Here is a 144,179-nt window from a genome sequence, read left to right as displayed (position 1 = left end):
ACCTCAATGAAAATAAGCAAATAACACCATATCAGCATGGCTTCATGAGGGATCGGTCATGTCAAACTAATTTAATCAGTTTCTATGAGGAGGTAAGTTCTAGACTTGACAGCGGCGAATCAATGGATGTCGTATATCTGGACTTCTCCAAAGCATTTGACACTGTACCGCATAAAAGGTTAGTATATACACTGCTCAAAAAAATAAAGGGAACACAAAAAAAACACATCCTATATCTGAGTTAATTAAATATTCTTCTGAAATACTTTGTTCTTTACATAGTTGAATGTGCTGACAACAAAATCACACAAAAATAAAAAAATGGAAATCAAATTTTTCAACCCATGGAGGTCTGGATTTGGAGTCACACTCAAATTGAAAGTGGAAAAACACACTACAGGCTGATCCAACTTTGATGTAATGTCCTTAAAACAAGTCAAAATAAAGGCTCAGTAGTGTGTGTGGCCTCCACGTGCCTGTATGACCTCCCTACAACGCCAGTGCATGCTCCTGATGAGGTGGCAGACGGTCTCCTGAGGGATCTCCTCCCAGACCTGGACTAAAGCATCTGCCAACTCCTGAACAGTCTGTGGTGCAACGTGACGTTGGTGGATAGAGCGAGACATGATGTCCCAGATGTGCTCAATTGGATTCAGGTCTGGGGAACGGGTGGGCCAGTCCATAGCATCAATGCCTTCGTCTTGCAGGAACTGCTGACACACTCCAGCCACATGAGGTCTAGCATTGTCTTGCATTAGGAGGAACCCAGGGCCAACCACACCAGCATATGGTCTCACAAGGGGTCTGAGGATCTCATTTCGGTACTTAATGGCAGTCAGGCTACCTCTGGCGAGCACATGGAGGGCTGTGCGGCCCTCCAAAGAAATGCCACCCCACACCATTACTTACCCAATGCCAAACCGGTCATGCTGGAGGATGTTGCAGGCAGCAGAACGTTCTCCACGGCGTCTCCAGACTCTGTCACATGTGCTCAGTGTGAACCTGCTTTCATCTGTGAAGAGCACAGGGCGCCAGTGGCGAATTTGCCAATCTTGGTGTTCTCTGGCAAATGCCAAACGTCCTGCACGGTGTTGGGCTGTAAGCACAACCCCCACCTGTGGACATCGGGCCCTCATATCACCCTCATGGAGTTTGTTTCTGACCGTTTGAGCAGACACATGCACATTTGTGGCCTGCTGGAGGTCATTTTGCAGGGCTCTGGCAGTGCTCCTCCTGTTCCTCCTTGCACAAAGACAGAGGTAGCGGTCCTGCTGCTGGGTTGTTGCCCTCCTACGGCCTCCTCCACGTCTCCTGATGTACTGGCCTGTCTCCTGGTAGCGCCTCCATGCTCTGGACACTACGCTGACAGACACAGCAAACCTTCTTGCCACAGCTCGCATTGATGTGCCATCCTGGATAAGCTGCACTACCTGAGCCACTTGTGTGGGTTGTAGACTCCGTCTCATGCTACCACTAGAGTGAAAGCACCGCCAGCATTCAAAAGTGACCAAAACATCAGCCAGGAAGCATAGGAACTGAGAAGTGGACTGTGGTCACCACCTGCAGAACCATTCCTTTATTGGGGGTGTCTTGCTAATTGCCTATAATTTCCACCTGTTGTCTATCCCATTTGCACAACAGCATGAAATTGATTGTCACTCAGTGTTGCTTCCTAAGTGGACAGTTTGATTTCACAGAAGTGTGATTGACTTGGAGTTACATTGTGTTGTTTAAGTGTTCCCTTTATTTTTTTGAGCAGTGTATAATGAGAATACTTGGACTGGGAGAAAATGTCTGTATGTGGGTAAGTAACTGGCTCAATGATAGAAAACCGAGGGTGGTTATTAATGGTACACAATTAGATTGGGTCACTGTCACTAGCGGAGTTCCTCAGGGGTCAGTATTGGGCCCTATTCTCTTCAATATATGTATTAATGATCTTGTAGAAGGCTTGCACAGTAAAATATAAATGTTTGCAGATGACACTAAACTGTGTAAAGTATTTAACACTGAAGAGGACAGTATACTACTACAGATGGATCTGGATAGATTAGAGGCTTGGGCAGAAAAGTGGCAGATGAGGTTTAACACTGACAAATTTAAGGTTATGCACATGGGAAGGAATAATGCAAGTCACCCGTACATACTAAATGGTAAAACACTGGGTAACAATGACATGGAAAAGGACCTAGGAATTTTAGTGAACAGCAAACTAAGCTGCAAAAAACAGTGTCAGCCAGCTGCTGCCAATAAGATAATGGGTTGCATCAAAATGGGCATAGATGCCCATGATGAGAACATAGTCCTACCACTTTACAAATCACTAGTCAGACCACACATGGAGCACTGTGTACAGTTCTGGTCTCCTGTAAACAAGGCAGACATAGCAGAGCTGGAGAGGGTTCAGAGGAGGGCAACTAAAGTAATAACTGGAATGGGGGGACTACAGTACCCTAAAAGATTATCAAAGTTAGGGTTATTCACTTTAGAAAAAAGACAACTGAGAGGAGATCTAATTACTATGTATAAATATATCAGGGGTCAGTACAGAGATCTATCCCATCATCTATTTATCCCCAGGACTGTGACTGTGACGAGGGGACATCCTCTGCATCTGGAGGAAAGAAGGTTTGTACACAAACATAGAAGAGGATTCTTTACGGTAAGAGCAGTGAGACTATGGAACTCTCTGCCTGAGGTGGTGATGGTGAGTTCACTAAAAGAGTTCAAGAGGGGCCTGGATGTATTTCTAGAGAGTAATAAAATTACAGGTTATAGCTACTAGAGGGGTCGTTGATCCAGGGAGTTATTCTGGTTGCCTGATTGGAGTCGGGAAGGACTTTTTTCCCCCTTAAGTGGGGAAAATTGGCTTTTACCTCAAAGTTGTTTTTTTTGCCTTCCTCTGAATCAACTTGCAGGATGACAGGCTGAACTGGATGGACAGATGTCTTTTTTCAGCCTTATATACTATGTTACTGTGTTACTGGAAGCTCAGGACAGGATCTGCTCTCCGGCATGATGACGTTTCGCAGGTCCTGCTGCTTACAGTCAATACTGTGAAACATCATCACGCTGGAGCGCAGGTCCTCACCCCGGCGCCATCAAATGTATGACATGAGTTTATTCCTCTTAAGGCAAGTGAGGGAGGGAATTATTATTGCAGTTACAAAAAAATTACCGGCACCGGCAGGGGCACTAAATTGCCGACTTGGCCGGCGAGTTACCGGCTGGGTGGCAACCCAAGCTGGGGGGCCACCCTCTCATTCACACCAACTAGGTCCCCCCCACTGCTGCTCTCCGCTTCTGCTGTATCTCTAACAGGAGATGACGTATCTTGACAGTGTCCCATCTCTGTGCCTAATCTCTCCATCATCTTCAGGGACAGTGCAGAAGGAGAATAAACTTCAAGACGCTACTACAACGAACAGTAGCCCTGTGCTCTGGACTGGCGCACAGCATGGATTTCTGGCCTGGAAGGAGGGAAAGGGGGGGTACACCTGCTGGGTGACTTCTGAACCATCTTGTACATTGCGTGTTGCAATCATCCCGCCAGTGCCATTCAATGAATAATTCACTGAATGGCGATGGTGGCATGTGCTCGCATAGTGTGCTGTCTGAATGGCATTGTTAACAATTAACAATTCCCTGGTGTTCAGGCAGCCCCCTGCAGTCTGGTGCTTGGGGCAAGCACCCCTCCGGCCTCAATATGCGGTGCCACTTCTTAATCATCTTGAGACTGAAGCAGTACTCAATACTAACTTCCATCTTTCTGGAGGTGATCATTGGCTGAGACTTTGCCATTTTGGTTATTCCTCGATCCATTCAAATAGTAGTTCCCCGCTTCCTTCCACGTTTTTCAGGTTTTGGTTGCCACTTCAAGGCATTTGAGATCAATTTAACCGAGGAGCCTATAATTTGCTGCACTTCTCTGTGTTTTTCCCTCTGCAATCAACTTTTTACTCAAAGTATGTTCTTCATCAGAACAACTGTCTGGAACGACCCATCATTCTCATTATTCTGTAATGTATTGGATAACACTGACAGCATTATGTCTAATGCTGCTAACCACTGAGCCACCGTACTGCCCTAAAAAAAGTATAAAACACTTGAAAACACCTTTAATCATTGAATGATAATAATTAGATATGGTATTATTTGATAATGATATATACACATTACTATTCCCTTGGGTGGGAGACATATACCTTGAGGTTTGTATTCCTGATCTTTTAGGACCATAGCATCTCCCCTGAAAGCGCTAGAGATCAGCTATTTGCACACCTTTTTCTGAACTAACTGAAGTTTTTGTAGTTGTAGTATTGAATTATCTGCAGTGTTAATGACATTATGGAGGATGGAAGGGGCTTATGCAATATTGCCCTTGTAGGTAACCTGTTGTTAAAAATCTAAATTCTACCCCTGTGCAGAGGATTCATTAGAGCATCCAGAGCTAGCACCACATAAAGGGGGAAGTACAGTAGCATTACATAGAGTCCAGCAGAGGGCACTGCACATGAAGGGTCTGTTTTTTTAATTTTTTTGCTTTCTTTGATTTTAATTAAGAAATTAAGCATAGTGGGCACACCGAATATGAATGATTGCCAACGACAGCATTGCTACACAACCACATGCAATACAAAGAAAAGAAATACCGCATACAAGGCTGCACCTCTGTCACGGATGAAGTTAGCAGATAGCTGGAACATATAAATAAACGAGCGACTGGCTTGATCCCAAACTAAGGAGCTTATAGGTGAGCCCTATAAAACCCTAAGAGCTCTCCCTGACTGCTATGCACATGCAAGGGTCTGTTTGGTAGACGATTGCATGCCCACATACCTAAGGCTACATTCACACGTCAGTATTTTTCTACATCCCGATTTTCGGTCCGTTTTTTGCGGATCCGTTGTTCCTGAAAATGTTTCCGTATGTCATCCGTTTTTTGCGGATCCGCAAAAAACGGAAACATGTGAAAACTCAAATCCGACAGTATATTGGTGGCCAGTGCGGATTCCCAGTATTAATAAATGTGACCAGTGCGGCCTCACCTCTCCCCCCCCCCATCATTGGTGGCCAGTGCGGATTCCCAGTATTAATAAATGTGCCCAGTGCGGCCTCACCTCTCCCCCCCCCCCCATCATTGGTGGCAGCGGAGAGTTCTGATCGGAGTCCCAGTTTAAATCGCTGGGGCTCCGATCGGTTACCATGGCAGCCAAGACGCTATTGCAGTCTTGGCTGCCATGGTTACTTAGCAATAAATACAAGCATTATACTTACCTGCGACTGCGAGCTGCGATGTGTGTCCGGCAGGGAGCTCCTCCTACTGGTAAGTGAAAGGTCTGTGCGGCGCATTGCTTTTAGCACAGACCTGTCACTTACCAGTAGGAGGAGCTCCCGGCAGGACACACATCGCAACTCGCAGTCGCAGGTAAGTATAATGCTTGTATTTATTGCTAAGTAACCATGGCAGCCAAGACTGCAATAGCGTCTTGGCTGCCATGGTAACCGATCGGAGCCCCAGCGATTAAACTGGGACTCCGATCGGAACTCTCCGCTGCCACCAATGATGGGGGGTGGGGAAGAGGTGAGGCCGCACTGGGCACATTTATTAATACTGGGAATCCGCACTGGCCACCAATGATGGGGGGGGGGAGAGGTGAGGCCGCACTGGGCACATTTAATACTGGGGAGGGAGGGGGGTCTGCCCCCTGCTGCCTGGCAGCCCCTGATCTCTTATAGGGGGCTATGATATGCACAATTAACCCCTCAGGCGCAGCACCTGAGGGGTTAATTGTGCAGATGACAGCCCCCTGTAAGAGATCGGGTGCTGCCAGGCAGCAGGGGGCAGTCATGTACACCGTTCTCAGTATATTCTAACTAGAAGCGTCCCCATCACCATGGGAACGCCTCTGTGTTAGAATATACTGTTGGATCTGTGTTTTTCACGAAGTGAAAAATCTGATCTGTAGAAAACTTACTGGGAATCCGCACTGCCGCACTGGCCACCAATGAATATAGAGGGAGGGGGGCAGCACTGGTCACATTTAATACTGGGGAGGAAGCCTAATTTCCAGGAACGGAATCCGCATAAAACGGATGACATACGTAATGACATACGAATGTCTTCCGTTTTTTGCAGATCCATTGACTTTGTATTGGTTCAGGATCCGATTTTTGCGGAAAAGAATAGGACATGTTTTATATTTTTTCGGACATGCGGAACGGAACAACGGAAACGGACAGCACACATTGTGCTGTCCGATTTTTTCCAGGACCCATTGAAAATGAATGGGTCCAGATCTGGTCCAGATCTGTTCCTGAAAAAACGGAACAGATCAGGAAAGAAAAAACGGACGTGTGAATGGACCCTAATACTGTGTGACACCTGAAAACCCTATAATAGTGAGGGGACACGACCACCAGCTCCCTGCACTAAATACGGACGGAGTCAGGGTCACCTAGAATCAAGCCAGCAAGGAAATACAATAAAGTAAATGACTTATCTGAACAAACAGCAGAAACAGCCTCCAGCAGTGAACACCTCAACCAGGAAGTAGTATAAACCGCAAAGTTAGGCAGTATGGGAGGGATTATAAAGGAAGACAATTAGTCGAAATAAGTGACACCTGGCAGAAGGAAAGGAGATGAGAAAGTGAAACCAAACCAAAGAACATCATACAAGAGGTAGAGAAGAACGTCTGCCAGATCTTCTCACAGAACTGGCGATGACAACCTCTTATTATAAAAATATGAAATTTATTAGAAAGCACAAAAACTCAAGGATAAAAACATTGTATACAATTGAAACAATGTGTGTGGACTAAACATGTGTCCAACACACAACCCTACAAACACCAGTTTCTAAATGGAAACATACAAGTACTGCCAAAATGATGCAACAATACATGAATATAACATCATGAATAATAAATAGGCATCAAAGAATCGCAAATACTCATCATGGTGTATAAATCAGCGGGCATTGTGTGTAGGGGAATACGCCCCACGCGTATCGCCAGGTCAAACTGGCTTCCTGGAATAAATGTGCAGGGTATATATACATACACAATTAGGGTACATTCACATGACCGTATAATTTGATCCGCATCCGATCCGCATCCGTTCTGATTTTTGTGGATCCGTTTCCGTATTATTGAAAGCCTTAAAAATTCATTTATTTTTTCTCTTTTTTTTTCCTTCCGTTTTTTGCAGACCTTAAAAAACTGAAAATATACAGAACACAAACGGAAGTCATTCATCCGCAAAATGCGGACATACTGTTCCGTTATTTGCAGACCACAAAACAGAAAGGATTACACACGGTCGTGTAAAGGTACCCTTAATGATAAATAAGCATCACCTGTAGAGAATAAATATGTCGAAAGCAAGGGGGAGGATTCATTATGGTTCCCGATGTAGAACCCATGTGAAATCATAATGGCGCCGCAAAGTGTATCCCGGCATCTCACATAGTAAACCGGGCATGCGCAAGATGGCGCATGACCGGAAGTGAGTAAACAATGCGTTTCAAAGACCGGAAATGCATCGTGCCGATAGAAATAAATGGATGCCGGATACAAACTATGCGTGTCCTCATGCATACCAGACAAGAGTAATAGAAACAGCAAATAAAACGAAATAATACTTTATGTACAATAATAAGAAATACATAAATAAATGCAAATCAGGCAACGCTGTCCAAAACACAAAGAGTATATATGAATAAATCATGAAAAAGATCACATGATTTAAAAAAATTATAATGATACAGATCAAAGATGTACTTTAACCTCCTCAGGACCGCCGTACGCAGGATTGCGTCTTTGCGGCGGTCCTGTTGTTCTGGGTGGACGCGCCGGTGCGTCCTCTCGCGAGACGCGAGATTTCCTGTGAACGCGCGCACACAGGCGCGCGCGTTCACAGGATCGGAAGGTAAGCGAGTGGATCTCCAGCCTGCCAGCGGCGATCGTTCGCTGGCAGGCTGGAGATGTGATTTTTTTAACCCCTAACAGGTATATTAGACGCTGTTTTGATAACAGCATCTAATATACCTGCTACCTGGTCCTCTGGTGGTCCCCTTTGTTTGGATCGACCACCAGAGGACACAGGCAGCTCAGTAATATGTTGCACCAAGCACCACTACACTACACCCCCCCCCCCCCCCGTCACTTATTAACCCCTTGTTAGCCCTTGATCACCCCTGATCACCCCATATAGACTCCCTGATCACCCCCCTGTCATTGATTACCCCCCTGTCATTGATCACCCCCCTGTAAAGCTCCATTCAGATGTCCGCATGATTTTTACGGATCCACTGATAGACTGATCGGATCCGTAAAAATCATACGGACGTCTGAATGCAGCCTTACAGGGGAGTGATCAATGACTGTGGTGATCACCCCATATAGACTCCCTGATCACCCCCCTGTCATTGATTACCCCTCTGTCATTGATCACCCCCCTGTAAAGCTCCATTCAGATGTCCGCATGATTTTTACGGATCCACTGATAGACTGATCGGATCCGTAAAAATCATACGGACGTCTGAATGCAGCCTTACAGGGGAGTGATCAATGACTGTGGTGATCACCCCATATAGACTCCCTGATCACCCCCCTGTCATTGATTACCCCTCTGTCATTGATCACCCCCCTGTAAAGCTCCATTCAGATGTCCGCATGATTTTTACGGATCCACTGATAGACTGATCGGATCCGTAAAAATCATACGGACGTCTGAATGGAGCCTTACAGGGGAGTGATCAATGACTGTGGTGATCACCCCATATAGACTCCCTGATCACCCCCCTGTCATTGATTACCCCCCTGTCATTGATCACCCCCCTGTAAAGCTCCATTCAGATGTCCGCATGATTTTTACGGATCCACTGATAGACTGATCGGATCCGTAAAAATCATACGGACGTCTGAATGCAGCCTTACAGGGGAGTGATCAATGACTGTGGTGATCACCCCATATAGACTCCCTGATCACCCCCCTGTCATTGATTACCCCTCTGTCATTGATCACCCCCCTGTAAAGCTCCATTCAGATGTCCGCATGATTTTTACGGATCCACTGATAGACTGATCGGATCCGTAAAAATCATACGGACGTCTGAATGCAGCCTTACAGGGGAGTGATCAATGACTGTGGTGATCACCCCATATAGACTCCCTGATCACCCCCCTGTCATTGATTACCCCTCTGTCATTGATCACCCCCCTGTAAAGCTCCATTCAGATGTCCGCATGATTTTTACGGATCCACTGATAGACTGATCGGATCCGTAAAAATCATACGGACGTCTGAATGCAGCCTTACAGGGGGGTGATCAATGACAGTTGGGTGATCACCCCATATAGACTCCCTGATCACCCCCCTGTCATTGATCACCCCCCCTGTCATTGATCACCCCCCTGTCATTGATCCCCCCCCCCCTCTGTAAGGCTGCATTCAGTCTTTTTTTTGGCCCAAGTTAGCGGAATTTTTTTTTTTTTCTTACAAAGTCACATATTCCACTAACTTGTGACAAAAAATAAAATCTCACATGAACTCACCATACCCCTCACGGAATCCAAATGCGTAAAATTTTTTAGACATTTATATTCCAGACTTCTTCTCACGCTTTAGGGCCCCTAGAATGCCAGGGCAGTATAAATACCCCACATGTGACCCCATTTCGGAAAGAAGACACCCCCAGGTATTCCGTGAGGGGCATATTGAGTCCATGAAAGATTGAAATTTTTGTCCCAAGTTAGCGGAACGGGAGACTTTGTGAGAAAAAAATAAAAAATATCAATTTCCGCTAACTTGTGCCAAAAAAAAAAAAATTCTATGAACTCGCCATGCCCCTCATTGAATACCTTGGGGTGTCTTCTTTCCAAAATGGGGTCACATGTGGGGTATTTATACTGCCCTGGCATTCTAGGGGCCCCAAAGCGTGAGAAGAAGTCTGGCATCCAAATGTCTAAAAATGCCCTCCTAAAAGGAATTTGGGCCCCTTTGCGCATCTAGGCTGCAAAAAAGTGTCACACATCTGGTATCGCCGTACTCAGGAGAAGTTGGGCAATGTGTTTTGGGGTGTCATTTTACATATACCCATGCTGGGTGAGATAAATATCTTGGTCAAATGCCAACTTTGTATAAAAAAAATGGAAAAAGTTGTCTTTTGCCAAGATATTTCTCTCACCCAGCATGGGTATATGTAAAAAGACACCCCAAAACACATTCCCCAACGTCTCCTGAATACGGCGATACCAGATGTGTGACACTTTTTTGCAGCCTAGGTGGGCAAAGGGGCCCACATTCCAAAGAGCACCTTTCGGATTTCACTGGTCATTTACCTACTTACCACACATTAGGGCCCCTGGAAAATGCCAGGGCAGTATAACTACCCCACAAGTGACCCCATTTTGGAAAGAAGACACCCCAAGGTATTCCGTGAGGGGCATGGCAAGTTCCTAGAATTTTTTATTTTTTGTCACAAGTTAGTGGAAAATGATGATTTTTTTTTTTTTTTTTCATACAAAGTCTCATATTCCACTAACTTGTGACAAAAAATAAAAACTTCCATGAACTCACTATGCCCATCAGCGAATACCCTGGGGTCTCTTCTTTCCAAAATGGGGTCACTTGTGGGGTAGTTATACTGCCCTGGCATTCTAGGGGCCCAAATGTGTGGTAAGGAGTTTGAAATCAAATTCTGTAAAAAATGACGAGTGAAATCCGAAAGGTGCTCTTTGGAATATGGGCCCCTTTGCCCACCTAGGCTGCAAAAAAGTGTCACACATCTGGTATCTCCGTACTCAGGAGAAGGTGGGGAATGTGTTTTGGGGTGTCATTTTACATATACCCATGCTGGGTGAGAGAAATATCTTGGCAAAAGACAACTTTTCCCATTTTTTTATACAAAGTTGGCATTTGACCAAGATATTTATCTCACCCAGCATGGGTATATGTAAAAAGACACCCCAAAACACATTCCCCAACTTCTACTGAATACGGAGATACCAGATGTGTGACACTTTTTTGCAGCCTAGGTGGGCAAAGGGGCCCACATTCCAAAGAGCACCTTTCGGATTTCACTGGTCATTTACCTACTTACCACACATTAGGGCCCCTGGAAAATGCCAGGGCAGTATAACTACCCCACAAGTGACCCCATTTTGGAAAGAAGACACCCCAAGGTATTCCGTGAGGGGCATGGCGAGTTCCTAGAATTTTTTATTTTTTGTCACAAGTTAGTGGAAAATGATGATTTTTTTTTTTTTTTTTTTTTCATACAAAGTCTCATATTCCACTAACTTGTGACAAAAAATAAAAACTTCCATGAACTCACTATGCCCATCAGCGAATACCCTGGGGTCTCTTCTTTCCAAAATGGGGTCACTTGTGGGGTAGTTATACTGCCCTGGCATTCTAGGGGCCCAAATGTGTGGTAAGGAGTTTGAAATCAAATTCTGTAAAAAATGACGAGTGAAATCCGAAAGGTGCTCTTTGGAATATGGGCCCCTTTGCCCACCTAGGCTGCAAAAAAGTGTCACACATCTGGTATCTCCGTACTCAGGAGAAGGTGGGGAATGTGTTTTGGGGTGTCATTTTACATATACCCATGCTGGGTGAGAGAAATATCTTGGCAAAAGACAACTTTTCCCATTTTTTTATACAAAGTTGGCATTTGACCAAGATATTTCTCTCACCCAGCATGGGTATATGTAAAAAGACACCCCAAAACACATTCCCCAACTTCTACTGAATACGGAGATACCAGATGTGTGACACTTTTTTGCAGCCTAGGTGGGCAAAGGGGCCCACATTCCAAAGAGCACCTTTCGGATTTCACTCGTCATTTTTTACAGAATTTGATTTCAAACTCCTTACCACACATTTGGGCCCCTAGAATGCCAGGGCAGTATAACTACCCCACAAGTGACCCCATTTTGGAAAGAAGAGACCCCAAGGTATTTCGTGATGGGCATAGTGAGTTCATGGAAGTTTTTATTTTTTGTCACAAGTTAGTGGAATATGAGACTTTGTAAGAAAAAAAAAAGAAAAAAATCATAATTTTCCGCTAACTTGTGACAAAAAATAAAAAGTTCTATGAACTCACTATGCCCATCAGCGAATACCTTAGGGCAGTGGTCGGCAAGCCGCGGCTCGCGAGCCACATGCGGCTCTTTACACACTTTAATGCGGCTCTTCTGCAGGGCTCCAGATGCCATTTGCGACTGGACCCGCCGCCGCAGCTCTGCTCAATACAGCGGCGCGGCACAGGAGATGATCGTTCTCAGCAGCGCAGGAGGAGTCTCTCCCTCCCCCCTGTGCTGCTGCTGTCCCCGCCGCTGCCAATAAGAGACAGGAGGAGGAGGGGAGGGGCTGTGGCCACTGCGCCACCAATGAAGAAAACTGACCTGTTAATACAAATACAGGAGGCGGGTGCCGGAATCAAATAGCCGACACCCGACCTCTGTGACAGGGAGCTGCGATCCGCTGCAGTTGAGTTAACCCTTCAGGTGCGGTACCTGAGGGGTTAACTGCCGCTGATCGCAGCTCCCTGTCACAAAGGTCGGGTGCCGGCTATTTGATTCCGGCACCCGCCTCCTGTATTTGTATAAGAAACGTTGGTGGCACAGTGCCCCCCCCCCCCAGTATAATAAACGTTGGGGGCACAGTGCCCCCCCCCCCCCCCCAGTATAATAAACGTTGGTGGCACAGTGCGCCACCCCCCCCCCCCCAGTATAATAAACGTTGGTGGCACAGTGCGCCCCCCCCCCAGTATAATAAACGTTGGTGGCACAGTGCGCCCCCCCCCCCAGTATAATAAACGTTGGTGGCACAGTGCGCCCCCCCCCAGTATAATAAACGTTGGTGGCACAGTGCGCCCCCCCCCCAGTATAATAAACGTTGGTGGCACAGTGCGTCCCCCCCCCCCCCCCCCCCCAGTATAATAAACGTTGGTGGCACAGTGGGAAGTGCCAATGAGGGTTAAAAATAATAAAAGAAAATTAACTCACCTCCTCCAGTTGATCAGGTAGCTGCCGGTCTCCTGTTCTTACTTCTTTCTAGTTTCTTCAGGACCTGTGGTGACGTCACTGAGCTCATCACATGGCCCATTACCATGGTGATGGATCATGTGATGAGCACAGTGATGTCACCACAGGTCCTGCGTCCTGAAGAAACTAGAAAGAAGTAAGAACAGGAGATGATCAATTGGAGGAGGTGAGTTAATTATTTTTTTATTTTTTAACCCTCATTGGCACTGCCCACTGCGCCACCAATGTTTATTATATTGAGGGGGGGCGCACTGCGCCACCAATGTTTATTATATTGGGGTGATGGGGGGGCGCACTGCGCCACCAATGTTTATTATACTGGGGTGTTGGGGGGGCGCACTGCGCCACCAATGTTTATTATATTGGGGTGTTGGGGGGGGCGCACTGTGCCACCAATGTTTATTATATTGGGGTGATGGGGGGGGCGCACTGTGCCACCAATGTTTATTATATTGAGGGGGGGCGCACTGCGCCACCAATGTTTATTATATTGGGGTGATGGGGGGGGGCGCACTGCGCCACCAATGTTTATTATATTGAGGGGGGGCGCACTGCACCACCAATGTTTATTATATTGGGGTGATGGGGGGGGCGCACTGCGCCACCAATGTTTATTATATTGACCTTGTACTAAGCATTCTGTATTCAGAATGCTATTATTTTCCCTTATAACCATGTTATAAAGGGAAAATAATACAGTGAATAGACTTTCATCCTAGGAACCATGCGTGAAAATCGCACTTGCTTGCGATTTTCACACAGCCCCATTAACTTCTATGGGGCCTGCGTTGCGCGAAAAACGCACAACAGAGCATGCTGCGATTTTCACGCAACGCACCGCTCATGTGCACAGCCCCATAGAAGTGAATGGGTCCGGATTTAGTGCGGGTGCATTCCAGTATTTTGAATGCCGGATCCAGCACTAATACATTCCTATGGGGAAAAATGCCGGAGCCGGCATTCAGGCAAATCTTCATTTTTTTTCGCCGGAGATAAAACCGTAGCATGCTACGGTTTTATCTTTTGCCTGATCAGTCAAAATGACTGAACTGAAGACATCCTGATGCATCCTGAACGGATTACTCTCCATTCAGAATGCATGGGGATAAAACTGATCAGTTATTTTCCGGTATAGAGCCCCTAGGACGGAACTCTGTGCCGGAAATGAAAAACGCTAGTGTGAAAGTACTTTAAAATATTAAGTTTAAATCCCCCCTTTCCCAATTTTACATATAAAATATATAAACAATAAATAAATAAACATATTACATAGCCTTTTTAGTCACCTTGTCACCCCAAAAAATAGCATAGGACTGTTCTATTATGGGCCGAATGTTTCATAAAATGCGAAATGCACGCGGCTTTTTTTGGTGTTTTTTTTTTTTTTGCACGGTATTGAGTATCACAATACTTTTTTATGGTGACGAAAGCGAATCAAAATTTTGGTTTCAAAACAACCCTACGCCGATCTGATCGGCGTAGCGTTGTCACGATACCAAAATTTTGATTCAGTTTCGATTTGGCGACTAAAAATTTGATTTGGCTCCTAAATTTTTCAGTTCAGGAGCCAATGGCTACTTGGAATTTTTTTTTAGTCTGGAGCACTGTTCTGTGTGCCGGGCGCCCGCTCCCCTCCCTCCTCTCGGGGGCGGCAGCCTGCGGCTGTCCTGCCTACATGTGTGCCGTGCGGCGCTCAGGCCAAAGGAGGCGTCACTGACTGTCAGTGGGGCCGCGGCGGAGGGAGGCGAGGAGGCGGAGCTGCTCTGTCTGCTATGACCTGTAAAAGCTGCCCCTCCAGGCTGGCAGCAGAATAACACGGTCACAGAGTAACACTGAGGCACGACTTGTTGGAACTTGGCCGACCCTGCTGGACTTTAGTCTGGACTCTGGAGAAGACACCTTAAGGCAGAGCCAGCTGAGATTGGAGCCAGGACCAGACCGACCCCACTCCAGCCAGACCCCAGTGATATATCAGGTACCGACTTCAACATTGTCCCTCATCATGTCACCCCCCCGATGGTGCAGACTCCAACATTGTCCCCCATTAGGGAGCATAATGGATGGGGGCTGACGGCTGTCATGGGGGGCATGATGGCTGACATGGGAGTAATGATGGATGGGTGCTGACGGCTGACATGGGCATGATGGATGGGGTGCTGACGGCTGACATGGGCATGATGGATGGGGTGCTGACATGGGGGGCTGACATAAGGTCATGATGGCTGACATGGGGGGCATGATGGATGGGGGCTGACGGCTGACATGGACATGATGGATGGAGTGCTGACATGGGGGGCTGACGGCTGACATGGGGTGCTGACGGCTGACATAGGGGCATGACGGCTGACATGGGGGGCATGATGGATGGGGGCTGACAGCTGACATGGGCATGATGGATGGGGTGCTGACGGCTGACATGGGGGGCATGATCGCTGACATGGTGGGCTGATGGCTGACATGGGGGGTAATGATGGATGGGGGCTGACATGGGCATGATGGGGTGCTGATGGCTGACATGGGCATGATAGATGGGGTGCTGACGGCTGACATGGGCATGATGGATGGGGTGCTGACATGGGGGGCTGACGGCTGACATAAGGTCATGATGGCTGACATGGGGGGCATGATGGATGGGGGCTGACGGCTGACATGGACATGATGGATGGAGTGCTGACATGGGGGGCTGATGGCTGACGGCTGACATGGGGTGCTGACGGCTGACATGGGGTGCTGACGGCTGACATAGGGGCATGACGGCTGACATGGGGGGCATGATGGATGGGGGCTGACAGCTGACATGGGCATGATGGATGGGGTGCTGATGGCTGACATGGGGGGCATGATGGCTGACATGGGGGGCTGATGGCTGACATGGGGGGTAATGATGGATGGGGGCTGACATGGGCATGATGGGGTGCTGACATGGGCATGATGGATGGGGTGCTGACGGCTGACATGGGCATGATGGATGGGGTGCTGACGGCTGACATGGGCATGATGGATGGGGTGCTGACATGGGGGGCTGACGGCTGACATGGGGGCATGATGGATGGGGGCTGACGGCTGACATGGGCATGATGGATGGGGTGCTGACGGCTGATATAGGGGGCTGATCTGAGGTATGATTAACATTGGGGGTCTGATTGGTGGTCTGACCTGAGGTATAATGGAAAATATTGTTTCTGATTATACTCCTCTAAAACCTATGTGCATCTTATAGGGCGAAAAGTACAGTCCTCAAACCAGATCGAAGATATCAGGACCACACAGAGGAGAAGCCAGCTGCTGCAGACAGAACCAGGACCAGGTGAGCTGCGGGCGGGGCGGGGGGAGAAGGGGGTCACCGAGATGTAGCTTCGCTTGTGTTGCCAAAAAATCCTTGCACAGGCTCTGGTCACGTCCACGTGACAGGGCCGGTGCAAAGAGTCCCACAGTACCCGACCTATGTGGATACTTGCATGCACAATATTCTCAATAAAAACTTATTGAAACTAAAAACAGTGTACCATCCTATGTATTTTCGGTTTTAAAAATGTGGCTCTCAAAATAAATTTCAATCGTGGTTTTGGCGAGATTTGGCTCAGTTGAAAAAAAAGGTTGCCCACCACTGCCTTAGGGTGTGTATTTTCCGAAATGGGGTCATTTGTGGGGTGTTTGTACTGTCTGGCCATTGTAGAACCTCAGGAAACATGACAGGTGCTCAGAAAGTCAGAGCTGCTTCAAAAAGCGGAAATTCACATTTTTGTACCATAGTTTGTAAACGCTATAACTTTTACCCAAACCATTTTTTTTTTACCCAAACATTTTTTTTTAATCAAAGACATGTAGAACAATAAATTTAGAGCAAAATTTATATATGGATGTCGTTTTTTTTGCAAAATTTTACAACTGAAAGTGAAAAATGTCATTTTTTTGCAAAAAAATCGTTAAATTTCGATTAATAACAAAAAAAGTAAAAATGTCAGCAGCAATGAAATACCACCAAATGAAAGCTCTATTAGTGAGAAGAAAAGGAGGTAAAATTCATTTGGGTGGTAAGTTGCATGACCGAGCAATAAACGGTGAAAGTAGTGTAGGTCAGAAGTGTAAAAAGTGGCCTGGTCTTTCAGGGTGTTTAAGCACTGGGGGCTGAGGTGGTTAAATAGCCCCGCCATATATATGCGCATATATATATATTTAATAATGTGAGAACATAATAATAATCATAATAAATGACATCACATACCGTATTTATCGGCGTATAACACGCACTTTTTCCCCCTGAAAATAGGGGGCAAATCATGTATGCGTGTTATACGCCGATATTCATTGCGCTGTATGAGCCGGGAGAGAGGAGGGGCTGGAGTCCGTAACTAGGGGCGGGGCCCGGTGCAGTCACTGTACTCTTACACCGGGCCCCGCCGCTCACCAAAGTATTTATAAACGTGAATCCTTATCCTGTTATTAAGCTGCCCTCTCCCATGTTCCCATGTCCCCCCTGTATCCCCATAGCACTTACTTAAGCTTCAATAGCAGGCAGAGCGGACGGCAGCAGTAACGTCACTCACTGACGTCGAGCGCCTGCTCCGCCCCCTTTATGAATGAAGCAGGCGGAGCAGACGCGCGACGTCAGTGAGTGACGTTACTGGTGCCATCCGCTCTGCCTGCTATGGAAGCGTGTGAATCGTAAGTGCTGTGGGGATACAGGGGAACATGGGAGAGGGCAGCTTAATAACAGGATAAGGATTCACGTTTATAAATACTTCGGTGAGCAGAGGCCCGGTGTATTGGGGGACACTGTTATGAGGGGGATCTGTGGATGACATATAGCAGTGTCATCCACAGATCCCCCCCATAACAGTTCCATCCACAGATCCCCCCACCCCATAGCAGTACAATTTGAAATGGACACTGTTATGAGGGGGATCTGTGGATGACATATAGCAGTGTCATCCACAGATCCCCCCCATAACAGTTCCATCCACAGATCCCCCCACCCCATAGCAGTACAATTTGAAATGGACACTGTTATGAGGGGGATCTGTGGATGACATATAGCAGTGTCATCCACAGATCCCCCCCATAACAGTTCCATCCACAGATCCCCCCACCCCATAGCAGTACAATTTGAAATGGACACTGTTATGAGGGGGATCTGTGGATGACATATAGCAGTGTCATCCACAGATCCCCCCCATAACAGTTCCATCCACAGATCCCCCCACCCCATAGCAGTACAATTTGAAATTTAATTTTTTTTCCTGAAATTTCCCTTAAAATGAAAGGTGCGTGTTATACGCCAGTGCGTGTTATACGCCGATAAATACGGTAATTCAAAACAGAACACCTGTGATAATCAAAATGACATGAATTATTGAAAAAAGAGTGAAAATAAAAATAATTAATTACATGATTCATGATAATTAATGCAAAAGATATAGGGAATATATAAAGCCATAATTCAATATATAAAATAGTGGTTATAGTGATATCCGACACTTACATAATAAAAATAATGATAATTCAACCATAATCCAAATTTCATCACCAAAAATATTAAAATATGATAAATTGGTTATTATAACCAACAAAACCCATATAATTCATATACTTTTGTCATAATGAATATAAATAAATAAATATATATAAATAAATAAATTCATGATACATATGATAGGATAAATTCATAATATATGACCCATAATAAATAAATGACCCATGTATATATACAAATAGTCCTTTATAGCATAATAATGTATGTCCAAAACATACACTGCTCAAAAAAATAAAGGGAACACTTAAACAACACAATGTAACTCCAAGTCAATCACACTTCTGTGAAATCAAACTGTCCTCTTAGGAAGCAACACCGAGTGACAATCAATTTCACATGCTGTTGAGCAAATGGGATAGACAACAGGTGGAAATTATAGGCAATTAGCAAGACACCCCCAATAAAGGAGTGGTTCTGCAGGTGGTAACCACAGACCACTTCTCAGTTCCTATGCTTCCTGGCTGAAGTTTTGGTCACTTTTGAATGCTGGCGGTGCTTTCACTCTAGTGGTAGCATGAGACGGAGTCTACAACCCACACAAGTGGTTCAGGTAGTGCAGCTTATCCAGGATGGCACATCAATGCGAGCTGTGGCAAGAAGGTTTGCTGTGTCTGTCAGCGTAGTGTCCAGAGCATGGAGGCGCTACCAGGAGACAGGCCAGTACATCAGGAGACGTGGAGGAGGCCGTAGGAGGGCAACAACCCAGCAGCAGGACCGCTACCTCCGCCTTTGTGCAAGGAGGAACAGGAGGAGCACTGCCAGAGCCCTGCAAAATGACCTCCAGCAGGCCACAAATGTGCATGTGTCTGCTCAAACGGTCAGAAACAGACTCCATGAGGGTGATATGAGGGCCCGACATCCACAGGTGGGGGTTGTGCTTACAGCCCAACACCGTGCAGGACATTTGGCATTTGCCAGAGAACACCAAGATTGGCAAATTCGCCACTGGTGCCCTGTGCTCTTCACAGATGAAAGCACGCTCACACTGAGCACATGTGACAGACGTGACAGAGTCTGGAGACGCCGTGGAGAAACGTTCTGCTGCCTGCAACATCCTCCAGCATGACCGGTTTGGCATTGGGTCAGTAATGGTGTGGGGTGGCATTTCTTTGGAGGGCCGCACAGCCCTCCATGTGCTCGCCAGAGGTAGCCTGACTGCCATTAGGTACCGAGATGAGATCCTCAGACACCTTGTGAGACCATATGTTGGTGCAGTTGGCCCTGGGTTCCTCCTAATGCAAGACAATGCTAGACCTCATGTGGGTGGAGTGTGTCAGCAGTTCCTGCAAGACGAAGGCATTGATGCTATGGACTGGCCCGCCCGTTCCCCAGACCTGAATCCAATTGAGCACATCTGGGACATCATGTCTCGCTCTATCCACCAACGTCACGTTGCACCACAGACTGTCCAGGAGTTGGCAGATGCTTTAGTCCAGGTCTGGGAGGAGATCCCTCAGGAGACCGTCCGCCACCTCATCAGGAGCATGCACAGGCATTGTAGGGAGGTCATACAGGCACGTGGAGGCCACACACACTACTGAGCCTCATTTTGACTTGTTTTAAGGACATTACATCAAAGTTGGATCAGCCTGTAGTGTGTTTTTCCACTTTAATTTTGAGTGTGACTCCAAATCCAGACCTCCATGGGTTAAAAATTTTTGATTTCCATTCTTTTATTTTTGTGTGATTTTGTTGTCAGCACATTCAACTATGTAAAGAATAAAGTATTTCAGAAGAATATTTAATCAATTCAGATCTAGGATGTGTTATTTTTGTGTTCCCTTTATTTTTTTGAGCAGTGTATATATTGGATAATATTGTATATTCAAACACAGGCCTCTGCATATATAGAAAGAAAAAAAAAGAAAAGAAAAAAAGAAAGAAGGAAAGGGGATGAGAAAGATGTGTGGGTCTGCACCGGGTAACCAAGAAGGAAGTGATATGAACAGATGGATGCAAACAGGTCCAAAACACGACTGTGTAGGAATAGGCCCAGAGTATCCATTCAATTTGTAAATCCTCATATGAATGCGGTGGTAGGCAAAAGGGCCCAAAGTCCTTTGTAGAGTGGTCTCAAACGCATCTCCAAAGTGATCCAACCAATGGTGGTATAGTATGAATCCCAAACTAAAGTGCCGTGTGCTCAACGTGCCAAAATGTCTCAAATATCCCAAAAACTGACAAGAAGAAATCTAGCAAAAACTAGAAAAAACAAACAAACAAAACAAACAAATATAATTTTTTTCAAGAAAAAGTTGCTTTACACCCACATTTTTCACTTTTACAAGGGAAAACAGGTCAAAATGCGCCCCACATTTTGTTCCCCATTTCCCCACGAATACATCAACACCCCATATGTGCTCAAAAAATTATGCATGGATGCATGGCAGGGCTCAAAAGGGAAATAGCGCCATAGGGCTTTTGGAGGACAGATTTTGCAGGATTGGCTTTTGGGAGCTATGTCGCATATGAAGACACCCTGAAGTACCACTAGAGTGGAAACCCCAAGAAGTGACCCAATTCTGGAAGCTACACCCCTCAAAGATTTTTTTCAAGATGTGTAGTGAGAACTTTGTTCTCAACAGTGATTAATGGAATTGGCTGTAATAATGAAAAATGTATAAATTTTCCTGAAAAAATTATTTTAGGCCCAAATTTTTCACTTTCACAAGGGGGAACTGGAGAAAATGCACCCCCTAATTTATTGCCCATTTTCTACTGATTACAGAAATACCCCATATGTGCTTGTATACTGCTATATGGGCGTACCACAGGAGTCAGAAGGAAAGGAGCACCAAATTACTTCTGGAAGGCAGATTTCACCTGAAAAATTGACAGGTACCATCTTGCAATTGAACACACCCTGAGGAACCCCTAGCGTGGAAACCCCCAAAAAGTAACCCCATTTCGGAAACTACACCCCTCAAGGAATATTTCAAGGTGTGTAGTGAGCACTGACCCATCGGGCATTTCACAGAATTAGGAAACGCTTGGCTGTGAAAATGAAAAATGTAACTTTTTTCCAGAAAAAATGGTTTTACACCCAAATTTTTCACTTTCACAAGGGGAAACAGGACAAAATGCACCCCACATTTTGTTCCCTATTTACCCCCGAAAAATTTCAACACCCCATATGTGCTTAAAAAATTATGTATGGGCGCACAGCAGGCTTTAGAGTAAAAGGAGGACCCTATGGCATTAGGAGAGCGGATTTAGCTGGAATGGTAATTGGGAGCTATGTCGCATGTGAAGACACCCTGAGGTGGCCCTACAGTGGAAATGCAGCACGCCAGACCTGCAGGGGGTTGCGAAGTGAGGTCACGGTTATGGGCAATCGAGGGTTACTCACTGTTTGGAGGAGAACCCTGGGCAGGCATGCGGCAGTGAAGGAGAGGCTGACACAAAGTTCCTCTGGGGCACACTCTGTATGTGGGGACCAGGCCTGATGGTGGATGAGGTGCCCTGGATGTTGCGGGTGTTTTGAGTGCCAGGGGCAAGGTCCCTTTAAGGATCGTGACGCCAGTGCCTGTAACGGTGGCACACCGGTTTCCAGTAGCAATAAGTGAGGTACACAGGTGGTATAGTGAACCAAACGTTGCTTTACTTTAAACAGTCCAACTTTGTACATACAGATGATGATGCAGTCCCTTATATCAATGTTCCACAAGCAGGCTTATTCTCAACAATATGGCAGGTAATAATCTTGCAAGATACTCGGAGGGTACACAATTAATGCTTCACAGACCAGGCTGCACTATCTCACAGCTATTCTGTCTGGCTGTATCCCAAGGCCCGGATGCCTAAATGCTGGCTTTAATCCTTGGTAGTTAATCTTCCTCCCGTATTGACCCTTGCTTCTATTTGATAGTACCTCTGCCCATCAGCTTACTTATCTGAGCTGGTTGTACTGGCACTGCTTGGCTTGAGGGTGTCTGCAGGTTTCTCCCAGGAGGCAAGTTCTTCTTCTGGGGTAACTCTTCTGAGCTAAACTTAGACTCAGGAACTTCAGGCTGACTAGGCTACACTTCTAGCCACCTGGACTGAACTAACTCTTCCCTGTCTGGGCCTACCTATTTATACTCAGGGCTCTCTAGCTCCCTCTAACGTCTAGGAGGCTGAACTACACCCTAACAGGCCTGACACACAGATAACACAGGGAAATGCACATTAAACATCACATTAATGCAATAGACATGTTAACCCTTGTGTAGTGCCCACCTTTACCTAGTGGGACACTACAGAAACCCCCAAAAAGTGACCCAATTCCGGAAACTACACCCCTCAAGGAATATTTCAAGGTGTGTAGTGAGCACTTTGACCTATCGGGCGTTTTACACAGAATTAGGAAACGCTTGGCTGTGAAAATGAAAAATTAAATTTTTTTCCAGAAAAAGTTCCTTTACACCCACATTTTTCACTTCACAAGGGGTGACAGGACAAAATGCACCCCACATTTTGTTACCCATTTCCCCCTGAATACGCCAACACCCCATATGTGCTCAAAAAATGATGTATGGGCGCATGACAGGGCTCGAGAGTCAAACAGCTAAATATAGATTTTACTGACCTGAATTGGTAGACATGTATTTTAGGTGCCATGTCGCATTAAATTAATTTCCTGAGGTCCCCACAAATGAAAAAACCCAAAAAGTGACCCCATTTCCGAAAGAGCACCCCTGTACAAATATTTTAAGTGGTGGAAAGGGTACTTTTCAGCAAAAACAGATGGCTCACAGAAGGCAGAAATACTAGAGAAAGGATTTCAAAGCACACATTTGTAAAAAATTAAAAATTACTAGGAGACCCCAATTTTTCTCTTTCACAAGGGGTTAAAGGAGAAAATGGACCCCAGTATATGTTCCCCATTTTCTCCCCTTTTTGCAAACACCCCATATGTGCTTGTAGCCTGCTGTATTGGCATATAGAAGGTCTCTAGATGCAAAGTGCAAAAACTGTTTTTTGCAGGCCTGAATAAACAGACAGGGATTTTAGCTGCCATGTCGCATTAAATAAATTTCCTGAGCTTCCCAGAAATGAAAAACCCCAAGAAGTGACCCCAATTCGGAAAGAGAACCCCCATACGAACATTTTAAGTGGTGGAAAGGGTACTTTTCAGCAAACAGGTGTCTCACAGAAGGCAGAAATACTAGAGAAAGGATTTCAAAGCACACATTTGTAAAAATGAAAAATTAGGGATTAAAGGAAAAAATGCACCCCAGTATATGTTCCCCATTTTCTCCCCTTTTTGAAAACACCCCATATGTGCTTGTATCCTGCTGTATGGGCGCACAGTAGGGCTCTTTAGGCAAAGTGCAAAATATGGTTTTTGCGGGCCTGAATAAACAGACGTGGATTTTAGGTGATATGTCGCATTAAAAAAATTCCTGAGGTCCCCAAAAATTAAAAAAAAACAAGAAGTGACCCTTTTTTGGAAAGTCACCCCGTACGAACATTTTAAGGGGTGAAAAGGGCACGGTTGTCTCACAGAAAAAAATATGTAGTGGTTGTTGGAAAGTGGATATGCAAGCGAGGTGGACTAAATCAGAGATATAAAGTGGAAATATTACAGGGAACATAAAGGATGAAATTAAATTAATACTCCATGGAGCCTAGCCGGAGATGGAGTGAGACGCGCGCCTCCATAGCTCCTGCTGAACTCCTTACTTTTATCCTGCCAGGCTGCCCGGACCGCAAAGTTTATAACACAGACGGGTGTGCCGTCATATATAGTTGTTGCACGTACCGAATCGGGCGTCCAGCATGCCGAAGAAGGGGAAAACTCAGCTGAAATCGGGCCGGGAGGTGCGGGAGCAACATGGCGCAGGGGAAGAAGAAGACAGAAGTCGGCCGGCAGCAGAGTGCCACAATGCAGTTGAAAAGCTTAAGAGGTTTGCCCGAAAGGAGCGCTCAGGCTCACAAGAAAGGTGGGGAGACAAGGGGGCAGAAGATTCAGAGACTGATAAATCTGAACAGTCCTCTGAGGAGAACATGCATGAGGAGGAGGGGCAAGTTGTTGTGAGACAGCATAAGCATGGCGTTAATGAAGGTGATGCAACAGGGGCAGAAAAATCAGAGCCTACACTGAAAGATGTCATGGCAGCAATAGCAGGCTGTAATGCCACACTGAAAAGTTTGAATTTGCAACTTGGCAGCCTAAAAGAGGATTTATCCGTCATACGGCATGACCTGCGTAAAGTTGCGGAACGCACTACAGAAGTTGAGCGCAGAGTGTCAGACCTGGAGGATGGGGCGAAGCCCTTAAAGAAAGCTGCTAGAAATGCTGCTAAAAATATTGATGTGCTTTTTGCTAAAAAGGACGACCTAGAAAACCGGTCGCGCCGGAACAACTTCCGTTTGGTGGGCATGCCAGAAAAAACAAAAGGGACGAACCCCACCGACTTCATTGAAAAGTTGCTGGCTGAAAAATTTTAAGATAAAGGCCTCTCCTCGCTATATGCCATTGAACGCGCACACAGAGTTCCCACTAGGCCCCTGCCTCCAGGGAGGCCTCCACGCCCGATAATTGCTAAAGTCCTCCATTATAAGGACAGAGATACTATTCTTAAGCAAGCCAGAGACCATCCGGACCTCCTGGTCAATGGATCCAAAATTTTCCTGTTCCCGGATTATTCAGCGGAGGTACAGAGACGCAGAGCTCGCTTCCTGGATGTCAAGAAGAAACTCCGTGACTTACAGATTCAACAGGGGCGTAACTAGAAGTGACTGGGCCCCACAGCAAATATTTGTAAGGGCCCCACCAGCGCGCTTCGCACCTCCCTCCTCCTGTGTAAACCCCACTCCTTTGGCACAGTGTAGTGGTATACTGTATATTGTGGGGCACAGTGTAGCGGTATACTGTACATTGTGTGGCACAGTGTAGCGGTATACTGTACATTGTGTGGCACAGTGTATGCTATATGTGTATAACATAAACATATTTCATATGAAAACTTACAGTTACTTGACTTGGCCACACTTTGGTCGGGGGCTCGGTGGAGCTGATGTTGTGCTTTATCCTAATGAGAAAGATTTCATAATAAGGATTTGGAGAAGGGGCAGAGGAATAGCAGAGCAGGGAGAGGCTGGTGCTGCTACTAGGGGGTCATACCATGGGGGAGTAATAAAGCCCCCCATAATGCCCCCCAAGTAGAAATAATTCTCCTTATAATGTGACAGTGCAAAAATACCCCCTTGTAATGCCCCCAGTTGAGCTAATGTCCCCATAGTGCCCCCATAATGTCCCAGTATAAAATACCCCTATATAGTGCCCCCAGTAAATTCCCCCATAGTGCTCCTCTCCCCCTTCCTGCTAGTGCCCCCCATAATGTACCAGTATAAAATGCCCCATATATAGTGCCCCAGTAGATGCCCCCCAGTGTCCGGCCTCTGATAGGCTGCCGGCCTAGTGTCCCCCATAATGCCCCCCCATCATGTGCCAGTATCAAGTGCCTCTCTCCCCCCCCACATGTCCCAGTATCATAGTGCCATCTCCCATCCCCCCAATGTGCCAGTATCAAGTGCTTCTCTCCTTCCCACCCTCCATGTGCCAGTATCATAGTGCCAAAACCCCCCCATGTGCCAGTATCAAGTGCCTCTCTCTTCCCCCCCCATGTCCCAGTATCATAGTGCCATCTCCCCCCCCCAAAAAAAGTGGCAGTATCAAGTGCCTCTCCCCCCCATGTGCCAGTATCATAGTGCCAAACCCACCCATGTGCAATTATCAAGTGCCAAACCCCCCCACGTGCCAGTATCAAGTGCCTCTCTCTTCCCCCCCATGTCCCAGTATCATAGTGCCATCTCCCCCCCAAAAAGTGCCAGTATCAAGTGCCTCTCCCGCCCCCATGTGCCAGTATCATAGTGCCAAACCCACCCATGTGCCAGTATCAAGTGCCAAACCCCCCCTCCCACGTGCCAGTATCAAGTACCTCTCTCCTCCCCCCCATGTCCCAGTATCATAGTGCCATCCCCCCCCCCAAAAAAAAAGTGCCAGTATCAAGTGCCTCTCCCCCCCATGTGCCAGTATCAGGTGCCAGCCAACCCCTCTCCCCCCCCATGTGCCAGTATCAGGTGCCTCCCCCCCCCATGTGCCAGTATCAGGCGCCAACCCCCCCCCCCCCCATGTGCCAGTATCAGGTGCCAACCCCCCTCCCCCATGTGCCAGTATCAAGTGCCTCCCGCTCCCCCCATAGCAGTAACAGTCGGGTATTAAAAAAATAAAAATAAACACTTCTACTTACCTCTATGTCAGCGATGCGATGCGATGCAGCCTCTTCCTGTATCCTGCCCTGTATGTCCATATATGGAGTCAGTGCTTGTATTTCAGAAAAGTTTCTGCTGGGATTCAAACCCACGACCTTCTGTATCAGAGGCAAAGCACCTAACCACACGGCCATAAGAGCTGCCTTGCTGCTGACTGAAAAAATATGAGACTTCTACTGTTATAGCTGGCTAAGTCTACATCTATACACAACACACCCAGCTGCCCCAACACACCCAGCACTGCTATATCTCTATATGACAGCTGTCCCAGAACACTCAGCTCTGCTATATCTCTATATATAATAGCTGCCCCAGCACACCCAGCTCTGCTACATCTAATACACATGACAGCTGCACCAGCACACTCAGCTCTACTATATCTCTATATATGACAGCTGCCCCAGCACACCCAGCTCTGCTACATCTATATATCTCTAAGTATTGCTATACAGTAGATAGATATATAGAGATATAGCAAAGCTGAGTGTGCTGGGGCAGCTGTCATGTGTATAGATGTAGCAGTGCTGGGTGTGTTTGGGCAGCTGTCATGTGTATAGATGTAGCAGAGCTGGGTTTGCTGGGGCAGCTGTCATATATAGAGATATAGTAGAGCTGAGTGTGCTGGTGCAGCTGTCATGTGTATTAGATGTAGCAGAGCTGGGTCTGCTGGGGCAGCTATCATATATTGAGATATAGCAGAGCTGAGTGTGCTGGGACAGCTGTCATATAGAGATATAGCAGTGCTGGGTGTTTTGGGGCAGTAGCAATGCAGCCCTTATGGTTGTGTGGGTAAATGCTTTGCCTCTGATACATGGTACAAGGAGGTTGTGGGTTCGAATCCCAGACACTTCAGGAGACAGTAATATTAGATCACATTAGCGAGGGGGCCTGGTCCGCTGCTGTGAAGGGTCCCTGAACATTAAGACAAGAATCGATCAGATTTAACTAACTTGAAAACTGTCAAACTTGGCAGCCTGGGCCCCGAAGCAGCCGCTTCCCCGCTAGTTACGCCACTGAGATTCAATATGCAATGATGTTCCCGGCAAAGCTACGAATAGTAGCTTTAGGAGCAACGCATTTTTTTGATGATCCTGACAAGGCGGTTCAATGGCTGGAATTGAATGAAAGGCGGATCCGGGATCAAAATCAGAATACCTGAACAGTGTGCCTGTCGGATATGAAGACAGCATAGTAGTTCAGGTGCATCTGTCTTATATTCCTGCAGCCCTGGACTATGGACACGCACCTTGGGCAGGTGGAGTAGTGCGTCGCGCAGAAGAAGGGCGTGAGTAACAGGAACAGTTGTTCACAGCTTTGTTTAAGGTTTGCCTGTGGTTGAGCTGGACTGGAACACAGTGCAGGCACGGTTGGACTGTTTATTTCCATGGCCCTCAAATGGTTAATTTACATATTTGAAGATTGCTCTATATGTTGGTTTTCAGTTTTCAGGGAGGCGGGTGGGGGGGGGGTTCTTATTCCAGTGTTGGTATATCTTTCTGCTTTACAGGTACCATGAGATGGGGAGATTACATGTACTCAGCGATCCTTTATGTGATCTAATTAATATAAATGATGTCACCGGTTAATGTACTCAGCTGGAATGTGCGGGGAATGTCAGAGGCGACTAAGAGGCATAGTATCTTTCAATATATATCCAGATATCAACCAGCGGTCTGTTGTCTGCAGGAGACACATATGACTAAACAGAAATTGCACATGCTGCAGAAATCATGGGTAGGATACTCGGTGCATTCGGCCTTCTCCGCTTATTCTAGGGGAGTTAGTATATTAATTCACAAAAATATAAGATTTGAATGCTTTCGTGAATATATTGATGGGGAAGGTAGATTTATATGTCTGCATTGCAATATGAATAGTGTTCAACTTGTGCTGGCGACTATTTATATTCCACCGCCTTACTCGGTGGTTCCCCTGAGGTCAGTCCTGGAGTTTGTAGCATCATTCCCTGATCTACCGGTGCTTATTATGGGCGATTTTAATACAGTGATAAATGAAGCACTTGACAGGTGCAGAGTGGTATCGGGGGCGGGGGATGGCGCTGTAACCTCGTTTGGTAGGCTATTGGGTGAGGTGGGCTTATATGGTGTGTGGAGGGTGAAACATCCGGATGTTAGGGGTTATTCCTACTGTTCCTCCACTTATATGTCTCTGTCTAGGATAGATATGGGAATAGCGAATGCTAAGATGCTTCCTTATATTAGTACCGCGGATTATTTGCCCCGGTCGATCTCTGACCATTCTTTACTACGGATGACGTTGGTGGAGGATTGTCGGGGGGTAATAATTCAATTATGAATTATTAATTATGGTCATAAAAATTATTAACCATAAAAAAATAAAATGTATAAAATTTGTCATAAATTCTTAAAATCATGACCTGGTGAATTGTAGACAACCTAATTGATACAATTCACATCTGAGTCCGACTATTTCCTCAGATAAATAAGTTCTTTTTGACGTGAGATGATGTTAATGATAAAATGTAGTTCTGCATTATACAATAATACACAGGTATTATAAAAATATGCAGATTTATTGGTTACAAGGTTATAAGCATATATAAGTAAATAAACACAATGATACATGCAAATGAATATATATAGCGTTAATATAAAGCATTACAAGCTTAACAATACATGTGAGTGGAAATAACTTGTGACATTATAACCAAGCTATTATTAGGTTAGGATATCAAAGTAGGAACATAAGTTATATACATTACTTCTGTTCAGAGAAAACCTCATGATATCAGGATGGGCATGTCTAATCCTAGACATCAATATAGAATGCTAAATACATTCTGCCCCCCTAACCAACTACACATCACATGACTTCAAGATGGGCAAATCCATTCAAGGATATAACTTTGGTAAGACTATTAAGACAAATAACAGGGATCTAGGATCTTAAATGGGAAGGACTTGACGTCTTTCCGGTGGGAATCCATCACTTAGCTTGGCGAAGAATGTTCTATCAATATCAATATATATATAAGCAATCATTTAATGCTTTCCTAGATTATGAGTCTAGATTCTTCTGCAGGTAGAATGAAGCCTCACAATATCCTAAGACTACATCTCAATATGGAGATGATCAATTTATTTAATCATTTATTTATTCGCCAATCTAGATGGTATAATTTCACCCACACTATCAAATTAGTCTTAATAAAATGAAATATCATTTTCTGTGTCTCTTACCAAGTCCTAGCAGGAATCTCACTTCTGCTCCTAGGAAAGCTGGGTGGTCCATCAATGTGCATCTCATTATGGCTTCCATCTTGATAGACCTCAACTTCTCCTCTACTAGCTAGCTTTCTTTTCTCTTCAACCCCCTTTATGCTACTCCGCACACGAATAATTATTCCCCCCCTTATCTAAGAATCATCCCCTTTAGATTATGGATTCCCAATCAGGTAGGGTGGGTGTATTCGCATGCTAATAACATCATGACGTTATCTCAACTCCTAATATGGTATTAGAACAAATAATGAAATAATATAATGTTGCCCATCTGCCTCCAGATGGCACTGCGGTACTGTAGGTGAACATCCCAACTTTTAAGCATTAAAATTAAATATCTAATAATATGTTTTCATGACTTTCTTTGACCTTTCCATATAAATCACTGAGGAAGGTCTTTTCCTTACACTTTTAATTACCTATATCCTGGACTTGTTGGAGTTGACTGTCTTCTCCTATCTTTTTGAAATATGGGTTGACTTGATGAAAATTTTATGTAGCGGCTTTGATGCTGGGCATCGGAACTTGTAGATTTCACTTATGTACTCCCATGAATAACTATTGTTTTGAAATCCAATTAACTTAAACTTACTTGTTTCTGTAGTTGTTTCTTCTAAATGGTAAATACATGGTATAACATATATTTAAATCGATACATTGTTACACATAGATAACACATTATATGAATTATTGATTAACATATGTTGTAAACTAAATATACCATGCAAAGATGTATATAATATAATTATGAATATATAATCCTCATACAGCAGGTGTGCTCCAAGGATATGAGTCCTTATCAAGTAACCACGTCCCCTCCAGACAGACATGTTTCAGGGAGTTGGCTTACTCCTTAACAGATGGTCTCATATCTGTAGCACTAACTTTTAATACAATGTCCGTTTATGTTCGCAATTATATATATATTTTTTTTATATAGACTGAACTTGCCATGAACTCATCTTGGCTTTTTCAGCCACATAATATAACTATGGTTCAAACTGATCTTATTCTTAAAGGCAATGAGATGAGCATTCATTTTGATTATAATGTCATTAGATAATATTGTATACGTATGAAAATGCACAACAGGATGGAGGGGTCGGATCGCGTGTAAACTGCTGGAGGTTTAACCATTTTTGGCTCACCTTAATGGGAGACAACTTGGAGATAAATTTCCAGCTGCAGGAATACTTCAGACATAATGACGGGACGGCATCTGTACACACAGTGTGGGAGGCCATGAAAGCCTATCTTAGGGGAGTATTGATAAAGTCAATTAGTAGGATCAAATCTAAATCTCAGGAACAGGATAGGCAAATGCATAATAATATGAGAACGGTGGAGGAAACCTTTGCGTCTAACCCGTCGGTAGAGAATAGTGCCAAATTGAAAAATACTCAAGAGGAATTTAGATGTTATATGCTTCAGCTATCGGAAAGAAAAAGGATGTTTTACAGACAACAGTTTTTCGCAGAAGGGGAAAGGTCGGGACACATGTTGTCCATGATATCAAAGGCACAAAGGGGCTCCTCATGCATTGCTGGGCTGCTGGATGATGAGGGTATTTTGAGACAGGATACTAGCCTGATCCTCCAGATACTAGAGCAGTTTTATACATCATTGTACGAATCTAAACTGACATGTTCAGATTCAGATATAGAGGGCTTTTAAACGGAAGCTGCTCTGCCTAAATTGTCGAGAGAAGACTGTGAGTCTCTGGAGGCCCCCATAGAGCTTGAGGAATTACAGGAAGCAGTGAGTTCTATGGCTAATGATAAGGCGCCGGGATTGGATGGTCTCCCTGTGGAGATATATAAGAATTTCGCGGACACTCTGTTGCCGGAACTACTTAAAGTGTTTAATTACTCCCTAGAGACGGGTGCACTACCTGCTTCTATGCAAGAAGCTCTAATTGTTGTTCTGCCCAAATCGGGCAAGGACCCGAAATTGCCAGATTCTTATAGACCTATATCATTGTTATCAGTGGATGTTAAAATACTAGCAAAGGTCTTGGCCCGGCGTTTATCTAAAGTGATATTAACTGTCATACACCCGGATCAGACGGGTTTCATGCCCCAAAAGTCGACAGCAATAAATATACGGAGGGTGTTTGCTAGTTTGCAGGTGCCAGCGGATAATGTGGGTGACAGAGCAATTTTTTCTTTGGACGCGGCCAAGGCCTTTGATAGTATAGAGTGAAAATTTTTGTGGAGTACGCTGGAACATATGGGTTTGGGGCAGAGGTTTATTGCCTGGGTGAAGGTCTTGTATTCGGGCCCCAAAGCATGCATCAGAGCGAATGGTGGAGTGTCCGCGAAGTTCCAACTCCAGAGAGGTACTCGGCAGGGGTGCCCCCTGTCCCCGCTATTATTTGCATTGGCGATAGAGCCATTGGCGGCCACGATATGGGGTGCTCCGGATATCCAAGGTTTTAGATACGGTGATCTACAAAACAAGGTGGCCTTACATGCCGATGATACAATGTTGTTTTTAGGTGATACTGCACATTCTTTAGCTGCGGCAATGTTGATCATTGATAAATTTGGCCAACTTTCGGGTTTAACAATTAACTGGCATAAGTCAGTACTGATGCCCATAGATAATCAACTCAAATCGCAAGTGATAGTTGACCGAAGGATTCCTTGTGAATCTAAGATCAAGTATCTGGGTATCCATATATCGCCTAATGCTAGGGATTTTATTGAAATGAATCTTATGCCTCTGCTCAGGCAATTTAGGGACAAATCTAAGGCCTGGTGCAAACTGTATTTGTCTGTAGTGGGTAGAGTAAACTTGATAAAAATGATAATGATGCCACAGCTGCTGTATGTTTTACATAACTCACCGGTGTGGATACCCAGAGATAAATTTGATCAAATTAATACCATCTTCAGGGAATTAGTGTGGCGCAAAGGCCAACCCAGAATAAAGTTGGAAATTCTACAATATTCTAAAACGGATGGGGGCCTGGCATTACCAAACCCCTGGATATTTTATTTAGCGGCTCAAGGCCAGCATTTTAAAGGGTGGCTTGACCGGAATTCAGTTCATTGCAGGGATTTGAGGAATGGAGGAGGAAGGGAATACTACGACTAGACCATTTATTGGAGGGGGGAGTATTTAGGACTCTTGTCTATTCAAGATCTTTTTGGTATCCCTAAAACTCACTTCTATAAGTATTTGCAAATATGACATGCATATGATGCCACGTTTAAAAATGGCTTGCAGTTATCTCAACGAGATGCAGCGCTTCAAATCGCCCTGGTTGAAGGTGGAGAGAAAGGGTTGATCTCTATGCTTTATAAACTACTGCTGGATAAACAGCTTAACCTTCATCCCTTAAAGCGAACCTTTCACCTGGATTTCACTTAATAAACTATCAAAAGTACCTTATAGATCATCCTCATTGTGTTAGCACACGGTCTTGTCCCGCTTTTCTGTGATGTTTATGCATGGAAAAATCGCTTTATAAAGTACTCTTCTCCAGCTCCACAAGTCACGGTAGAAGTCAAGGGGGTAGCCCTTCCCTCACTCCAGGCTGTAACTCCCCTGCCCTAACCCCGCCTCTATGCAGTCTAATTGACACCCGGCTCAGTCGCCGGGACCGCGCTTGTACAGGCGGCGCATGCGCCGTCGGACTCAAGCGCGATCCTGTAACTGAATCGCGCGTGAGGAAGAGAAGACAGGCAGGCATCGGGGACGGCGCATGCGCGATTCAGTTACAGGATCGCGCTTGAGTCCGACGGCGCATGCACCGCCTGTACAAGCGCGGTCCCAGCGACTGAGCCGGGTGTCAATTAGACTGCATAGAGGCGGGGTTAGGGCAGGGGAGTTACAGCCTGGAGTGAGGGAAGGGCTACCCCCTTGACTTCTCTCGTGACTTGTGGAGCTGGAGAAGAGTACTTTATAAAGCGATTTTTCCATGCATATACATGCCAGAAAAGCGGGACAAGACCTTGTGCTAACACAATGAGGATGATCTATAAGGTACTTTTGATAGTTTATTAAGTGAAATCCAGGTGAAAGGTTCGCTTTAAGTTAGCTATGCTAATATATATAGGTGATTCCTGACTGTATCATATGTGATGTGTTATGGAAGTTTCTGTACTCATCATTTGCAATGTACAATGCTTGATCATTGTTTGATACTATACAGTTGATTAACCCTTCTAATAAAAAAAGATCTGATTCAAAAATTAATACTCCATGGATGTGTGGTAGATTCTGAAACAATCCTGCATGCATAGGCCAGGTTTTTCAGGGAAGATTTCACTGTGGTAAATGGTGTCTTTCCTTATCCCCCTTTTGGAACACACACTGCATCTTTTTTGGGTCCTTCCCTTCTTTGCTGTCTGGGGGACTTGACCTTGAAAATGTTGCCCTGGTACAACAAGGGCACCGTAACTTCCTGAAGTACTGGGACCCTCCCCAGCCTGGGTTTGAAAAATTAGGGCCTTGATTACCACCTCTTGGAACTGAAGGAAAGTTCCTCTGTGTCCTGCAGAATGAAATAGCACATACGCATTGCACATTGCCATCTGTACAATGTGTATGGACAGCTTTTTGTACCACACTTTTGTTTTTCGTGTGGCACTGTAGGGCTTCAGAAGTTAATCTACAAAATTCACCGCTCCCATGTGCCTGTTGTAGTCATCGATGCAAACTGGTTTGGGGGTAGTGGTTGTGGTACCACGTACAGGAGCAGGGAAGCTGGCATTAGTGTGAATGTTGGTCAGTACAAGGACGTCTCTCTTGTCCTTGTACTTAACCATCAGCATGTTATCATGGAGGAGAGCCCTGCTTTCACCCATTCTCAGTGGTTGTAGTACCAGGGATCTAGGGAGGCCTCTCTGATTTTTGTGCACTGTGCCGCAAGCCACAGTACCTCTGGCAGTTAGGAACCTGAATAGAGGTATGCTTTTATAATAGTTATCCACATAGAGGTGGTAACCCTTATGCAGCAGTGGGTGCAGTAACTCACACACAATCTTCCCACTAACTCCTAGGATGGGGGGGCATTCTGGGGATTCTATCCGGGAATCTCTCCCTTCATAAACGCGGAATTTGTGGGTGTACTCGGAGCTACTTAAATCGATTCCGGGTCATGGTCTTACTGTAAATTGGAGTCTGGTAGAAAATGTCCGAACTTTTGTTTAAATTAAGGTACACCCCAAAACATTGGGAAATATAACCTATGATAACCCCCTCCAGCCGTGCTAAACAAACGTTCCGACAATACACTGGCTGCAAAGCAGGCCAGCACCTCCAAGGCGTAAAGGGCAAGCTCAGGCCATATGCCCAATTTGGAGACCCAGAAGTTGAAGGGGACAGACCCATCAGTCAGTACGTGTAGGCGTGTGCACACATACTGCTCCACCATGTCGCACGTCACCGTGATGTCCACGATCCAATTGGATATCTGCTCTATCAACTTTTGATGTTCTTTTCTGCGCCTACCATGTTGATCACGGTTAGCGGCGAATCAAGGTTCCACGCCGGAGAGGGAGCGTGAGAAAGGAGACCATATCCAAGGGAGAAAAGACCGTCACTCGCTCTGTTGAAGTTTCTTGCGAATTTATTCAGTCACATATTACAACAGCATAGTGACGCGTTTCAGCAACTAAATGCTTTCTTTAGACTGTGTGTATGTACTCTACCACAAAACCTGATATATATATATACAAATAGGTACAAAGGAAATTACATCATTGTTTCATTAGGCTCCGCCCATCGTTGAATTCCTACAAGGTGTAGAGAAATCAACGGGATTCCACAGGTGAAATACATTCTCTGGAACATCTAGTTTCGCTATAGAAAAAAAAAAGGAAAGAAAAAGAGGAGTAGAAAACATAATTATAAATAATCGCATCATATGAAACCACTGACATCATTATCTCGATTTAGGCCTCTTGGATCCATGGTCTGCAAACGATGGATCCAATATGCCTCTCGTTTCAAAAGCAATTTGTTTCTGTCTCCACCGCGTTGAGGAAGTAAAACACTCTCTATAACCTGATAGCGTACGGTAGTTGTGATATTGTATGCCCCTTTAGATGAAAATGATACGGTAGTGTGAGTAACAAAATCTCCTTTCTGATAGTCGATTTATGCTTACTTAGGCCTCATGCACACGACCGTTGTTGTGTTCCGTGTCCGTTGTTCCGTTTTCCATGATTTTCTGCGAACCCATTGACTGCGGAGAGGCGCAGTGTTTTAAATGAGCCGCCGACACACTCACACTGCAGTTGCCATACGCAGGACGCCGGTGAGGATATCCGCATCACTTCTGCACACCATGACCATCCAACGTGGAACAGATAAGTTTAATTATTGGTGACTCAGTGCTCCTGACTTGTCGCTGCCAAGCGCTTGGGGCACACCTCCTTGAACAGTAGGAATTATTTATTGGCATAATCTGACCATAATATCTGTTTCATTGTTGGGGAGTATACCAAATGATTTTCTGTGCATTGAACAAAGGTGTTTCCAGGCGGAGTAGATGGTACTCGCTCGGATTACAATTGCACTTTGCTTTCCTGACACATTATATTTGTAATCAGATATCTTGTGGTCATAAGGAAAGTGGATCTGGGCTGATCTTATCATTTCACCCGGGACGGCAATATATGTGTGTCGAGAGGAGACACTTGATTTTTTGACCGACTATTTTGAGGTCATATATGTATAACATAGTTTAGTCCCCTGAGGAATTGGTAGTAACCAAAGAAACGCGTCGGGACATCTTTAATTACCATCAAAAGGGACATAACCAGATCCCTAGTATATTGGGTGACACTAGTGCTGCATCATCAAATCTTGATTTTTCAGGCAGAAGCACTGTGTAGCCAAATTTCATATACTTTTGCTAGTTGTGTCTGGACTACCAGTAATATCAGGAGTGATTGGACCTGTTCACACCTGCCAGACGAAGCTGGGCAGTCTAAAAATAGGAAGGGAGACTCTAGGGCTTGGAAGCTAGAGTGGGTACAGAGACAGACTTAGGGACACCTAGGGCTTGAGACCCAGCACTGTGTCCTTCCGTCTATTTTTCCTCTCACTCTATCTATATTGCTGTCCCTTCATTGGGTCCCTTCCTCACCTATAGCTATACTGCGACTCAACACACATATGCATATTCATACTGATCTTTTCACAAAAAGCACTGATCGAAATAGATTACTGACCTTTACTAGCAGTCATCCGGCCTCTACAAAAAAATCTATCCCCTTCTCACAATATCAGCAAGTTCAGCGGATTGTTAGTAATCCAGACACCCTCACAACAAGGTTAGAAGAAATGACCAATAAATTTCTTGAAAGGGGTTATCCTAGACAGCTACTAGAGGAGCAGAGGAATAGACTCGAGGGTCCACAGGATGGGAGGAGCCTAATGAAACAATGTGATGTCATTTCCTTTATAACTATTTGTATATATACAGTGGGGGAAATAATTATTTGACCCCTCACTGATTTTGTAAGTTTGTCCAATGACAAAGAAATTAAAAGTCTCAGAACAGTATCATTTCAATGGTAGGTTTATTGTAACAGTGGCAGATAGCACATCAAAAGGAAAATCGAAAAAATAACTTTAAATAAAAGATAGCAACTGATTTGCATTTCATTGAGTGAAATAAGTATTTGAACCCCTACCAACCATTAAGAGTTCTGGCTCCCACAGAGTGGTTAGACACTTCTACTCAATTAGTCACCCTCATTAAGGACACCTGTCTTAACTAGTCACCTGTATAAAAGACACCTGTCCACAGAATCAATCAATCAAGCAGACTCCAAACTCTCCAACATGGGAAAGACCAAAGAGCTGTCCAAGGATGTCAGAGACAAAATTGTAGACCTGCACAAGGCTGGAATGGGCTACAAAACCATTAGCAAGAAGCTGGGAGAGAAGGTGACAACTGTTGGTGCGATTGTTCGAAAATGGAAGGAGCACAAAATGACCATCAATCGACCTCGCTCTGGGGCTCCACGCAAGATCTCACCTCGTGGGGTGTCAATGGTTCTGAGAAAGGTGAAAAAGCATCCTAGAACTACATGGGAGGAGTTAGTTAATGACCTCAAATTAGCAGGGACCACAGTCACCAAGAAAACCATTGGAAACACATTACACCGCAATGGATTAAAATCCTGCAGGGCTCGCAAGGTCCCCCTGCTCAGGAAGGCACATGTGCAGGCCCGTCTGAAGTTTGCCAATGAACACCTGAATGATTCAGAGAGTGACTGGGAGAAGGTGCTGTGGTCTGATGAGACCAAAATAGAGCTCTTTGGCATTAACTCAACTCGCTGTGTTTGGAGGAAGAAAAATGCTGCCTATGACCCCCAAAACACCGTCCCCACCGTCAAGCATGGGGGTGGAAACATTTTGCTTTGGGGGTGTTTTTCTGCTAAGGGCACAGGACAACTTATTCGCATAAACGGGAAAATGGACGGAGCCATGTATCGTGAAATCCTGAGCGACAACCTCCTTCCCTCTGCCAGGAAACTGAAAATGGGTCGTGGATGGGTGTTCCAGCACGACAATGACCCAAAACATACAGCAAAGGCAACAAAGGAGTGGCTCAAGAAGAAGCACATTAAGGTCATGGAGTGGCCTAGTCAGTCTCCGGACCTTAATCCAATCGAAAACCTATGGAGGGAGCTCAAGCTCAGAGTTGCACAGAGACAGCCTCGAAACCTTAGGGATTTAGAGATGATCTGCAAAGAGGAGTGGACCAACATTCCTCCTAAAATGTGCGCAAACTTGGTCATCAATTACAAGAAACGTTTGACCTCTGTGCTTGCAAACAAGGGTTTTTCCACCAAGTATTAAGTCTTTTTTTGTTAGAGGGTTCAAATACTTATTTCACTCAATGAAATGCAAATCAGTTGCTATCTTTTATTTAAAGTTATTTTTTCGATTTTCCTTTTGATGTGCTATCTGCCACTGTTACAATAAACCTACCATTGAAATGATACTGTTCTGAGACTTTTCATTTCTTTGTCATTGGACAAACTTACAAAATCAGTGAGGGGTCAAATAATTATTTCCCCCACTGTATATCAGGTTTTGTGGTAGAATACATACACACAGTCTGATGAAAGCACTGGGACAAGTTATTAAAGCGGAAGGATCGAATGAAAGGGCCAATTAAAGATGAATTTTACAAATTAGTTCCCTGTCACCTATGCAGAGCAGGGGGTTTTCATTCCCAGAAATGGGTTAATGTCACCCACCATTGGAACAGATGAGTTTTAAAAATTTCGGTCCCTGTCACCTATGCAGAGCAGGGGTTTATTCATGGCAAAAATTGTAAAATGTCACCCAAGAATGTAACAGAAAAATTAGTGAAATTTTCTTAACCTGTCTACTAGGTAGAGCAGGGGTATATCACAGCCAAAAATTGGTGAATGTCACCCAACTATGTGACAGAAAAATCTGTGAGATTTTTTAACCTGTCCACTAGGTAGAGCAGGGGTATATCACAGCCAAAATTGGTGTATGTCAAGCAACTATGTAACAGAAAAATTAGTGAAATTTATTAACCTGTCCACTAGGTAGAGCAGGGGTATATCACAGCCAAAAATTGGTGAATTTCACCCAACTATGTAACAGAAAAATCAGTGAAATGTATTAACCTGTCAACTAGGTAGAGCAGGGGTATATCACAGCAAAAAATTGGTGAATGTCACCCGAAAATGTAACAGACAAATTTGTGAAATTTGTTTACCTGTCTACTAGGTAGAGCGGGGGTATATCACAGCCAAAAATTGGTGAATTTCACCCGAAAATATAACAGACAAATTAGTGAAATTTGTTTACCTGTCTACTAGGTAGAGCAGGGGTATATCACAGCCAAAAATCGGTGAATTTCACCCGAACATTTAACAAACAAATTAGTGAAATTTGTTTACCTGTCTACTAGGTTGAGCAAAGGGTATATCACAGGCAAAAATTAGTGAATTTCACCCAACTATGTAACAGAAAAATCTGTGAAATGTATTAACCTGTCAACTAGGTAGAGCAGGGGTATATCACAGCAAAAAATTGGTGAATGTCACCCGAAAATATAACAGACAAATTAGTGAAATTTGTTTACCTGTCTACTAGGTAGAGCAGGGGTATATCACAGCCAAAAATTGGTGAATTTCACCCGAAAATATAACAGACAAATTAGTGAAATTTGTTTACCTGTCTACTAGGTAGAGCAGGGGTATATCACAGCCAAAAATCGGTGAATTTCACCCGAAAATTTAACAAACAAATTAGTGAAATTTGTTTACCTGTCTACTAGGTTGAGCAAGGGTATATCACAGGCAAAAATTTGTGAATCTCTCCCGAAAATGTAACAGAAAAATTTGTGAAATTTGTTTACCTGTCTACTAGGTAGAGCAGGGGTATATCACAGCCAGAAATTGGTGAATTTCACCCGAAAATGTAACAGACAAATTAGTGAAATTTATTAACCTATCTACCAGGTAGAGCAGGGGTATATCACAGCCAAAAATTGGTGAATGTCACCAAACTATGTTACAGAAAAATTAGTGAAATTTATTAACCTGTCAACTAGGTAGAGCAGGGGTATATCACAGCCAAAAATTGGTGAATGTCACCTTAAAATGTAACAGACAAATGTGTGAAATTTGTTTACCTGTCTACTAGGTAGAGAAGGGGTATATCACAGCCAAAAATTGGTGAATTTCACCCGAAAATGTAACAGACAAATTAGTGAAATTTATTAACCTATCTACTAGGTAGAGCAGGGGTATATCACAGCCAAAAATTGGTGAATGTCACCAAACTATGTTACAGAAAAATTAGTGAAATTTATTAACCTGTCAACTAGGTAGAGCAGGTGTATATCACAGCCAAAAATTTGTGAATTTCACCTCAAAATGTAACAGACAAATTAGGGAAATTTGTTTACCTGTCTACTAGGTAGAGAAGGGGTATATCACAGCCAAAAATTGGTGAAGTTTACCCGAAAATGTAACAGAAAAATGTGTGAAATTTGTTTACCTGTCTACTAGGTAGAGCAGGGGTATATCACAGCCAAAAATTGGTGAATTTCACCCGAAAATGTAACAGACAAATTAGTGAAATTTGTTTACCTGTCAACTAGGTAGAGCAGGGGTATATCATAGCAAATAATTTGTGAATTTAACCCGAAAATGTAACAGACAAATTTGGGAAATTTGTTCACCTGTCTACTAGGTAGAGCAGGGGTATATCGCAGCAAAAAATTGGTAAATGTCACCCAACTATGTTACAGAAAAATTTGTGAAATTTATTAACCTGTCTACTAGGTAGAGCAGGGGTATATCACAGCCAAAAATTGGTGAATGTCACCCCAAAATGTAACAGACAAATTAGTGAAATTTGTTTACCTGTCTAGGTAGAGAAGGGGTATATCACAGCTATATAGTGAATTTTACCCGAAAATTTACAAACCGGACTCCAAAAAAGTTGGGACACTATACAAATCGTGAATAAAAACTGAATGCAATGATGTGGAGGTGCCAACTTCTAATATTTTATTCAGAATAGAACATAAATCACGGAACAAAAGTTTAAACTGAGAAAATGTACCATTTTAAGAGAAAAATATGTTGAATCAGAATTTCATGGTGTCAACAAATCCCAAAAAAGTTGGGAAAAGGCCATTTTCACCACTGTGTGGCATCTCCCCTTCTTCTTACAACAATCAACAGACGTCTGGGGACCGAGGAGACCAGTTTCTGAAGTTTAGAAATAGGAATGCTCTCCCATTCTTGTCTAATACAGGCCTCTAACTGTTCAATCGTTTTGGGCCTTCTTTGTTGCACCTTCCTCTTTATGATGCGCCAAATGTTCTCTATAGGTGAAAGATCTGGACTGCAGACTGGCCATTTTAGTACCCGGATCCTTCTCCTACGCAGCCATGATGTTGTGATTGATGCAGAATGTGGTCTGGCATTATCTTGTTGAAAAATGCAGGGTCTTCCCTGAAAGAGATCTGGATGGGAGCATATGTTGTTCTAGAACCTGAATATATTTTTCTGCATTGATGGTGCCTTTCCAGACATGCAAGCTGCCCATGCCACACGCACTCATGCAACCCCATACCATCAGAGATGCAGGCTTCTGAACGGAGCGTTGATAACTTGGGTTGTCCTTGTCCTCTTTGGTCCGGATGACATGGCGTCCCAGATTTCCAAAAAGAACTTCGAATCGTGACTCGTCTGACCACAGAACAGTCTTCCATTTTGCCACTCTCCATTTTAAATGATCACTGGCCCAGTGAAAACGCCTGAGCTTGTGGATCTTGCTTAGAAATGGCTTCTTCTTTGCACAGTAGAGTTTCAGCTGGCAACGGCGGATGGCACGGTGGATTGTGTTCACTGACAATGGTTTCTGGAAGTATTCCTGAGCCCATTCTGTGATTTCCTTTACAGTAGCATTCCTGTTTGTGGTGCAGTGTCGTTTAAGGGCCCGGAGATCAGGGGCATCCAGTATGGTTTTACGGCCTTGACCCTTACGCACAGAGATTGTTCCAGATTCTCTGAATCTTCGGATGATGTTATGCACAGTTGATGATGATAGATGCAAAGTCTTTGCAATTTTTCGCTGGGTAACACCTTTCTGATATTGCTTAACTATCTTTCTGCGCAACATTGTGGGAATTGGTGATCCTCTACCCATCTTGACTTCTGAGAGACACTGCCACTCTGAGAAGCTCTTTTTATACCCAATCATGTTGCCAATTGACCTAATTAGTGTTAATTGGTCTTCCAGCTCTTCGTTATGCTTAAATTTACTTTTTCCAGCCTCTTATTGCTACTTGTCCCAACTTTTTGGGGATTTGTTGACACCGTGAAAATTGGAATCAACGTATTTTTCCTTTAAAATGATACATTTACTCGGATTAAACGTTTGATCTGTCATCTACGTTCTATTACAAATAGAATATTGACATGTGCCATCTCCACATCATTGCATTCAGTTTTTATTCACAATTTGTTTAGTGTCCCAACTTTTTTGGAATCCGGTTTGTAACAGACAAATGTGTGAAATTTGTTTACCTGTCTACTAGGTAGAGCAGGGGTATATCACAGCCAAAAATTGGTGAATTTCACCCGAAAATGTAACAGAAAAATTAGTGAAATTTGTTTACCTGTCAACTAGGTAGAGCAGGGGTATATCACAGCCAAAAATTGGTGAATTTCACCCCAAAATGTAACAGACAAATTTGTGAAATTTGTTTACCTGTCTACTAGGTACAGCAGGGGTATATCGCAGCAAAAAATTGGTGAATGTCACCCAACTATGTTACAGAAAAATTTGTGAAATTTATTAACCTGTCTACTAAGTAGAGCAGGGGTATATCACAGCCAAAAATTGGTGAATGTCACCCAACTATGTTACAGAAAAATTTGTGAAATTTATTAACCTGTCAACTAGGTAGAGCAGGGGTATATCACAGCCAAAAATTGGTGAATGTCACCCCAAAATGTAACAGACAAATGTGTGAAATTTGTTTACCTGTCTACTAAGTAGAGCAGGGGTATATCCCAGCCAAAAATTTGTGAATTTCACCTGAAAATGTAACAGACAAATTAAGGAAATGTGTTTACCTGTCTACTAGGTAGAGCAGGGGTATATCACAGCCATAAATTGGTGAATTTCACCCGAAAATGTAACAGACAAAATAGTGAAATTTGTTTACCTGACTACTAGGTAGAGCAGGGGTATATCACAGCCAAAAATTGCTGAATTTCACCTGAAAATGTAACATACAAATTAACGAAATGTGTTTACCTGTCTACTAGGTAGTGCAGGGGTATATCACAGCCATAAATTGGTGAATTTCACCCGAAAATGTAACAGACAAATTAGTGAAATTTGTTTACCTGTCTACTAGGTAGAGCAGAAGTATATCACAGCCAAAAATTGGTGAATTTCATCCGAAAATGTAACAGACAAATTAGTGAAATTTGTTTACCTGTCTACTAGGTAGAGCAGGGGTATATCACAGCCATAAATTGGTGAATTTCACCCCAAAAATATAACAGACAAATTTGTGAAATGACATAAAATACGTACAAATGAAAAAAAATTATCTTGATGTATGAGGTGGAGGTCCATATGGAGTAGGAGGTTGAGGAGGCGGTGGACGTAGCGGTGTAGGTGGAAGCGGCGGTGGAGGAGGACGAGGTAGCCAACACCGGTTTTTGGTTTTAATTATTATTTTTTTTATTAAGGTACACACCTATAAGAGTGGGAAATATAAAAAAAAAACAATGAGCAATTATGCTGTAGTATAACAATGGCTGGGAAAGGCCAGTATACATGTTTATTCTGCACAAGGTACGGACAAGTCCTGTGGGATCCATGCCTGGTTCATTTTTATGAACGTGAGCTTGTCCACATTGGCTGTGGACAGGCGGCTGCACTTGTCTGTGATAACGCCCCCTGCTGTGCTAAACACATTTTCAGATAATACACTGGCTGCAGGGTATGCCAGCACCTCCAAGGTGTAAAGGGCAAGCTCAGGCCATGTCCCCAATTTGGAGACCCAGAAGTTGAAGGGGGCAGACCCATCATTCAGTACGTGTAGGCGTGTGCACACATACTGCTCCACCATGTTGGTGAAATGCTGCCTCCTGCTAAGATGTTCCATATCAGCTGGTGGTGCTGGTTGTTGTGGCGTGCTGACAAAGCTTTTCCACATTTTGGCCATGCTAACCCTGCCTTCTGAGGTGCTGGTGGTGCCCCAGCTGCATTGGCGACCTCTTCCTCCTCCTCTGCCTTTGCCTTGTGCTTCCACTGTGCCCCCGCTGTCAGGTGGGAATGCAACCAGCAGCGCGTCTACCAGCGTGCGCTTGTACTCGTGCATTTTACGATCATGCTCCAGTGACGGAATTAAGGACAGTACGTTGTCCTTGTAACGGGGATCCAGCAGCGTGGCCACCCAGTAATCAGCACAAGTTAGAATGTGGGCAACTCTGTGGTCGTTGCGGAGACACTGCAGCATGTAATCGCTCAAGTGTGCCAGGCTGCTTAGAGGCAACGACAAGCTGTCCTCTGTGGGAGGTGTATCGTTTGTGTCCTCTGTATCCCACCAACCACGCACCAGTGATGGCCATGAGCTGGTTTGGGTGCCACCCTGCTGTGAACACGGTTTCTCCTTCTCCATCTCCTCCTCCTCATCCTCCAGAACTGTGCCCTGGCTGGACAATTGTGTACCTGACGTTTGTGGGTGCAGGAACCCACCCTCGGAGCCACTTGTCAATGACTGGCCTGAAACCCTATGAAATGATCCCTCTTCTTCCTCCTCCTCCTGTGCCACATCCTCTTCCATCATCGCCAGAAGCGTTTTTTAGAAGTGGGATAGTAACGTAGAAGTGGGATAGTAAAGTTGAGAATGGCGTTGTCAGCAATGGTCATGTTGGTGGAGTACTCAAAACAGCGCAACAAGGAACACAGGTCTCGCATGGAGGCCTAGTCATTGGTGGTGAGGTGGTGCTGTTCCACAGAGAGACTCACCCATGTGTGCTGCAGCTGAAAGTCCACTATCGCCTGCTACTGCTCGCACAGTCTGGCCAGCATGTGCAAGGTGGACTTACACCTTGTGGGCACGTCGCATATGAGGCGATGAGAGGGAAGGCCGAAGTTACGCTGCAGCGCTGATAGCCGAGCAGCAGCAGGGTGAGAATGCCGAAAGCGCACACAGACGGCCCGCACCTTCTGCAGCAGCCCTGACATATCAGGGTAATTTTTAAGGAACCTCTGCACCACCAAATTCAGCACATGAGCCAGGCAAGGGATGTGCGTCAAACCGGCTAGTCCCAGAGCTGCTACGAGATTTCACCCATTATCACACACCACCATGCTGGCTTGAAGCTCACTGGCACCAACCACTCATCGGTCTGTTGTTCAAGGCCCGTCCACAGCTCCTGCGCGGTGTGGGGTTTGTCCCCCAAACAGATACGTTTTTTAAACTGCCTGCTGTCGTTAACCCCTGGCTGTGCTGAAGTTGGTGGTGAAGGTGTTACGCTGACCGGATGAGGAGGCAGTAGAGGATGAGGAAGCGGAGTAGGAGGAGGAAGCAACAGGAGGCAAACTGAAGCGCCCTGCAATCCTCGGTGGTGGATGGACATGCGCCAAACTGCTATCCGCCTCAGGCCCAGCCGCCACTGCATTTACCCAGTGTGCTGTTAGGGAGATATAATATCCCTGACCGTTTTTACTGGTCCACGTATCCATAGTTAGGTGGACCTTGCCACAGATGGTGTTGCGCAGTGCACACCTGATTTTGTCCCCACTTGGTTGTGCAGGGAAGGGATGGCTCACCTGGAAAAGTTGTGGCGGCTGGGCTCGACGTACTGTGGGACAGCCACCGCCATAAGGCTTTTAAAACTCTCCGTCTCCACCAGACAGAATGACAGCATTTCAAAGGCAAGTAATTTTTAAATGCTGGCATTCAGGGCCAGGGATCGCGGGTGGGTAGGGGGGTACTTCCTCAGACGCTCCAGTGTTTGGGAGATGGAGAGCTGAACACTTCCGTGGGACATTGTGGAGATGCTTGGTGACCCAGGTGGTGGTGTTGCTGGAAGATCCTCTGTTTGCAGGGGTGCAGGTGGCACTGTCACTTCAGAGGTGGATGAAGAGGCCAAGACTGCAGCAGAAGAGGAAGCAGGAGGAGCCAGAGACCTTTTTTTTTTAGGTGTCTACTCCACTGCAGCTTGTGCTTTGCACTTAGATGCCTGGTCATGCAGGTTGTGCTCAAGTTGAGAACGTTTATGCCTCGCTTCAGGCTCTGATTGCACAGCGTGCAAACCACTCGTGTCTTGTCGTCAGCACATTGTCTGAAGAACTGCCATACCAGGGAACTCCTTGAAGCTGGCTTTGGTGTGCTCGGTCCCTTGCTGCGTTGGGCAGTAGCAGGCATATTGTCTAGGGGACGGCTGCGCCCCTTTTGCACCCTGCTCCCTCTTCTGCTGTGCTGGTGGCTCTGTGCGACCACCGCCTCTTCCTCCGAACTACACAGGTCACTCACATGACCTTGATTCCATGTGGGGTTGAAGACCTCATTGTCCTCCACATCATCTTCCACCCAGTCTTCACCCATGCCCTCCTTGTCGGTCTGCACACTGCAGAAAGCCACAGCAGTTGGCACCTGTGTTTCGTCATCATCCGAGACGTGCTGCTGTGGTCCTCCCATGTACTCATCTTGAAACATAAGTGGTTGGGCATCGGTGCACTCAATCTCTTCCACTTCTGGGGCAGGGCTATGTGGATGGCCCTGGGAAACCCTGCTAGCAGAGTCATCAAAAAGCAGAAGAGACTGCTGCATGACTTGGGGTTCAGACTGCTTGGCTGATTTGCAAGGGGGTGAGATGAAAGACTTAGACATCGGCTGCAGGTGCTAACTCTGATCTTTCAGCAGGAGACTGGGTGGGAGACAATGGGAAGGAACTGGAGGCACTGTCAGCAACCCATTCTACTATCGCCTGTACTTGTTCTGGCCTCACCATTCGTAGAGCTGCATACATTCGTAGAGCCGCATAAGGCCCGACCAAATAACGCTGAAGGTTCTGTTGCCACCTGAGGAAGGTGTTTCACTTGTGCGTGTAGCTGGCACAGATCGACCACGTCCTTTCCCTGCAACAGGAGCTCCACCAGCAGCACCATGACTAGGGCCATGTCCTCATTCTCTGCAAATTTAGTATCTTGCCCAAAATGGGTGTTTTAAAAAAATAAAATAACAGAATATAACAGCAGTATCTAACGCGTGTATTTCACACAAACAGATGCAGCAAAGGCTGCAAATTTAGTATTTGGCCCAAAAATTTTTTTTTCCTTAATAACAGAATATAACAGCAGTATCTAACGCGTGTATTTCACACTGACAGATGCAGCAAAGGCTGCAAATTTAGTATTGTACCCAAAATGGGTGTTTTTTTAATACCAGAATATAACAGCAGTATCTAACGCATGTATTTCACACTGACAGTGTCACGGATGTAGTAGGGGAGAACACCAAAAGACAATCAAGAAGGAAGGGGAAAGACACTAGGCCTCACCGCTAGGGAAGGAAAAGGGTCACTACCTATAAAACCCTGCTCCTGGACCTAACTCCTATCCGTATGGGCACCTCTCAATGGTAGAGATACCCATACACAAGAACCTAGAAAACCCTGGTGACCCTCAGATGCCCTAAAGATAATGACAGGGCAGAGACCACCCGTTCGTTCCCTGGTGAAGGAACTAGCTTCTCACTGAGGCCTAGTAAACAACCGGGGGAGGGGGGGGGGGATACAAAACACAACAAGCGGAACACTTAACTTCAGAGGATGATGGATGAACAGGACTTCAACACAAACCACACTCCAGCTCTTCCAAGACCAAATGAAGCTATCCCAAGCAAGGAGTGATGGGAAAAGTCAGACTAAATAGGGCGAGGTAAAGGTCACATGATCCACACCTGAACAGGAGGTGTGGACATACCAGCAACACACAGACAAAGTGAAACCGAAAGAGGCTGTCAGATCACTAATGCATAGATAATCTTTCAGACCTTCTGAGAACTGTCACAAATGTGACAGACAGATGCAGTAAAGGCTACAAATTTCGTATTTTGCCCAAAAAGTGTGTTTTTTTAATAGCAGAATATAACAGCAGAATATAACAGCAGTATCTAACGCGTGTATTTCACACTGACAAATGCAGCAAAGGCTGCAAATTTAGTATTTTGCCAAAAAAGGATGTTTTTTATAACAGAATATAACAGTAGTATCTAACACTTGTATTTCACACTGACAGATGCAGCAAAGGCTGCAAATTTAGTATTTTGCCCAAAATGGGTGTTTTTTTCATTTGAAGATAAAAGAAGGTCATATCCCTTTTTTCAGCTCCACAGATTTCGAAAAGATCTAAATATCCAATTATATCTCCCTCCTTCCATATCTGTCCTAATTTGAAGATTCCATTTTTCCACCAAACTTCTTGTTGAATTGATTTTAATTCTCCGAGATAACTGTTGTCCCACAATAGAGTGTCATTATGCACTCCCGTATGAGACCACATTTCTCTTACCTCCTTCCAGATTTTAGTCCATAGCGAAAATAATGGAATTTTATTAGCTTGTTGTTGTGTCAATATATCCGCTTCCAACAGTTGAAAAATATTGCAATTATGTAGTTTTTTAATAATCCCTTCTAACATCACCTTGTATCTTTGTGAGTTACTCCAATTTATCATATTTCTAATATGTCCGGAAAAAAAATAGAGTTCCAAGTCCGGAACGGATAAACCGCCCTCCTTCTCTCGGATATACAACATTTGAGCTCTTATTCTAGTTTTTTTGCCGCGCCATATCAGATCCGTCAAAAGGGAGACTATCCTTTTAAGAATTGTCTTGGGAATTATTACCGGTGCATTCCACATAATATAATTCAAGGTGGGTAAAATACACATTTTCACCAGTGAGATGCGCCCTGCCATTGATACATGCAATTTTTTCCATATTTCTACTTTCTTCTTTATTTCCTGAATTTTGGGGAGCACGTTTAGATGTACGTAGTCCTTAGGGTTGGGGGTAATCTGAATACCTAAATATTTTACTGGTTCGTCTATTTTCTTAATTTCCAGCTGACCCGGTACTAAATTATTTAGAGGATCAATCGGGATACAGGCCGATTTAGCCCAGTTTATTTGAAGTCCAGCAAATTTGCTGTAATCTTCGAATATCTGGAAAATTCTCGGGAGTGAACCCACAAACAGCATAATATCATCAGCGTATAAAGCAATTTTTTCCTCATGTGATCCATATCTGAAACCCACTATCTCCCACTATCTCCCTATCTTGCCTGATCATAGAGGACAAGAGGACAACCCTGCCTTACCCCCCTGCCGATGGATATACCATCGGAATGATCTCCATTCACTATCAGTCTAGCGGATATTTCAGTATATAGTAATTTAACCCAAGAAACAAATATATCACCAACTCCCATTTTCTTTAATGTTGCCATAAAAAAGGGCCATTCTATGGTGTCAAAAGCTTTTGAAGGTGTTTACAAAGTATCTAATGATATTTTCGGTTGTTGTTTTACCCGACATGAATCCCGTCTGATCCTCGTGTATCAGTATCGGCAACATCTCCCTAAGGCCTCATGCACACGACCGTTTTTTTTTTGCGGTCCGCAAAAACGGTTTCCGTTGTTCCGTGATCCGTGTCCGTTTTTTTTTCCGTGGGTCTTCCTTGATTTTTGGAGGATCCACGGACATTAAAAATGAAAAAAAAAATCTAAGTCAAGTTTGCCATTGAAATGATAGGAAAAAACGGACACGGATCACGGACACGGATCACGGACGCGGATGACAATCTTGTGTGCATCCATGATTTTTCACGGACCCATTGACTTGAATGGGTCCGCGAACCGTTGACCGTGAAAAAAATAGGACAGGTCTTATTTTTTTCGCGGCCAGGAAACACGGATCACGGATGCGGCTGCCAAACGGTGCATTTTCCGCGAAGTCAATGGGTCCGCGAAAAAAAACGGAAACGGAACCACGGACGCGGATGCACATAACGGTCGTGTGCATGAGGCCTAAGCCTAACGGCCAGAATTCTTGCTAGTATCTTATTGTCTGTATTAATCAAGGAGATGGGACGATATGAGTCTGGAAAAGATGGATTTTTGCCAGGTTTTAAAATAAGGGTGATTAATGCTTCCCTCAAGGAGTCGGGAAGTTTGCCTGTGTCTTCGACACAGTCCACATTTCAAGCAATTTCGGGATCAATATTTCTCTATATTGAAAATACACCTCAAACGGAATACCGTCTATACCAGGGGATTTATTTTTTGTTATTTTTAATAATATGGTGTCCACTTCTGTTGGCTCTAAAGGAACTTCCAACCTATCCCTCTGCTCTGTCGTTAACGTAGTAATGGTGATTGTCTCCAAAAATTGTTGTATTTGCGTTACATTTTTCGTTATTTTACTGCAATATATACTCTTTTTTTTTTACTTCAATCTCTTTATTGATATACAAAATGAATACACACAAGATATTCAAACCTAATATAATTAATGCCATTTTACCCCCAACCCCCCCCCCCCCAACCCCCTGTTCCAAAGGTTTATTCAAGTATTCCAATTTGAGTCTCACATGTTTTCTTCCCCAAACTAAATCATTTATTATTCTTTCCATAAGTTTAAAATATTTATCCTCTATCCAGGTAGGTATATTCCTAAGAACATAGAGGATTTGAGGTAGAATCACCATCTTGACCAGTGAAAGTCAATCTGCCCTGGATAAGGAAAGTCTCAGCCAAGTCCGTATTTTTGCCCTAATTTTCGTTATCAATGGGATCAGATTGAGTTGTACACAATTTTCAACCTTGGGAGATATCATCATACCCAAGTATTGAAAAGTGTCAGCAACATCAAGCTGGGTTATCAAGGACTCCTTTTGGGGCAACGGATCTATTGGCATCAGAATTGTCTTCGTCCAGTTTATATCTAGGCCTGATACCTCACCAAATAGTTTAACCATCCAGATAATTCTTGGGGAGGTTATTTCTGTATTATCTATAAAAAAAAAAGGACATCGTCCGCATATAGGGAAATCCGATCCTCCATGCCTAGTATTCCAAATCCTTTAATTTGAGTGTCCTGCCTAATAGCCAGAGCCAGAGGCGACAGGAGTGGTGACAATGGGCAGCCCTGGCGAGTACCTCTATTTAAATCAAAACTGGTAGTAAGGCCCCCTTTGAGACTCAACTTAGCCGTGGGGGATCTATACAATAGTTTAATCATATTTATGAATCTCTCTCCAAGGCCCATCCTGGCCAGGACCCTCCACAGGAATCGCCACTCCACCCTGTCAAAGGCCTTAGAGGCATCCAGTGACAGGATGGAGCGAGAAGACCCCCCAGGGGCCTGTATATTAGCAAAAAGCCGATGAAGATTATGGTGAGTGCCCTTATTTGGGATAAAACCGTTCTGGTCCGGGTGGACAATGGAGGAGATGACCCCAGAGAGTCTTGTGGCCAAAATCCTTGCGAGGAGCTTTACGTCCGCGTTCAACAATGAAATCGGTCTGTAGGATCCCAGTTCTGTAAGGTCCTTACCTTTTTTTGGAATTAATATTATCACAGCTTCCAACATTGAACCCGGCAGGGTCCCCTCCTCCACCAACTCAGCAAAGACCCCCAACAATTTGGGAAAAATAACCTCCTTATATTTACTTTAAAATTCATATGGGAGTCCATCTGAGCCAGGGGTGGAGTTACCCGAGCAAAGTTTAATTGCCCCTTCAAGCTCCTGGATTGAGAAATCAGCCTCAAGTACCCTCCTTTGAGCCGAGGTAATAGTAGGCAAAATAATACCGTCAAGATAGACATCCATCATTTCATCCGTAATCCTACAATCAGCTCTATAAAGTTCTGAGTGCAGTATATACTCTTAAAATATTCTTTGAGCAATTCTATTTTGGCCGTTTGTTCCGTGATATTATGTCTGGATTTATCTAACAAGCAATGTATATAGCTGCTTTTATTCGATTGCGCTGCCACCAATGTGGCTAGCTTTTTACCTGGTATGTGCGCATAAATGTAATTATCTCTGACAAAGTTATCTTTTTGTCTTTCCGCCATCAAGAATAATTCATTTTCCAGTTTGGAAACTTTCTCCGTCCATTCTTTATAATTTTGCTCTATGGGATTTCCAATATATATTTTTTCGCATATTTCTGCTTCCCCATCCATTATATTGTTAAAGTCCCCTACCACCAACAGTGATTTGCCCCTGTCTTAAGCACAAATTCATGAATTTTTAATAAAATCTCTATTTTAAAGGGAGGCGGTATATATACATTTGCTATAATCCATGCTTTATCTTCTAGCAAACAATCCATAAGGATGTATCGACCTTCCCTATCTACAACAGTTTTTACTATTTTAATATCTATATCCCGATGTATTAATATGCTCACTCCCCTTACATAAGATGAAAAAACCGAGTGGAAGGAGTACTGCATCCAGGATCTAGTCATCCACCCCGCCATCTCCACTGTCAAGTGTGTCTCCTGCATTCAGACTATGGCGGGGAGGAACCTTTGTATTTTATTGAACACGGCAACTCTTTTTTACCCCGACTGAAACCCCTAATATTCCATTAAATTATTCTCATATAGGCCTATACAATTATCTTTCTCTTGTGTATATTGATCGGGGGGGGGGGGGAGAAAAGACGGAGAGGAAACCGGGGAAACAAAAAAAATAAAATAAAAACTTTCCTCCCCTCTCTTCCTCCCCGCCAGCAGGCAAGCACTGACAAACCCCCTCCCCCACACATGACCCAGGTTAATCTCAGCCCTGGCTCTCTAACTTAGCATAACCCCCTCCCAGCCCGGATCCACCCACTACACATCAGATCTTAATTTTTCTCTAATCCACTCGTTTGCCGACTCCGACGAATCAAAAAACCAAGTTCTGTTGTCCCTTTCTATCCGTACCTTAGCTGGAAACATCATTGAATATTTCACATTATTCAGGCGCAGTATGTTTTTTACATCAATAAATTGACTTCTTTCTTTCACTGTTTCTCTTGCATAATCTGGGAACAGCATCACGTCTGCACCCAAATAATCCAACCTGCCCCTCTTCCTAGACCTACTCACAATCACCTCCTTATCTCTTACTGACAATAAATTAACTATTATCTTTCTCGGTCTTGTTCCAAATTTAGTATTTTGCCCAAAATGGGTGTTTTTTTAATAGCAGAATATAACAGCAGTATCTAACGCGTGTATTGCACACTGACAGATGCAGCAAAGGCTGCAAATTTAGTATTTTGCCCAAAAAGGGTGTTTTTTTTAAATAACAGAATATAACAGTAGTATCTAACGCTTGTATTTCACACTGACAGGTGCGGCAAAGGCTGCAAATTTAGTATTTTGCCCAAAAAAGGTGTTTTTTAAAACCCAGAAAATTATTGCAGTATTTCAAGTTTATATTTCACACTAACAAATGCAGCATAGGCCCCAGATGTAGGGTATTGGCAAAAATTGGTGTTTTTTTAAACCAGAAAATTTTTGCAGTATTTCAAGCTTGTATTTAACAACTAGAAAAGCTACAATTTCTGGGGAAATTGTGTGAAGTGTTCTTGCCTCCACCAGTAGCTTACAACTGGAGTGGGCGGAGTAACTGGGTGGAGTGGCTTGAGTAACTGTTGTGTGGTTGGATTGGCTGGAGTAACTGTGGAAAGGTTGGACTGGGCAGAGTAACTTTATGGAGTGGGCAGAGTAACTGTGTGGAGTGTTTGGACTTGCACCTAAGGGTCGGGGTGGGTGCACCTAATCGTTGGGGTGGTTGCACCTAAGGGTCGGAGTGGGTGCACCTAAGGGTCGGGGTGGTTGCACCTAAAAGTCGGGGTGGTTGCACCTAAGGGTTGGGGTGGTTGCACCTAAGGGTCTGAGTGGGTGCACCTAAGGGTCGGGGTGGTTGCACCTAAAAGTCGGGGTGGTTGCACCTAAGGGTCGATGTGGGTGCATCTAATCGTTGGGGTGGTTGCACCTAAGGGTCGGAGTGGGTGCACCTAAGGGTCGGGGTGGTTGCACCTAAAAGTCGGGGTGGTTGCACCTAAGGGTCGGGGTGGGTGCACCTAATCGTTGGGGTGGTTACACCTAAGGGTCGGAGTGGGTGCACCTAAGGGTCGGGGTGGTTGCACCTAAAAGTCGGGGTGATTGCACCTAAAAGTCGGGGTGGGTGCACCTAATCGTTGGGGTGGTTGCACCTAAGGGTCGGAGTGGGTGCACCTAAGGGTCGGGGTGGTTGCACCTAAAAGTCGGGGTGGTTTCACCTAAGGGTCGGGGTGGGTGCACCTAATCATTGGGGTGGTTGCACCTAAGGGTCGGAGTGGGTGCACCTAAGGGTCAGGATGGTTGCACCTAAAAGTCGGGGTGGTTGCACCTAAGGGTCGGGGTGGGTGCACCTAATCGTTGGGGTGGTTGCACCTAAGGGTCGGAGTGGGTGCACCTAAGGGTCGGGGTGGTTGCACCTAAAAGTCGGGGTGGTTGCACCTAAGGGTCGGGGTGGGTGCACCTAATCGTTGGGGTGGTTGCACCTAAGGGTCGGAGTGGGTGCACCTAAAAGTCGGGGTGGTTGCACCTAAGGGTCGGGGTGGGTGCACCTAATCGTTGGGGTGGTTGCACCTAAGGGTCGGAGTGGGTGCACCTAAGGGTCGGGGTGGTTGCACCTAAAAGTCGGGGTGGTTGCACCTAAGGGTCAGGGTGGGTGCACCTAATCGTTGGGGTGGTTGCACCTAAGGGTCGGAGAGGGTGCACCTAAGGGTCGGGGTGGTTGCACCTAAAAGCCGGGGTGGGTGCACCTAATCGTTAGGGTGGTTGCACCTAAGGGTCGGAGTGGGTGCACCTAAGGGTTGGGGTGGTTGCACCTAAAAGTCGGGGTGGGTGCACCTAATCGTTGGGGTGGTTGCACCTAAAGGTCGGAGTGGGTGCACCTAAGGGTCGGGGTGGTTGCACCTAAAAGTCGGGGTGGGTGCACCTAAGGGTCGGGATGGGTGCACCTAATCGTTGGGGTGGTTGCACCTAAGGGACGGAGTGGGTGCACCTAAGGGTCAGGGTGGTTGCACCTAAAAGTCGGGGTGGGTGCACCTAATCGTTGGGGTGGTTGCACCTAAGGGTTGGAGTGGGTGCACCTAAGGGTCGGGGTGGTTGCACCTAAAAGTCGGGGTGGTTGCACCTAAGGGTTGGGGTGGGTGCACCTAATCGTTGGGGTGGTTGCACCTAAGGGACGAAGTGGGTGCACCTAAGGGTCGGGGTGGTTGCACCTAAAAGTCGGAGTGGGTGCACCTAATCATTGGGGTGGTTGCACCTAAGGGTCGGAGTGGGTGCACCTAAGGGTTGGGGTGGTTGCACCTAAAAGTCGGGGTGGTTGCACCTAAAAGTCGGGGTGGGTGCACCTAATCGTTAGGGTGGTTGCACCTAAGGGTCGGGGTGGGTGCACCTAAGGGTCGGGGTGGGTATACCTAAGGGTCGGGGTGGGTGCACCTAAGGGTCGGGGTGGTTGCACCTAAAAGTCGGGGTGGGTGCACCTAATCGTTGGGGTGGTTGCACCTAAGGGTCGGAGTGGGCGCACCTAAGGGTTGGGGTGGTTGCACCTAAATTCAGGGTGGTTGCACCTAAGGGTCGGGGTGTGTGCACCTAATCGTTGGGGTGGTTGCACCTAAGGGTCGGAGTGGGTGCACCTAAGGGTCGGGGTGGTTGCACCTAAAAGTCGGGGTGGTTGCACCTATGGGTCGGGGTGGGAGCACCTAATCGTTGGGGTGGTTGCACCTAAGGGTCGGAGTGGGTGCACCTAAGGGTCGGGGTGGTTGCACCTAAAAGTCGGGGTGGTTGCACCTAAGGGTCGGGGTGGGTGCACCTAATCGTTGGGGTGGTTACACCTAAGGGTCGGAGTGGGTGCACCTAAGGGTCGGGGTGGTTGCACCTAAAAGTCGGGGTGATTGCACCTAAAAGTCGGGGTGATTGCACCTAAAAGTCGGGGTGGGTGCACCTAATCGTTCGGGTGGTTGCACCTAAGGGTCGGAGTGGGTGCACCTAAGGGTCGGGGTGGTTGCACCTAAGGGTCGGGGTGGGTGCACCTAATCGTTGGGGTGGTTGCACCTAAGGGTCGGAGTGGGTGCACCTAAGGGTCAGGATGGTTGCACCTAAAAGTCGGGGTGGTTGCACCTAAGGGTCGGGGTGGGTGCACCTAATCGTTGGGGTGGTTGCACCTAAGGGTCGGAGTGGGTGCACCTAAGGGTCGGAGTGGGTGCACCTAAGGGTCGGGGTGGTTGCACCTAAAAGTCGGGGTGGTTGCACCTAAGGGTCGGGGTGGGTGCACCTAATCGTTGGGGTGGTTGCACCTAAGGGTCGGAGTGGGTGCACCTAAAAGTCGGGGTGGTTGCACCTAAGGGTCGGGGTGGGTGCACCTAATCGTTGGGGTGGTTGCACCTAAGGGTCGGAGTGGGTGCACCTAAGGGTCGGGGTGGTTGCACCTAAAAGTCGGGGTGGTTGCACCTAAAAGTCGGGGTGGTTGCACCTAATCGTCGCGGTGGGTGCACCTAATCGTTGGGGTTGTTGCACCTAAGGGTCGGAGTGGGTGCACCTAAGGGTCGGGGTGGTTGCACCTAAAAGCCGGGGTGGGTGCACCTAATCGTTGGGGTGGTTGCACCTAAGGGTCGGAGTGGGTGCACCTAAGGGTTGGGGTGGTTGCACCTAAAAGTCTGGGTGGGTGCTCCTAATCGTTGGGGTGGTTGCACCTAAGGGTCGGAGTGGGTGCACCTAAGGGTCGGGGTGGTTGCACCTAAAAGTCGGGGTGGTTGCACCTAAGGGTCGGGGTGGGTGCACCTAATCGTTGGGGTGGTTGCACCTAAGGGACGGAGTGGGTGCACCTAAGGGTCGGGGTGGTTGCACCTAAAAGTCGGGGTGGGTGCACCTAATCGTTGGGGTGGTTGCACCTAAGGGTCGGAGTGGGTGCACCTAAGGGTCGGGGTGGTTGCACCTAAGGGTTGGGGTGGGTGCACCTAATCGTTGGGGTGGTTGCACCTAAGGGACGAAGTGGGTGCACCTAAGGGTCGGGTGGTTGCACCTAAAAGTCGGGGTGGTTGCACCTAATCGTTGGGGTGGTTGCACCTAAGGGTCGGAGTGGGTGCACCTACTCGTTGGGGTGGTTGCACCTAAGGGTCGGAGTGGGTGCACCTAAGGGTCGGGGTGGTTGCACCTAAAAGTCGGGGTGGGTGCACCAAATCGTTGGGGTGGTTGCACCTAAGGGTCGGAGTGGGTGCACCTAAGGGTCAGGGTGGTTGCACCTAAAAGTCGGGGTGGGTGCACCTAATCGTTAGGGTGGTTGCACCTAAGGGTCGGGGTGGGTGCACCTAAGGGTCGGGGTGGGTATACCTAAGGGTCGGGGTGGGTGCACCTAAGGGTCGGGGTGGTTGCACCTAAAAGTCGGGGTGGGTGCACCTAATCGTTGGGGTGGTTGCACCTAAGGGTCGGAGTGGGCGCACCTAAGGGTCGGGGTGGTTGCACCTAAATTCGGGGTGGTTGCACCTAAGGGTCGGGGTGTGTGCACCTAATCGTTGGGGTGGTTGCACCTAACGGGTCGGAGTGGGTGCACCTAAGGGTCGGGGTGGGTGCACCTAAAAGTCGGGGTGGTTGCACCTAAGGGTTGGGGTGGGTGCACCTAATCGTTGGGGTGGTTGCACCTAAGGGACGAAGTGGGTGCACCTAAGGGTCGGGGTGGTTGCACCTAAAAGTCGGGGTGGGTGCACCTAATCGTTGGGGTGGTTGCACCTAAGGGTCGGAGTGGGTGCACCTAAGGGTCGGGGTGGTTGCACCTAAAAGTCGGGGTGGTTGCACCTAAAAGTCGGGGTGGGTGCACCTAATCGTTAGGGTGGTTGCACCTAAGGGTCCGGGTGGGTGCACCTAAGGGTCGGGGTGGGTATACCTAAGGGTCGGGGTGGGTGCACCTAAGGGTCGGGGTGGTTGCACCTAAAAGTCGGGGTGGGTGCACCTAATTGTTGGGGTGGTTGCACCTAAGGGTCGGAGTGGGCGCACCTAAGGGTCGGGGTGGTTGCACCTAAATTCGGGGTGGTTGCACCTAAGGGTCGGGGTGTGTGCACCTAATCGTTGGGGTGGTTGCACCTAAGGGTCGGAGTGGGTGCACCTAAGGGTCGGGGTGGTTGCACCTAAAAGTCGGGGTGGTTGCACCTAAGGGTTGGGGTGGGTGCACCTAAGGGTCGGAGTGGGTGCACCTAAGGGTCGGGGTGGTTGCACCTAAAAGTCGGGGTGGGTGCACCTAATCGTTGGGGTGGTTGCACCTAAGGGTCGGAGTGGGTGTTTCCAAGTTTAGTGACTTTGCCATTGACCCTCTAAGAGCAGCGGCAGTTTTAAATTTTCCCATTAAAACATATGGCTGAAATTTGATTAGCCGTTGTAGACTCCGCCCACTTTTAAACATTTGAATTCTAGTCACCTATTAACCGAATATATTAAGTTTAACAACCCTGCCATTAACATTGTTGAAATGGCAGCAATTAAAAATTTTCTCATTGAAGTCAATAGGGAAAATCTGATTGTTTGTTTGTAGCTCCGCCCACTTTTTAATGTCCCCAAAATGTGACAGAAATTTTGAGGTTGACCCCATGACTAAGTGACCCAAGTTTGGTCAGTTTAACTCCGAAGCTGTATGAGTGACAAACGTTTGCATTTTTCCAATAAAACTCTATGGGAGAAAAAAAGAGGTTTTTGGGGTCGCGCCCCAGGGGCCCGGAGGGTCGGATCGGTTAACAAAGCACAAGCAAGATACTCGGGTATGTGCCGACCAAGAGTGCAAAGTTCGGTATTTATACTCCTAAATCTGTGGGAGGAGTAGCAATTTGAACATCTCATTATAGTCAATGGGGAGAATTTGATTGGTTCTGTGTGGCCCCGCCCACATTTTAGGGTCTCCGAAATGTTCTAACAAATTGCGCGTTGACCCCATGACTATGTGACCCAAGTTTGGTGACTTTAGTTTCAAATCTGTGCGACTGGGAGCGATTTGAAAATTTTCCCTGTCAAAGTCAATGGGAAAAATGTGGATTTTGGGGGCCCGTCCCAGGGGCCCGGAGGGTGGGATCGGTTAACAAAGCACAAGCAAGGTACTCGGGTGGGTGCCGACCAAGACTGCAAAGTTTGGAATTTGTACTCCTAAAAATGTGGGAGGAGTAGCAATTTGAACGTCTCATTACAGTCAATGGGGAGATTTTGATTAGTTCTGTGTGGCCCCGCCCACTTTTTGGGGTCCCCGAAATGTGCCAAAAATTTTCGGGTTGACCCCATGACTAAGTGACCCAAGTTTGGTGACTTTAGCGTCAAAGCCTGACGAGTGGGAGCGATTTGAAAATGTACCCTGTCAAAGTCTATGGGAAAAAAGGGGGCTTCCTGGGCCCGCCACGGGGGCCCCGGGGGTGGGATCGTTCCACAAAGTAATAGCAATCCGATCGGGAACAATCTGCACGTTTTGGTAAATTTTTGTCTATGTAGTGTAAAAACTGTGGGAGGACTTAGGGTGCCAAATTTGGCTATAATAAGAATAAGAATATATATGTGAGATAACATTAAGTGGTCTTGCTATGCAAGAACACTTAATGATGTATTTAACAGATGCAGCAAATGCCGCAAATTTTGTATTTTGACCAAAATGGGTGTTTTTTTAATAGCATAACAGCAGTATCTAAGGTGTATTTCGTTTAAAATCTGTTTTTATTGAAAGTATATTCGACAGTCGAAGACAATAAGTATAAATATACACTTGTAGAGGGTCTTACATTAAGAAAAGGATCCAAAATGTATACATAGATTGGCTTGCAAGCCTTGATTATACAGTACAGACCAAAAGTTTGGACACACCTTCTCATTCAAAGAGTTTTCTTTATTTTCATGACTATGAAAATTGTAGATTCACACTGAAGGCATCAAAACTATGAATTAACACATGTGGAATTATAAACACAAAAAACAAGTGTGAAACAACTGAAAATATGTCATATTCTAGGTTCTTCAAAGTAGCCACCTTTTGCTTTGATTACTGCTTTGCACACTCTTGGCATTCTCTTGATGAGCTTCAAGAGGTAGTCCCCTGAAATGGTTTTCACTTCACAGGTGTGCCCTGTCAGGTTTAATAAGTGGGATTAATAAGTGGGGTTGGGACCATCAGTTGCATTGAGAAGTCAGGTGGATACACAGCTGATAGTCCTACTGAATAGACTGTTAGAATTTGTATTATGGCAAGAAAAAAACAGCTAAGTAAAGAAAAACGAGTGGCCATCATTACTTTAAGAAATGAAGGTCAGTCAGTCAGCCGAAAAATTGGGAAAACGTTGAAAGTAAGGGCTATTTGACCATGAAGGAGAGTGATGGGGTGCTGCGCCAGATGACCTGGCCTCCACAGTCACCGGACCTGAACCCAATCGAGATGGTTTGGGGTGAGCTGGACCGCAGAGTGAAGGCAAAAGGGCCAACAAGTGCTAAGCATCTCTGGGAACTCCTTCAAGACTGTTGGAAGACCATTTCAGGGGACTACCTCTTGAAGCTCAAGAGTGTGCAAAGCAGTAATCAAAGCAAAAGGTGGCTACTTTGAAGAACCTAGAATATGACATATTTTCAGTTGTTTCACACTTGTTTGTTATGTACAGTCGTGGCCAAAAGTTTTGAGAATTACATAAATATTGGAAATTGGAAAAGTTGCTGCTTAAGTTTTTATAATAGCAATTTGCATATACTCCAGAATGTTATGAAGAGTGATCAGATGAATTGCATAGTCCTTCTTTGCCATGAAAATTAACTTAATCCCCAAAAAAAACTTTCCACTGCATTTCATTGCTGTCATTAAAGGACCTGCTGAGATCATTTCAGTAATCGTCTTGTTAACTCAGGTGAGAATGTTGACGAGCACAAGGCTGGAGACCATTATGTCAGGCTGATTGGGTTAAAATGACAGACTTGACATGTTAAAAGGAGGGTGATGCTTGAAATCATTGTTCTTCCATTGTTAACCATGGTGACCTGCAAAGAAACGCGTGCAGCCATCATTGCGTTGCATAAAAATGGCTTCACAGGCAAGGATATTGTGGCTACTAAGATTGCACCTCAATCAACAATTTATAGGATCATCAAGAACTTCAAGGAAAGAGGTTCAATTCTTGTTAAGAAGGCTTCAGGGCGTCCAAGAAAGTCCAGCAAGCGCCAGGATCGTCTCCTAAAGAGGATTCAGCTGCGGGATCGGAGTGCCACCAGTGCAGAGCTTGTTCAGAAATGGCAGCAGGCAGGTGCTTTTGGAAGATGGCCTGGTGTCAAGAAGGGCAGCAAAGAAGCCACTTCTCTCCAAAAAAAAACATCAGGGACAGATTGATCTTCTGCAGAAAGTATGGTGAATGGACTGCTGAGGACTGGGGCAAAGTCATATTCTCCGATGAAGCCTCTTTCCGATTGTTTGGGGCATCTGGAAAAAGGCTTGTCCGGAGAAGAAAAGGTGGGTGCTACCATCAGTCCTGTGTCATGCCAACAGTAAAGCATCCTGAGACCATTCATGTGTGGGGTTGCTTCTCATCCAAGGGAGTGGGCTCACTCACAATTTTGCCCAAAAACACAGCCATGAATAAAGAATGGTACCAAAACACCCTCCAACAGCAACTTCTTCCAACAATCCAACAACAGTTTGGTGAAGAACAATGCATTTTCCAGCACGATGGAGCACCGTGCCATAAGGCAAAAGTGATAACTAAGTGGCTCGGGGACCAAAACGTTGACATTTTGGGTCCATGGCCTGGAAACTCCCCAGATCTTAATCCCATTGAGAACTTGTGGTCAATCCTCAAGAGGCGGGTGTAAAAACAAAAACCCACTAATTCTGACAAACTCCAAGAAGTGATTATGAAAGAATGGGTTGCTCTTAGTCAGGAATTGGCCCAGAAGTTGATTGAGAGCATGCCCAGTCGAATTGCAGAGGTCCTGAAAAAGAAGGGCCAACACTGCAAATACTGACTCTTTGCATAAATGTCATGTAATTGTCGATAAAAGCCTTTAAAACGTATGAAGTGCGTGTAATTATATTTCACTACATCACAGAAACAACTGAAACAAAGATCTAAAAGCAGTTTAGCAGCAAACTTTGTGAAAACTAATATTTCTGTCATTCTCAAAACTTTTGGCCACGACTGTATATAATTCCACATGTGTTAATTCATAGTTTTGATGCCTTCATAGTCATGAAAATAAAGAAAACTCTTTGAATGAGAAGGTGTGTCCAAACTTTTGGTCTGTACTGTATATAAGGCAGTTACTTACAATTTATAATGTAAACAGTAAGGCACAAATCAGCTATACATTTAGAGAGAGTGGACTATGTATCCAGCAAAAAGGTTATCTGTTAGTCCACTCCACAAGGTACATGAGAAATGAAGTGACAAATTAACAAATAAAGCAACAAAAATTGAACAATAAACAAATTGTTCCAGTGATAACCCAGTAGTAGAAATAGTAAGATCTATAGGAGTTGTAAGGAAGGAGGGGGGGGGGGGATAGGGGGCCAAGAAGAGAAAATAGGGGTAGCTTATGTTGCAGGTCACCTGCTAGCAAGGTATTGGAACGCGCTAGACCCTCGGACACCTCAGGATCAAAATATAAGGTTAGACCTTTTTGTTAACAAATTCCAGCCATGGAGCCCATACCTGGATACATTTTGGTCTGGAGTGAGTTTCCCAACTTGCCATTTCTTAACATGTGTATTTCACAGAAACAGATGCAGCAAAGGCCAAAAATTTAGTATTTTGCCCAAAAAGGGTGTTTTTTAAAACCCAGAAAATTATTGCAGTATTTCAAGCTTATATTTCAGACTGACAAATGCAGCATAGGCTCCAGATGTAGGGTATTGCCAAAAATGGGTGATTTTTTAAACCCCGAAAATTATTGCAGTATTTCAAGATTCTATTTCACACTGACAAATGCTGCAAAGGCCACAGATGTAGGGTCTTGCGAAAAATAGGTGATTTTTTTAAACCCAGAATATAATTGCAGTATTTCAAGCTTGTATTTGACTGTCACAAATGCACATATGCTGTGCTGGTGCACTGAACTTACATAAAATGGCCGCCGACACCCACCTAACTAACAGACGGATAAAAGTTATTTTTCTGTGTCACTGGGCAGGGTAAAAAGATTGTGCACTGCACCCACAAAACAAAATCTAGGTAGATTGCTGAGTTAACAAGCACTTCAGATTAAAGATTCTTTCCTATTCTCTCCCTCACAGCAGCAGCATCCTATCCCTACACTAATCAGAGCTGAGTGACTCCAGCTTATATAGAGGCTGGGTCACATGCTGCACTGGCCATTTACAGCCATGCCATTAGTAGGCATGGCTGTCATGGCTTCTAAGGGCACACAAGTTAATCGCTTGTTGATTGGCTGCTCTGCAGCCTTTCAAAAAGCACCATTAACTTGCCAAACACCGAACCCGAACTTTTACTGAAAAGTTCGGGTTCGGGGTCCAAAAATCCTAAAGTTCAGTACTAACCCGAACTTTATAGTTCGGGTTCGCTCAGCCCTAACTACCACTAACTGCAGGTCTTTTTTCACACCCAAAAAAAAATTTAAAATTAAAAAATTGTGCAGATACTACGGAGCACACTACTGATCAGTGCTCTGCAACACGCACGCACACAGATCGTGCGTGCAAAAACTGTAGTATAAAAAGGGTGGTTTAGGGATCTGGAACAGCTGCAAATGAAAAATAAAATCTGTGCAGCTATTCCAGATGTTCTTCTTTCTTCTTTTTAGCAGGAAAGGGGCTAAATCGCTGTGGTGGTGCACCATAAGTCCCAGCAAGCCAACAAGCAGCACAGAACCTCTGTGCATGCAGTCTTAAGCTAGAATGGCTGCATGCAGGGAAGTTCTGCCTCTTCCTGTGCAGCTATAGCGCTGCCATTGGCTGGAGCATTGTTCCAGCCAATAGCAGCGCTGGCAGGGGACCCAAAACACTGGTGTTCCCTGCCTCACCTTAGAGTTGACCAGTGATGACTTGTTCAGCACCTGCCACCTCCCCCTGACCTCCCCGATGCCTCTGACAGCTTCCTGTGCCGGTCTCATTGATCGGCCAATCGCAGAGCTTGGAGCTGCAGGGGGGCGGTGCAGCACCATGCTGCCCTTAGCCGGCATAGCTGCATGCCGGTAAGAGCAGGCATGGTGCCACGACTCCCCCCTGATCGTTCCCGAGAGCCCCGCGGACCTTGTGCCGTACATGTACGGTGCTGGGCGTTAAGTCAAGTCCGGTTGCACCGTACATGTACGGCTGGGCTTTAAGAGGTTAAAAGGCAGCAGCTGGTTATATTTTCATGTTGGGTTCGTACACACACATGCACTTTATGTATAGTGCCTCTTATATGTGCCCCCTTTATTTATAGTGCCTCTTCTATGTAGCCCCCTTCATGTATAGTGCCTCTTCTATGTGTCCCCTTCATGTATAGTGCCTCTTCTATGTGCCCCCTTCATGTATAGTGCCTCTTATATGTACCCCCTTCATGTATAGTGCCTCCTCTATGTGTCCCCTTCATGTATAGTGCCTCTTCTATGTGTCCCCTTCATGTATAGTGCCTCTTCTATGTGCCCCCTTCATGTATAGTGCCTCTTATATGTACCCCCTTCATGTATAGTGCCTCCTCTATGTGTCCCCTTCATGTATAGTGCCTCTTCTATGTGTCCCCTTCATGTATAGTGCCTCTTCTATGTGCCCCCATCATGTATAGTGCCTCTTGTATGTGCCCCCTTTATGTATAGTGCCTCTTATATGTTTCCCCTTCATGTATAGTGTCTGTTAGATATGCCCGCTTTATGTATAGAGCCTCTTAAATATGCCCGCTTTATGTATAGTGCCTCTTAGATGTGCCCCCTTTATGTATAGTGCCTCTTCTATGTGTCCCCTTCATCAGTGGCATCTCTAGCTTTCACATTTTTGGGGGGCACACTGGGGGCCAGGACAAAAGTAGGGGGGGGCAGCTATAACAACGATACATTTACACAAGTATGCTTAGAAATGCTGCGATACTTTACCCAATACCTAAAAGCGCAACAGAGGAGAAAAGTCCTGCTGTCTCTGGTTTAAAAAAAAAAATTATCACTCAGATTTCAACATGTCCTAGTTGCCTGTGGATGACACTGTTATAGGGAGGGGGATCTGTGGATGACACTGCTATGGGGGGGATCTGTGGATGACACTGTTATGGAGGGGGATCTGTGGATGACATTGTTATGGAGGGGGATCTGTGGATGACACTGTTATGGAGGGGGATCTGTGGATGACACATACCGTATATAGCATCTTATGCTATATGTGTCATCCAAAGATCTCCCTCCATAACAGTGTCATCCACAGATCCCCCCCATAGCAGTGTCATCCACAGATCCCCCTCCATAACAGTGTCATCCACAGATCCCCCTCCCTATAACAGTGTCATCCACAGATCTCCCTCCCCGCCCCCTCACAGGAGTGTACTTTTGAAATTTTTCTAAACTGTAATCCATATGCTGCAGTAACTTTAACTTTAAATCAGGATTTAGCAGCCGCTCATCTCTACTAGTACCTTAACCTTACACCACTTGGCTAGCTTCGGTAACAGGGCCAGGTTACAGCCTACAGGCACTGCCTGTTAGTTGTTACCCAGCGAGTGCTGATTTCTGCAGGTCAGAGGATACGGATTACAGTTTAGAAGAAATGTACACTCCTATGAGCGGTCCAGACCAGTGGCGGATCCAGAGCCTGGTCTCGGGAGGGGCACTTACAGATTATATTCTGTCTGCCGCCACAAAACAATGGTGCTTATAGAACAGACTACACAGTGTAGAGGTATACTGTATATTGTGTGGCACAGTGTAGGCTATATGTGTATAACATAAACATATTTCACATGAAAACTTACAATTACTTGGCTTGGCCCTTGGGGATCTCGGACACCACTTCAACACTTGGCCGGGGGCTCGGTGGAGCTGATGTTGTGTTTTATCCTAATGAGAAAGATTTCATAATAAGGATTTGGAGAACGGACAGAGGGATAGCAGAGCAGGGAGAGGCTGGTGCTGCTACTAGGGGGCTCATACCATGGGGGAGTAATAAAGCCCACTATAATGCCCCCCACAGTAGAAATAATTCTCCTTATAATGTGGCAGTGCAAAAAATACCCCCTTGCAATGCCTCCAGTTGAGCTAATGTCCCCATAGTGCCCCCATAATCTGCCAGTATAAAATACCCCTATATAGTGCCCCCACTAAATGCCCCCATAGTGCTCCTCTCCCCCCTTCCTCCTAGTGCCCCCCATAATGTACCAGTATAAAATGCCCCCTATTTAGGGTGCCCCAGTAGATGCCCTCAGTGTTCACCATAATTTGCAAGTATAAAATACCCCTTCTTAGTGCCCCCTGTAGATGACCCCATAGTACTCCTCCCCCCTTCCCAATAGTACCCACCATAATGTGTCCCAGTATAAAATGCTACTGTACAGAGCCCCCCATATAAAATACCCCTTCTTTGTGGCCTCAGTAGATGCCCCTATAGTGCCCACCAATAATGTGCCAGTAAGAAGAGCCCCCAATAATGTGCCAGTAATAAGTGTCCCCAATAATGTGCCAGTAATAAGTGCCCCCAATAATGTGCCAGTAATAAGTGCCCCCAATCAAATCATGTGCCAGTAATAAGAGCCCCCCATTACGTGCCAGTAATAAGAGCCCCCCATCACGTGCCAGTAACAAGAGCCCATCATGTTCCAGTAATAAGAGCCCCCCATCACGTGCCAGTAATAAGAGACCCCCAATGTGCCAGTAATAAGAGCCCCCCCAATGTGCCAGTAACAAGAGCCCCTCCATCATTTTCCAGTAATAAGCCCCCCATCATGTGCCAGTAATAAGCCCCGTCATCATGTGCCAGTAATAAGAGCCCCCCATAACGTGCCAGTAATAAAAGCCCACCCAATGTGCCAGTAATAAGGCCAGTAATAAGGGCCCCCCAATGTGCCAGTAATAAGAGCCCCCCCATCATGTGCCAGTAATAAGAGCCCCCCATCACGTGCCAGTAATAAGAGCTCCCCAATGTGTCAGTAACAAGAGCCCCTCCATTACGTGCCAGTAATAAGAGCTCCCCAATGTGTCAGTAACAAGAGCCCCTCCATTACGTGCCAGTAATAAGAGCCCCCCATCACGTGCCAGTAATAAGCCCCCCCATCATGTGCTAGTAATAAGCACCCCATCATGTGCCAGTAATAAGCCCCCCCATCATGTGCTAGTAATAAGCCCCCCTTCATGTGCCAGTAATAAGAGCCCCCCCATCATGTGTGAGTAACAAGAGCCCCCCATCATGTGCCAGTAATAGGAGGCCCCCCAATGTGCCAGTAATAAAAGCCCCCCATCATGTGCCAGTAACAAGAGCCCCCCCATCATGTGCCAGTAACAAGAGCCCCCCCTATGTACCAGTAACAAGAGCCCCCCCATCACGTGCCAGTAATAAGAGCCCCCCATCACGTGTCAGTAATAAAAGCCCACCCAATGTGCCAGTAATAAGAGCCCCCCCAATGTGCCAGTAATAAGAGCCCCCCCAATGTGCCAGTAACAAGAGCCACCCATCATGTGCCAGTAATAAGCCCCCCCATCATGTGCCAGTAATAAGCCCCCCCATCATGTGCCAGTAATAAGAGCATCTGTACTCTGTATGGCTGCCCTGATCACATGCTGATGACATCATTGCAGGTCCTTGGGGGCGGGGCTTTCCCGCAGAGCCAGGCCACCTCTATTAGTGCCACTGAACCTCGCCTCTCTGTCATATAAACCACAAAATTGGAACAATCGAGTTGCTCTGCTACTAACCCCTGAAGAACTGTCTCCACAGCAAAAGATGTTGAAATATATTCGTCAACACCTTTCCATCATACAGTAGTTCCAGTTTTCTATTCACGAGCCAGGAAGCTCAGCATCAGCAGAGTTTCAAAGTCCTGCTCAGGTTGCTGCTGCAAAAGTCCAGAGAAGTTTGCGCTGGTAGCTCTTGAGATTTCTGAGAAATTTTAACAAACCCCTTGACTTCACCAGGGAAACCTTGTGGTCTGCACCCCTCAGATAAGGGGACCAGGGTCAAAAGCATGTCACAGGGTAAAGCATTGACACCTTAAGAAAGTGTGGTGTCTGTGGTAGGTGAATGTTCAAAATATCATACAGCTAGTACCACCGCACTCATCAGTTTATATTAAGCAGCGATGTTTATTGATGGATATAGCCATAATATTTCTGGAAAAACTTAAATATGTGATGCAAGAAATATTCATTACAATTGGACATTTCGGTCGTAGGACCTTCCTGAGCACAATGAGTCTAAGGGCTCATTCAGACAACTTTATCTGTTTCTGCGGTCAGCAAAATTACGGATACCGGTTGTGCACGTTCCGCGCTTTGCGGACCCATGGAAATTAACGGGTCCACATCTGTTCCGCAAAATTGCGGAACGGATGGGGACTTAAATATGTGGTCGTGTGAATGGGCCTTTAATCCCTTAAGGACTGGGCCATTTTTCACCTTAAGGACCAGACTGATTTTTGCAAATCTGACGTGTCACTTTATGTGGTGATAACTTTAAAATGCTTGTATTTATCCAAGCCATTCTGAGATTGTTTTCTCATCACATATTTTACTTCATGACAGTGGTAAAATTGAGTAAAAAAATTTCATTTTTATTTATAAAAAATACCAAATTTACCAAAAAATTTTAAAAATTCGCAACTATCCAAATTTCAATTTCTCTGCCTTTAAAACAGATAGTGATACCTCATAAAATTATCACTTTACATTTCCCATATGTCTACTTCATGGTTGGATCATTTTATGAATGCCATTTTATTTTTGGGGGGACGTTAGAAGGCTTATAAGTTTAGAAGCAAATCTTGAAATTTTTCCAGAAAATTTCCAAAACCCACTTCTTAAGGACCAGTTCAGGTCTGAAGTCACTTTGTGAGGCTTACATATTAGAAACCACGCAAAAATGACCCCATTTTAGAAACTACACCCCTCAAGGTATTCAAAACAAATTTTACAAACTTTGTTAACCCTTTAGGTGTTCCACAAGAATTAATGGAAAATGGAGATGAAATTTCAGAATTTCACTTTTTTGCCAGATTTTCATTTACAAAGCAAGGGTTAACAGCCAAACAAAACTCAATATTTATTGCCCTGATTCTGTAGTTTAGATAAACACCCCATATGTGGTAAAAAAAAAAAAAAATAAATGTATGGCCACATGGTTTTTAGAAGGCAGATTTTGATAGACAGTTTTTTTTACACCATGTCCCATTTGAAGCCACCCTGAATCACCCCTAGAGTAGAAACTCCAAAAAAGTGACCCCTATTTTAGAAACTACACCGCTCAAGGTATTCAAAACAGATTTTACAAACTTTATTAACCCTTTAGGTCTTCCACAAGAATTCATGGGAAATGGAGATGAAGTTTCAGCATTTCACTTTTTTGGCAGATTTTCCATTTTAATAATTTTTTTCCGCTAACAAAGCAAAGGTTAACAACCAAACAAAACTCAATATTTATGGCCCTGATTCAGTAGTTTACAGAAACACCCCATATGTGGTCAAAAACTGCTGTATGGCCACATGGCAGGGCGTAGAAGGAAAGAAATGCCATATGGTTTTTAGAAGGTAGATTTTGATGGACTGTTTTTTTGACACCATGTCCCATTTGAAGCCACCCTGATGCACCCCTAGAATAGAAACTCCAAAAAAGTGACCCCATTTTAGAAACTACACCCCTCAAGGTATTCAAAACTGATTTTACAAACTTTGTTAACCCTTTAGGTGTTCCACAAGAATTAATGAAAAATGGAGATGAAATTTCAGAATTTCACTTTTTTGGCAGATTTTCCATTTTAATCATTTTTTTCCACTAACAAAGCAAAGGTTAACAGCCAAACAAAATGCAATAATTATGGCCCTGATTCTGTAGTTTACAGAAACTCCCCATATGTGGTCATAAACTGCTGTATGGCCACACGGCAGGGCGCAGAAGGAAAGGAACGCCATATGGTTTTTGGAGGGCAGATTTCACTGGGATAATTTTAACTTGTCATGTCACATTTGAAGACCCCCTGATGCACCCCTAGAGTAGAAACTACAAAAAAAGTGACCCCATTTTGGAAAACTACGGGATAAGCTGGGAGTTTTGTTGGTACTATTTTAGGGTACAGAGGATTTTTGGTTGCTCTATGTTACACTTTTTGTGAGGCAAGGTAACAAAAAAATAGCTGTTTTGCCACTATTTTTATTATTTTTTATTTACAACGTTCATCTGACAGGTTAGATCATGAGCTATTTTTATAGAGCAGGTTGTTTACGGACGTGACAATACCAAATATGTAAATTTTTTGGGGTTGTTTGTTTCAGTTTTACATAATAAAGCATTTTTGAAAAAAATACGTTTTTTGTGTCTCCATATTCTGAAAGCCATAGTTTATTTTTATTTTTTGGGCAAATTTTTTAGGGGCTAATTTTTTTGGTATGCGATGACAGTTTGATTGGTACAATTTTGGGGTGAATATGACTTTTTGATCGCTTGCTATTACACTTTTTGTGATGTACGGTGACAAAATGGCTTTTTTACACTGTTTTTATAAAAAAAAAATTACAGTGTTCACCTGAGGGGTTAAATCATGTGATATTTTTATAGAGAAGGTTGATATGGACGTGGCAATACCTAATATGCATACTTTTTGTTATTTATTTAAGTTTTATACACTAATATCATTTTTTAAACCAAAAAAAATCATGTTTTAGTGTCACCATAGTATGAGAGCCATAGATTTTTTATTTTTTGGGTGATTCTCTTAGGTAGGGTATAATATTTTTGGGATGATATGACGGCTTGATTTTTACAATTTTGGGGTGTGTATGACTTTTTGATCGCTTGCTACTACACTTTTTGTGATGTAAGGTGACAAAATGGCTTTATTACACTGTTTTTTTTTGTTTTTTGTTTATGGTGTTCACCTGAGGGGCTAAATAATACGATATTTTTATAGAGAAGGTTGATACGGACGTGGCGATACCTAATATGTATACTTTTTTTATTTATTTAAGTTTTATACACTAATATCATTTTTGAAACAAAAAAAATCAAGTTTTAGTGTCACCATAGTCTGAGAGCCATTTTTATTTTTATTTTTTGGGCGAATCTCTTAGGTAGCATATCATTTTTTGCGGGATGAGATCACGGTTTGATTGGTACAATTTTGGGGTGCGTATGACTTTTTGATCGCTTGCTATTACACTTTTTGTGATGTTAGGTGACAAAAAAATGGCTTTTTTGACACAGTTTTTTTTTTTTTTTTACGGTGTTCACCTGTTCACCTGAGGTTTTTACATTTAACACAATAAAAGCAAGGTGGCAAAAATTGCTTTTTTTTTACACAGTTTTTATTTTTTATTTTTTATGGTGTCTATCGGACGCGGTGGATCATGTGATATATTTATAGAGTCGGTCGTTACGGAGGTGGCGATACCTAATATGTGCGTTTTTTTTTTGTTTTATTTCTTTTATTCATAACACTTTTGTTTACTTTTTTTTATTTCTGTCCCACTCTGGGACTTCAACTTTTGGGGGCCTGATCCCCCCTGCAATGCATTACAATACAGTGAGTATTACACAAACAGGTTGCCTAGGAGACCCAGCCTGAGGCTTGATCTCCTCGGCACCCGTAGAAGGCAGGTCCCGATGCCGTGCAGGGCACTGGGCAGCCTCTGCACGGCATCGGGCTGCCTTGTCACGCATCAAGTCCCCGCCACAGCAGCGCGGGGACTCTATGCGCTGCTTCACCCACTGCAAACCACTTCTATCTCGCGGTCAGCGCGGACCGCGGCATAGAAGGGGTTAATGTAAACAGCGATGCCGGCGGATACAGCAGAGGCCCGGCTACCAGGCCCGTTCATCCCGCCGTGCATGCACGTTAAGCAAAGAGGCAAACAGAGTTGTGGATTTCTGGCAATCACATATTTACTCTCTGCTTAATATAAACTGACGAGTGCAGTGGTACTGGCTGTATGATATTGTCACAAAGTAGTCAGGCAGGAAACCAGCACTACAAGTAGCAGCAGTGGAAAGGGAGTGCCAGGGATTCAGATGAGTTCCAAGGAAGAAGAGGTTGTCACAGCTCTGCCCCCTGTTACTGACATCACTGATAATTAAATAACCGTATTAGAATTTCCCTGATTTAAAGATGGATAGTGATACGTCATATAGTAGTTATTACTTTACATTCCCCATATGTCTACTTTATGTTTGCATCATTTTGTAAATGTTATTTTATTTTTTAGGACATTAGAAGGCTTTGAAGCTTAGAAGCAAATTTTACATTTAAGAAAATTTCGAAAACCCTTTTTAAGGACCAGTTCAGTTAAGAAGTCACTTTCCGGGGCTTCCATAATGGAAACCACCCATAAATGACCCCATTGTAGAAACTACACCCCTCAAGGTATTCAAAACTGATTTTACAAACTTTGGTAACCCTTTAGATGTTCCACAAGAATTAAAGCAAAATGAAGGGGACATAAAAAAAAATTTGTGTGCAGATTTTCCATTTAAAGAGGACCTTTCATCAGAAAATAGTGTGTTAAATTGTTATACGACCTTATGGGTCTGCTCTCACTGATGTCCGGACACTTTTTTCTTTTTCAAATTGACCCCCTGTTCGGCCGCTACGCTTTCTGTTAGTTTCGTCGCCTCATATGCAAATGAGGCGACAACGTTATAGTAGGCGTTGGTCTCTAAGTTCTGGTGGGCGCGGTTATGCTCTCTCTGGCAGCGAGCGCATCCAATCGCAGTGCCCCACTCTTAGCCAGGGAGAAGGAGCTCAAGTTCTCGCGAGATCAGTGAGAGCAGCCCCATAAGGTCGTATAAGAATTTAACACACTATTTTCTGATGAAAGGTCCTCTTTAAATCCAATTTTCCTGTAACACAGCAAGGGCAAACAAACCTCAATGTTTATTACCCTGATCCTGCAGTTTACAGAAACACCCCATATGTGCTCGTAACCTGCACACGTAACCTTCATCGGGCTGGTCTCGGAACTGCCTGCTCCCGCATGTGTTTCCGAGCGGCTTGCGGCGCAGGCACAGGTAAGGACTTACCTCTGCATCGCCGGGCTTGGGAATAAAGATGGCAGATCGCATGTGTTCGTCGGCGAACACTGTGAACTGGCCATCACTGCTTGCCGGCAAGGGACCTCTCTGATTGCTCCCTTGCCAGCTTCTCCGGTGTCTCTGCTCTCGGGGAGAGCGGAGACTCCGGGGCTGTGACACTTTATAGTGTCACAGCCCCGGTAACCAGTTTGGACGTGACTGTATGTCCAAATGCACTAAGTTAATTCCGATTTGGACGTACAGTTACGTCCAAATGCGTGAAGGGGTTAATATTAAATTTTATCTAATATGCGACTTTTTGTCGCACATTTACCCCTAATTCTTGAGCTGACCAATGAGTAGTTTAATTGTACACAACTCACCTGCACCCTGATAAACACAAAGATCCCCTGCCTAATCCATCACCTGCCGTGCAATAGTATGCAGGACCCTCCCCTTCAGGATTCAGATCACGTGCAGAAATGCGAGTTGTTTCTGCCATCAGCCTGATTTAACCCTCCCTGTGCTGGGTCTTGCTGTGCCTCTGATTTAGGGTACATCTACACTGGGATTTTGGCCACGACAGCTGTCATGCAACCAAAGATTGCAGTGTAGCGGGGCTGCCATAGGAAGGAATGGGGTCGCAGTGTGATTCACACATTTGCTGCAGCTGCAAAATGCGAATCGCAAAAAGTCCAACACAGCTGGATTGTTTGCAATTCGCCTGTCTTGGTCACAGCCAACATCCTAACTGCGCTGTGACCCTGTTCATTCCTATGAACCTTTTTTGTTTTTTAAATTAAGTCTTTTTTACTAAGATTTTAATAAGTTGTGAACAAAAATATCGTATTGGGTTGCTCAACCGAGAGTATAGATGGGTAGGTGCAACTGCTAGAGACTCACCTAGTCTGAAAATATGCAAATAAACGAATAGTAGCAGGCACACTTACAAATGGAGTACGTATTAATATCTAAAATTTATTATATTTGTACACTTCTGAATATATAACTACCGTGTTTCCCCGAAAATAAGACATCCCCCGAAAATAAGACCTACCTCTAGTTTTGCCTATCGCTGTAATATAAGGCCTCCCCGATAATAAAGCATCCCCCGAAAATAAGGCCTCCCCGATTATAAAGCATCGGCCGACCATAATGACTCCCCGATTATAAAGCAAGCCACCCCAGAATGTAAGGAGCTCACCAGGACAAGCTGCCGCCTTCTTCCGCCCGCTGCTCGCTCTGCTCTGATGGAGTCTCACAACTTGGCTGGCACGGACACACAGGGGACGGGGTGACAGGTAGGGGGGGGAATATCTGATGGAAGGTGGGGGATGTCTGGTGAAGATGGGGGGGGAGACTAAAAACGGTAATTAAAATGACACAGGGTGATCAGAGGGGGGAATCAAAATGACACAGGGTGATCAGAGAAGGGAATCAAAATGACACAGGGGTATCAGGGTGGGAAGGGGGATCATTTAAAATGATACAGGGGGATCAGAGGGGGGAATCAAAATGACACAGGGGGATCAGAGGGGGGAATCAAAATGACACAGGAGGATCAGAAGGGGGTACTAAAATGCTATAGTAATCCCCCCCCCTCTGATTCTCCTGTACCATTTTGATTCCCCCTTCTGATCCCCCTGTGTCATTTTAAGTGATCCCCCTCCCCACCCTGATACCCCTGTGTCATTTTGATTCCCTTCTCTGATCACCCTGTGCCATTTTAAGTGATCCCCCTCCCCACCCTGATACCCCTGTGTCATTTTGATTCCCTTCTCTGATCACGCTGTGCCATTTTAAGTGATCCCCCTCCCCACCCTAATTTCCTTTATTTTTTGTTCAACAATAAATGTGTACCGTATTTTTCTTCATGGAAAAATAAGACATCCCCTGAAAATAAGACCTAGCGAATCTTTGGGAGCAAAAATTAATATAAGACACTGTCTTATTTTTGGGGAAACAGGGTAACAGAAATTAAGCAGCAATACAGTATAAAACCAGGATAAATATGAATAATATAAAAAAACTTAATAAATGTCCACTGAGTTGTTAAATGATATCCCTATAATAGCAGCAAAAATGGTAATATCCAATTTCAAAAGTGGATATATAGAACTGTAATTTTAGGTGATAACCTGGAAAGATTGTATCGACATAAAGTTGATATAAGAATCAATGTCCTGAAACGGTATACCAGTTGTAGAGCAATCAAGTTGATGTATAGTCGGTATAATATTCAGCCCAAAAGGTTCTCAATAGATAGCGGTAAGTGAGGCAGTAATACTGGCCATATATCAAGTGTTAGTAACAGCGCTTATTGATAATAGCAGAGTAGTAGACGGAGGCGGTAATTTTAAGGACCTGCAAGCGGGGGTAAAAAGGTTTCAGGCCGGTGTACCTCAACGTGGCGTCCCACGTATTCTCCGGTACTGACCCGGCGCTTACCTCTCCTGAAGTTCCCCTCGCAGTCCCGTGAGTTCCGTCTGTTATGTCCGTCTGTATGTAGGCTTTTCGGCGTTCCACGTGGAGTGAGGCAGCGCTCGTGGGCTCTGTATGGTACAGCGCACTTCTGTATAATCGAGACGTCAGCGGTGACCTCACTTGGATTCCCTGTCACACGTGATCGGTGTCGCGGAGGTCCAAAGTGGCAACAAACGAGTCGTACGATTCTTTATCTTGCTTGCAAGCAAATAATGAGCCCCCAGCTTCCTCAAACGCGTTTCGGGACCCATAGTGCCTTCATCAGTGAGTGGGGGCTGCATATTCCAAATTGATTTATACAGGGTACATGCATCAGCTTACCACATCTGAATGGAATTCACCTGATGTGTTGTTTAAAAGCTAGAGTTCTTTGGAAAAGGTGGATCTGGATTAACTTGGTTCATACAGGATATAAAATTTGATTAAAATAATGCCATATAGTAATTTAATATAAATAAAAAATCGATAGATAACGATAAAACATGGAATAAAATGTAATACTAATACGAATAAGTAAAAACGGAAACAGAAACAAACATTTTGCTCATATGCGATTTTCATGCGATTTCTTATTATATTCCATTTTTGTATGATTTTCTGTGATTTTTTTCGTAGAAGTATGTAGTTCATCAATGAAAAGTAACATAGAGATTCACAATTGCTTAAGAAATTTTGATGAAAATTTTTTTATTATAAAAATTGGAAATTACCATTTTTGCTGCTATTATAGGGATATCGTTGAACAACACAGTGGACATTTATTTAGTTTTTTATATCATTCATATTTATTCTGGTTTTCTACTGTATTGCTGCTTAATGTCTGTTAGTTATATATTCAGAAGTGTACAAATATAATACATTTTAGATATTAATACGTACTTCATTTGTAAGTGTGCCTGCTACTATTCGTTTATTTTAATAAGTTTACAATACAGAAACACCCATAACACCAAGCCCTCCCCCCCACAAAATGTCCTTAAGATGCTCTCCACCCACTCCAGTCCCAACTTGTGACGTCACAGCCATAAGAAGTACACATGCCCCACCCACCCATGACTCCCTCCAGTGCGCCTGAATTTAACAGTGGAAGTGATCAGCAAAATTTTGGTTGTTGCTAGGCACAGCTCTCCTCCATTAAATAGGAAAAATGCATACCCCGAGCTACACAGGAGACCGCCAATCACGGAGTCAGGCACAAATACAAAGTGGCAGCAGTAATATCCCTCACATCAGGCCCAGACAACATCTCTGAAGTTCCTGGGATGCCCATCCAGAGGCTGCACTCGTCTAGCCAATGTTGGGCAATCAGTTTGCGAGCCATATATAACATTCTGGCCACCGCCACCCTACCAGGCTCAGTAATTGGCAGGTCCTCCACGTATCCCAATACACATACAAATGGGGTCACATCCAGTGTAGCAGCATATAATGAGTTAATGAGATATATCACAGAGCGCCAATAGCCCTCCAGAGCCAAGCACGACCATAGCATGTGTAACATACCCGCCCCCTCCCTCCCACACCGGGGGCACTTGGAATCCGAGCGGAGTCCAATATAAAACATGAATTAAGGAGGTTTTATAGACCTGGTGAATCAGATACAAATGTGACAACCTATGGGCTTCACTGAGTGAGAGCTGCGGGATCCTTTCTAATATCTCCTGCTATTGGTTCTCCTCTAAGGGCCCCACCTCTGCTTCTTACCGGGTAGTCCTGCAGAACCAGGTCCATCATAGCCTGATAGAGTAGAGAATCCCTCCGATCTAATAACTTTATTATGATGTAGAATGCTTATCACACCATCGTCATGGTCAGCTCGGAAGGCATGGCGCAGCTGCAGATGCCTATAAAAATCTGAAGACAGCAAACCGGAATCTGTCTGAAGCTGCGCATAGGTTTTAGGTACATTGTTATCAGGAAGCTGATGAACTCTAGTGATGCCCATATGGACCTTTAACGTTTGGATACACAGTGATCTTGGTTGCGCCACGCGACAGCTGTCACACCCAACTTTCACAGTGCTAGGAAAAGAAATTAATGGGGTTACGTACACAGAATCGCAAAAAATAAATAAAAAATTACCATGTAGCAGTGACTGGTCCAGTTAACCCCAGAGTGACCACACTGCTCTCCACTATAAGCTCTCCGATTGAAGCAGCCATTATTTTTATTTTATTTTACGCACTTCTATAGCGCTGACATATTCCGCAGCGCTTTAAAAGACATCACAATCACAATCTAAGTTCCCCATCAGTATGTCTTTGGGGTGTGGGAGGAAACCGGAGTACCCAGAGGAAACCCATGCAAGCACCGGGAGAAGATACAAACTCCAGGCAGATGTTGTCCTTGCATCACAATATCGCACACCCAGGCATAGTCTGTGCTCGTATTACTGATGAGGACTCTTCTGGACGCCTGAAGCTTGGTTTTCTTCATTATTTCAAAACAGTTCGACACTTTGCGCCGTGTACTCGCCTCTCTCACACATGTATCATCACAGCGAGCTCACGGATATATTTGTCCAGACGCTCACATTTGATCGGTTTCTGAGGGTGGGTTCACACTAGCGTTAGGGATTCCTTTATGGCTTTCCGTTATAACGGAAAATAACGCAATCCATAAGAGGGAAGGACGGATCCGTTCTTCTGCCCATAGACTTGTATTATGACGAAATGCAAAACGGAAGCCTTTAAGAGGCATTCAGTTTGCTCTCCGTCCTAATAGAAGTCTATGGGAATCAAAACGGATTGTCTGGGTCCCGTTATGCAAGACGGAAAACAGTCCTGTTGACAGGACCCAGACGGATCCGTTTTGATTCTCATAGACTTCTATTAGGACGGAGAGCAAATGGAATGCCTTTTAAAGGCTTCCGTTTTGCATTCTGTCAGGGCATTCTGTTATTTTCCGTTATAACCATGTTATAACAGAAAGCCATAACGGAATCCCTAACAGTAGTGTGAACCCACCCTTAGAATCAGTCTGTCTTTTCATTTCATCCAGCAATCTAGAGATTTGCAATCTCTTCTTAAATACACTGCTCAAAAAAATAAAGGGAACACTTAAACAACACAATGTAACTCCAAGTCAATCACACTTCTGTGAAATCAAACTGTCCACTTAGGAAGCAACACTGAGTGACAATCAATTTCACATGCTGTTGTGCAAATGGGATAGACAACAGGTGGAAATTATAGGCAATTAGCAAGACACCCCCAATAAAGGAGTGGTTCTGCAGGTGGTGATCACAGACCACTTCTCAGTTCCTATGCTTCCTGGCTGATGTTTTGGTCACTTTTGAATGCTGGCGGTGCTTTCACTCTAGTGGTAGCATGAGATGGAGTCTACAACCCACACAAGTGGCTCAGGTAGTGCAGCTTATCCAGGATGGCACATCAATGCGAGCTGAGGCAAGAAGGTTTGCTGTGTCTGTCAGCGTAGTGTCCAGAGCATGGAGGCGCTACCAGGAGACAGGCCAGTACATCAGGAGACGTGGAGGAGGCCGTAGGAGGGCAACAACCCAGCAGCAGGACCGCTACCTCTGCCTTTGTGCAAGGAGGAACAGGAGGAGCACTGCCAGAGCCCTGCAAAATGACCTCCAGCAGGCCACAAATGTGCATGTGTCTGCTCAAACGGTCAGAAACAGACTCCATGAGGGTGATATGAGGGCCCGACGTCCACAGGTGGGGGTTGTGCTTACAGCCCAACACCGTGCAGGACGTTTGGCATTTGCCAGAGAACACCAAGATTAGCAAATTCGCCACTGGCGCCCTGTGCTCTTCACAGATGAAAGCAGGTTCACACTGAGCACATGTGACAGACGTGACAGAGTCTGGAGACGCCGTGGAGAACGTTCTGCTGCCTGCAACATCCTCCAGCATGACCGGTTTGGCATTGGGTCAGTAATGGTGTGGGGTGGCATTTCTTTGGAGGGCCGCACAGCCCTCCATGTGCTCGCCAGAGGTAGCCTGACTGCCATTAGGTACTGAGATGAGATCCTCAGACCCCTTGTGAGACCATATGCTGGTGCGGTTGGCCTTGGGTTCCTCCTAATGCAAGACAATGCTAGACCTCATGTGGCTGGAGTGTGTCAGCAGTTCCTGCAAGACGAAGGCATTGATGCTATGGACTGGCCCGCCCGTTCCCCAGACCTGAATCCAATTGAGCACATCTGGGACATCATGTCTCGCTCTATCCACCAACGTCACGTTGCACCACAGACTGTCCAGGAGTTGGCAGATGCTTTAGTCCAGGTCTGGGAGGAGATCCCTCAGGAGACCGTCCGCCACCTCATCAGGAGCATGCACAGGCATTGTAGGGAGGTCATACAGGCACGTGGAGGCCACACACACTACTGAGCCTAATTTTGACTTGTTTTAAGGACATTACATCAAAGTTGGATCAGCCTGTAGTGTGTTTTTCCACTTTAATTTTGAGTGTGACTCCAAATCCAGACCTCCATGGGTTGAAAAATTTGATTTCCATTTTTTAATTTTTGTGTGATTTTGTTGTCAGCACATTCAACTATGTAAAGAACAAAGTATTTCAGAAGAATATTTAATTAACTCAGATCTAGGATGTGTTATTTTTGTGTTCCCTTTATTTTTTTGAGCAGTGTATGTCTTTCCCTATAGCTTTAGTACTTACAGTGGCCTCAGTGATCACTTCATCCATATCCTCAGACTGACTGACACAAGATGGCCCCTCTAGGGTTGCCACCTTTCCCAACAAAAAATACCTGCCAAGTTAAACCACGCCCCAAAGGGGGTGTGGTTGTGTGTGTGGGGGGGGGGGGGTTTAACACAAAGTGTTAAGTCACTGTCATACTGTGGCGCCCAAAAATATTAATGCCTCCATTAATGCCCCCCAGTAATATTAATGCCTTCATGAGTGCCCCCAGTAATATTAATGCCCCCTTTAGTGCTGCCCAGTATTAATATTGCCCCCATTAGTGCCCCAAAAAATAGTAATGCCTCTATTAGTGCCCTCCAGGATTAATAATGCCCCCATTAGTTCTCCACAGTATTAATTAGGCACCCATTAGCACCCCCCATAATTATCATTGCCCCCATTAATAGTAATTGCCCCATTAGTGCCCCCAGTAATAGTAATGCCCCCATTAGTGCCCTCCAGAATTAATAATGCCCCCATTAGTGCCCCCTAATAATATTAATGCCCCCAGTAATACTAATGCCCCCATTTGTGCCCCCCAGAATTAATGCACCCCGGTTCCATTCCGTTAGGATGCGGTTGTATGAAATCAAAAAAGTAAAAAAAACTGATCCATCACTAAATACATTGAAAGTCAACGGGTGACCGATCAGTTTTTCTACGGATCCGTCACCATTGACTTACATTATTTTCAGTGACGGATTCGTTTTTTTCTCTTTTTATGACCGGACACAAAACGGCATCTTGCAGCGGTTTTGTGTCTGGTCACAAAACAAAATGCTGACTGAACGGAAGACATCCTGATGCATCCTGAACGAATCTCGTTTCATTCACAATGCATGAGGAATAAATGGAAACTTTTTTTTTGGTAGCGAGATCCTCTGTCGGATCTCAATCCCGGAAAAAAACAACGCAAGTGTGAAACAGGCGTTAGGGTACTTTCACACTAGCGTTTTTCTTTTCCGGCGCTGAGTTCCGTCCTAGGGGCTCAAATCCAGAAAAGAACTGATCAGTTTTATCCCCATGCATTCTGAATGGAGAGTCCGTCCTTCAGGATGCATCAGGATGTCTTCAGTTCAGTCTTTTTGACTGATCAGGCTTTTCAGAAAAACGTAGCATGTTGTATTTTTACCTCCGGCCAAAAATCCTGAACACTTTGACTGAACGCCGGATCTGGTCTTTTTCCCATTGACTTGCATTAACGCCGGATCTGGCGCTGTGTGTTCAGTCAAACCAGATCCGGCATTTGCATGTTAAACCCGAAAAATGTGAAAAAAAAGTTAAAGTCCATAAATGGCGGATCCGTTTTTTCCAATGCATTTTTTCATTGTGATCAAAATCCTGATCAGGATTCAAATGTAATCCGTTTTCACACGTTTTTCCAGATCCGGCGGGCAGTTCCGGTGTCAGAATTGAACGCCGGATTAAAACAACGCTAGTGTGAAAGAAGCCTTACACGTCATGTGTATTAACTCTACTACATCAGTAATAGTAGTGTAATTACTCCTCTTTCCTCACTCGCTCTGGTATGTGGCGTCCTTCCAGTTCTCGCTTTTTCTTATATAAGCAGTAAAAAGCCAGATCAAGGTCCAGGTCCGATGTTATCCCCAGCCTCGCAGGTCACACAGGGCTTTGCCGCTTTCCGCTGTGAGTAGATTCACATTTCATTCTTCTAGGATTTCTCAGAGGTGACTGGGGAGGATCTTGTGGATTTCTGGGATCTGTGGTGTGACTTTGTGGTTGGCGCTGAGGGAAGTGATTGCTGATAGGGAGGATTGTGGAGCAGCTGATAATCGTGAGTTTGATGTGTAATAGTGATGGCACGCGACTCCGGCAGACTGCAGTGTGTAATTTCATTCATTTATTACTAGATTGTATATGGACACACACTTTGCACACAAATTGCAAATACTCCCATCATCCATGAGCCTGTGAGCTCATAATCTAATTTCTCTGTCTCACACACAGCGTATCACTTCCATTATCCTTGACCCAGAAAGCTCACAATCAAATTCCGATTAGCATTTAAGTGTATGTGAAATGTTAGGGTGTATCGGGGTTAACCCTATCTTGACTGCAGTGTTGCTCACACATTATTTTCAGCTGGATTTCACAATGTGACACAAATTGCTACGTGGCAGTCTGACCTAATCACGTCATGTCCGGCGGGGTCAGCGTTATCTCACCTGTCCACACTGCTGACCACCTCTCCGAATGTGTTCTGTTTACTATTTTCTTACACAAAGTTCATATTCTTTCTTATTAGACCAATGAGAAGTCATTCAAACAAAGCAGTAAACATGTCACCAAATGCAACTCCAACTGCACAGAAGACGCGTCGCGTGTCCACACTGAAGGTGAGAACCGCTTGTGTATGCGAGAAGTTACTACAACTCTCACCAGAGTTATATCGGCTGACAACCAACACAACCATCAGGACAGCCTCCACTGACATCACTGAGTATAATAGTAATATAATTACACTGTGATCAGACATGAGACCACACATCTTATACTACAGTAACGGCTATTCCATCTATTACTGCTGACAACCAGCCTCTATATCATGTCTGAGAGGTTGTCACAGCCCCGCCCCCTGTTACTGACATCACTGAGTATAATAGTAATATAATTACATTGTGATCAGACATGAGATCCACACACCTTATACTACAGTAACATCTATCTCATCTATTACTGCTTAATACCAGCCTCTATATCATGTCTGAGAGGTTGTCACAGCTCCGCCCCCTGTTACTGACATCACTGAATATAATAGTAATATAATTACACTGTGATCAGACATGAGACCACACATCTTATACTACAGTAACGGCTATTCCATCTATTACTGCTGACAACCAGCCTCTATATCATGTCTGAGAGGTTGTCACAGCCCCGCCCCCTGTTACTGACATCACTGAGTATAATAGTAATATAATTACATTGTGATCAGACATGAGATCCACACACCTTATACTACAGTAACATCTATCTCATCTATTACTGCTTAATACCAGCCTCTATATCATGTCTGAGAGGTTGTCACAGCCCCGCCCCCTGTTACTGACATCACTGAATATAATAGTAATATAATTACATTGTGATCAGACATGAGATCCACACACCGTATACTACAGTAACATCTATTCCATCTATTACTGCTGACAACCAGCCTCTATATCATGTCTGAGAGGTTGTCACAGCTCCGCCCCCTGTTACTGACATCACTGAATATAATAGTAATATAATTACATTGTGATCAGACATGAGATCCACACACCGTATACTACAGTAACATCTATTCCATCTATTACTGCTGACAACCAGCCTCTATATCATGTCTGAGAGGTTGTCACAGCCCCGCCCCCTGTTACTGACATCACTGAATATAATAGTAATATAATTACACTGTGATCAGACATAAGATCCACACACCTTATACTACAGTAACAGCTATTCCATCTATCACTGCTGACAACCAGCCTCTATATCATGTCTGAGAGGTTGTCACAGCCCCGCCCCCTGTTACTGACATCACTGAATATAATAGTAATATAATTACATTGTGATCAGACATGAGATCACACACCTTATACTACAGTAACAGCTATTCCATCTATTACTGCTGACAACCAGCCTCTATATCATGTCTGAGAGGTTGTCACAGCCCCGCCCCCTGTTACTGACATCACTGTATATAATAGTAATATAATTACACTGTGATCAGACATGAGATCCACACACCTTATACTACAGTAACAGCTATTCCATCTATTACTGCTGACAACCAGCTTCTATATCCTGTCTGAGAGGTTGTCACAGCCCCGCCCCCTGTTACTGACATCACTGAATATAATAGTAATATAATTACACTGTGATCAGACATGAGATCACACACCTTATACTACAGTAACAGCTATTCCATCTATTACTGCTGACAACCAGCCTCTATATCATGTCTGAGAGGTTGTCACAGCCCCGCCCCCTGTTACTGACATCACTGAATATAATAGTAATATAATTACACTGTGATCAGACATGAGATCACACACCTTATACTACAGTAACATCTATCTCATCTATTACTGCTGACAACCAGCTTCTATATCATGTCTGAGAGGTTGTCACAGCCCCGCCCCCTGTTACTGACATCACTGAGTATAATAGTAATATAATTACACTGTGATCAGACATGAGACCACACACCTTATACTACAGTAACAGCTGTTCCATCTATTACTGCTGACAACCAGCCTCTATACCATGTCTGAGAGGTTGTCACAGCCCCGCCCCCTGTTACTGACATCACTGAGTATAATAGTAATATAATTACACTGTGATCAGACATGAGATCACACACCTTATACTACAGTAACAGCTATTCCATCTATTACTGCTGACAACCAGCCTCTATACCATGTCTGAGAGGTTGTCACAGCCCCGCCCCCTGTTACTGACATCACTGAATACAATAGTAATATAATTACATTGTGATCAGACATGAGATCCACACACCGTATACTACAGTAACATCTATTCCATCTATTACTGCTGACAACCAGCCTCTATATCATGTCTGAGAGGTTGTCACAGCCCCGCCCCCTGTTACTGACATCACTGAATATAATAGTAATATAATTACACTGTGATCAGACATAAGATCCACACACCTTATACTACAGTAACAGCTATTCCATCTATTACTGCTGACAACCAGCCTCTATACCATGTCTGAGAGGTTGTCACAGCCCCGCCCCCTGTTACTGACATCACTGAATATAATAGTAATATAATTACACTGTGATCAGACATAAGATCCACACACCTTATACTACAGTAACAGCTATTCCATCTATTACTGCTGACAACCAGCTTCTATATCATGTCTGAGAGGTTGTCACAGCCCCGCCCCCTGTTACTGACATCACTGAATATAATAGTAATATAATTACACTGTGATCAGACATGAGATCACACACCTTATACTACAGTAACAGCTATTCCATCTATTACTGCTGACAACCAGCCTCTATCATGTCTGAGAGGTTGTCACAGCCCCGCCCCCTGTTACTGACATCACTGAATATAATAGTAATATAATTACACTGTGATCAGACATGAGATCACACACCTTATACTACAGTAACATCTATCTCATCTATTACTGCTGACAACCAGCTTCTATATCATGTCTGAGAGGTTGTCACAGCCCCGCCCCCTGTTACTGACATCACTGAGTATAATAGTAATATAATTACACTGTGATCAGACATGAGACCACACACCTTATACTACAGTAACAGCTGTTCCATCTATTACTGCTGACAACCAGCCTCTATACCATGTCTGAGAGGTTGTCACAGCCCCGCCCCCTGTTACTGACATCACTGAGTATAATAGTAATATAATTACACTGTGATCAGACATGAGATCACACACCTTATACTACAGTAACAGCTGTTCCATCTATTACTGCTGACAACCAGCCTCTATATCATGTCTGAGAGGTTGTCACAGCCCCGCCCCTGTTACTGACATCACTGAGTATAATAGTAATATAATTACATTGTGATCAGACATGAGATCTACACACCTTATACTACAGTAACAGCTATTCCATCTATTACTGCTGACAACCAGCCTCTATATCATGTCTGAGAGGTTGTCACAGCCCCGCCCCTTGTTACTGACATCACTGAGTATAATAGTAATATAATTACACTGTGATCAGACATGAGATCCTCACACCTTATACTACAGTAACTGCTATTCCATCTATTACTGCTGACAACCATCCTCTATGTCATGTCTGAGAGGTTGTCACAGCCCCGCCCCTTGTTACTGACATCACTGAGTATAATAGTAATATAATTACACTGTGATCAGACATGAGATCCTCACACCTTATACTACAGTAACTGCTATTCCATCTATTACTGCTGACAACCAGCCTCTATACCATGTCTGAGAGGTTGTCACAGCCCCGCCCCCTGTTACTGACATCACTGAATATAATAGTAATATAATTACACTGTGATCAGACATGAGATCACACACCTTATACTACAGTAACTGCTATTCCATCTATTACTGCTGACAACCAGCCTCTATACCATGTCTGAGAGGTTGTCACAGCCCCGCCCCCTGTCACTGACATCACTGAATATAATAGTAATATAATTACACTGTGATCAGACATGAGATCACACATCTTATACTACAGTAACAGCTATGCCATCTATTACTGCTGACAACCAGCCTCTATATCATGTCTGAGAGGTTGTCACAGCCCCGCCCCTTGTTACTGACATCACTGAGTATAATAGTAATATAATTACACTGTGATCAGACATGAGATCCTCACATCTTATACTACAGTAACTGCTATTCCATCTATTACTGCTGACAACCATCCTCTATGTCATGTCTGAGAGGTTGTCACAGCCCCGCCCCTTGTTACTGACATCACTGAGTATAATAGTAATATAATTACACTGTGATCAGACATGAGATCCTCACACCTTATACTACAGTAACTGCTATTCCATCTATTACTGCTGACAACCAGCCTCTATACCATGTCTGAGAGGTTGTCACAGCCCCGCCCCCTGTTACTGACATCACTGAATATAATAGTAATATAATTACACTGTGATCAGACATGAGATCCACACACCTTATACTACAGTAACTGCTATTCCATCTATTACTGCTGACAACCAGCCTCTATACCATGTCTGAGAGGTTGTCACAGCCCCGCCCCCTGTTACTGACATCACTGAATATAATAGTAATATAATTACACTGTGATCAGACATGAGATCACACATCTTATACTACAGTAACAGCTATGCCATCTATTACTGCTGACAACCAGCCTCTATATCATGTCTGAGAGGTTGTCACAGCCCCGCCCCCTGTTACTGACATCACTGAGTATAATAGTAATATAATTACACTGTGATCAGACATGAGATCCACACACCTTATACTACAGTAACAGCTATTCCATCTATTACTGCTGACAACCAGCCTCTATATCATGTCTGAGAGGTTGTCACAGCCCCGCCCCCTGTTACTGACATCACTGAGTATAATAGTAATATAATTACACTGTGATCAGACATGAGATCTACACACCTTATACTACAGTAACATCTATTCCATCTATTACTGCTGACAACCAGCCTCTATATCATGTCTGAGAGGTTGTCACAGCCCCGCCCCCTGTTACTGACATCACTGAATATAATAGTAATATAATTACACTGTGATCAGACATGAGATCACACACCTTATACTACAGTAACTGCTATTCCATCTATTACTGCTGACAACCAGCCTCTATACCATGTCTGAGAGGTTGTCACAGCCCCGCCCCCTGTCACTGACATCACTGAATATAATAGTAATATAATTACACTGTGATCAGACATGAGATCACACATCTTATACTACAGTAACAGCTATGCCATCTATTACTGCTGACAACCAGCCTCTATATCATGTCTGAGAGGTTGTCACAGCCCCGCCCCTTGTTACTGACATCACTGAGTATAATAGTAATATAATTACACTGTGATCAGACATGAGATCCTCACATCTTATACTACAGTAACTGCTATTCCATCTATTACTGCTGACAACCATCCTCTATGTCATGTCTGAGAGGTTGTCACAGCCCCGCCCCTTGTTACTGACATCACTGAGTATAATAGTAATATAATTACACTGTGATCAGACATGAGATCCTCACACCTTATACTACAGTAACTGCTATTCCATCTATTACTGCTGACAACCAGCCTCTATACCATGTCTGAGAGGTTGTCACAGCCCCGCCCCCTGTTACTGACATCACTGAATATAATAGTAATATAATTACACTGTGATCAGACATGAGATCCACACACCTTATACTACAGTAACTGCTATTCCATCTATTACTGCTGACAACCAGCCTCTATACCATGTCTGAGAGGTTGTCACAGCCCCGCCCCCTGTTACTGACATCACTGAATATAATAGTAATATAATTACACTGTGATCAGACATGAGATCACACATCTTATACTACAGTAACAGCTATGCCATCTATTACTGCTGACAACCAGCCTCTATATCATGTCTGAGAGGTTGTCACAGCCCCGCCCCCTGTTACTGACATCACTGAGTATAATAGTAATATAATTACACTGTGATCAGACATGAGATCCACACACCTTATACTACAGTAACAGCTATTCCATCTATTACTGCTGACAACCAGCCTCTATATCATGTCTGAGAGGTTGTCACAGCCCCGCCCCCTGTTACTGACATCACTGAGTATAATAGTAATATAATTACACTGTGATCAGACATGAGATCTACACACCTTATACTACAGTAACATCTATTCCATCTATTACTGCTGACAACCAGCCTCTATATCATGTCTGAGAGGTTGTCACAGCCCCGCCCCCTGTTACTGACATCACTGAATATAATAGTAATATAATTACATTGTGATCAGACATGAGATCCACACACCTTATATTACAGTAACAGCTATTCCATCTATTACTGCTGACAGCCAGCCTCTATATCACGTCTGAGAGGTTGTCACAGCCCCGCCCCCTGTTACTGACATCACTGAGTATAATAGTAATATAATTACATTGTGATCAGACATGAGATCCACACACCTTATACTACAGTAACAGCTATTCTATCTATTACTGCTGACAACCAGCCTCTATATCATGTCTGAGAGGTTGTCACAGCCCCGCCCCCTGTTACTGACATCACTGAATATAATAGTAATATAATTACATTGTGATCAGACATGAGATCACACACCTTATACTACAGTAACATCTATTCCATCTATTACTGCTGACAATCAGCCTCTATATCATGTCTGAGAGGTTGTCACAGCCCCGCCCCCTGTTACTGACATCACTGAATATAATAGTAATATAATTACATTGTGATCAGACATGAGATCCACACACCTTATACTACAGTAACAGCTATTCCATCTATTACTGCTGACAACCAGCTTCTATATCATGTGTGAGAGGTTGTCACAGCCCCGCCCCCTGTTACTGACATCACTGAGTATAATAGTAATATAATTACACTGTGATCAGACATGAGATCCACACACCTTATACTACAGTAACATCTATCTCATCTATTACTGCTGACAACCAGCCTCTATACCATGTCTGAGAGGTTGTCACAGCCCCGCCCCCTGTTACTGACATCACTGAATAGAATAGTAATATAATTACACTGTGATCAGACATGAGATCCACACACCTTATACTACAGTAACAGCTATTCCATCTATTACTGCTGACAACCAGCCTCTATATCATGTCTGAGAGGTTGTCACAGCCCCGCCCCCTGTTACTGACATCACTGAATATAATAGTAATATAATTACACTGTGATCAGACATGAGATCCACACACCTTATACTACAGTAACAGCTATTACATCTATTACTGCTGACAACCAGCCTCTATATCATGTCTGAGAGGTTGTCACAGCCCCGCCCCCTGTTACTGACATCACTGAATAGAATAGTAATATAATTACATTGTGATCAGACATGAGATCACACACCTTATACTACAGTAACATCTATTCCATCTATTACTGCTGACAACCAGCCTCTATATCATGTCTGAGAGGTTGTCACAGCTCCGCCCCCTGTTACTGACATCACTTAATATAATAGTAATATAATTACATTGTGATCAGACATAAGATCCACACACCTTATACTACAGTAACAGCTATTCCATCTATTACTGCTGACAACCAGCCTCTATATCATGTCTGAGAGGTTGTCACAGCCCCGCCCCCTGTTACTGACATCACTGAATATAATAGTAATATAATTACACTGTGATCAGACATGAGATCCACACACCTTATACTACAGTAACAGCTATTACATCTATTACTGCTGACAACCAGCCTCTATATCATGTCTGAGAAGTTGTCACAGCCCCGCCCCCTGTTACTGACATCACTGAATATAATAGTAATATAATTACATTGTGATCAGACATGAGATCCACACACCTTATACTACAGTAACATCTATTCCATCTATTACTGCTGACAACCAGCCTCTATATCATGTCTGAGAGGTTGTCACAGCTCCGCCCCCTGTTACTGACATCACTGAATATAATAGTAATATAATTACATTGTGATCAGACATGAGATCCACACACCTTATACTACAGTAACAGCTATTCCATCTATTACTGCTGGCAACCAGCTTCTATATCATGTGTGAGAGGTTGTCACAGCCCCGCCCCCTGTTACTGACATCACTGAGTATAATAGTAATATAATTACACTGTGATCAGACATGAGATCCACACACCTTATACTACAGTAACATCTATCTCATCTATTACTGCTGACAACCAGCCTCTATACCATGTCTGAGAGGTTGTCACAGCCCCGCCCCCTGTTACTGACATCACTGAATATAATAGTAATATAATTATACTGTGATCAGACATGAGATCACACATCTTATACTACAGTAACAGCTATTCCATCTATTACTGCTGACAACCAGCCTCTATATCATGTCTGAGAGGTTGTCACAGCCCCGCCCCCTGTTACTGACATCACTGAGTATAATAGTAATATAATTACACTGTGATCAGACATGAGATCCACACACCTTATACTACAGTAACAGCTATTCCATCTATTACTGCTGACAACCAGCCTCTATATCATGTCTGAGAGGTTGTCACAGCCCCGCCCCCTGTTACTGACATCACTGAGTATAATAGTAATATAATTACATTGTGATCAGACATGAGATCACACACCTTATACTACAGTAACATCTATTCCATCTATTACTGCTGACAACCAGCCTCTATATCATGTCTGAGAGGTTGTCACAGCCCCGCCCCCTGTTACTGACATCACTGAATAGAATAGTAATATAATTACATTGTGATCAGACATGAGATCCACACACCTTATACTACAGTAACAGCTATTCCATCTATTACTGCTGACAACCAGCCTCTATATCATGTCTGAGAGGTTGTCACAGCCCCGCCCCCTATTACTGACATCACTGAATATAATAGTAATATAATTACATTGTGATCAGACATGAGATCCACACACCTTATACTACAGTAACATCTATTCCATCTATTACTGCTGACAACCAGCCTCTATACCATGTCTGAGAGGTTGTCACAGCCCCGCCCCCTGTTACTGACATCACTGAGTATAATAGTAATATAATTACACTGTGATCAGACATGAGATCACACACCTTATACTACAGTAACAGCTATTCCATCTATTACTGCTGACAACCAGCCTCTATATCATGTCTGAGAGGTTGTCACAGCCCCGCCCCCTGTTACTGACATCACTGAATAGAATAGTAATATAATTACACTGTGATCAGACATGAGATCCACACACCTTATACTACAGTAACAGCTATTCCATCTATTACTGCTGACAACCAGCCTCTATATCATGTCTGAGAGGTTGTCACAGCCCCGCCCCCTGTTACTGACATCACTGAATAGTAATATAATTACACTGTGATCAGACATGAGATCACACACCTTATACTACAGTAACATCTATTCCATCTATTACTGCTGACAACCAGCCTCTATATCATGTCTGAGAGGTTGTCACAGCCCCGCCCCCTGTTACTGACATCACTGAATAGAATAGTAATATAATTACATTGTGATCAGACATGAGATCCACACACCTTATACTACAGTAACAGCTATTCCATCTATTACTGCTGACAACCAGCCTCTATATCATGTCTGAGAGGTTGTCACAGCCCCGCCCCCTGTTACTGACATCACTGAATATAATAGTAATATAATTACACTGTGATCAGACATGAGATCCACACACCTTATACTACAGTAACAGCTATTCCATCTATTACTGCTGACAACCAGCCTCTATATCATGTCTGAGAGGTTGTCACAGCCCCGCCCCCTGTTACTGACATCACTGAATAGTAATATAATTACATTGTGATCAGACATGAGATCACACACCTTATACTACAGTAACAGCTACTCCATCTATTACTGCTGACAACCAGCCTCTATATCATGTCTGAGAGGTTGTCACAGCCCCGCCCCCTGTTACTGACATCACTGAATAGAATAGTAATATAATTACATTGTGATCAGACATGAGATCCACACACCTTATACTACAGTAACAGCTATTCCATCTATTACTGCTGACAACCAGCCTCTATATCATGTCTGAGAGGTTGTCACAGCCCCGCCCCCTATTACTGACATCACTGAATATAATAGTAATATAATTACATTGTGATCAGACATGAGATCCACACACCTTATACTACAGTAACATCTATTCCATCTATTACTGCTGACAACCAGCCTCTATATCATGTCTGAGAGGTTGTCACAGCCCCGCCCCCTGTTACTGACATCACTTAATATAATAGTAATATAATTACACTGTGATCAGACATGAGATCCACACACCTTATACTACAGTAACAGCTATTCCATCTATTACTGCTGACAACCAGCCTCTATATCATGTCTGAGATGTTGTCACAGCCCCGCCCCCTGTTACTGACATCACTGAATATAATAGTAATATAATTACACTGTGATCAGACATGAGATCCACACACCTTATACTACAGTAACAGCTATTACATCTATTACTGCTGACAACCAGCCTCTATATCATGTCTGAGAGGTTGTCACAGCCCCGCCCCCTGTTACTGACATCACTGAATAGAATAGTAATATAATTACATTGTGATCAGACATGAGATCACACACCTTATACTACAGTAACATCTATTCCATCTATTACTGCTGACAACCAGCCTCTATATCATGTCTGAGAGGTTGTCACAGCCCCGCCCCCTGTTACTGACATCACTGAATATAATAGTAATATAATTACACTGTGATCAGACATGAGATCCACACACCTTATACTACAGTAACATCTATTCCATCTATTACTGCTGACAACCAGCCTCTATATCATGTCTGAGAGGTTGTCACAGCCCCGCCCCCTGTTACTGACATCACTGAATAGAATAGTAATATAATTACACTGTGATCAGACATGAGATCACACACCTTATACTACAGTAACAGTTATTCCATCTATTACTGCTGACAACCAGCCTCTATATCATGTCTGAGAGGTTGTCACAGCCCCGCCCCCTGTTACTGACATCACTGAATATAATAGTAATATAATTACATTGTGATCAGACATGAGATCACACACCTTATACTACAGTAACATCTATTCCATCTATTACTGCTGACAACCAGCCTCTATATCATGTCTGAGAGGTTGTCACAGCTCCGCCCCCTGTTACTGACATCACTGAATATAATAGTAATATAATTACATTGTGATCAGACATGAGATCACACACCTTATACTACAGTAACATCTATTCCATCTATTACTGCTGACAACCAGCCTCTATATCATGTCTGAGAGGTTGTCACAGCCCCGCCCCCTGTTACTGACATCACTGAATAGAATAGTAATATAATTACATTGTGATCAGACATGAGATCACACACCTTATACTACAGTAACATCTATTCCATCTATTACTGCTGACAACCAGCCTCTATATCATGTCTGAGAGGTTGTCACAGCCCCGCCCCCTGTTACTGACATCACTGAATATAATAGTAATATAATTACACTGTGATCAGACATGAGATCCACACACCTTATACTACAGTAACATCTATTCCATCTATTACTGCTGACAACCAGCCTCTATATCATGTCTGAGAGGTTGTCACAGCCCCGCCCCCTGTTACTGACATCACTGAATAGAATAGTAATATAATTACACTGTGATCAGACATGAGATCACACACCTTATACTACAGTAACAGTTATTCCATCTATTACTGCTGACAACCAGCCTCTATATCATGTCTGAGAGGTTGTCACAGCCCCGCCCCCTGTTACTGACATCACTGAATATAATAGTAATATAATTACATTGTGATCAGACATGAGATCACACACCTTATACTACAGTAACATCTATTCCATCTATTACTGCTGACAACCAGCCTCTATATCATGTCTGAGAGGTTGTCACAGCTCCGCCCCCTGTTACTGACATCACTGAATATAATAGTAATATAATTACATTGTGATCAGACATGAGATCCACACACCTTATACTACAGTAACAGCTATTCCATCTATTACTGCTGGCAACCAGCTTCTATATCATGTGTGAGAGGTTGTCACAGCCCCGCCCCCTGTTACTGACATCACTGAGTATAATAGTAATATAATTACACTGTGATCAGACATGAGATCCACACACCTTATACTACAGTAACATCTATCTCATCTATTACTGCTGACAACCAGCCTCTATACCATGTCTGAGAGGTTGTCACAGCCCCGCCCCCTGTTACTGACATCACTGAATATAATAGTAATATAATTACACTGTGATCAGACATGAGATCACACATCTTATACTACAGTAACAGCTATTCCATCTATTACTGCTGACAACCAGCCTCTATATCATGTCTGAGAGGTTGTCACAGCCCCGCCCCCTGTTACTGACATCACTGAGTATAATAGTAATATAATTACACTGTGATCAGACATGAGATCCACACACCTTATACTACAGTAACAGCTATTCCATCTATTACTGCTGACAACCAGCCTCTATATCATGTCTGAGAGGTTGTCACAGCCCCGCCCCCTGTTACTGACATCACTGAGTATAATAGTAATATAATTACATTGTGATCAGACATGAGATCACACACCTTATACTACAGTAACATCTATTCCATCTATTACTGCTGACAACCAGCCTCTATATCATGTCTGAGAGGTTGTCACAGCCCCGCCCCCTGTTACTGACATCACTGAATAGAATAGTAATATAATTACATTGTGATCAGACATGAGATCCACACACCTTATACTACAGTAACAGCTATTCCATCTATTACTGCTGACAACCAGCCTCTATATCATGTCTGAGAGGTTGTCACAGCCCCGCCCCCTATTACTGACATCACTGAATATAATAGTAATATAATTACATTGTGATCAGACATGAGATCCACACACCTTATACTACAGTAACAGCTATTCCATCTATTACTGCTGACAACCAGCCTCTATATCATGTCTGAGAGGTTGTCACAGCCCCGCCCCCTGTTACTGACATCACTGAATAGAATAGTAATATAATTACATTGTGATCAGACATGAGATCCACACACCTTATACTACAGTAACAGCTATTCCATCTATTACTGCTGACAACCAGCCTCTATATCATGTCTGAGAGGTTGTCACAGCCCCGCCCCCTGTTACTGACATCACTGAATATAATAGTAATATAATTACACTGTGATCAGACATGAGATCCACACACCTTATACTACAGTAACAGCTATTCCATCTATTACTGCTGACAACCAGCCTCTATATCATGTCTGAGAGGTTGTCACAGCCCCGCCCCCTGTTACTGACATCACTGAATAGTAATATAATTACATTGTGATCAGACATGAGATCACACACCTTATACTACAGTAACAGCTACTCCATCTATTACTGCTGACAACCAGCCTCTATATCATGTCTGAGAGGTTGTCACAGCCCCGCCCCCTGTTACTGACATCACTGAATAGAATAGTAATATAATTACATTGTGATCAGACATGAGATCCACACACCTTATACTACAGTAACAGCTATTCCATCTATTACTGCTGACAACCAGCCTCTATATCATGTCTGAGAGGTTGTCACAGCCCCGCCCCCTATTACTGACATCACTGAATATAATAGTAATATAATTACATTGTGATCAGACATGAGATCCACACACCTTATACTACAGTAACATCTATTCCATCTATTACTGCTGACAACCAGCCTCTATATCATGTCTGAGATGTTGTCACAGCCCCGCCCCCTGTTACTGACATCACTGAATATAATAGTAATATAATTACACTGTGATCAGACATGAGATCCACACACCTTATACTACAGTAACAGCTATTACATCTATTACTGCTGACAACCAGCCTCTATATCATGTCTGAGAGGTTGTCACAGCCCCGCCCCCTGTTACTGACATCACTGAATAGAATAGTAATATAATTACATTGTGATCAGACATGAGATCACACACCTTATACTACAGTAACATCTATTCCATCTATTACTGCTGACAACCAGCCTCTATATCATGTCTGAGAGGTTGTCACAGCCCCGCCCCCTGTTACTGACATCACTGAATATAATAGTAATATAATTACACTGTGATCAGACATGAGATCCACACACCTTATACTACAGTAACATCTATTCCATCTATTACTGCTGACAACCAGCCTCTATATCATGTCTGAGAGGTTGCCACAGCCCCGCCCCCTGTTACTGACATCACTGAATATAATAGTAATATAATTACACTGTGATCATGCATGAGATCCACACACCTTATACTACAGTAACAGCTATTACATCTATTACTGCTGACAACCAGCCTCTATATCATGTCTGAGAGGTTGTCACAGCCCCGCCCCCTGTTACTGACATCACTGAATAGAATAGTAATATAATTACATTGTGATCAGACATGAGATCACACACCTTATACTACAGTAACATCTATTCCATCTATTACTGCTGACAACCAGCCTCTATATCATGTCTGAGAGGTTGTCACAGCCCCGCCCCCTGTTACTGACATCACTGAATATAATAGTAATATAATTACACTGTGATCAGACATGAGATCCACACACCTTATACTACAGTAACAGCTATTACATCTATTACTGCTGACAACCAGCCTCAATATCATGTTTGAGAGGTTGTCACAGCCCCGCCCCCTGTTACTGACATCACTGAATATAATAGTAATATAATTACATTGTGATCAGACACGAGATCCACACACCTTATACTACAGTAACAGCTATTCCATCTATTACTGCTGACAACCAGCCTCTATATCATGTCTGAGAGGTTGTCACAGCCCCGCCCCCTGTTACTGACATCACTGAATATAATAGTAATATAATTACATTGTGATCAGACATGAGATCCACACACCTTATACTACAGTAACAGCTATTCCATCTATTACTGCTGACAACCAGCCTCTATATCATGTCTGAGAGGTTGTCACAGCCCCGCCCCCTGTTACTGACATCACTGAATATAATAGTAATATAATTACATTGTGATCAGACATGAGATCCACACACCTTATACTACAGTAACAGCTATTCCATCTATTACTGCTGACAACCAGCCTCTATATCATGTCTGAGAGGTTGTCACAGCCCCGCCCCTGTTACTGACATCACTGAGTATAATAGTAATATAATTACATTGTGATCAGACATGAGATCCACACACCTTATACTACAGTAACAGCTATTCCATCTATTACTGCTGACAACCAGCCTCTATACCATGTCTGAGAGGTTGTCACAGCCCCGCCCCCTGTTAATGACATCACTGAATATAATAGTAATATAATTACACTGTGATCAGACATGAGATCCACACACCTTATACTACAGTAACAGCTATTCCATCTATTACTGCTGACAACCAGCCTCTATACCATGTCTGAGAGGTTGTCACAGCCCCGCCTCCTGTTACTGACATCACTGAGTATAATAGTAATATAATTACATTGTGATCAGACATGAGATCCACACACCTTATACTACAGTAACAGCTATTCCATCTATTACTGCTGACAACCAGCCTCTATATCATGTCTGAGAGGTTGTCACAGCCCCGCCCCCTGTTACTGACATCACTGAATAGAATAGTAATATAATTACATTGTGATCAGACATGAGATCCACACACCTTATACTACAGTAACAGCTATTCCATCTATTACTGCTGACAACCAGCCTCTATATCATGTCTCAGAGGTTGTCACAGCCCCGCCCCCTGTTACTGACATCACTGAATAGAATAGTAATATAATTACATTGTGATCAGACATGAGATCCACACACCTTATACTACAGTAACAGCTATTCCATCTATTACTGCTGACAACCAGCCTCTATATCATGTCTGAGAGGTTGTCACAGCCCCGCCCCCTGTTACTGACATCACTGAATATAATAGTAATATAATTACACTGTGATCAGACATGAGATCCACACACCTTATACTACAGTAACAGCTATTCCATCTATTACTGCTGACAACCAGCCTCTATATCATGTCTGAGAGGTTGTCACAGCCCCGCCCCCTGTTACTGACATCACTGAATATAATAGTAATATAATTACATTGTGATCAGACATGAGATCCACACACCTTATACTACAGTAACAGCTATTCCATCTATTACTGCTGACAACCAGCCTCTATATCATGTCTGAGAGGTTGTCACAGCCCCGCCCCTGTTACTGACATCACTGAGTATAATAGTAATATAATTACACTGAGATCAGACATGAGATCCACACACCTTATACTACACTAACAGCTATTCCATCTATTACTGCTGACAACCAGCCTCTATACCATGTCTGAGAGGTTGTCACAGCCCCGCCCCCTGTTAATGACATCACTGAATATAATAGTAATATAATTACACTGTGATCAGACATGAGATCCACACACCTTATACTACAGTAACAGCTATTCCATCTATTACTGCTGACAACCAGCCTCTATACCATGTCTGAGAGGTTGTCACAGCCCCGCCTCCACTGACATCACTGAATAGAATAGTAATATAATTACATTGTGATCAGACATGAGATCCACACACCTTATACTACAGTAACAGCTATTCCATCTATTACTGCTGACAACCAGCCTCTATATCATGTCTGAGAGGTTGTCACAGCCCCGCCCCCTGTTACTGACATCACTGAATAGTAATATAATTACACTGTGATCAGACATGAGATCCACACACCTTATACTACAGTAACAGCTACTCCATCTATTACTGCTGACAACCAGCCTCTATATCATGTCTGAGAGGTTGTCACAGCCCCGCCCCCTGTTACTGACATCACTGAATAGAATAGTAATATAATTACATTGTGATCAGACATGAGATCCACACACCTTATACTACAGTAACAGCTATTCCATCTATTACTGCTGACAACCAGCCTCTATATCATGTCTCAGAGGTTGTCACAGCCCCGCCCCCTGTTACTGACATCACTGAATATAATAGTAATATAATTACATTGTGATCAGACATGAGATCCACACACCTTATACTACAGTAACAGCTATTCCATCTATTACTGCTGACAACCAGCCTCTATACCATGTCTGAGAGGTTGTCACAGCCCCGCCCCCTGTTACTGACATCACTGAATATAATAGTAATATAATTACATTGTGATCAGACATGAGATCCACACACCTTATACTACAGTAACAGCTATTCCATCTATTACTGCTGACAACCAGCCTCTATATCATGTCTCAGAGGTTGTCACAGCCCCGCCCCCTGTTACTGACATCACTGAATATAATAGTAATATAATTACATTGTGATCAGACATGAGATCCACACACCTTATACTACAGTAACATCTATTCCATCTATTACTGCTGACAACCAGCCTCTATATCATGTCTGAGAGGTTGTCACAGCTCCGCCCCCTGTTACTGACATCACTTAATATAATAGTAATATAATTACACTGTGATCAGACATAAGATCCACACACCTTATACTACAGTAACATCTATTCCATCTATTACTGCTGACAACCAGCCTCTATATCATGTCTGAGAGGTTGTCACAGCCCCGCCCCCTGTTACTGACATCACTGAATATAATAGTAATATAATTACACTGTGATCAGACATAAGATCCACACACCTTATACTACAGTAACAGCTATTCCATCTATTACTGCTGACAACCAGCCTCTATATCATGTCTCAGAGGTTGTCACAGCCCCGCCCCCTGTTACTGATATCACTGAATATAACAGTGTTTTTGGTGAAGTTTCCTCTTTACTATTCATTGCTCACATTCTTTTATTCTCTTTATTTCCAGGTGTTCCTTTTCGCTCTTTCGTTCGCTTACATCACTAAGTCTCTAGCTCTCGTCTACTCTCGGAGTATGATCACACAGATTGAAAGAAGGTTTAACATTCCCTCTTCTCTGGTTGGAGTCATCGATGGAAGCTTTGATATTGGTAACGTAATAATCAAGAGTGGAGAGGGATGGCTAATATTTGTCTCTTTCCTCCTCCAAACAGCAGCGAGATCCATCCCATAATTCAGCTGCAAAGTATAATTGGGGTCATTTATCAAACTTCTGTAAAGTAGAACTGGCTGTGTTGTCCATAGCAACCAATCAGATTCCACCTTTCATTTTTGACTGCTTCTTTGGAAAATGAAAGGTGGAATCTGATTGGTTGCTATGGGCAACTAAGCCAGTTCTACTTTACACCAGTTTGATAAATGACCCCAAATGTTTCTACATTTCTGTCCATATAACATAAGAGTCGAGCTGCCTTTTCTAGTGGTTGTCTGGGATTTAGATATTGAGGCCTAGACTGAAGACATCAATAGCAGCTCTGGTGTTTGAAATAGGCGCTGGAATGACCCCTGTCCATTTTCAGGGTGTAGTGCGTAGAGTTGGTTACTGCAGTGCTGCTCCCATTAAAGTGAATGAGAGCAGCGCTGCAGTAACTAGTTTCATCCACTACACAATGGATGGCGCTGTGTAGTTCCAGAACTAATACAGAACAACTGATCGGCAGGGGTGCCAGGAGTCAGACCCCCACCCATTTGATATTGATGATCTATTCTAAGGATAGGCCATCAGTATCAAAAATCCTGGAGGACCCCTTTAAGGATGTTAGGAGTATGTTTACATTATTGCCGATAGGATCTCATCGCTGAGGAAAGGTGGCTTAATTTACGTCCCTCATGTAACCATTTCAAAGACTCCGGTCCCGTTGTGATAAGATTGAGCCTTTAGGCTAGGGCTACACGGTGACATATTTTGCACGACAATAAGGCTACAACTACATTGTGAGATGTGTCACGCGACACCAATCTCGTGCGACATTTTTTATAGTGATATTCAACTTGGATGGATTTTTTGCGACTGTCATGTCAAAGTCGCAGCATGTCGCAGAGCGACATCATTGACTATCATTATAAAAAAAATGTTGGGCAACTTCGCCACGTAGCCCTAGCCTTCATTTCTGATCCCTCATCTCTCTTATTATAGGTAACTTATTGGTCATTACCGTCGTCAGTTACTTTGGGGCAAAGCTGCATCGTCCTAAATTGATATCTATCGGATGTCTGATCATGTTCCTGGGAAGCTGCCTGACCGCAACGCCGCATTTCATAATGAGACGGTACGAACACAAATGCTGACTGGATAAAACATGGCGGCTCCATCGTGGGATTGTCCACTGAATTAAAAGTGGAGGAGAGGCTAAGAGCAACCTATCAGATCACTAGCAGATCACCAGTCACCAAAGGAGCTCTGAAAAATGAAAGGTGGAATCTGATTGGTTGTTATGGGCAACTCCGCCTGTTTTCCTTTGCCAGTTTTGATAAATCTCCCTCTGTATCTCCATATTTTTTCGGTATACTTGTACCTTAAGAGCAGCAAATCCTGCATAGAATACAGATACATGCTAACTTTCTGCTGCCCGCAGCCAACACTATGGGGCGCTCAGGGGCGTTTGTCCCTATTGTCCTATGTATAGACAGTATGCAGCATGCTCCTGAACTACCCCTACTGGTGGAAGTAGGTAATGCTCTCTGGCCAGGGGATACAGAGCTCTGAATCAGAAAAATATATCATACTGTGAAGACGCAGGCTTATAACGACATGATGATTACTCCTAGGTATCAGTATGAGGGACTTGACTCATACTCATCAGACAACTCTACATCTCATGTACACCTGTGCCTGGCGAATCAAAGTCGAGCGGCTGCCCCTGACATTCCTGAAGGTGCGTTATTTGCTCTTATATGACTTTTTGTGCACATTTCAATTAGCATTTTTAATTATTGTATTTTACTCATTTCGGGTCAGCTTTTCCTGTCCAGTTTCTGTGCATCTGCAGACTGGCAAGCTCTTCAGATCTGCTCCGAAGGCTCAGAATGTGGCCCTTATCTCTGAACTCCTGGCAGCTCATAAACACACATTATAGCTAAACCCTTATCAGTTCGATAAGAATGTGCCTTTCAATGGGTGTCTATTAGCTGTCAGGAGTTCAGAAATAAGGTTGGATTGGGGGGCCTGGGACCCACCAGTAGAACTGATTCTGGGGGCTCTCCCTACGGCTACCAGAAATTGAAATATTGCTTGTTCATTTTCGAGCCTCATACACATGAAGCGGTCAGGAACAGAGCAGCGGCAGGACTGCAGACAGGTGAGTATTGTTTTCAAGCAATCAGGAACAGAGCAGCGGCAGGACTGCAGACAGGTGAGTGTTGTTTTCAAGCAGTCAGGAACAGAGCAGCGGCTGGACTGCAGACAGGTGAGTGTTTTGAAACAGTCAGGAACAGAACAGCGGCAGGACTGCAGACAGGTGAGTGTTTTGAACCAGTTAGGAACAGAGCAATGGCAGGACTGCAGGCAGGTGAGTGTTGTTTTTAAGCAGTCAGGAACAGAGCAGCGGCTGGACTGCAGACAGGTGAGTGTTGTTTTCAAGCAGTCAGGAACAAAGCAGCGGCAGGACTGCAGACAGGTGAGTGTTTTGAAACAGTCAGGAACAGAGCAGTGGCAGGACTGCAGACAGGTGAGTGTTTTGAACCAGTCAGGAACAGAGCAGTGGCAGGACTGCAGACAGGTGAGTGTTTTGAACCAGTCAGGAACAGAGCAATGGCAGGACTGCAGACAGGTGAGTGTTTTGAACCAGTCAGGAACAGAGCAATGGCAGGACTGCAGACAGGTGAGTGTTTTGAACCAGTCAGGAACAGAGCAATGGCAGGACTGCAGACAGGTGAGTGTTGTTTTCAAGCAGTCAGGAACAGAGCAGCGGCAGGACTGCAGACAGGTGAGTATTGTTTTCAAGCAGTCAGGAACAGAACAGCGGCAGGACTGCAGACAGGTGAGTGTTTTGAAACAGTCAGGAACAGAACAGCGGCAGGACTGCAGACAGGTGAGTGTTTTGAACCAGTTAGGAACAGAGCAATGGCAGGACTGCAGACAGGTGAGTGTTGTTTTCAAGCAGTCAGGAACAGAGCAGCGGCTGGACTGCAGACAGGTGAGTGTTGTTTTCAAGCAGTCAGGAACAAAGCAGCGGCAGGACTGCAGACAGGTGAGTGTTTTGAAACAGTCAGGAACAGAACAGCGGCAGGACTGCAGACAGGTGAGTGTTTTGAACCAGTCAGGAACAGAGCAGCGGCAGGACTGCAGACAGGTGAGTGTTTTGAACCAGTCAGGAACAGAGCAGTGGCAGGACTGCAGACAGGTGAGTGTTTTGTACCAGTCAGGAACAGAGCAGTGGCAGGACTGCAGACAGGTGAGTGTTTTGAACCAGTCAGGAACAGAGCAATGGCAGGACTGCAGACAGGTGAGTGTTGTTTTCAAGCAGTCAGGAACAGAGCAGCGGCTGGACTGCAGACAGGTGAGTGTTGTTTTCAAGCAGTCAGGAACAAAGCAGCGGCAGGACTGCAGACAGGTGAGTGTTTTGAAACAGTCAGGAACAGAGCAGTGGCAGGACTGCAGACAGGTGAGTGTTTTGAACCAGTCAGGAACAGAGCAGTGGCAGGACTGCAGACAGGTGAGTGTTTTGAACCAGTCAGGAACAGAGCAGTGGCAGGACTGCAGACAGGTGAGTGTTTTGAACCAGTCAGGAACAGAGCAATGGCAGGACTGCAGACAAGTGAGTGTTTTGAACCAGTCAGGAACAGAGCAATGGCAGGACTGCAGACAGGTGAGTGTTTTGAACCAGTCAGGAACAGAGCAATGGCAGGACTGCAGACAGGTGAGTGTTGTTTTCAAGCAGTCAGGAACAGAGCAGCGGCAGGACTGCAGACAGGTGAGTATTGCTTTCAAGCAGTCAGGAACAGAACAGCGGCAGGACTGCAGACAGGTGAGTGTTTTGAAACAGTCAGGAACAGAACAGCGGCAGGACTGCAGACAGGTGAGTGTTTTGAACCAGTTAGGAACAGAGCAATGGCAGGACTGCAGACAGGTGAGTGTTGTTTTCAAGCAGTCAGGAACAGAGCAGCGGCTGGACTGCAGACAGGTGAGTGTTGTTTTCAAGCAGTCAGGAACAAAGCAGCGGCAGGACTGCAGACAGGTGAGTATTGTTTTCAAGCAGTCAGGAACAGAACAGCGGCAGGACTGCAGACAGGTGAGTGTTTTAAACCAGTCAGGAACAGAGCAGCGGCAGGACTGCAGACAGGTGAGTGTTTTGAACCAGTCAGGAACAGAGCAGTGGCAGGACTGCAGACAGGTGAGTGTTTTGAACCAGTCAGGAACAGAGCAGTGGCAGGACTGCAGACAGGTGAGTGTTTTGAACCAGTCAGGAACAGAGCAATGGCAGGACAGCAGACAGGTGAGTGTTGTTTTCAAGCAGTCAGGAACAGAGCAGCGGCTGGACTGCAGACAGGTGAGTGTTGTTTTCAAGCAGTCAGGAACAAAGCAGCGGCAGGACTGCAGACAGGTGAGTGTTTTGAAACAGTCAGGAACAGAGCAGTGGCAGGACTGCAGACAGGTGAGTGTTTTGAACCAGTCAGGAACAGAGCAGTGGCAGGACTGCAGACAGGTGAGTGTTTTGAACCAGTCAGGAACAGAGCAGTGGCAGGACTGCAGACAGGTGAGTGTTTTGAACCAGTCAGGAACAGAGCAATGGCAGGACTGCAGACAGGTGAGTGTTTTGAACCAGTCAGGAACAGAGCAATGGCAGGACTGCAGACAGGTGAGTGTTTTGAACCAGTCAGGAACAGAGCAATGGCAGGACTGCAGACAGGTGAGTGTTGTTTTCAAGCAGTCAGGAACAGAGCAGCGGCAGGACTGCAGACAGGTGAGTATTGTTTTCAAGCAGTCAGGAACAGAACAGCGGCAGGACTGCAGACAGGTGAGTGTTTTGAAACAGTCAGGAACAGAACAGCGGCAGGACTGCAGACAGGTGAGTGTTTTGAACCAGTTAGGAACAGAGCAATGGCAGGACTGCAGACAGGTGAGTGTTGTTTTCAAGCAGTCAGGAACAGAGCAGCGGCTGGACTGCAGACAGGTGAGTGTTGTTTTCAAGCAGTCAGGAACAAAGCAGCGGCAGGACTGCAGACAGGTGAGTGTTTTGAAACAGTCAGGAACAGAACAGCGGCAGGACTGCAGACAGGTGAGTGTTTTGAACCAGTCAGGAACAGAGCAGCGGCAGGACTGCAGACAGGTGAGTGTTTTGAACCAGTCAGGAACAGAGCAGCGGCAGGACTGCAGACAGGTGAGTGTTTTGAACCAGTCAGGAACAGAGCAGTGGCAGGACTGCAGACAGGTGAGTGTTTTGAACCAGTCAGGAACAGAGCAGTGGCAGGACTGCAGACAGGTGAGTGTTTTGAACCAGTCAGGAACAGAGCAATGGCAGGACTGCAGACAGGTGAGTGTTGTTTTCAAGCAGTCAGGAACAGAGCAGCGGCTGGACTGCAGACAGGTGAGTGTTGTTTTCAAGCAGTCAGGAACAAAGCAGCGGCAGGACTGCAGACAGGTGAGTGTTTTGAAACAGTCAGGAACAGAGCAGTGGCAGGACTGCAGACAGGTGAGTGTTTTGAACCAGTCAGGAACAGAGCAGTGGCAGGACTGCAGACAGGTGAGTGTTTTGAACCAGTCAGGAACAGAGCAGTGGCAGGACTGCAGACAGGTGAGTGTTTTGAACCAGTCAGGAACAGAGCAATGGCAGGACTGCAGACAGGTGAGTGTTTTGAACCAGTCAGGAACAGAGCAATGGCAGGACTGCAGACAGGTGAGTGTTTTGAACTAGTCAGGAACAGAGCAATGGCAGGACTGCAGACAGGTGAGTGTTGTTTTCAAGCAGTCAGGAACAGAGCAGCGGCAGGACTGCAGACAGGTAAGTATTGTTTTCAAGCAGTCAGGAACAGAACAGCGGCAGGACTGCAGACAGGTGAGTGTTTTGAAACAGTCAGGAACAGAACAGCGGCAGGACTTCAGACAGGTGAGTGTTTTGAACCAGTTAGGAACAGAGCAATGGCAGGACTGCAGACAGGTGAGTGTTGTTTTCAAGCAGTCAGGAACAGAGCAGCGGCTGGACTGCAGACAGGTGAGTATTGTTTTCAAGCAGTCAGGAACAGAACAGCGGCAGGACTGCAGACAGGTGAGTGTTTTGAAACAGTCAGGAACAGAACAGCGGCAGGACTGCAGACAGGTGAGTGTTTTGAACCAGTTAGGAACAGAGCAATGGCAGGACTGCTGACAGGTGAGTGTTGTTTTCAAGCAGTCAGGAACAGAGCAGCGGCTGGACTGCAGACAGGTGAGTGTTGTTTTCAAGCAGTCAGGAACAAAGCAGCGGCAGGACTGCAGACAGGTGAGTGTTTTGAAACAGTCAGGAACAGAACAGCGGCAGGACTGCAGACAGGTGAGTGTTTTGAACCAGTCAGGAACAGAGCAGCGGCAGGACTGCAGACAGGTGAGTGTTTTGAACCAGTCAGGAACAGAGCAGTGGCAGGACTGCAGACAGGTGAGTGTTTTGAACCAGTCAGGAACAGAGCAGTGGCAGGACTGCAGACAGGTGAGTGTTTTGAACCAGTCAGGAACAGAGCAATGGCAGGACTGCAGACAGGTGAGTGTTTTGAACCAGTCAGGAACAGAGCAATGGCAGGACTGCAGACAGGTGAGTGTTTTGAACCAGTAAGGAACAGAGCAATGGCAGGACTGCAGACAGGTGAGTGTTGTTTTCAAGCAGTCAAGGAACAGAGCAGCGGCAGGACTGCAGACAGGTGAGTATTGTTTTCAAGCAGTCAGGAACAGAGCAGTGGCAGGACTGCAGATAGGTGAGTGTTGTTTGGAAGTAAGGAAAAGTACAATGCCTAGCAGGTCCTGAAAGTCTGCATCTGACAGGGCATTCTGGGAGTAGTAATTTCTGTTGGGGAAGACAAGAAGAATGTATAACTTTCGGGGAAAGGGGTTGGATTTTTTTTCACAGTAAATAGCTATTTTAGTTTGGGGACTGGCCCTCGGCCTTCTTATCTCATACAGACCAGAGTATGCAGGGATGTCTCCTGTCACTGTGTGCAGCGTCAGCGTTCACAGCCACAAGTCAGGAGTCAGGTGGAGGAGCTGGGCCCCACAGTGGAAAAGGATGGGCCCGCTCTGCAGCCATACTGGATGCAAGTGGCAAGATATCATATCTGCCACTTATTCTCTTTCCCCCTCCCCAATCCCACCCAAACCTGCCTTGTCAACACTAATGAGGGCCCCAGCAAGCACATCAGCAGTGCGGCACCCAACCAGCTGGCAGTTGTTTATGTACATACACTGGCAGCAGCTGGGGCCCTCAGAAGTATTTACAAGTCAGTGAAATCTAGGGCCTACAAGGGGGATCCACAGGCTCCCTGATGGGCCAGTCCTAGCCTTCTGACGGATTCAAGGTACAACAGAACGCAAGCCAGTCGGCAGATACACTGAAATGAAGGCTGCAGAACAAAAACTGGTGAAGTAAAATAAATCAAATAAAGGCTAATTAAAAAAATATATATTTTTAGCCTAAAATGAATAAAATGCAATGCTAAAAAAACTGCCAAGCTGCCCATAGCCTTTGTGTCACCCAGGAAATGATTTGCAGTGGCCATACATCACATGAGGGGCACATTATATCACTTTAAGACACAATCAGGCATTTTGTGTGTTTAGAAAATGCATTTCTGCTATGTGGGGCATTGAGGGGACTGGGTGGGTGGGATTGGGTGTGCATACATCCAGAGCCACACTCACAGTTCTGCTTTACATCATGCCTTATACTCCAGTCACATCCAGAGCCACACTCACAGTTCTGCTTTACGTCATGCCTTATACTCCAGTCACATCCAGAGCCACACTCACAGTTCTGCTTTAATTCATGCCTTATACTCCAGTCACATCCAAAGCCACACTCACTATTCTGTTCACAATTCTGCTGTCTACATCATGGTTTACCCTGCAGTCACAGCAAGAGCTGCATGCACAATTCTGCTGTTACATCATATTTGCAGAATAGATTATGTGTTTAATTGCTGTTTGGTATTTTCCAGTCTATGGCTCTCAATCTGTCGCATAACCATAACCCTCAGCATGCACTCTTTAATATTGAAGCAGTAATTTGCAACCTCTAGTCTAGACTCTCTTGTAGTTGTTAGAGCATAGTGAGAATTGCAGTTCCGCAATACCTGCTGATTACTGAGGGTACTTTCACACAAGCGTTTTTGTTTTCTGGTATTGAGTTCCGTCACAGGAGCTCAATAACGGAAAAAAACTGATCAGTTTAAACCTAATGCATTCTGAATAGAGAGCATTCCGTTCAGGATGCATCAGTTCAGTCCCTCTTACGTTTTTTGGACAGAGAAAATACCACAGCATGATGCAGTTTTCTCTGCGGCCAAAAATACTTGCCGGAATGCAGGATCTGGCATTAAAGGGCTTCTGTCACCCCACTAAAGTGATTATTTTTTTTTGGGCTAGTTAAATTAGTTATATTGCGATATATGAAAATATAATGGTCTTACTTACTTTGATCCAGCAGTTTCTTCCAAAAACGAAGTTTTATAATATGTAAATTCGGTCTCTACCAGCAAGTAGGGCGGTTACTTGCTGGTAGCTGCTGCAGAAAACCGCCCCCTCGTCGTGTTGATTGACAGGGCCAGCCGGGATCTCCTCCTCCGGACAGCCCTGTCGGCATTTCAAAAATCGTGCGCCTGTGTTCATTCGGCGCAGGCGCTCTGAGATGAGGAGGCTCGTCGCCTCAGAACTCCCTCAGTGCGCCTGCGCCGATGACATCACCGAAATAGAAGACGTCATCGGCGCAGGTGCACTGAGGGAGTGCTGAGGAGACGAGCCTCCTCATCTCAGAGCGCCTGCGCCGAATGAACACAGGCGCGCGATTTTTGAAATGCCGACAGGGCTGGCCGGAGGAGGAGATCCCGGCTGGCCCTGTCAATCAACACGACGAGGGGGCGGTTTTCTGCAGCAGCTACCAGCAAGTAGCCGCCCTACTTGCTGGTAGAGACCGAATTTACATATTATAAAACTTCGTTTTTGGAAGAAACTGCTGGATCAAAGTAAGTAAGACCATTATATTTTCATATATCGCAATATAACTAATTTAACTAGCCCAAAAAAAAAAAATCACTTTAGTGGGGTGACAGAAGCCCTTTAATTTACATTGAAGTGTGTTAGTGCCGGATCTGGTATTAAGTGTTCTAGTGCCGGATCTGGTATTAAGTGTTCCAGCGCATGCGCAGACCTTTAAAAATCCAGAAAAAATGAATACCGGAACCGTTTTTCCGGATGACACCAGAGAGACGGATCCGGTATTTCAAGGCATTTGTCAGATCCGTCTGACAAATGCCATCCGTTTGCGTCCGGATTGACAGATCTGGCAGGCAGTTCCGGCGAAGGAACTGCCTGCCGGATTCCTCTGCCGCAAGTGTGAAAGTACCCTTAGTGATATGCTATTCAGTATAAGTGGCTGTACTTGTAGCAGTGACTAGAGACTCTCCTAGACATTGGGTGTATGTGCCACATGGGCAGGGGGAATGGTACGATCAGACTGGGGTAAGGAAGCAAAGCTTCTCCTGCAGTGTTATATGTAGGGTCACGCGCCCGCCTGTATCGGATGCATAACCACTGAACCACCTCTCTCTGTGACCAGTGTGCCAAGCAGGATCCTCCGAGTCTCTGATGTGGATTTTCGTTCTCATTGGAAATATCCTGCAAGGGATGGGAGAAACTCCTATCGAACCTCTCGGACTGTCGTATGTGGATGACTTTGCCAAAGAAGAGAATTCTCCTTTTTATATTGGTAAATGATAAGTAACAAAGGAAATACCAGGAAAATCGGTGTAAAACATTTATCAGGGGGTTAAATCTGTACTGTATCTGAGTCACAGCATGTCTTATACTCTACTCCCATCTAGAGCCTCAGTCACAATTCTGCTCATACAGGCATCACGTCTTTCACTCCAGTCACATCCAGAGCTGCTGGTTACCACTTGGAAACAGTCAGCATTGTGCAGACTGTTGCCCAATAATGCCATGCACAGCGGACTATCATATTCGGGGAGTTGTATTCTTTCTCAGACTATACTGCCATCCAATGCTCCATCGCTCTCCTAATAACAGCAGACGCTGGACCCACAGGGAATAGCCGGGAAAACTGTGAGCTCGAGGGCAACCAGAAGCGGTCACATCATAGAACATAACTGGATGTTGCAGCAGCTATTAAAGGGGACTCCAGCTTATAACACACACAATTGATGATTCTGTGGCATATTCTGTAAAAATATTTTTATAAAGAGCCACAAAGGATTAAAAAGAAAACAGAAGCCATAGTAACCCTCACCGATCCCCCAGCACTGCCACTCTGACACCCGTCCGGTCCCTGCTACTCTTCACTGCCTGGTCCCAGCTCAACATGCCAGAAATGCCAAGAAGGCCCCCTCAGCCAATCACTGCCTGAGACGGGTGACTGCTATGGCCAGTGATTGGTTGAGCAGGCCTTTCCTGGCACTTCCAGCAGGTTGAGCCAGGACCAGGAAGTGAAGAGCAGCAGGAACTGGACCTGTGCGGGAACTGCACTGGTAGGGGATCGTTGAGGGTGACTATGGTTTATTTTTATTTTTTTACTTTTAACACATTGTGGATCTAAAATGTAATTTCCCTAGAATCCCCTTTTATAAGTAACTCCAGGCAAGAAGGTTGCATTCCCCGTTAAAGAGGACTTGTCCCCTCTCCTGACATGCCTGTTTTAGTAACTACTTGCATTCTCCACGTAATACCAATTCTAAAGAATCTATTCTTATGACTCTATGTTGTGCCATCCCTTTATTATTCCTGCTAGAAGCTATGAATGAGCTTGCAATGAAGGTACAGATGGTTATTACCAGTTAAAGGGGTTGTCCGGGTTCAGAGCTGAACCCGGACATACCTCCATTTTCACCCAGGCAGCCCCCCTGACTTGAGCATCAGAGCAGTTCATGCTCCAATGCTCTCCTTTGCCCTGATCTAAATCGCACAGGGCAAAGGCATTTTCAGGAGTTACGGTGATGAACCGGGATCTCCATGGGGCTGCCAGGAAGCCCGGTGACATCACCGGCACTGATGGGCGGGCCTTAGCGCTGCCCTAGCCTGTAAAACGGCTAGGGCAGCGCTAAAGCACGCCCATCAGAGCCGGTGACGTCACCGAACACACTGCTGGGCAGAAGCCTCCGCCCGGCAGTGTGTTATTGTAAACAAAAGAGACCTTGCCCTGGGTGATCTAGCACAGGGCAAGGGAGCACATCGGAGCATGAGATGCTCCGATGCTGACATCAGGTGGGCTGACTGGGTGAAAATATGGGTATGTCCAGGTTCAGCTCTGAACCCGGACAACCCCTTTAAGGAGTGGTGTCCCTGCACAGTCTGACACTGGCAGCACTGATTGGATAGTGGCAGATCATGCCGGAACACATACCCAACTGGTAACACCCAGATGTACCTTCATTGCAGACTGCTGGCAATTAATTCATACACTTCTAATAGGAATAATAGAGCAACAGCACAACATAGAGTCATAAGAATAGATGCTCTAGAATTATTATTACACGAGGAATGCAAGTAGTTACTAAACCAGACGTGTCAGGAGAGGCGTAAGAGAGTGAAGTAGTAAGTTACTTCCCTGTCGCTGTGTCAGTGTGAGTGGTGGACGCTCTGTGCTTGGCTCCCATCGTCTTTGATGATTTTTAAGGTGACTTGTCTTTTCCTAGAGGATTATCGGCTTTAAGTGTGAAAATCCCAGAAACTTGTGAAAAACGTACATTGCCCATTGAGACGTTTTAGCAGCTAATAAAATGAGAAAATGATACAGAGTGACAATAGTTAGGATGTAACAAATGAGGGTTCCAGTGACCTGGCCGTCACCACTGAGGTGGAGAGGATTGTGGCGATGAAGATGATGGTGGTGATGATGCAGAGTGTGATAATAATGAAAATAATGATGATGGTGGTAGTGAAGATGATGTAGAAGATGACAGTGGGAAAGATGATGACTGATCATAATAACGATGGTAAGGAATCCTTATCATCAGTCATCATCTTCCTTACTAAGGCCTCATTCACACGACCGTATGTATTTTGCGGTTCGCAAAAACGGATCTGCAAAAAATACGGATGACATCTGTGTGCATTCCGTATTTTGCGGAACAGAACAGCTGGCCCCTAATAGAACAGTCCTATCCTTTTCCGTAAGGCGGACAATAATAGGACATGTTCTATTTTTTTTGTCTAACGGAAATACGGACATACGGAAACGGAGTGCACACAGAGTATCTTCCGTTTTATTTGCGTATCCATTAAAATGAATGCTTCCACATAAGGTCCGCAAAAAAAACAGAAAGGACACGGAAAGAAAATGCGTTTGTGAGCATGAGCCCTAAGGATGATGTGGAGGGTGATGATAATGATGTGGAAGATTACAGTGGTGAAGATGATGGTGGCAGTTGTCTTATGGCGTCAGTTACTGGGCTTCTTGTCTCCTGCAGGCATCGTACAGACCCTGTCCATTGTGGGACCGCTCCTCGGCTCTCTTATGGCTTCCTTCTGTGCGCAGGTCTTTGTGGACATCGGTTTCATAAATCTTGGTAATTAACTTCTCTTCTTATTCTATTTTTTTTATTTCTTATTATTTTGTTACAATCTTAAAGGGCCAGTAATCCTAAAATCTGGATTTTATACGGGCGCAGCTCTCATAGGGGCTGATATTTACCACACATGACGGTTGCACCAATTCCTCCTGTTCGGGGTGGGGCAGGGTGTGGCCCATTGTGATTTTTGTTCTTGGGACCCCTGTATGCACCATCTCAATACACCCCCTTCCATCATGGAGGTGTGAGAAAAACTAATGTCATCTGTTTTCTTTCTTGCAGATGAGGTTTTCTTAAGTCCAACAGACACCCGCTGGGTGGGGGCCTGGTGGTTGGGATTCCTGGTCAGTGGGGTCTTGAATCTCCTCGCTGCTGTCCCTTTCTGCTTCATCCCAAAAACTCTACCCAAGGAGGGACAGAAGGATCAGTCTGAACTGAGGGAGACGCTTCAGCCCCAAATTACGGATGAAAGAACAGAGGGTGACAAGGCGAAAGAAATCACAGCGCAAGGTGCAAATATTCTGCCATGTAGTCAGAATGCATGTCTTTTTTTCCAGAGATGCAGTCACAATTCTGATGCTGCATCATTTCTACTACTACTACAGTCACATCCAGAGCTGCAGTCACAATTCTGATGCTGCATCATATCTACTACTACAGTCACAATTCTGATGCTGCATCATATCTACTACTACTACAGTCACATCCAGAGCTGCAGTCACAATTCTGATGCCGCATCATATCTACTACTACTACTACAGTCACATCCAGAGCTGCAGTCACAATTCTGATGCTGCATCATATCTACTACAGTCACTTCCAGAGCTGCAGTCTGTTGCTCCATCATATGTTATACTCCAGGCACATTTCTGGTTTTGTATCACATCCTGTACTCCAGTCACATCCACAGCTGCAGTCACAATCCTGCTTCTACTTTAGTTAAGCAACTATTAGGTTCTTGGTGAGGAAAGAGCGGGGTCAAATTTGGCATAGTGTGCCCTGGTAATGTTTATAATCTATGAGGGAAAAGTAGAACATCATGGTGCCACCCAGTGACTACATAAATAGTGAACACATTGGCCACGCAGAGCCCAGACAGGGCTGAAATAACGCTATATTGTGCCTCCACAGTATGGTCAAACAGCACACACACAACTTAATATTTTGCCATATATTGCTCACATAGTGCTGCACTTTACTGCATAAAGAAAACACTGCCCATATATTGCCATACTATGTCCACATAGATCCCTGCCCAGACACCACTATTGAGGCCTTCCTCACAAATGACCAGCTCTTCAGAACTAGGGATAATGGGGGAGAGGTCCTTTAGGAGGGATGTTTGGGGTAGGTTTGACCCTATAAACCTGAGCTGACATATCCTCTGTGCCACTGACTTAATGGGATGGAAGAACCCTTCCGGCTACCCCATACCCTTACCACATCCCCCTCCTCCTTTAATAATACTCAACCACAATCTTGTTGGTAAAATATGGCCGTACAAGGCCACCTTTATTAATTTAACATATAACTTACAACTTTCCAAACATGCATATTCTTTAACAATAATATCACACATTATCTTAACATTATCCTCTGTTAACCCTCCAAGAGATCCTGGGAGGCAACCCCAAAACACGTCTTTTCCGATCTCCTTTTCTCCTGACTTTCCTTGCCCTTGGCCGCGGTCACCGACCCAAGGACACCAGATCCACCAATTCCAAGTATACAACTCCCCTAGGCCAACTTAGGCCGAACAGGAAGCGCATTAACCAGCTTATTTTAACTCCAATAGACGCGCATTCCACCATCTAGCGCATCTCTTAACCATGAATTGCCCCCCAGGATCCCACATCAGAAACTGCCACCAACGACCACCGGTGACACCTCACCTGTGGGAGTCACGCCACACCTTGAAAGCCATCTCTAAACCATCTCGAATCCCCAAAGCCCACATATCAATCCCCAGATCATTCAGATGTACTCCATCCGACCTCAGAAATTGAGGAGAAGCCGCCTCCAACTCCTGATGCCGAACCACCAAGCCACCCTGGCGACGCACAAAACGCCCTACCTCCTTATTTAATTTTGCCCGGGCCTTATTAATACGGTCCACCGACCGCGCAAATCGCCAAGATCTCCTGGCTACTACATCAGACCATACCACGATCAGATCCGGGAATTGTGACAGCAAGCGGAGAAGATCAAGCTTAATGTCCCTTATAACATCACGTGACCTACGAACGCCCAGGTCATTCCCCCCCACATGCATCACCACAATATCAGGAGCCCGATCCAAGGCTACGTAAGTCTGAAACTCCGGCAACACACGACCCCACATGAGGCCCTGCAGCCTGATCCACCGTACTTGCAACTGCTCAGGGGAAAAACCCCAAAAGCCGACCGTTCCGCCGCACGTCCGCCCGCAATGCACCCCAGTAGACATACGAGTGTCCGAAAATCCACGCCAATCTAGTCTCCGGTACTGTAAAACAAAAAACAAAACAACAAACCACTGACATTAAACCCCAGCAAAAGAAAATATCCTTAAGGCCGCATCTACATAGAACCGCCATACAACAAATGTGGCTGAACGTATGACCGAAAACATGACGACTCCCACCGGCCAATCCTCTTAATGACCTTATCCCCCAGGCCCCACCGTGCCGCTTCAGTCGCTGCGCCAATCCAAAACGAATGCGACGCATATTCCTGGGCCGGCAACCCAGCCGCCTTCAAACAAGACCGAAACACAGCCACAAACTGAAAAACCGACAGACTAGATCCGTCTTGATGCACCAGTAACGAAGCGGAACCACGTGGCCGCACCGACAAAAATTCTTCCACACAGCGCACCGGACAAAGTACGGACCCTATCAAAGGCCGCAACCACAACACTGCCCCTTTACCAACCTGATCTGTTTTGGACCTGCGCAACTTACATCGCAATACTCCCTCCTGAACACTCACATCTTCCCTCAACAGACCCCCGGACCCTTTCCGAGTAGCTGACACCAACTCTGATATCCTGAACGCACCAAAGAAAGCTAAGGAAAAAGCCACCCTAAAAAGCACGACCTCAAAAGACGAAGCACAAACCACTCCAGCCTGCTCCCATAACTGCAACAAAACTTCAAAAGACACTGGGCGCCGCGAATCCCTGCGAACTGCCCCACGGCGATAGCCCTTTAGAGCCTGCCGCACCAAAAAACTCTTGGTCACGTCCGCCATCCCGTGCAAACGCAACCAGAATGAAACTGCAGCTAACCTCTTGGAAGCAACCGAGAAGGACAACCCCTCACTAAATGACACCCCCAACCAATATACCAACAAGGTCTGCCACTCCTCCGCTACATCAGCCACCCCCAGTTTTTCCAACAAACCTTCCCAAAGCGACCACACTGCCGAGTAGGACGACCACGTCCCTTTGCTCACTGACCGCCGAATCAAGTCAGCCGAGACCCCAAGGCCACGCTCCAGAGCCACTGGGGACAGGACAACCCTTGAACCTCTGCTTCCGGTGCCAATCCTCGAAAACGATCCCACTGGAAACGAGAAAGAGAATCAGCTATGGCGTTCTCAACCCCCGGCAGATGAACAGAAACAAAACAAGCATTCAACCGCAAACCTTGTAACACTAACAACCTAAGTAATCGCAACACCGGAGGAGACGACGCCGATTGACTATCAATCACCTGCACCACCCCCATGTTGTCACAATAGAAACGCACTCGTTTATTACGTAGCCTGTCACCCCACAGTATTGTAGCCAACACTATCGGAAACAGCTCCAACAAAACCAGGTTCCCAAGAAAACCTGCTTCTTGGCACTCCACCGGCCAGGGCCCCGCACTCCACTGTCTACCGCAATATACCCCATAACCGCCGGAACCCGATGAATCCGAGAATAACTCCAAGTCCACATTAGAGACAGGCGCCTCCATCCATATCGCCCGGCCATTGAAACACACCAAAAAAGCCTGCCATACCCGTAAGTCCTCCCTCACCTCCGAGGACAAACGCAAATAGTGAAATGGAACCACTACTCCCGCCGAGGCCTGTGCCAGCCGTCGACAAAACACCCTACCCATTGGCAATATCCTGCAGGCGAAATTCAACTTGCCCAGCACCGACTGAACCTTCCGCAACTGAACCCGCCTAGCCCGCACCAAAAAGGCCAAATCCTCCAACAAATCCCTAGCCTTGTCCACCGGCAACAGACATTCCATAGCCACACTATCAATTTCAATCCCCAAAAAACGAAGAACCGTTGCCGGACCTTCCGTCTTTTCCTGGGCCAATGGCACTCCAAAACGAGCCGCCACCCGTTCCATCGTTCTCAACAAAACCGTGCAAACCCGTGATCCCGCGGGGCCGATAAACAAAAAGTCATCAAGATAGTGTAATACTGAATTCCAACCAGATTCCATCTTGATTACCCACTCCAAAAACGTACTAAAACATTCAAACAGCGAACAGGAAATCGCACAACCCATCGGCAAACAGCAATCTACATAAAAACTCTCCTCCCACTGAAAACCCAACAAATGAAAACTCTCTGGATGAATCGGTAACAACCTAAACGCGGCCTCAATATCGGTCTTGGCCAACAAGGCCCCCTGACCAAAACGCCGGACCCACCGCACTGCTGCGTCAAAAGAAGTGTATGAAACTGAACACAACACCTCCGCTATCCCATCATTCACCGCCCCACCCGGCGGAAAAGGACAGGTGATGTATTAAACGGAATTTTTTGGGCTCCTTTTTTGGCACTAGCCCCAACGGTGATACCCAAAAATCTGGCAACGGCTGACAAGCAAAAGGACCAACAACCCTTCCCGCAGCAACCTCCTTTTCAATCTTCTCAGCCACCACCCCTGGACAACGCAACGCCGAGGCCAGGTTCCGCGGTACGGTACCATCACCAACCGATTGACACGGAATTTTGAAACCCCACTGAAAACCTGCCAGCAACAATGCAGCCGCCTCTCTATTTGGGTACTTCTCTAAATAAGGCACCATCTCTCCCACCTTCACCGGTGTCACCCCTCTTTTGCCCAACCTCGGGTCCCTTGCCTCTCCCCCTCTTAAAGCATTTTGACAGACTATGGGAGCCTCCGCAACCGGAGCACTCGTGTCTGAACCGGCACTCGGCCATGAACTGACAATGGCCTTCATTGTACTGCCAGCAACAGCCCTTCCTCCCAACGCCTTGCCCCTCACCGGCCGAGGATCCCCCGGCCCCCCCTCGAAAGGGCATAGACCCCCCTTTTGGAGCTGTCATCAATTTCATCCAAAGACTAATGTCTTTATGATCCCATCTAATGCTTGGTCTGACCGCCTTCCTCTGCCTAAACTGCTCATCGTATCTGAGCCACGCCACACCCCCATAAACCCGATGAGCCTCTCCGATGGCATCCATATAACCGAACAACGCCGAGCAATGTTCCGGAGCCTTTTCCCCAACCACACTAGCAAAAATGGCAAACGCTTGGAGCCAATTCTGAAATGTACGCGGAATAAGCCTATACCTCCGTTTTTCCTCCTCCTCCCGCTTACTTTCGTCAGGTTTTCCCCTATCCAGATTAAACTTCTCTAACGGAAGCAGGGAGAATATCTCCACATATTCATCCCGCCATATTTTTTCCTTAACCTCCTGCTTCAGGTGCGCACCCAACGGACCCTCGAAGCAAACGTAAACTTCACCCTTAGCCGCATCCGCCAACCGCACACCATCACCCAGCATACTCCCTTGATTTGCTGACTCCCCCGCTGCCGGTCCCGCAGACAACCCAGGCTGAGAACCCAAGCGCTCCGCCCCAGCAACCACTCCCGTACTACTGGCACCCTGCAAAGGCTCCCAAACCGTCGCCGGCGACACCGCTGCTCCCTGCCCCAATTTTGTCAATAAAGTCAACATACCAGATAACAGTTCCTGTGCTAACAACGCAGGACCCCCTCCCCCCACCTGACTAGGCACAGCATCCCCAATCCCTGCCCCCACCGCAACATTCCCAGATGTCCTCTCACCTGGCCGTCCCTGGGAAGAAGACCCAGCAGCCGTCGCTCCTCCACCATATGTCACCGACGAGCCCCCACACGATAATGGCACAGCATCCGGCACCTCTTCCTCTGCTAAGACACCTGCCGCCTGGGGAGGATCCGCTTCAAGCTCTCCTTCCTCCATGCTCCGTCCGGATGATGACCCACCGCTATGGCTCCTAGCGAGGGTGTGGGAACCTGATTCCTGGTCCCTGCCTCCTTGTCGAACCGCTGAGCCTAAGGACCTCCTGGCCCCGGCCACCGCATTCCCCACTGACCCACATATCGCCATCTCCCCTTCATTTCCTGCCGCTCTACTCCTGCCACACCGCCGCACCGGGGGCGGAAGCACATCCGGACCCCCAGACAGAGCTCCCTCGTCCTGTCGCCGGCCCTCCGCCAGAGGCCGCGACGCACCACCGCCTCGACTGTTTCCTGCTGCAGCCCTCAGCGCCTGTCCCCTCCTCCCGGCTGAGGCCTCCGGTCGCGCTCCATCTTCACACTCTGATTCGCGCAAGGCCGCAGCGGGTTCCCGCCCGACCGCATCTCCTCTATCCAGCAGGACTTCCCCCGCATCAGCAGGTGAGTCCGTCGACCTCTGTCTCCCGCTCAGGGGCCTAAAACCGCCGCGCGATTCCCTAACGGACCTGGGGGCAGACCCAGCAGATGCCTGAGCCCCCCAGCCGACCCGGCCCGAGCCGCCACTGACCTCTCGCTGCGCCGAGGTGCCGATCGGGACGCCGTCACCGCTTCTCTCCTCTGTGGGCCGCGGGAAGGACTCCGCACCCGCCTCCTGATACGAGGGGTCGCCTCAGGGCTAAGCCGCTCCGGGGGGACCGAACGGCGCGTCCTGGTCCTCACCTCCACCGCTCCACTCGGAATAGGAACCGCATTCAAAGCCCCAGACAGGTGATCCTGCAGCCACGCCGTCCCGTGCTGCCGCGCCGCGTCTCTCAACGCCGCCATCAAAGCCTCCAGGTCCACCATAACTTCCTCGCTCTCTTCAAATACCCCTAGCCCCTCCCCTCTCTTTCTTTTATAATGCCCGCCAAACCGTACTCCAGCTCCACCCCTTAACTACCTCCCATCCCACCACACTCGCAAAATCTTAACCCTTACCTTGCCTGAAGTCTCCCCCCCAAGTCAAGACGCATTCCGCTAGGTCTGCGCCCCCGCTACATTGCTATTCTTCTCTCTTCATCTCACAGGATTCCTCATATTCCTTAAGAATCTTCTAAAGAATAAGGTCTACATGCTGTTTTTGCTGGTGACGGTCATTCAGTTCAGTGGATTTGTGGGGTTCATGTCGTTCATGCCCAAATACCTGGAGCAGCAGTATGGAAAATCTGCGTCGGAAGCAATCTTTCTCATAGGTATGTGGAAATTAGAATAGGGTTAATCTAGCGGATAATGAGTGACATCACACCCCATCTCTTGGCAGGAGTGTACAGTATCCCCGTCATTGGAGTTGGCTACTTCTTGGGGGGATTTGGCATGAAAAAATTCAAAACGTCAACATTCATGGCGGCAAAGCTGGGTCTTGGCACATCGATCACAGAATATCTGCTGTACGTGCTGGCATTTATCCTATTGTGCAAGAACGCGTCGATGGCCGGGCTGACTGTGACCTACGATGGGTGAGCGATCAGTGGCAAGAAAGCCTGAGGCACCTTAATAACTCTATTCTGTCCCTCAAGTATCAGTGTGTCATTACTCTGTCCCCCAAGTGCAAGCATGTCACTGTACAGTCCCCCAAGTGTCAGTGTGTCATTACTCTGTCCCCCAAGTGTCAGTACTCTGTCCCCCAATTGTCAGTGTGTCATTACTCTGTCCCCCAAGTGTGAGCGTGTCACTGCCCTGTCCCCCAAGTGTCAATGTGTCATTACTCTGTCCCCCAAGTGTCAGTGTGTCATTATTCTATCACCCAAGTGTCAGTGTGTCATTACTCTATCCCCCAAGTGTGAACGTGTCACTGCCCTGTCCCCCAAGTGTCAGTGTGTCAGTACTCTGTCCCCCAAGTGTCAGTACTCTGTCCCCCAAGTGTCAGTGTGTCATTACTCTGTCCCCCAAGTGTGAGCGTGTCACTGCCCTGTCCCCCAAGTGTCAGTGTGTCATTACTCTGTCCCCCAAGTGTCAGTGTGTCATTATTCTATCACCCAAGTGTCAGTGTGTCATTACTCTGTCCCCCAAGTGTCAGTGTGTCATTACTCTGTCCCCCAAGTGTCAGTGTGTCATTACTCTGTCCCTCATGTTTCAGTGTGTCACTGCCCTGTCCCCCAAGTGTCAGTGTCAGTACTCTGTCCCCCAAGTGTCAGTGTGTCATTACTCTGTTTGGAAGAAAAATTGAAAATTAACGTGCTTTAGAAAACTTGATACCTTTATTAATGAATGGGTATGAGCAAGAGTGGTCGATATGCTCAGATGCTCTGATATATAAAAGGAAAAACGAACCTCCTATTATAGATAGGTGGTGAAACATTGAATCTGTAGGGACGGGGGTGATATTGGGTAAGTCTGTGGAAAGTTACTCTCCCTAGACGACCCTATGGAACTATGTCCTTAGCACAGGGATGTCCCCTGATGGTGGAGACACCCTGCCCCCGTACCTAGGCCTAGATATGGCCCTAGTGATGCCCTACTTAGAAAAGCTGGATCGGGAAATATTGATCCAGTGAAAAAAACAAAAAGAATAAGTCTAATATAGAAATATATAAAGACACAACCCCAACGTGTTTCGGCTGCATACAGCAGCTCATCAGGAGGTGATGATAATGTACTATACGTAGGGAATGGAGAAAGCAAGAAGATGGTGCTTCAAAAAAAGATGATACTTAGCTCCTTAGCATACTTGATGGCGCTGTGTATACAGATATGTACCTCTTGTCCGTATGTATGATGAAGTCAGACAGAGGGGGGCCCTGTAGAAAGTGCAGCTCGTATGCTAGGAGGCTGGAGGGCTCATGGCACTGTGTCAGCGCTTGCTTTTTAAGCGCTGGTGCTGACACGTGTTTCCGGATGCCAAGGAGAAGGCACTTCCGGTAAGTGGACCGCATCGCAATGACGCGATGCGTCACTTCCGGTCCTTGGAACGCATATTGGAACGCATATGCGGCCGGCAATGCTGGAAGTTCCTGGTATGTATATACTTCTCAGCAACTATTGATTTGGCCAAAATAACTGGACCGAGGTGGTTGTATAGTCCCCTGCACATATAGGATTAGTTGTGGGAGGACTATGTTGTTTATTTTGAGCCCTGAATTACCACACTCTAATTGGAGGCATAAACATGATACTATAATGTAAAAATCATCACGTTTATATAGCTGAAATTATAGGAGCCACATGAACGTGAGGAAGAAAGGTTGAAGTGACAATGATATATGTCATCTTTGCTAGGATATGGTGCTTCACGCACCGACATGGACAAGGGGGGACAATAAACTAGGGGTATTTATATGAGATACGGGCAGAGGAATAGTCTCTGGTACAAGAAAAGTAGGGGTTTAAGAAATACATTGAATCAAATGAAACATGTATATGTAAGTCGCTCATTGAGACCACTTGGTGACTGAGACCCGAAACGATAAATCCATTCAGATTCTTTTTGTAGTATCTTCCGGTCCCAGTCACCTGTCATTACTCTGTCCCCCAAGTGTGAACGTGTCACTGTCCTGTCCCCCAAGTGTCAGTGTGTCATTACTCTGTCCCCCAAGTGTCAGTGTGTCATTATTCTATCACCCAAGTATCAGTGTGTCATTACTCTGTCCCCCAAGTGTGATCGTGTCACTGCCCTGTCCCCCAAGTGTCAGTGTGTCATTATTCTGTCCCCCAAGTGTCAGTGTGTCATTACTCTGTCCCCCAAGTGTGTGTGTCATTACTCTGTCCCTCATGTTTCAGTGTGTCACTGCCCTGTCCCCCAAGTGTCAGTGTCAGTACTCTGTACCCCAAGTGTCAGTGTGTCATTACTCTGTTCCCCAAGTGTGAGCGTGTCACTGCCCTGTCCCCCAAGTGTCAGTGTGTCATTACTCTGTCCCCCAAGTGTCAGTGTGTCATTATTCTATCACCCAAGTATCAGTGTGTCATTACTCTGTCCCCCAAGTGTGATCGTGTCACTGCCCTGTCCCCCAAGTGTCAGTGTGTCATTACTCTGTCCCCCAAGTGTCAGTGTGTCATTACTCTGTCCCCCAAGTGTGATCGTGTTACTGCCCTGTCCCCCAAGTGTCAGGCTACTTTCACACCTGCGTTCAGAGCGGGTCAGTCTGGTATCTGCACAGACGGATCCGCACCTATATGCAAACGCTTAGATCCGTTCAGAACGGATCCGTTTGCATTACCATGAACAAAAAAAAAAATATAATAATTTTTTATTTTTTTTTGTTCATGATAATGCAAACGGATCCGTTTTGACTTTACATTGAAAGTCAATGGGGGACGGATCCGTTTGAAAATTGAGCCATATTGTGTCAACTTCAAACGGATCCGTCCCCATTGACTTACATTGTATGTCTGGACGGATCCGTTTGCCTCCGCACGGCCAGGCGGACACCCGAACACTGCAAGCTGCGTTCAGGTGTCCGCCTGCTGAGCGGAGTGGAGGATAAACGGAGCCAGACTGATGCATTCTGAGCGGATCCGCATCCACTCAGAATGCATTAGGGCTGGACGGATCAGTTCGGGGCCGCTTGTGAGAGCCTTCAAACGGAACTCACAAGCGGAGCCCCGAACGCTAGTGTGAAAGTAGCAGTGTGTCATTATTCTGTCCCTCAAGTGTGTGTGTCATTACTCTGTCCCCCAAGTGTCAGTGTGTCATTACTCTGTCCCCCAAGTGTCAGTGTGTCATTATTCTGTCCCCCAAGTGTGTGTGTCATTACTCTGTCCCTCATGTTTCAGTGTGTCACTGCCCTGTCCCCCAATTGTCAGTGTCAGTACTCTGTACCCCAAGTGTGAGTGGGTCACTGTCCTGTCCCAAGTGACAGTGTGTCATTACCCTGTACCACAAGTTGTCCTGTCCCCCAAGTATCCATAAGTCATTGTCCTGTCCCCCAATGTCAGCGTGTCACTGTCATGTATAGTGTCAGTGTGTCATTATCCTGTACCCCAAGTGTCAGGTGTCATGGCAGCGCTCTGGGACAGCCTGCCAGATCAGGTTACTTGTGATGTGAACGTGGCCTTAAAAAGATGAAAAGTCTAACTTCAAGCAAGATGTGCCAAATCTATCACACAACGTGTGCCACTGATGAGTCTTGTGACTCAGTTCAAGCTGTGGGCTAATGTGGGGTTTCTCTACATTTACAGTGTTGAGAAAGTTTCTTACCTTGAGAACCTAACATCTGGGTGTAACGTGAACTGCGGTTGCACCACTGATGTGTGGGACCCCGTGTGTGGGGATAATGGGGTGGGCTACCTGTCCGCCTGCCTGGCTGGCTGCTCATCATCTACAGGGAGCGGGCAGGATATGGTAAGATCTCCAGCAAGGTGTCCACCATTGCATAATCTTGTCCGTTTCTGCCCTAATGTTGTTCTCTTTCCTTCCAAGCTTTTCCACAACTGCAGCTGCATCCAGTCCGTCAATGGCTCCGCCACACTGGGACAGTGTCCACGGGAGGAGGCGTGCGACACCATGCTGCTCTATTTCATGATCCTTAATCTTGTCTGCTGCTTCATCTACTCCCTGGGGGCCATGCCTGGATACATGGTGCTCATCAGGTGAAAATCCCAGATGGAACTCTTCTACCTGCTTCAGGAAAAGGAGTGCTCCAACACAGACCACACAGCCTACAGCACCTTATCTGTCACTCAGGAGTGCGGGAAAGCTGGGTGAAAGCCTCTCAGTCACACTGGTTGTGTCTTAGCTTTTCCATCCGCTTGTCTCCAGGTCTCATGATTTGGGGGGTTCCTCAGTGTGGGTGGGCACGCTCTGTACTGAACCCCTGTTACATGTGACGTTACTGACACATTTTAGTGGTTTGTTACTGATGTTCGGTGTCTTCATCTTCTAGGAGTCTGACCCCAGAAGAAAAGTCTTTTGGTCTCGGTCTCCATCTCCTGGCAGCTCGAGCGCTTGGTAAGTGTGTTATCGCATTCTCTCCTGGCTTCTCGGCTGGAGACATCTTATTAAAGGTACCCGTACACATCTCTCAAAAATGAGATCACTCAACCTTCTCCCAGTGTCTCTGAACATATATGGCCTAACAGCTGTAACAAGACAATATGGTCTAACGTGTGTATGGCTTACAATCTATGAGGAATTGGGGGGTGACAGATAAGGTAGTTGATTGTGATAAGTAGGATTTGAGCCATTATCGAACTAACAGGAGTGGTGCTGGCCAGTGTTTAGGCCAGCAGAGTTGGTGGGGGAAATTATTTTAGGTAGCTTGATAAGCCTGCCTGAAAAGATGTGCTTTTAAGGCACGTTTGAATGTGGAGAAGTTGTGGATTGACCTAGTATTCCAGGGCAGAGTATTCCAGAGAGTAGGTGCAGCTCGAGAAAAGTCTTGAAGACAGGAGTGAGAGGTACGAATTATGGAGGTTATTAATCTTAGGTCGCTAAAAGAATGGGGGGCATGAGTAGGGTGATAGATGGAGATGAGGGAGGAGATATATGGAGGTGCAGCACTGTGGAGAGCTTTGTGGGTGAGGGTCAGAAGTTTAAACTGTATTCTGTGGTGGATGGGCAACCAGTTACATAGTTACATAGTTAATACAGTTGAAAAAAGATAAACGTCCATCAAGTTCAACCAAGGGATAGGTGGGGACGTGAATCCCAGAAGGAAGTGAGACTCAGATTTCTACACGTTTTCATAAGCATTAATGTCATTTACTTTTAAGAATTCGTCTAAACCCTTTTTGAAACTGTCCACTGTTCCTGCTGTGACCACGTCCTGAGGAAGTCTATTCCACAGATTCACAGTTCTTACAGTAAAGAAGCTTTGACGCTTCTGGAGACTGAACTTTTTCTTCTTCAGTCGGAGGCAGTGCCCTCTTGTCTTTTGAGCCCATTTTACATGGAACAGCTTTTCGCCGTATTTTTTGTATGGCCCATTTATATACTTGTACAGGTTAATCATGTCCACCCTTAGACGTCTCTTCTCAATACTAAATAAATTCAATTCTTTTAATCTTTCTTCATAACGAAGACCCTTCATGCCCCTTATCATTTTAGTCGCTCTCCTCTGTACTTTTTCCAGCTGCAGTGCATCCTTTCTATGGACTGGTGCCCAGAACTGGACTGTGTAATCCAGATGAGGCCGCACCAGCGCTTTGTAAAGTGGTAGTATTACATCCAGTGAAGTGACTGGCACAGACTAGTAGCTTCAGTGTAGCGGTAGGATGGATAGATGAGCCTGGCTGCAGCATTTAGAACCGACTGAAGGGGGGAGAGTTTAGTGAGAGGGAGACCGATTAGTAATGCATTGCAGTAGTCAAAACGAGAATGAATCAAGGCAACAACAAGAGTTTTGGCCGTTTCCACCGTAAGAAAAGGGTGGATTCTGGCGATATTCTTGAGGTGCAGACGACAAGAGCGTGTAAGTGATTGAATATGGGGAACAAAGGAAAGATCAGAGTCAAATGTGGCCCCAAGACAGCGGGAGTTATGTAGCACAGCGGAGTTATGATAGTGCTGCAGACCGAAATTGAAATATCAAGTTTAGGTGAGTTAGTAGATGGGGGAAAGACAAGAAGTTCCGTTTTTGAGAGGTTCAGTTTCAGATACAGAGAGGACATGATGTTAGAGACAGCTGCCAGACAATTACTGGTGTTTTGGAGTAAAGCAGGGGTGATGTCAGGGGATGAAGTGTATAGTTGGGTGTCGTCAGCATAGAGAAGGTATCGAAAGCCAAATCTACTGATAGTCTGTCCGATGGGGGCTGTATAGAGGGAGAAGAGTAGAGGACCTAGTACTGAGCCCTGAGAAACGCCGACATCAAGAGGAAGAGGAGAAGAAGAAGAGCCAATGAATGATACACTAAAGGAGCGACCAGAGAGATAGGAAGAGAAGCAAGAGGGAGCAGTGTCCTTAACACTGCAGAGAGATCCAGCAGAATCAGTAGCGAATAGTCACCAAATCTAATATGGTCTTACGTGTGTATGGCGTGTCTGTAAATCTAATATGGTCTAACGTGTGTATGGCGTGTAAATCCAATATGGTCTAACGTGTGTGTAAATCCAATATGGTCTAATGTGTGTATGGCGTGTGTGTAAATCCAATATGGTCTAATGTGTGTATGGCGTGTCTGTAAATCTAATATGGTCTAACGTGTGTATGGCGTGTCTGTAAATCTAATATGGTCTAACGTGTGTAAATCCAATATGGTCTAACGTGTGTATGGCGTGTGTGTAAATCCAATATGGTCTAACGTGTGTATGGCGTGTGTGTAAATCCAATATGGTCTAACGTGTGTATGGCGTGTCTGTAAATCTTTCACCAGACAATCATTAGTTCAGGCATCAACCTACTTCTGTCTAATGTCTTGGTCGCCATAACTGGGGCAGTCTTTTAAATTACAGGAGGAATTCCCTCCCCCATTTATTATGGAGCAGCAATTGACACAACCTGTATAAAGTGGGGGACCACAAGCTGTAGGGAGCCGGGGGCTTGCCGCATGTACGACACCGATGCCTACAGGTAATGACAAAACGTGACAACTCCTCCAGTGACATCCCAGCTCCACATCTGATGTCACAAGATACACCTCCATATAATTGTGCTCATCTCTATCTTTACTTATATCATGTCCTATACTCCAGTCATATCCAAAGGTGCAATCGCTGCTGTTGTATCAGGTATTAGCCAGACAGTGTATTGTCATCCAGACTTGCTGAGAGCAGCGGGTTCGGCCAACAGTCTAATGTGTCTGGCGAGCAACTACAGAATGTGTATGGGAGCCTTCATACTCCAGTCACATCTAGAGCTGCAGCAACAATTCTGCTATGTCTGCATGTTTTCCTCCAGTCACATCCAGAACTGCAGTCATAATTCTGCTGTTACACCATGCCCCATACTCCAGTCACATCCAGAGCTGGTCACTATTCTCCTGTTATGTATTCGACAAACAACAGTAGAATTGTGATGGCAGCTCTGGCTGTGACTGCAGGATGTGGGTCCCAATTTAAAGGCCATTTTTACAATGCTTAAAGATGACCTGTGTTCCTCCATCTTTCAGAAACATCTTTATGGCGATCCCTACAGTATTGCGCTTTGTGTCGTACATCCCCTGCATTTTCATCCTCCTCGCCCTCAGACGCACGTCCACCCGGACACAGGATGGGAAATAGAGACTCCTGATACATTGTACACAGACAAGGACAGATGCGCAGACCATCCCTGCATCCTCATCAATGGTCACATGGTCGCTTCATCTTCATACATTTCTACAGGAGAATGAATTTGCTGGAGCCTGAAATGTCACAGAAGATGTGGAAGATAGAGGACGCTACTAGTATGTTATGATGCCGGATAGGGGACCACAGTCCCAATATTGGAGGGACGAAAAGAAGTTGGACAGATGTGTAGGGTAACAGCAGGACGTAACACACAATGACAGCACACCTCCACCACAACCGTCACAGTTACATCAACCTTCAGACTTGTCTATAAATAAATTGTCAATTGGTGGCATCATCAACATCGTTATCAGCAGCACTGTATCTTCCTTTTCACATTAGGAGCATAGTAACGTAGTTTATAGGGCTGGAAAAAGACATCTGTCCATCCAGTTCAGCCTGTTGCAAATTAATCCAGAGAAAGGCAAAAAAATAAATAACCTAATAATCTGAATAACTCCCTGGATCTGTAAATTACCCTCCAGAAATACATCCAGGCCCCTCTTGTATTCCTTTATTGTACTCACCATCACCACCTCCTCAGGCAGAGGGTCCCATAGTCTCACTGCTCTTACAGTTCGCCAAAACTGAGCCAGTGTCATTTCTACAAGTCACCACTAGATGTCACCATCACCCCTCAATAGTAACAATATACTGTATAATAAGATATTAAGGGCTCTTTCACACTTGCGTTATTGTCTTCCGGCATAGAGTTCCGTCGTCGGGACTCTATGCCGGAAGAATACTGATCAGGATTATCCTAATGCATTCTGAATGGAGAGTAATCCGTTCAGGATGCATCAGGATGTCTTCAGTTCCGGTACGGAACGTTTTTTGGCCGGAGAAAATACCGCAGCATGCTGCGCTTTTTGCTCCGGCCAAAAATCCTGAAGACTTGCCGCAAGGCCGGATCCGGGATCAATGCCCATTGAAAGGCATTGATCCGGATCCGGCCTTAAGCTAAACGTCGTTTCGGCGCATTGCCGGACCCGACGTTTAGCTTTTTCTGAATAGTTACCATGGCTGCCGGGACGCTAAAGTCCTGACAGCCATGGTAAGTGTAGCGGGGAGCAGGGGAGCAGCATACTTACCGTCCGTGCGGCTCCCCGGGCGCTCCAGAGTGACGTCAGGGCGCCCCAAGCGCATGGATCACGTGATCACATGGATCACGTCATCCATGCGCATGGGGCGCTCTGACGTCATTCTGGAGCGCCCGGGGAGCCGCACGGACTGTAAGTATACCGCTCCCCCGCTCCCCGCTCCTACTATGGCAACCAGGACTTTAATAGCGTCCTGGGTGCCATAGTAACACTGAAAGCATTTGGAAGACGGTTCCGTCTTCAAATGCTTTCAGTACACTTGCGTTGTTACGGATCCGGCAGGCACCTCCGGCAACGGAAGTGCATGCCGGATCCCAACAACGCAAGTGTGAAAGAGGCCTACTGACATAGATCCAAACATGCTGCGCTGGTTAGGCTACATTCAGACGACTAAGTGTTTTGTGGTCCGCAAAACATGAATACCGGCTGTGTGTATTCCGCAAAATGCGGAGCGCACAGGGCCAGCCCTATATAGAAATGCCTACTCTTGTTTGTGATTGTGAACAAGAATAGGACATGCTCTATATTTTTTTTGCAGGGCCACGGAACAGAAGTACAGATGCCGACAGCACACAGTATGCTGTCCGCATCTTTTGCCGCCCCATTGAAATGAATGGGTCCGCACCTGTTCCGCAAAATTGTGGAACAGATGCAGACCCAGAAATATGGTCATCTGAATGCACCCATAATCCCAAATAGTTAATTATTGCTTCTGATTTCCAAAATTCCTGTATACATGTAGAATTACGTGATAAAAGCCAGGCGTCTGCAGCCACCACTAGGGGGGGTTCACTGCACGCTAAAACAGTATGATAAAGGCTATATTGAATGGGCTTCCAAGACGTATATGACTTCCCAAGGTCACTTGAGGAGGTCATGCAAAAATCAGTCAACAGGTGGCAAAAAGTAGTGAATAGGAAAGGGTTCTGTGTGGTCCCTTGTATGTATTCTTGGGGTTAAATCTGTTGGAGTGGTTGCAGCGACGCACTGTCCATGAGGCGAGTTGTGTCTCTTTCGTCTAGTGGCCCCAGCTAGCGGCAGTCCCCATGTTTACATGTATTACTGTAGTGTGAACCAGTTTGTGCTAGGCCTTGGAAAAAAAAACCCATAAAAGTGGCCCCATGTTGTATGTACAGAAGGTGGGATCAACACAAGAAGACAGCATCTGCAATATCATAGTGCAGCACCAAATACTGCCCCAGCAAACAACCGGGTCCGTTCACACGGCTGAATTCTAAAATACACATGTAAAAAACAGCAGATTTTTCTGCCTCAAAATTAGGTGCGTTTTTTTATGCTTCCCATTAATTACAATGGGGCAGAATCGGCGCTGATTTCCCCAAGATGGGGCATGCTGCTTCTCTTTTACACGGGTAAAAAAGAAATAACTGCTGACTCCCATTGAAAAAATACATAATACGCATCAAAATACGAGCAAAAAAACAGTAGTCTGAACTGACCCTAATTTTCAATCCTACCAACCTTCTCTACACTATTTCGCATCGTGCTGGGTCCATTGTGCTGCCCAAAACCCTCAAATACGACACTGCACATATGATAGTGCCAAAGTCCCCTGGAAAAAAAAATAGTACTGTACAAAATAATTGAAGCAAAAAGGATGCCCTCAACCTCCAGTACTGATATGATATTTCCCCAGAGCGGCTCCAGTAAAAATAACCCCCCACCCCCAATAGTGCCTCCAGTATTTATAAAGCCTCCCTACAGTGCCCCCTGTAGCAATAAAGTTCCCTGTAGTGCCCCCAGTGATAATAATGCCCCCTATAGTGCCCCGAGTAATAATGCCACAAACCTGGTATTATGTCGCAAATTATGGTACATGCTATATTTGCACCATAATTGTCACTTTTTACGCTTCTCGTACAATTCAGAAAGTGGCAGGGCTTAGCATGAGTGGACATAAAATGGCATAAATTACAGTTCAAGTGTGGATTTCAGTTTCTGGCGCATCTAAGGCTTCTAATTTATTAAGAGGTATGTGATGCTGAATTAATTAGGCACCTCTCACTCCAGAGCGTCTGGATAAATGTACCTCTGTCCTCTAAACATACGTTGATCCTATGATTCAGGGGCAGGGGGGCGCCATTTAATCATTCAATTCGGGCAGAAGAAAGGCTTTGTGCACCCCTAGGTGGTGGTTCTGAGAATGCTGTGGGAGGCAGGTGAGTCCTGGTTACGCACCTCCGGGATTTATTTTAGAAGACTGTACATTCTATTCTCAACCCTAACAGTATGCAATGAGCTCCCTCTAGTGGTGACGGCTGGCAACATACTTTTATCATGGAAACCAGGGATTTGGAAGTCCCAGGCATAAATCTAAACATGTCCACTTTTCTATCTTCTTTTCGAAACTAGAGAGGTATAAAAAAAAAATCCCTATCTTGCGATTTTTTGGAGGCAGAATTCTGGAGTGCAGGGCGCGATGTGTGATAAATTCCCCCTACTCATCTGACATCTATACAAAAACACCATGGGGCATTACTGGTGATAATCAAAGGGGTTATATTATATATCATGGATTCCTCCTATATCACATTTCCCTGCTCTGCACCCTCCTCTATATGGGACTGTTCATGAATAAAATACCAGACTGCAGTGAAGACTGACATTCACACAGGCAAAGAGGGAGCAGGAGATAGGACTGAATACAACACAGGAGACTTCAGGCCTCGGATCTGCAGGAAGTATTATTCAGGAAAATAACACATTTTATGAGAGAACATTATATCTTTTTTTATGTGTTTCTGCTGCAATGTGGCTCCAGGCTCCTACTACAACACCCACTGGTCTACTCCCTGGCCCCAGCAGATGATGGGGGTCATGGACAATGAGATTCCAGATCTTATTTGAATTTGCTGTGATGATTGATTTAGATGTCATTGTGGATATTGCCTGCTGCATTGCTTGAATTATGAGGTGAAAATGCGTCACCTCAGACCAATATCATCGCGGCTCCTGAAACCTTCTAGACTGGGGGGTAAGAAGCAATTCATTACAGGAGACACAGATTAATGTCACAGATAATGAATTAACCCCACCAGAGCGTTTAGCTTGGGGGGAAGCATGGGGACAATGACACCATAGGTAGATTTAAAGTTAGGGGTAGCTTAGGGTGTTCTTTTTCCCTTCCCTGTCTCTCTTTTCCCGCCTTTTTTCTATTTCAGGTAAAATCACCTCAGAAAGCTGTTTACCTGCATTCTAGATGATTCCGGCTTCTGCGAGTCAATAGTGCAGCTGATTGGTCGCTGCCTGTTGCTGGGGGAGATTTCCAGCTCCCTGATTTGTTGCTGGTCTGGCGGCGGGAATCTGAACCCCTTTATATTTGCAGGTTCGGCGGAGCTGGCTCAGAAGTGCCTGAAGAATTGACCAGCGTCCCACCCCCCCTTCCCCTACTTTTTTCATTAAGTCACCTGTCGCTGGGCTTTATTAAAGGGGTAGTGTCGCTCATGGTCTTTATATGGTTAATTTATTATTTTGGTATCTGTTATGGTGGTATTTTTTAATTAATTAATTAATTTAATTTATTGTTGTAAAATATTTTTAAGTGACCCTTAACCACTTCAGCCCCCAGTGCTTAAACACCCTGAAAGACCAGGCCACTTTTTACACTTCTGACCTACACTACTTTCACCATTTATTGCTCGGTCATGCAACTTACCACCCAAATGAATTTTACCTCCTTTTCTTCTCACTAATAGAGCTTTCATTTGGTGGTATTTCTTTGCTGCTGACATTTTTACTTTTTTTGTTATTAATCGAAATTTAACGATTTTTTTGCAAAAAAATGACATTTTTCACTTTCAGTTGTCAAATTTTGCAAAAAAAACTACATCCATATATAAATTTTGCTCTAACTTTATTGTTCTACATGTCTTTGATAAAAAAAAAATGTTTGGGTAAAAAAAAAATGGTTTGGGTAAAAGTTATAGCGTTTACAAACTATGGTACAAAAATGTGAATTTCCGCTTTTTGAAGCAGCTCTGACTTTCTGAGCACCTGTCATGTTTCCTGAGGTTCTACAATGCCCAGACAGTACAAACACCCCACAAATGACCCCATTTCGGAAAGTACACACCCTAAGGTATTCGCTGATGGGCATAGTGAGTTCATAGAACTTTTTATTTTTTGTCACAAGTTAGCGGAAAATGATGATTTATTTTTATTTTTTTCTTACAAAGTCTCATATTCCACTAACTTGTGACAAAAAATAAAAAGTTCTATGAACTCACTATGCCCATCAGCGAATACCTTGGGGTGTCTTCTTTCCAAAATGGGGTCACTTGTGGGGTAGTTATACTGCCCTGGCATTCTAGGGGCCCTAATGTGTGGTAAAGAGTTTGAAATCAAATTCTGTAAAAAATGACCTGTGAAATCCGAAAGGTGCTCTTTGGAATATGGGCCCCTTTGCCCACCTAGGCTGCAAAAAAGTGTCACACATCTGGTATCTCCGTACTCAGGAGAAGGTGGGGAATGTGTTTTGGGGTGTCATTTTACATATACCCATGCTGGGTGAGAGAAATATCTTGGCAAAAGACAACTTTTCCCATTTTTTTATACTAAGTTGGCATTTGACCAAGATATTTATCTCACCCAGCATGGATATATGTAAAAAGACACCCCAAAACACATTCCCCAACTTCTCCTGAGTACGGAGATACCAGATGTGTGACACTTTTTTGCAGCCTAGTTGGGCAAAGGGGCCCATATTCAAAGAGCACCTTTCGGATTTCACAGGTCATTTTTTACAGAATTTGATTTCAAACTCCTTACCACACATTTGGGCCCCTAGAATGCCAGGGCAGTATAACTACCCCACAAGTGACCCCATTTTGGAAAGAAGACACCCCAAGGTATTCCGTGAGGGGCATGGCGAGTTCCTAGAATTTTTTATTTTTTGTCACAAGTTAGTGGAAAATGATGATTTTTTTTTTTTTTCCATACAAAGTCTCATATTCCACTAACTTGTGACAAAAAATAAAAACTTCCATGAACTCACTATGCCCATCAGCGAATACCTTGGGGTCTCTTCTTTCCAAAATGGGATCACTTGTGGGGTAGTTATACTGCCCTGGCATTCTAGGGGCCCAAATGTGTGGTAAGGAGTTTGAAATCAAATTCTGTAAAAAATGACCTGTGAAATCCGAAAGGTGCTCTTTGGAATGTGGGCCCCTTTGCCCACCTAGGCTGTAAAAAAGTGTCACACATCTGGTATCTCCGTACTCAGGAGAAGTTGAGGAATGTGTTTTGGGGTGTCTTTTTACATATACCCATGCTGGGTGAGATAAATATCTTGGTCAAATGCCAACTTTGTATAAAAAAATGGGAAAAGTTGTCTTTTGCCAAGATATTTCTCTCACCCAGCATGGGTATATGTAAAATGACACCCCAAAACACATTCCCCACCTTCTCCTGAGTACGGAGATACCAGATGTGTGACACTTTTTTGCAGCCTAGGTGGGCAAAGGGGCCCATATTCCAAAGAGCACCTTTCGGATTTCACAGGTCATTTTTTACAGAATTTGATTTCAAACTCCTTACTACACATTTGGGCCCCTAGAATGCCAGGGCAGTATAACTACCCCACAAGTGACCCTATTTTGGAAAGAAGACACCCCAAGGTATTCCGTGAGGGGCATGGCGAGTTCCTAGAATTTTTTATTTTTTGTCACAAGTTAGTGGAAAATGATGATTTTTTTATTTTTTATTTTTTTTCCATACAAAGTCTCATATTCCACTAACTTGTGACAAAAAATAAAAACTTCCATGAACTCACTATGCCCATCAGCGAATACCTTTGGGTCTCTTCTTTCCAAAATGGGGTCACTTGTGGGGTAGTTATACTGCCCTGGCATTCTAGGGGCCCAAATGTGTGGTAAGGAGTTTGAAATCAAATTCAGTAAAAAATGACCTGTGAAATCCGAAAGGTGCTCTTTGGAATGTGGGCCCCTTTGCCCACCTAGGCTGCAAAAAAGTGTCACACATCTGGTATCTCCGTACTCAGGAGAAGTTGAGGAATGTGTTTTGGGGTGTCTTTTTACATATACCCATGCTGGGTGAGATAAATATCTTGGTCAAATGCCAACTTTGTATAAAAAAATGGGAAAAGTTGTCTTTTGCCAAGATATTTCTCTCACCCAGCATGGGTATATGTAAAATGACACCCCAAAACACATTCCCCACCTTCTCCTGAGTACGGAGATACCAGATGTGTGACACTTTTTTGCAGCCTAGGTGGGCAAAGGGGCCCATATTCCAAAGAGCACCTTTCGGATTTCACAGGTCATTTTTTACAGAATTTGATTTCAAACTCCTTACCACACATTTGGGCCCCTAGAATGCCAGGGCAGTATAACTACCCCACAAGTGACCCCATTTTGGAAAGAAGAGACCCCAAGGTATTCGCTGATGGGCATAGTGAGTTCATGGAAGTTTTTATTTTTTTTTCACAAGTTAGTGGAATATGAGACTTTGTATGAAAAAAAAAAAAAAAAAAAAAATCATCATTTTCCACTAACTTGTGACAAAAAATAAAAAATTCTAGGAACTTGCCATGCCCCTCACGGAATACCTTGGGGTGTCTTCTTTCCAAAATGGGGTCACTTGTGTGGTAGTTATACTGCCCTGGCATTTTCCAGGGGCCCTAATGTGTGGTAAGTAGGTAAATGACCTGTGAAATCCGAAAGGTGCTCTTTGGAATGTGGGCCCCTTTGCCCACCTAGGCTGCAAAAAAGTGTCACACATCTGGTATCTCCGTACTCAGGAGAAGGTGGGGAATGTGTTTTGTGGTGTCATTTTACATATACCCATGCTGGGTGAGAGAAATATCTTGGCAAAAGACAACTTTTCCCATTTTTTTATACAAAGTTGGCATTTGACCAAGATATTTATCTCACCCAGCATGGGTATATGTAAAAAGACACCCCAAAACACATTCCTCAACTTCTCCTGAGTACGGAGATACCAGATGTGTGACACTTTTTTGCAGCCTAGGTGGGCAAAGGGGCCCAAATTCCTTTTAGGAGGGCATTTTTAGACATTTGGATACCAGACTTCTTCTCACGCTTTGGGGCCCCTAAAATGCCAGGGCAGTATAAATACCCCACATGTGACCCCATTTTGGAAAGAAGACACCCCAAGGTATTCAATGAGGGGCATGGCGAGTTCATTGAAAAAAAAAAATTTTGGCACAAGTTAGCGGAAATTGATTTTTTTGATTTTGTTCTCACAAAGTCTCCCTTTCCGCTAACTTGGGACAAAAATTTAAATCTTTCATGGACTCAATATGCCCCTCAGCGAATACCTTGGGGTGTCTTCTTTCCAAAATGGTGTTATTTGTGGGGTGTTTGTACTGCCCTGGCATTTGAGGGTCTCCGCAATCATTACATGTATGCCCAGCATTAGGAGTTTCTGCTATTCTCCTTATATTGAGCATACGGGTAATGAGATTTTTTTTTTCCGTTCAGCCTCTGGGCTGAAAGAAAAAAATGAACGGCACAGATTTCTTCATTCGCATCGATCAATGTGGATGAAAAAATCTCTGCCAAAAAAAGAAAAAGGAGGGGAAAGGCGTCTGCCAGGACATAGGAGCTCCGCCCAACATCCATACCCACTTCAGCTCGTATGCCCTGGCAAACCAGATTTCTCCATTCACATCAATCGATGTGGATGAATAAATCATTGCCGGGATTTTTTTTTTTATATATACAAAGTGTTTGCCAAAGTATATGAACACCGCCACCTCCTCAGCTCATATGCCTCGGCAAACGTATCTTTTACTGCAGAGGAGAAATCTCGTCTTGCAGCGCCGCATACACCGACTTGCGTGTAATCTGACAGCAGCGCAATGCTTCTGTCCAAAAGCACATCAGTGCTGCAGCTAGTCGATCGGTTGGTCCACCTGAAAGGTAAAAAAAACAAAACAAAAAAGAAAAAACCAGGCCGCAAAGCAATAACTTTATTAACTGTTGAACAGAACATAGAAACTTTTTTTAAACTTTTTTAACTGAACGTTTAACTTTTTTACTTACCGGTATTTTTTTTTTTGTTTAGTTTTTTTTACCTTTATAGAACAAACCTCTCCTTCCCCATGGGACAATGTGCAAAGCGCAAATCGCCCAAAGATGTGGCGAAGTACGTTATGCACTTTATCCCAGGTGAAAGGAGAGGTTTGCAGCAGCTGTGAGTGAATGGGCCCTAATAGCCCTGTGTGCCTGTCCTGGTGAGATGTGATCCCTATGCTAGGTGTACCTGTGTGTGGTACTTCCGGAAACACTCTCCATAGCATAGGGCAGGGTGGTCAGCACAGTCAGGACAGAAATAGCGGGTGTCACGCCTTATTCCACTCCTGCTACAGACACGACATCTTTTTCGGGGTGACGGTTGGGTTGAGGTACCAGGAACGACACTGGGGAAATGTCGCTCGTGTAGACGGCTAACTACACTGGTGGATGGGGCCACGGAACCTCCTGGGTAAAGGAGGTTCTCGATGATCTCTTCCTGGAATTTGAGGAAGGATCCTGTTCTCCCAGCCTTACTGTAGAGAACAAAACTATTGTACAGCGCCAATTGAATCAAATATACAGACACCTTCTTATACCAGCGTCTGGTTCTGCGGGAAACTAAATACGGAGACAACATCTGGTCATTGAAGTCCACCCCTCCCATGAGCGCATTATAGTCGTGGACACAGAGGGGCTTTTCAATGACACGGGTTGCTCGCTCAATTTGGATTGTCGTGTCTGCGTGAATGGAGGAGAGCATGTAAACGTCACGCTTGTCTCTCCATTTCACCGCGAGCAGTTCTTCGTTACACAAGGCAGCCCTCTGCCCCCTTGCAAGACGGGTGGTTACAAGCCGTTGGGGGAAGCCCACGCGACTAGTTCGCGCGGTGCCACAGGCGCAAATCCGTTCTAGAAACAAATGCCTAAAGAGAAATTGTCCACATAAAGATGGTACCCCTTGCCGAATAAGGGTGACACCAAGTCCCAGACTGTCTTCCCACTGCTCCCCAGGTAGTCAGGGCAACCGACCGGCTCCAGGGTCTGATCTTTTCCCTCATAGATCCGAAATTTGTGGGTATAGCCTGTGGCCCTTTCACAGAGCTTATACAATTTGACCCCATACCGGGCACGCTTGCTTGGGATGTATTGTTTGAAGCCAAGGCGCCCGGTAAAATGTATTAGGGACTCGTCTACGCAGATGTTTTGCTCAGGGGTATACAAATCTGCAAATTTCAGGTTGAAATGGTCTATGAGGGGCCGAATTTTGTGGAGCCGGTCAAAAGCAGGGTGGCCTCTGGGACGGGAGGTGGTGTTGTCGCTAAAATGCAGAAAACGGAGGATGGTCTCAAATCGTGTCCTGGACATAGCAGCAGAGAACATGGGCATGTGATGAATTGGGTGCGTTGACCAATATGACCGCAATTCATGCTTTTTTGTCAGGCCCATGTTGAGGAGAAGGCCCAAAAAAACTTTAAGTTCGGAAACTTGGACTGGTTTCCACCGGAAAGGCTGGGCATAATAGCTTCCCGGGTTTGCGGTTATAAATTGTGTGGCATACTGGTTGGTCTCTGCCACGACTAAGTCCAAGAGCTCCGCAGTCAAGAACAGCTCAAAAAATCCCAGGTCCGAACCGATTTGAGCCGTCTCAACCCGAACTCCAGACTGGGCGGTGAAAGGGGGAACTACTGGTGCGGCTGAATTGGTGACTGCCAATCAGGATTTGCCAGCACCTCAGGGACTCTAGGGGCTCTACGGGCCTGTCTGTGCGGTGGCTGCGACGGGGTAACTAGTGCACATGCCACCGTACCAGCTTCAACTGCCCTTCTGGTGCTCGCTACTTCACCAGGTTGTACGGCAGTGCTGGTACTAGGTCCAGGAAGGGCTGCGCTGCTGGTGTATGCCTCACCACGTGATCCGGCAGCGACAGCCCCACTCTGCTGCTCTTGAAGCGGATCCTGCGTAACCTGTGGTCTAGCGACATGGGGCCGGGTACGCCTGGTGCTGCCAGGGACCTCCACCTCCTCGTCCGAACTTTGGGTCAGAGAGCCACTGCTTTCCACAGGTTCATATTCTGACCCGCTAGATTCGTCAGATGAGGGTTCCCACTCCTCATCCGACTGGGTCAGAATCCTGTAGGCCTCTTCAGAAGAATACCCCCTGTTTGACATTTTGGACTACTAAATTTAGGGGTATTCCCTGAGACTACTCAAGAAAAAAAGCAAACCTGTCTTACAAAGGGGAGGCTAGCGAAGTACCGGAGGCCGCTGCGGTTGATAAAAAATATCAAAACTGATTTTTTTATCGCCGCAGTGCATGTAAAATGAATGTGCAGTGATCAAAAAATATATATTTTTTGTCACTGCGGTGGGGCGGGCGTGGGTGAACGCACGTGTGGGCGACCGATCAGGCCTGATCGGGCAAACACTGCGTTTTGGGTGGAGGGCGAGCTAAGGTGACACTAATACTATTATAGATCTGACCGTGATCAGTTTTGATCACTTACAGATACTATAAAAGTACAAATGCTGATTAGCGATACGCTAAACAGCGAATAAAAGTGACTGCGGTGCGGTGGGGTGGGCGCTAACTGACGCTAACTACCTAACCAAGGGGCCTAAACTATCCCTAAAACCTAACAGCCAATACCAGTGAAAAAAAAAAAGTGACAGTTTACACTGATCCCTTTTTTTCCTTTCACTAGTGATTGACAGGGGCGATCAAAGTGGTGATCAAAGGGTTAATTGGGGTGCAGGTGGGTGATCTGGGGCTAAGGTGTAGTGTTGGTGTACTCACAGTTCAGTCTGCTCCTGTGCTGGATCCAACCGACGAAAAGGACCAGCACAGGAGCAGACAAGCCATATAACAGATCATATTTACTAATATGATCTGTTATATGACTTTGGATTGGATTTTTTGAAAATCGCCAGCCTGCCAGCCAATGATCGTTGCTGGCAGGCTGGTGACGAAATACTTCTTTTAATTTTGCCGGCCCGCGATGCGCATGCGCGGGCCGGCTTTGAGCGAAATCTCACGTCTCGCGAGATGACGCGTATATGCGTGACTCTGCGCAGCGCTGCCACCTCCGGAACGCAATCCTGCGTTAGGCGGTCCGGAGGTGGTTAATAAAGCACAGCGGCCATTTCCTCCACTATGTTGTTGGTGTCAATTATTTATTTAGTGGCTAAGTTAGTATTAGAGTGTGTCATTTGCCCCCATGACCACATTGCAACACAAGAAGAAATGACGATGTGGAAAATGATGTAAAGAATGAAGGTAAGAACAGACAGGGGAGGCTGTCAGCAGGCAGGAACCTATAGGGATATTCTCCTGTAGTCCTACATTATACCAGTATAATCCCAATGACTGATACCATGAATTCTCATCCATACAGGGAGTGCAGAATTATTAGGCAAGTTGTATTTTTGAGGATTAATTTTATTATTGAACAACAACCATGTTCTCAATGAACCCCAAAAACTCATTAATATCAAAGCTGAATATTTTTGGAAGTAGTTTTTAGTTTGTTTTTTGTTTTAGCTATTTTAGGGGGATATCTGTGTGTGCAGGTGACTATTAGGCTGCGTTCACACGGGCGAGATTTCCGCGCGGGTGCAATGCGGTAGGTGAACGCATTGCACCCGCACTGAATCTGGACCCATTCATTTCAATGGGGCTGTTCAGATGAGCGATGATTTTCACGCATCACTTATGCGTTGCGTGAAAATCGCAGCATGCTCTATATTCTGCGTTTTTCACGCAACGCAGGCCCCATAGAAGTGAATGGGGTTGCGTGAAAATCGCAGGCATCCGCAAGCAAGTGCGGATGCGGTGCGATTTTCACGCACGGTTGCTAGGTGACTGTCTATACACTGTATTATTTTCCCTTATAACATGGTTATAAGGGAAAATAATAGCATTCTGAATACAGAATGCTTAGTAGAAGGTCAATTGAGGGTTAAAAAATAAAAAAAATTAACTCACCTTGTCCTCTTGTTCGCGTAGTTCTCCCGGTCTTTAGTTCTTTAAAAAGATGAACTATGGGCTAAAGGACCTTTGATGACGTAAGATCACATGCTCCAATCACATGGTCCATCACCGCGGTGATGGACCATGTGATTGGAGCATGTGATCTTACGTCATCAAAGGTCCTTTAGCCCATAGTTCATCTTTTGAGAAGTAAAGAAGAGACCGGGACTTACGCGAACAAACGGAGAAGGTGAGTTAATTTTTTTTATTTTTTTTAACCCTCAACTGATCACCTACTATGCATTCTGTTTTCAGAATGCTATTATTTTCCCTTATAACCATGTTATAAGGGAAAATAATAACATCTACACAACACCGAACCCAAACCTGAACTTCTGTGAAGAAGTTCGGGTCTGGGTACCACAGTCGGTTTTTTATCACGCGCGTGCAAAACACATTGCACACGCACGATAAAAACTAAACAACGGAACGCAATCGCAGTCAAAACTGACTGCAATTGCATTCCTACTCGCGCGGGTTTGCCGCAACACACCGGGACGCATCCGGAACTAATCCGGACACGCTCGTGTGAACCCAGCCTTACTGTGCATAATTATTAGGCAACTTAACAAAAAACAAATATATACTTATTTCAATTATTTATTTTTACCAGTGAAACCAATATAACATCTCAACATTCATAAATATACATTTCTGACATTCAAAAACAAAACAAAAACAAATCAGTAACCAATATAGCCACCTTTCTTTGCAAGGACACTCAAAAGCCTGCCATCCATGGATTCTGTCAGTGTTTTGATCTGTTCACCATCAACATTGCGTGCAGCAGCAACCACAGCCTCCCAGACACTGTTCAGAGAGGTGTACTGTTTTCCCTCCTTGTAAATCTCACATTTGATGATGGACCACAGGTTCTCAATGGGGTTCAGATCAGGTGAACAAGGAGGCCATGTCATTAGATTTTCTTCTTTTATACCCTTTCTTGCCAGCCACGCTGTGGAGTACTTGGACGCGTGTGATGGAGCATTGTCCTGCATGAAAATCATGTTTTTCTTGAAGGATGCAGACTTCTTCCTGTACCACTGCTTGAAGAAGGTGTCTTCCAGAAACTGGCAGTAGGACTGGGAGTTGAGCTTGACTCCATCCTCAACCCGAAAAGGCCCCACAAGCTCATCTTTGATGATACCAGCCCAAACCAGTACTCCACCTCCACCTTGCTGGCGTCTGAGTCGGACTGGAGCTCTCTGTCCTTTACCAATCCAGCCACGGGCCCATCCATCTGGCCCATCAAGACTCACTCTCATTTCATCAGTCCATAAAACCTTAGAAAAATCAGTCTTGAGATATTTCTTGGCCCAGTCTTGACGTTTCAGCTTGTGTGTCTTGTTCAGTGGTGGTCGTCTTTCAGCCTTTCTTACCTTGGCCATGTCTCTGAGTATTGCACACCTTGTGCTTTTGGGCACTCCAGTGATGTTGCAGCTCTGAAATATGGCCAAACTGGTGGCAAGTGGCATCTTGACAGCCTCACGCTTGACTTTTCTCAGTTCATGGGCAGTTATTTTGTGCCTTGGTTTTTCCACACGCTTCTTGTGACCCTGTTGACTATTTTGAATGAAACGCTTGATTGTTCGATGATCACGCTTCAGAAGCTTTGCAATTTTAAGAGTGCTGCATCCCTCTGCAAGATATCTCACTATTTTTGACTTTTCTGAGCCTGTCAAGTCCTTCTTTTGACCCATTTTGCCAAAGGAAAGGAAGTTGCCTAATAATTATGCACACCTGATATAGGGTGTTGATGTCATTAGACCACACCCCTTC

The 144,179-nt window shown here is 45.2% G+C and overlaps 2 protein-coding genes across 3 annotated transcripts; both read left to right on the top strand.

The window, feature by feature from the left end:
- The first annotated feature begins 82,516 nt into the window (after positions 1 to 82,516).
- Positions 82,517 to 129,562, top strand: LOC121005261 (solute carrier organic anion transporter family member 1A2-like). Of its 2 annotated transcripts, none has more exons than XM_040437888.1 (15): positions 82,517 to 82,645; positions 83,265 to 83,355; positions 101,139 to 101,280; positions 102,327 to 102,459; positions 102,959 to 103,065; positions 110,923 to 111,072; positions 113,789 to 113,887; positions 114,173 to 114,400; positions 121,141 to 121,305; positions 121,374 to 121,569; positions 125,228 to 125,390; positions 125,469 to 125,638; positions 125,932 to 125,996; positions 128,441 to 128,558; positions 129,097 to 129,562. In XM_040437888.1, the coding sequence occupies exons 2-15, from the start codon at positions 83,269 to 83,271 to the stop codon at positions 129,206 to 129,208; spliced, it is 1,935 nt and encodes a 644-aa protein (XP_040293822.1). In that variant the 5' UTR covers positions 82,517 to 82,645; positions 83,265 to 83,268; the 3' UTR covers positions 129,209 to 129,562. The 2 variants fall into 2 exon arrangements, with proteins under 2 accessions (XP_040293822.1, XP_040293831.1); XM_040437897.1 differs by lacking the exon at positions 82,517 to 82,645 and adding an exon at positions 82,652 to 82,793.
- Positions 103,073 to 107,055, top strand: LOC121005253. The gene is made up of 3 exons (XM_040437877.1): positions 103,073 to 104,532; positions 104,635 to 105,102; positions 105,208 to 107,055. Exons 1-3 carry the CDS (start codon positions 103,447 to 103,449, stop codon positions 107,041 to 107,043), a joined length of 3,390 nt encoding a protein of 1,129 aa, XP_040293811.1. The 5' UTR covers positions 103,073 to 103,446; the 3' UTR covers positions 107,044 to 107,055.
- Positions 129,563 to 144,179: the final 14,617 nt, after the last annotated feature.

The sequence above is a fragment of the Bufo bufo genome, chromosome 1 (genome assembly GCF_905171765.1).
Source record: "Bufo bufo chromosome 1, aBufBuf1.1, whole genome shotgun sequence".
Lineage (NCBI taxonomy): Eukaryota > Metazoa > Chordata > Amphibia > Anura > Bufonidae > Bufo > Bufo bufo.
This window is presented reverse-complemented; position numbering and strand designations above follow the sequence as displayed.

Excerpts from the sequence above, each read along its gene's own strand:
- LOC121005261 (XM_040437888.1), top strand. The coding sequence starts at position 83,269 with ATGAGAAGTCATTCAAACAAAGCAGTAAACATGTCACCAAATGCAACT. Across the intron at positions 113,888-114,172 it reads CATCGGTTTCATAAATCTTG|ATGAGGTTTTCTTAAGTCCA; the intron begins GTAATTAACTTC and ends TCTTTCTTGCAG. Across the intron at positions 128,559-129,096 it reads TACGACACCGATGCCTACAG|AAACATCTTTATGGCGATCC; the intron begins GTAATGACAAAA and ends TCCATCTTTCAG.
- LOC121005253 (XM_040437877.1), top strand. The coding sequence starts at position 103,447 with ATGAAGCGGTCAGGAACAGAGCAGCGGCAGGACTGCAGACAGGTGAGT. Across the intron at positions 104,533-104,634 it reads AGTGGCAGGACTGCAGACAG|GTGAGTGTTGTTTTCAAGCA; the intron begins GTGAGTGTTTTG and ends GACTGCAGACAG. Across the intron at positions 105,103-105,207 it reads AGCGGCAGGACTGCAGACAG|GTGAGTGTTTTGAACCAGTT; the intron begins GTGAGTATTGCT and ends GACTGCAGACAG.